Raw genomic sequence first — 143,457 nt, 5'->3', positions numbered from 1 at the left:
CCCAAATTCTTCAACATTTCCAGCAGCTGCACTGGTGAGGGCTTCTCCATCTTTGATCTGTTAAACATGAAATCATGTGAACAGTCACAGTCTCTATCACATCTACATTTTACTAATTTAGTTTCAAGTTTTATTGTCATGTACAGATCCATAATGAAATTCTTTGGCTCGTGCCCCTCAGCTCTACATGAGCAGAGAGAGAGTGTGCAGTTATATTAAGGAAAGAATAACAGAAATTACCAGTGGTAATAATAAAAGACAAAAGGAGGGGAAAAAATTATTAAATATTAGAGAATTTACGACTAGTTGGCATTTACAAGTTTCTGCAAGAATTTTACTAAAGAAATGTAGTACAGTGGAACCCCGACTTACGAAATTAATTCGTTCCCGAGGGTTCAGTGCCTTCGTAACTTGAATTTTTTGTGAAACGGGTATTCTTAAGTCGGGGTTCCACTGTATATTGCACAGCTGATTAACTGTTTGATCTGGATTATTTAGGTTTTACATTTTTTTTCCTGGATGGATTGTTCTGTGATGGGAATAACATCACAAACTGAATAATAAAGAATCAACAATAAGACCTGATACAATAAGAACTAACCCCAAAAAACCAAAGAATCATTAAAAGAGAATTGTGCAGAAATAAGTGTGACATGTAACTTTAATCCTAACACTGCTGTTAAAGAGTTATACCCGAGGATGTTTAACGTGAGGTTTCTAAATCAGGAATCTGGTACCAAGGAAATCATTATAACAACATTTACAATATAATCATCTGATGATGGGTTAACTCTGTTCCTTGGAGATATTCTCAGGTTCCCGTTGAATCTAATGAGCTAGTTCTCCTCTGTCAGAGCAGACAAACACAAGTATTAGCTGAGCTTAAACTTAGGCCACTCACAGGCTGGAGCTGACCACTCGCTCTAAAACACACAAGTTTCACACAAATCCCAATAACTCAGAACATCTTTTTTCTGGTTTCAGTTGGAAATGTCTGACGCTCAAACTATTCATCCTCGTCTATCCAGCACCACCTGAGACATCTGAGTGGAAGTTCCTCCCTACACTGTGTTTGAAGCAAAGCACAAAGGAGACACCTGCTGGAGCATCTGCAGGTGTCCTACTCAGCCTCTTCACTACAGAAACACCTCCTACAACATCACCCTTTACACTCTGACTGCTGTGTTCGTGGAAACACTCCAACACACACATATGAACATAGAAATGTGTGTGAAACACAGCTGAGCTGACATTAAACATGATAGAGGATTTATTCACAACAACATTTACACACACATTACCTCTTTGCAGGAGATAATACCTATATGAGACACAGTTTATGATTCAAATGTTAGAGATCCTGCGGCTGCCTTTGGGGTGTGCAGGGCTCTCTCTTCCGGAAGATAATTAAATAAACAATTATAAATGTTTGACCACTATGAGTCGGTTTTCTCTGTTCTATCATGGGGACAAAAGAATCTGGGTTCAATAAGGTCCAGGTTCATGTTTATGTTTAGTTCCTCGTTTCTTCCTGTGAATAATGATGGAGCAGTGATGTGAGTGCTGAGCTGTGACATGGAGAAGAGTCATGGACAGTTAGAGATGGTCATCTCACCTCTGAGCTTTGGTCTGGCTCTCATGTTCCCCACACAGAGTGCTTTTAGAGGGAGGGGCTCCCTCCTCTCTGTCCTCACACTGATCCATGCTGCTCAGCTCACACACACTTTCTACCTGCAGAGGAAACACAAATCATTCACATGCACATCAACTGTAATCCTGCTTTCCATCACTGTGCTGTCCAAATATCAGCTGCTGCTTTCCTGCTTCATCTCAGTGTCAGCTGCATGCAGTCAGACAGCAGTGTGAGGCAGAGGAAGCTGCCATCAGCTGCTCTGCTATCAGTCCACTAGATGGAGCCTGAAGCACAAACGATGCATTCACTGACACACATGGATTTACTGGAAATGAGAACCATTTAGTAATCTCTCATATATATATATATATATATATATATATATATATATATATATATATATATAGTCTCATGAACAACATTAACTAACTAATTGTTATTTACTAACTAATCTTAAATGACTGTTCAGCACAGAAATGAAGCCCAACAATCATGTTTTACAGTCCTGTGGTCTCAGCCTCAGATACTCAACTAATCAAAGTGATGTCAGAACAAAAATGAATGACTAACAAAACATTTTCTCCTTCATTTCTCTCACACAAAGCTGTATGTAACGTGTCTCGCGGTTAGTATCATGGTTTGCTAACATCGATACACGAGCTGCCTCATGTTGCTTCCAGGTTGGGAAAGAATGAAAAGATAAACCATTTTCAAGCTTATTTTCTTGCTGGTCGTGCGATCGAACATTGCAGCCGACCACACAGCAAATACGAACCATGGCTGTTGTGTGTGCCTTCGCTCCCTTTTCACTTGCGCTAGACCCCCAAAATGGCGGATCGGGCCAAAATCCTTTCCACGTGACATCACGCTCCAAAGCCCTATCCGGTTGTTCAGTCTGACGTCACTAGCCGTGTCTGGGTCTAAACTCCGCTGCAGGTCCATATATCAAACGATCACTATGGCATTACTGAGAGTTGAAAAACTGTCTAAAGTCTTTCATCTTTAATAAAATGATCAGCGTTCTGCTCTACCAGGTGTAACAATTGAGTTTAACATCCAGGCATCCATGAAAACGGAATTTATGACATTTAACGGGGTTAGAAGTTAGCAGGGAGTTAGCTCGCTAGCTTCTATCTAACTACAATATAGCATGTCCTGACTGCGGGGTTTTGGAAACAAATTAAAACGTACAGCTCTGCTATCACTTCCAGCATAAATGAAGACAGAAAACTAAACAGCAGTGACGTTTGTAGGGTTACTGAAGTTGGGCTAGCTGGTATATAATGATGTGCTACGTGACCGCTAGCGACACAGCTATGTTAGCATAATATAAACAAGCTAACTTTTTTTCCACTCGATAAAAGTTACCGTGAGTGTTTTCGGTGGTCAGGAACAAATGTAATCGCATGGCAGGATGCTGTAAACGGACCAAACTTCAGCCAGGAGAACAACTGAGATAATCCATCCACAATACGAGGTTAGTCATTCATATACTGCTGCATGGGCTGGGCTGTAGTTACATCCTAAGGTTTTAAAAACTGAGCTTAAATAAATGATTAGCGGTAATAAAAGCCGAGGGAGGTCAACAGTGATCACTGACTGTTTTAGGAGCTTTTTGAGATCAAATAGAAGAAAATACATAACATTAAAACATGAGAATATGTGAATCACGGTTTCATCTCATCTATTTTTTTTAACTTATTTACTATAGTTCACAGCAGATTACATGTTTAATCTGAATTATGGGAGACACCTGCCTAGTCACTGTTTCAGGGCTCCTCCTCAGTGGAGCTGCTGTCGTGTTTCCAGTTTCATTTATTGTGAACTGTGTTGCTGTTTTGCTCCTGTTGTTCTGCCTCACCTTGTTGGGGCTTTGGATTTGTTTTGGTTTTATTTAGCCAATTCTGAACTATTGTCTGCACTCCTGTTTCTGTGGCTGGCTAGAGTGATCTTCCGCCGCATATCATCAAATATTGCCTCCGCTTGCTTCTCCCAGTTTGCGGGGAGCTGCACCGGACTATGATCGAGGCTTGAACAATTATAGCCAGTAAAAGCTTGGTTGGACTCGTGGGGTGCAAGTTTCGTATGCATGTGCATGTGCGCGGTTTGTTTTATTATAGATTAAAGTTTTTTTTTATTTCTTTTTATTATAATCTGTAGCGAGCTTGTGGCTCAGTGTCATTTTATTCTTTTAGCCTGTTGTCCCATGCTTTTATATTTTTTTGTGAACGGAAGACACTCCGGTTGCCCTGGGACCATAGGTGGTTGGTCGTCTTCACACTTTCCTTTGTACAGCACTAGGTGCAGGCTATAGTGTTTGTTCCCTTTCCGTGTGATTTTCTTTTGGATCCACAGCTGCTGCTAAGTCCTAGTTCAGTGATTGTTTTATTGTAATTTAGGACACTGTCAACAACAACGCTGCATTCAGTTTTCTTATTGTTTTATTCATTATTTTATTCAGATTACATTAGATTAGATAAAAATTTATTAATCCCTCTGTATTATAAAACTGTGTTATTATTTGAGCTAACCTGCCTCAGGGTGCATCCTTGAACTTTTTTATTTGCTTTTATCCCCCTTTTTAAAAAAATAAATATATTTCCTGGGGGTGAAATCCCCCTTGGTGGCATTGTCTTTTTATTATTTTTTAATCTAACCTCTCTGACCACTTAGTCACACATATTTGATTTAGTGGAAGTTACGGCACCAACTGTCAGAGAATCCAGTAATCCAGTTTTGAGATCTCCAAATGTTGATTCTGTTCATCTGGACGTAGCGTTTTGTGGGAAAAACGTTTTGTCACTCATCCAAGTGACTTCTTCGGTCTCCAAAATCAATCAATCTATATTTATAAAGCACTTTTCATACAAAAATGTAGCACAAAGTGCTTTATCCAACTCACTCCCCACACTCTCATTAACATAAATGATCATGGATGCATACACACACATCCCCCCCCCCCCCCCCCCCCCCACACACACACACACTTAAAGAGTAAAATTTTTTCTTTCTCTTGTCTTTCACTGCTGTGGTCACCTACTTCCCCACTCACCTACAAACAACACCCTCTATTTCTCCATATTTTCACAACACGATCACGCAAACACATCAGCTCAACGGCAGCACATTCACAACAGCCTCACAGCACGCACAGACTTGCAGGACACATAAGCAAGCCACGCTTGTTCATATTAGTGAATATTCACACACATAGTCAGACTTATGGAGTCTCTCACCACACTTCTTTTTCTCTTTCTATTTACAAACAAGGGATGTTTCCACATTCTCTCCACCTGTCTAAACGAAACACCCAGCATACATCATTAAACATACACGCACAATTAAGGGCATGCTGAGGTTTGTCACATGGAATGTAAATGGAGCTGGCACCAGAGGAAAGAGGTTAAAAATATTTAACCAGCTTAAAAAACTACAGGCAGATGTTATTTTATTACAAGAAACTCACAAACCTGTCACAGGTTTAAATGAACTTAAAACACCTGAGTTTCCTAACGTGTTTGCAGCCGGTTATAATTCTAGACAACGGGGAGTAGCAATTTTAATACATAAAAATGTTAATTTTACAGTACTCGATACAGTTATAGATCCAGAGGGTAGATTTCTAATTATTAAACTATCAATATTGAACAAAAAACTATGTATTGTTAGTATATATGGTCCAAATGTTGATGAACCCTCATTCTTCCACGGTTTTTTTAGTGCACTCTCTGAACACCTTGATTGCACACTCATTCTTGGCGGTGACCTCAACCTTGGACTAAATGAAGAAATGGATAGGCTCAACACAACAGGAACTCAGCGTAATTGGCAGTCCACAAATATAATCAAACAGTATATGAACGACTTTGGTCTTTGCGATGCATGGCGCTCTCTTCACCCCACCAGTAAGGAATATACTTTTTTCTCGCATGTTCATCACTCTTACTCTCGTCTGGATTATTTTTTGGTCAGCAGCTCACTGCTGTGTGACATTTCAGACACTGAGATTCATCCTATAGCTGTCAGCGATCATGCTCCTGTATCTTTAACACTAATGCACAAGAATAATACTACGCCAAGTAAAAACTGGAGATTTAATATATCACTACTTAAAGATGAAGACTTTATTAAATACTTTAAAAAGGAATGGACTTCATATTTAGACTTTAATGACACTCCCGGAATATCTGCTTCTGTTCTATGGGAAGCAGGGAAAGCTGTGATGAGAGGTAAAATAATTTCTTTCTCATCACACAAAAAGAAAGAAGAAAACAAAAATATTCAGGAATTAGAAAAAAACATCAAATCACTAGAAGAAGCCTACGCGTCCCACCAAGATCAGGAAACATTGAACAAAATATGCAAAACAAAACTAGAATTAAATGAAACTATTAATAAAAAAACACAATTCCTTATACAAAGACTTCGCTTGCAGAATTTTGAACACAGTAACAAATCAGGTCGATTTCTAGCTAACCAGCTAAAAATAAATAAAGAAAAAACAACTATATGTGCTGCTAAAGATTTATCGGGGAACACAATATATGATCCTGGAAGAATAAACAACATTTTTAGGGATTTCTATGAAACTTTATACTCACCACAAATAAACCCATCTAAAAATGAAATTGATCTGTTTCTTGACAACGTAACTCTTCCAAAATTACTAGACAGTCAAGCAATGGAATTGGATTCGCCACTGACGCCAAGTGAACTCCAGGAAGCCCTGATAAGTATGCCCAATAATAAGGCTCCAGGTCCAGACGGCTTCCCTGCAGAATTCTACAAAGAATTCTGGACAATTTTGGCACCAGTATTCCACAGCATGTTGCAGGAAATCGAGGAAAAGGGCAGACTACCACCAAATATGAATTCTGCCAACATTAGTCTCCTGCTAAAACCAGGCAAAGACCCTTTATTTCCCTCAAGCTATCGTCCAATTTCTCTTTTAAATGTAGACCTTAAAATAATCTGCAAAGCTCTCTCAAAGAGATTAGAGAAAATGACCCCCCTCTTAATTCATCCTGACCAAACTGGTTTCATAAAAGGTCGGCACTCCTCAACAAACACTCGTAGATTACTTAATTTAATAGACTACTCATACGATAAAAACATCGAAGCCATAATATTATCTCTAGATGCAGAAAAAGCATTTGACAGAGTTAATTGGAAATTTTTATTCGCAACTTTACACAAATTTGGTTTTGGAAACTCTTTCATAAACTGGATAAGAATATTATACAATTCCCCAACGGCTCGTATCAGAACAAATGACCAGACATCCTCCAGCTTCTGTCTCCTGAGGGGCACCAGACAGGGATGCCCACTCTCCCCTTCACTTTTTGCAATTTTTATTGAGCCACTAGCAGCAGCATTTAGACAGGCTACAACAATTAAGGGCATAAAATGTAAGAACATAGAACATAAAATCAGTCTCTATGCGGATGATGTGTTGCTTTTTCTGCAAAACACACAAACCAACCTCTCTGAGGTAATTACTTTAATAAACTGGTTTTCAAGAGTTTCAGATTATTCAATTAACTGGCCAAAATCTACAGTTCTCCCCATTAACTGCTCCTTCCATAATTCTTCCTCTGCCCCACTGCAATCCGGAAATATTAAATATTTAGGTATTAATATCTCTCCTAAGCTTTCAGATTTAACTAAACTAAACCACATCCCACTTCTAAAGAAAGTAGAAGGCGATCTGACTAGATGGAAATCTTTACCCATATCACTCATGGGAAGGGTCGCCACTATAAAAATGATGATCTTGCCAAAAATAAATTACTTATTTTTGATGATCCCTAACAAACCATCACAAGATTGGTTCAGATCTCTGGATTCATATATTTCCAAATTCCTTTGGAAAGATAAACCCCCGCGTATTAGCTTAAAAACGCTACAAAGAACCAAGGATAGAGGAGGATTAGATCTGCCTAATTTTCACCAATACTTCTTAGCCAACAGGCTTCAGTTCATCTCAGAATGGTTAAAACATACCTTCTTAGTTGAGCCCTGGCTAGATGTTGAACAGGCACTATGCAAGGATCTAGAGATTTCAGACCTACCATTTATTAGCTCAAACATCAAAAGACATGAATGCTTTAAAAGTATCAACATCAGCTTTTCTCTAACAGCATGGTGGGAGTTTCTAAAAATAACGGAGTCTTCATTAATCCCATGCAAACGTACACCTATCTGGAATAACCCTGACATATTACAAAACAATAATATGATTAATTTCCCAGAATGGAGTTGTAAAGGAATTAAATACTTAGAACATATATTAGAGGGAACAGAATTTATTCCATTTGACAGACTAGTTGAACAATATGGGATCAACAAGACAAGGTTTTTAGAATATCAACAAATTAAATCCATAGTAAAAAAGAAATTTAACCTCAGTCAAGTTGAATTACAAACACCACTAAGTGCGGCACATTTTCTTACTCTTAAATCCCCCAAATTATTATCTAAAATATACAGAACACTTTCTAAATTAGATGAATCAATATCCCTTCCTACTGCAAAGTGGGAAGCAGATTTATCAGTCAACCTAGACCAAAACTTCTGGTCTCAGATTTGCTTAAAAACTTTTAAATTAATTAAAAATCCCAGTCTGCAATTAATACAATACAAAATACTTCATAGAGTGCACTATACAGGTCATCGGATGTTCAAGATGGGCTTTACATCTTCCAACAACTGCTCACACTGTCAAGGCAATACACCAGACAATTACATCCACGCTCTTTGGTTCTGTCCACCAGTGCAAAAGTTTTGGCGCGAGATATGTGAAGACTTATCAAAATGTCTGAAATGTAACATTCCAACCTCCCCCTTAGTGTGTTTGTTGGGCAGCTTAGATAATGTCACTTCAGAAAAGAATATAGCCCATATGATCTTCACTGCCCTATGCATAGCCAAGAAAACAGTCCTCATGAACTGGAAAAATAAAAATAATCTTAATTCTAACCAATATAGAAATTATCTATTAGATTACATTAGTCTTGACACAGCCTCTGCCACCACATCAGATCAATTGCTCTGGGCCCCTTTTATCAGCTCCATCACCTAGTGGGGGTGGGGGGTCATAGTTTGGTCCCGCCTTCACTGTTGTGATTGGTGAGGGGGTAGGGACAGGCTTAGGGCGTCGGGGGGTTCCCCGGAGGCATCTTCCTTGGGGGGCTCAACCCGGGGTAGCGGTCACGTCCGGTTGAGGGCTCTGTTGGCTCTCAGGTGACTGTTTCCTCGCGGCTGCGTGCAGCGGGGCTAGGGGAGGGTCTGTGCTGACGGACGTGGGTTACTGACCTGGCAACCTGGCTGCCCCTGGGTGGGTCCGGGATGGGCGTGAGGTTCTGGGGGTGCTCTGTCTCTGGGCGGGGGCCCGGGCCGGGCCTCGGGGGCTCGGGTCCTGGTTGGTGTGTTGCCGGGGTTGTGGGCGGGTGGGTGCATGGGGGCCCGGCCCTGGAGCAGGGTGCCGCCGGTGCATCGAGCCGCCTGGGGGGCTCTTCAACTGGTGGGGGGGGTGGTCACATCTGGCAGGAGCTTTCTTCTCTCAGGAACTCTCTGCAGGAGGGGGAGATACAGGAGAGGTGGAGGAAGATCTCAGCCTGGGCGTTTACCGTCTTATGTAGTCTGGAAGATGTGTGGTTGGTGGGGTGGGTGCAGTTTTCTCTGTGGTGGGGTTGGGTGGACTGTCCAGGGCTCTGTGGAGCCGGGGGACGCTACTGCACTGGGCCCCGGTCTGATGGGCCTGGGCCCCCCTTCCCTGGCGGGTCGCGGAGGGTGGGAGTGCCTACTGGGGTCAGCGGGGGAGCTGGCCCCAGGGAGGGGTTACCTGCCCCTCCCTTCCTTCCCTCCCCATCTCCAGCTGCCTCCCTCTTCCCGCTCCTCCACAACCACCCACACATGCAGGGCCTTGGAGTGGGGGTATGTCACCAGGGTGCAGAGGAGGCTACCCCCCCCCCCCTGTCCCCTTCTGGCTGCCTCTGCCTCAATTTTATCCCACAACTTAGACATTCACATTATTCACACTCTCATTACACATACATATAGGATCTTGGGGGTGGGCACAATCACGGAGTCCAAATCACCATCAGGGTGTATACCTCACCCCCGACGTCGTTGCCCACCTCTCAATTTTAAATACACTTAGTCATTGAGGGTTAGCAGGAGGGACTATGCGCTTACCTGCTGCTCCTTGGCAGGTAGCTCCATGCCCTCCTGGGTTTTAATTGCACCTTAGAACACATATGCATCAACACTACAATGAGCGGGTGGAGGGAGGTTTGGAGTCTTCTCCCACCCCCATTCTCTGCGGCCTGCTGGAGCGGGAGGGCTAGTAGGAGGAGTTGGCCGTCCGACTGCGGTCTGGGGTGTGGGGCCTCCCTGCTGCTGCGGAGTCGGGGTGGTCTGCCTCTCCCCACCGCAGGGAAAAGGGTAACACCACCTGGGTCTGGGTGCAATTCCCCCCTCCAGGGGCAAGGGTACCTAGACCCGGTTTGTAGAGTACGCTTGGGGAGTGTGATTGTGTGTACAGCGTCTCTTTATGTCTGTCTCCACGTTGGTTGAGTGTGGAGTGAGTGCATATGAGAGCATGAGGGTGGGAATGGATGTTTGTGTCTGTGTGTGCCTGTATGTCTGTGTCTATATGTCAGGTTGGGTATCAGACGCCACCTCTCTGGGGACACCTCAGGCCCTCCAAGGTTTGGAGGCCTATCTCCACCCACCACCACTTCCCCTGCCGGTGGCGGACTCCCTCAGGTGTCGGTGTGTTGGTGGTTCTTTGTGTCTGGGGGTGGGCGTCCGGGTACACACACCGGCTCACTCCTTGGCGGCCGCTTGTCGGGGCCTGGGGCCTGGGGCTCGCTCGGGCCCCTTTGGAGGTGGGGTGCCCCCGGCCTCTCGGCCTAGGGCTCGGTCACTCAGGCGCAGCTGGGGGCCGGCGGAGCTCACGGGCGCGTCACTGCAACCCCCCCTGGCTTCTGCTCCGCGGCTGCTGAGTGAGCCCTCATCTGGGACTCTCCTCAGCTCTTACTGGAACAGTGGCGCGGCTGCCCCTCTGTTGGTCTTCCATGGTCTCTTGTGTTCTGGGGGCCTCTGGATGTCTGGAGTTTTGATCTCCTCCATACCCGCTTCACACCCTGGAGGACGGGGCTGTGGCCCCCCCACACTCCCTAGCAGATCATTACATGGAGAAACCTTTGGAATGCAAGCATGCTGATCCACACAGGTATGCACACATGGGTATTCACAGACGCGGACTAAAGCTTTCTTGGCTGCTGCCTCAAAGCACACTGTGCGCTGTCTATCTTGCGTGCTGCACAATATCGTTTATTACTTAGTAAATACTGATATCTATGACTAGCTAGTTTATTGTGATGGTGCTTTGTTTTCTCTATTATTATGTTGCTCTTTGTTGTTTGCTGTCTCCTCTGTTTGTTTGTTTGTTTGTTTGTTTGTTTGTTTTTTCTCCATACAGGTGACCCAGGAGTTTTTTGTTTTGTTTTTTGTTTTTTTTTTGTTTTTGTTTTTTTGTCTCTCTTCCCCCCCCTTCTCACCGTCTCTTCTCCCCTTGGGTTTTCTTTCTTTCTCTCCCCCTCTCTCTCTCATTCATTCCCCCTGTCCTATTAAAAAAAAAAAAAAAAAAAAAAAAAAAAAAATGACAAAGGATGAACTGAAGCTCTGCCATCACGTAATGTCGCATACTGCTGTTTCTGATGTCATTTAAAAAAAAAAAAAAAAAAAAAAAAAAAAAAAAAAAAAAGAGTAAAATTGGGCTGGGTACACATGAGCCAAGTGAGGAAACACTATCACAGGGAGCTGTCTGCACCGGGAGCCGGTCACAGACTGCAGCCTTCAGGCCGGGCACACAGCAGGAGGAAGCCCCCCAGCCAGGCTGAGACTGAAGAAGTCACTTGGATGAGTGATGAAACGTTTCTCCCACAAAATGCAGATGAACAGAATCAACATTTGGAGATTTACTTTCCTGAATGATTGAGAATGCATCAAGACAGTTTTGAGATCCCTTCCCAGACACCTTAATGCCCACTTAAATCCTGGGCCATCTGACCTCAGGAAATCACATGATAGAGTGGGGCTAGTTTTCACAATGAGCTCACCCAAACCCTTGGCTGATTGTGAAATACACCCATTTTCACACCTCGGGTTGTGTGATTAGGTAGAGTTTCATTAGGAGGTCCATTCTCACTTTTGGGGGGGACACCCCCACAAGGCAAAATGTAGGACTCCACCATTTTACCCTAGAACTGAAGAAGCTTCTCGGATGAGAGGTGAAACATCTTCAAGCAACTTAAAATGTCCAAGCTCCTTAGACATCCAAAAGTTGATTCTGTTCATCTGGACGTAGCGTTTTCAGCGGGACAAATGTTTCGTCACTCATCCAAGTAACTTCCTCAGTCTCAGGTCATTTCCTTGATCATTAATATGCAAGTTCTCATGACCACTGATCAATGGCCATGAGTACCATTCACATAGAGTTGGGGAATGGCTGCAATCACAGCATTGTAAGATGGGGACAGATGTACCCTTAGGCCCCCTCCTCGATTCAGAGATGGCCTTTCCTTTTTCCATTTTGACTCCACGCTCTAACCAGCGTTCCTCCCTGTCCAGGATGTGAACATCCTCATCATTGAAAGACTGTCCACTGGCGTGTAGGTGTGAATAGACTGCAGAGTCCTGGCCTAAGGTAGCGTTTCTGTGTTGTGCCAACCACTTCTCCAGAGGTTTGGTTTCTCTGATGTATAAATCCTGACAATCCTCCTGGCACTTACCAGCATACACTAAGTTACTCTGTTTTCTTTACTTCCCGATCCAGGATTCAAAGAGTATCAGCAGAGTTAATGTGTTGGAGAATTGGACATTCCAGTTTATTCAAACACAGCTGCAGTCAGAGAAAAAGATGTAGAGACAGAGGAACATCACGTGACTCAAGAAGAGTTATTTAAACTGTATAGACACAGAAGACAGCAGCATCGCTTGATGCCTTCAGTGACCATGTTCCTGTTAAACACAGTTACATTTTTAACAGGTTTTGGGGGTTTTTAAGGTTTTAGTTTTTTTTACTGAAAATCATTTCAAGAACTTCTTAGTCACCGTTATGTTTTATTGAGTATGGTCATTACTGTTTTCTGCTTGGTGACAGAGGAAGTAGACTCTTTAACTTCCTGTGGTCAAAGTCATTAACTCTTTAATGTTTCTCCCAAAATCAGGACTCACAGAGAAAAAAATCAAGAAAAAAAACAGGAAGTGTGTTTGCTAAGCTGTTGCTATGTGTGCTGATGTCATACAGGCTAGGTTGTGGGGGAAGTATAAAACAGAGAAACCTCAGGCTGTTCTCTTCTTCCTGTTCTGGTCAACGGTCATCTTCCTGCCCATTTTTTATGTGCTAAAAATAAATAGATTTTGATTTGATGTAAAGGCCAATTCTAATTTTTCTGCATAATCCATCACACAAAATGTAATCAAATGGAAAAGTCTCTTTTTTTAACTTGTTTTATTAGTTTTAATCTTCTAACTTTATGCATCAACCAAAAATGTAATTATATGCAACATTCTCTGACTAGAAGAAATTAGTTTAACATTTAAACCTGTTTTCTACACATTCCAACACATAAAATAAAATAGTTTAGTGTTTAGTATAGTGTTTACACTCAGTCTTTCAAATAGATGCAAGTAAAACACAGCAGAAAATAAATAAAATCAAAGACTAGCGGTCCTGTTGCTCTATTTTCACCTGTAAAGCAGGAGTGGGGTAGGCGGAGGTTAACTCTGTGCTTGCTTGGAAGTTTATGGGTTTTTTTCCGCTGTAAAAAGAAGTTTTCTTCCCACGCACAGCGGACACTAATGTTTTTGTCACTTTTTATGGAATCAAACTCAAAGTAAGGTCAGTACTTCCACGCTTTAAACGCTGCACGCTCATACTCTCTCCCGCACTCGATATATGATCCACTGTTGATGTGCACACAGCTGTTGTCACGAACGTCGCACTCGCTTACGTCACTGTCGTGAGACATTGTCGCAAAAAAATCACGGTTTTAGTAACGCAGTAACGCAGCGTTCCTACGGGAAAGTAACAGTAATCTAAGTACCGTTTTTGCAATGGTAATCCCTTACGTTACTCATTACTTGAAAAAAAGTAATCAGATTACAGTAACACATTACTTGTAACGTGTTACTGTAATCCGATTAATCAGATTTCACCATCTCTGGTGTCAACCCATCCTCAACAACTCCAAATGTTTCCAGCTGCACATTCATCACATCAGGAAAACAATGGTAGCAAAACTGACCAAAGGCTCATGTTTGTCTGTGAGCAGCATCAATAAAACCCCTTTGGCCTCTCCGCTTTTCTACAATTCCCCCATGGGAGAGGTTGGTATCATTTCTTTTCCAACACTGTACAACACTGGCTAAATACACATTATATGTGTATTTAGCCACCCCGATGTTACTGGTTGTCTTTTCAGTACAATTATTATGCCAGATTTTGCTAGATGCTGTAAATGTGTAGTACACATGTGCTGCATATGTGTTATAGGCACTCTCATTGCTAGCATGAATAAATAATTCCTGCTAGTTTAGAAGTTGTGATGGGTTGAGCTAACGTTCTTCCCTATTGTTTGCATTTGGTTGTAGGAGCTGGAGCAAGCAAGTTAATGACTTGGAGTCTTTCCTTTCTTTTACCTTTCTTTGGTAGGAATGTCGAATTTTGTGTTGTTTTTCTCTTATCTTGTCTCAAATATGTTCCATGTAAGTTTGTACTTGATGTTTAATGTAAAAATAAACCCCTTTTCTACAAATTCCCCTGTGGGATGAGTTAATTACTTGTAGGTCTTTCTTTCTTTTTATCTTTCATTGTCAAACACAACGCAGGGATACACCGGTTACATTATCACACTCATTTGCACAAACAATAAAAGGGGGAAGAGCGTTTAACACTGGGCCTCGTTGGTCCAGGTGCGAGTCCATTACCGTGAACTAAGTGCTGGAACTAAGCTGCACACAGCTGATACCAGGAAAACATTACAGCTTGCTTCACTTACCTTCACGTGGCGCTTCACAGAGAGTTATCAGCATCAGTTAGGAGAAACGGGAAGTTCAGGACAGAAAAAGTCAAGTTTGAGCAGGAAGAAAACACCCATAAAGTTGTGTGAGGCCCTCTCCACAATCTGAATCGTTAGAAACTGTCTGTGCTACATTCAGGTGCACCTCGGAAACTCCCAAATCTCAGGCAGGTTTTCCAAAGGAGATTTTATTTCTGCTGGTTTTCCTGTTTGAAACACAAACATGTGTCATCACTTCGTTGCTCTTCTTAGTTTGAATATTTCAGCACTAAACTGATTGTCTAATGATTATATTTGAAGAATTATTCCTGATGGCAGCAAAGTTTGAATGGAGCTCTCTGTCTGTGCTGATTTGTCGCCCTCTGGAGGTCAAAGCACAAACTGCATGATGTCACTGTAACCACCACAGTGACAGGAAGTGTTTTTATGACTGAAACACTGAAATGATGCTAACGGCTGTCGTTAGGCTCACTGACAGCAGTGGTGATGTGTTCATGTCAAACACTGGATCAGGTCAGACTCCTTCATCCTTCTCCAGCTTGAGGCCGCCCTCAGACCCACAGGAGCTCTGACCTTTGACCTCCTGTGACCTATAAAAATGTTGTTTATTGTAAGCTTTTAATGGCCACAAGCATCAGACCAGCTGATTTAGCCTTGAAGCAGTTTGTTAATAACAATAGCTATTACAAGCTCTTTGAATTTTGTTTTTATATTTTTTGAGCCACCAGCTAAAATAAAAGGATGAAGCAGTTCTACAAGAGCAGATGAGAGGTGATATTAATGTGATGAATGCACATTTATGATCATAGTGTACAGTGCCAGGGCAGTGATGTTATCAGCACCATTTGTTTCTGCGTTTGAGGTCAAAGGTCAGCTTCATACCTGACTCATGTTTTTTGTGTTGAACTGCAGAGCTGTCAGTATGTGTAAACTCGTCTTTATTCCCTGATGTAGAAATGTCTTTGACTTGTTTGAACAGTTTATTCTGAGTGGTGTCACTTTCTGTTTTAAAACTTCCTGTCACCACCAATGTTCCCTCTAAATTTTTGTGTGTCTGAGCGAACACACAAACTCCCTGAGCGGTCCCTTCGACCACTGTGAACAACAGCAGACGTGTGCACTGTGGTCACGCCAGCATTGAATCCATCCAAGTTACATGGTTTATTAAAATAATCAAATTACAGCATTTACATTTATGTTAGACTACTTTTAATTTAACTGCTTTATCCCACTTACAATGAAAATTACAAAAAAACTTGTTCGTGACCTGTGCAGTATGTTAACACTATTGGAAGTAAAAATAACTTGAACTCCAATTTTGAAAACACAACTTTCTTTTTTTTATATAAAGCTCTGACTTGTTTTATGAGTCTGTGGTCTGGGAGAGAGTCTGTAACTCTCAGCTATCTGCTGAGGTGTCTGCCCTGGAGGAGAAACCCCAGCACCATGAATATTTTTAAAGAGGCAAGTATTCTGTTAGTAGTGCATTTTTTAGATATTACTTGTTAGATCTTTATTAACAGGATTGTTTGCATCTTTCTGAATACATCTTAGTGACATGGCAGCCATCAGCTGGAAATACAAACCTAGGTCTTGCTTGTGGCACCTCCTCCATCTCTCTGGTGCTGGTCCAGCACATTCAGCACATTTCTGTGCACAACGCAGATTTTCTGTGTGCTAGCAGTGAGCAATTGCGCACACACGCAGCTTAGAGGGAACATTGTTTACAAGTGAAATCCAAGCAACTCAGCAGGAGATGATTTAAGACCATTTTCAAAAGCTCAGTATCTTGAACCATCTTATCAGCTTCATAAATACTTGTGCTTAGAATGCTGCAAAAAGAAAAACGCTACAAAAAGAAAAACGCTGCAAAAGCACACAAAGCACAACGGAAATAGGAAAAAAGACAACAGAAAGCTTCATTTCTAAGGCTACATTAAACATTATCTTTGTTAGAATTACCTTTGAATGTATATTCCAGATATCTGTAGTATTATTAGAATCATGAGATTACAACACATTTACCTCTCCTCCACTTCTTTGAAGCATGTCCCAGTCCTAGCGCACTGGTTAGCATGTTTTGGTTCGTGCAGCTGGTCCGTCGGGTTATTGTCTCCACAAGGAACATTTTCGTTGTCTTTTTTCCTATTTCCGCTGTGCTTTTGCAGCGCTTTTCTTTTTGCAGCGCTTTTCTTTTTGCAGCGTTTTTCTTGAAGTTGCAGTGCAGCGTTTTCCTCTTTGCAGCATTTTTCTTTTTGCAAGTGTTTTCTGAAGTTGCAGTCCATTTGGCCTCTCAGGGCCACCGTAATATCAGCTAGTCAAGTACACACCTACACAGCATGTTAACAAATCGTGAAAAAAAGCCACACAAAAAATGAATGATTGCTGGTAACGGTTTCTATACATTGTATGTACGAAGGGTATGTTCTGACTTAACTTCAAAATTACAGCGGTCCCTCGCTATAACGTGGTTCACCTTTCACCTCGCTGTTTCACAGATTTTTTTAGTGCAAGTTTGCATGCTTATTTTTACGTCACATTGTGTCCTGCATCCTGATCGCTGCAGACGATTTCCTCCGTGACGTCTCTCCTGTACAGTACAGAATCGCTGCATCGATTGCTAGCAGTGTGACTCTGAAGTGCAGTGCTGTATGTCGACGAAACGTTTTGCACTGTCAAAAAATAAAATTGGCTACTTGATTTCACCTATCGCTGGTTATTTTTAGAACATAACACCCGCGATAAACGAGGGACCGCTGCTTACAGATACTGAGAAATATAACATTTGAATCCCTTTTCACTTTTCTCAAGAGTACTGAGTGAATCATAAATTCTAAGGAAATATATTTTTCCAAAGCCAAACAATCAATCTGTCATGATCCTGGGTCATGTTGACCCAGCATTAGGGATGGGTATTGATAAGATTTTAACGATTCCGATTCCATTTTCGATTCTGTTTAACGATTCGATTCCTTATCGATTCTCTTATCGATTCTTTTTTTTTAAAAAGGAGAACACTAAGGTCGATTAGCTTAGAACTGTGTTTTATATCTTCTCTTTGAACAAGATAGAAATTTAGGAGTAACATGGCCTTACAAACCCAACAGTGAGATCTTAAGAGATCCAGCCTACGGCTCTTCAATGGGGTGTCACAGGGTCCCCAGGAAAAAAAATGTATATGTAAAATAATAAAATAAATATTCTCCTGTAGCAATAACAAAGTTTAACATAAATTATTCTGTAGCAATTACACAAGAATATCCAGTAATGTCCTGCCTACAATTAAACACATTCACTTACCAAAGTGAAATTGGGGGCATCTGCTGTGGCAAATGGGTGCAAGCCTTTGACCACAAACTTAGTCACTGCTCGGTGACATTCGTCTATCCAGGCCTGAAAGGAGACGCTACCGGTAGACTGCAGCGAGAACTGCCAGCATCTGAGCCAGACTCTGTTTGTCTCATCATGGTCACTAAATGCAACGCACAGTAATAGCAGGTTTTGTAATAAGGTAAATCGCGCTAACATAATATGCAATGCTAATTGATTAGTTACCTGCAGTATTAACGGGAGAGGACGTGGAAACGCTACCGCTGCTGCTGGGTTGAGCTTCGCTAGTCCGGAGCGGATCAAAAACACGACATTCGTTGAAAGCAATCGCGTGTTTTTTGAGCAAATGCTTTTGCATGTTCGTAGTGTTTCCTCCCTCTGATGAAATCTCTACTTTGCAAGTATTGCACGTTGCCCTGTTGTCATCCTTTCTCATAAAGTGTAACCAAACTTTTGAGCGTTTGTGCCGCTCAGGCGCCGTGTTTCCTACTGGGTAAAAGACGCTACTCAACGTGATGACGTCATTCGGGGCGACTGGAATCGATAAGGGAATCGTTTTTAAAAGTGGCAAACGATTCCAAGGAATTGAAACAGTGGGAACCGGTTCTCAACAAGAACCGGTTTTCGATACCCATCCCTACCCAGCATTCTTAGTTTTTGTCTGTTTTTGTATCTTTTTTCTGTGTGTATGCCATGGTTCCTAAGTTGTTATGTTAAGATGTTGCTTATAGACTATGTGCACGCTAGCATCAGAATCAGAATCAGAAAGGGGTTTATTGCCAAATGTTTACAATATCAGGAAATTGCTGCGGTGCTTCAGTGCAAACATAGTGTCATAAGTTGCGCTTAAATAGACATGAAAAAATAAAAGTAAGAATAAGAATTAAAAGTGCTACGTAGAAAGATATATACATGAGATATATACATGAGAATAAGAATTAAGAGTGCTACGTAGAAGATATATACATGAGTGCAGGTGGTGATCAGTGCCAAACATGGAATGATGCAGTGAACACAGCATAGGGTCATGTGTTAGTGGCGGGAACAGTCATACGGTTATTGTTCATGTGTCCGACAGCAGAGGGGAAGAAACTGTTCTTATGGCGAGAGGTTCTGGTGCGAATGGACCGGAGCCTCCTGCCTGAGGGGAGCAGGTCAAACAGACTGTGTCCAGGGTGAGAAGGGTCAGCTGAGATCCGAGCTGCACGCCGCAATGTCCTGGAGGTGTACAGGTCCTGCAGAGATGGGAGTCTGCAGCCAATCACCTTCTCAGCAGAGCGCACAACACGCTGCAGTCTCTGTTTGTCCCTGATAGTGGCTCCAGCGTACCACACAGTGATGGAGGAGGTGAGGATGGACTCGATGATTGCGGTGTAGAACTGCATCATCGTCCGTGTTGGCAGGTTGAATTTCTTCAGCTGCCTCAGGAAGTACATCCTCTGCTGGGCTTTCTTGATGACGGAGGTGATGGTGGGCTCCCACTTCAGGTCCTGGGTGATGGTGGTACCCAGGAAGCGGAATGAGTCCACAGAGGTGATGGGGGTGTCAGTCAGGATGATGGGGGGGAGTGGGGCTGTGTGCTTCCTGAAGTCCACAATAATCTCCACTGTCTTCTGGGCATTCAGCACCAGGTTGTTGTGGCTGCACCAGGACACCAGACGTTCAACCTCCCTCCTGTAGGCAGACTCATCCCCGTCCGAGATGAGCCCAATAACGGTGGTGTCATCTGCAAACTTGATTAGCTTGACAGACTGGTGGGTGGAGGTGCAGCAGTTGGTGTACAGGGAGAAGAGCAGAGGAGAGGCATATGCTACTTCTGGTGCGGAAACTCCTGAAATAAAACTCCTTTGTTTCCGGTGTCCTATTCGCGCCTTGTTTACGGTTTAAAACAAGTTAAGCAAATGAATTAATCAAGCGGCGATTTACATTTCTCTAGATCAGCGGTCCCCAACCCCTGGGCCTTGGACCGGTACCGGTCCGTGAGTTGTTTGGTACCGGGCCACGAGAGTTGAGGCTCAGGTGTGAAATGTATAGTTTTCAGGGATTTTATCGGTTTTCAGCGTTATTTTGTTATCGTTTTTATCGTTTACTGGTTTTCCTGGGTCTTTTCACGTGTGTTATGAATAAATTTTCTTTTTTTTCGGTACCGGTACTAGTTTTATTTTGTTGTATTTATCCGCGACATGTTAAAGGCCGGTCCGTGAAAATATTGTCGGGCTCTAGATGTCTTAGACATTTGACCAGAGAGTGCAAAAATGTATATTTTCACTCAAACTTCATTTGTTTCTCTTTTCATGTAAATCCTACTGCTAAGATGAATGATTGTAAAAGAAAACAACTATTTTATAGAGCAAAAAAAGAGCAAAAATTCTAAAGGGAACATTTAGTTATTTTTATTTTATTTTATTAGTATTTTCCTTAAATGTGTCATGCGCCTTAACATTGGTTGCCAACCAAGAAGAAGCTGTGAGCCAGGAGGGAGGGGGTGAGTGAGTGATTTGTACATGCTATGATTCAGCACAGCAAGGGAGGGGGTGAGTAACTCAGATGTGCTGTTAGCATGTTAGCTGAGCGATGCTACTGTGAACGGAGGAGCTATTGTCTTGATGTGAGCTTCTACTCAGGGTTTTTTCTTCCAGTTCAGAGCAGAAATGTTTTTGTTAGGAAACTGGTTGTTGCTTTTCCCCCCACAATTTTAATTATAAGCTAGATATATTTCTACTAATGGAATTAGTTTGCTAACAGCGACAGGGATGAGTCAGTTGCGCTTGTGAATCATGATTCACGAGTCAGTAACGTGAGTCTCGAATATTCAGTATTCAGAGTAGTCATTGTGTGGATGCCTTAATAGGCATCCACACTATTGAGATCCTGTTTCTCTTTCTTCTTTATTATTATTCCGGGTGTTTCCGTACACTTTTTGCCGTGGATCTACTTCCACAATTTTTGTGCTATTTTCACCGTTCAAACTCTAAACTGTTCTGCTCTTTCTGCTAATGCCGGCTATGACTTTTGGTGTTTATTACTATTATACTTTTTAAAATATTACACTTTTTTCCTTTAATTTGTCCCATTGAAATGAATGGGAAACTTCCACAATTCTGCTAAAACTTTCTTGTCTTTGAAACTTAACTACTGCCTCATACTTTCACCTAGAAACTCCATTCAAACTTTAAAATGTTCTCAAATGATTTGGCTATTCCTGTATGATTCAGCTTTTTCAGATCTTCTACCGTTTTAATCTTATCCCTCTTTGAGTTTTCAGTTGCAAAATTTTGATTTTTCAGAAAATACATGCGTTGCTATGGTTGCTATGCAATTAACTCAGAGGGGACAGTGAAACTGTTTGAATTTTCTCTTCATGTCCAAACAACTTCTTGCTACTCGCTCAATTTCCACTCAAGCCCCACAAATTATACATCAAAACGTAGGTATTTTTGCTGGCTTTCAGAAAATGTCCCTATCATTGTTGTGGGACTCATAGATATTTTGCAAATCTCCTCAGAGTAACACAAAGTCAGAAAACTCTCCATATAAACTCAATGGAGAGTTTGTTCAAAATCACCGCTGGATTTCTCTAATGAGAGGCATTTTCAAATTGTCATATCTCCTTAACGAAGCAAAGTTAAGACATGAGGCTTGTCCCCGTATATGTTCAGACACTCCTGACGCTCACAATTCAAGAATTTCTTTCTCACCTATTACCGTTCTGAAATGAGTTGGACTTGTTTGAGGGTAGGAAATTTGTCCCTCGCTCAGATTTCATCAGATTTCAAACACTGGAAATGAGGCACTTTTTTCTCTCGTCATATCTTTTTGATGGATTTCCACAGAGCCCTGAAAATTTCCATAACTGTTCACCAAAGCCTGCTGTTTCTTACGGTGAAAGAATGATTTTGATGCTCCATATAGATTTAGAGTTACCAAAGGTTGTTTGAGCACAAGTCAAGGCAGTTTTTGCTTCGCCTCTACTCAGTTACAGTGTATTACAAGTCATATATCTTTAATAATTTATGTTTTATCTCTGAATTATGAAGACCTGAAGATTCCCCCATCTCTTCTGAATAAAACGATGCCTGAATGACCGTTCTAGCCTCTACGGTTAGGAAATTATGGCCATTTGTTCGAGGGGAATCCTGAATGTCAGAAATACACTGAAGAAAACTCACACCTCTCTCTGTGTCTGTGTGTGTAAGGGCTGACTACAGCAGGTGCAGCTAATTTAACTGACCTACATATACCAAGCCCAGACTCTCCACAGCTCCTGTTCCCTTTACTGTCTGTGTATGTGTGTCTGTGTATCAATATTTCTCCTATGTTTAAGTATTACTCCTCAATCATAGTATTTCTGCTAAAACAAAGTACTTCTGCTACATCTCAGTACTTCTGCTAAATCATAGTATTTTTGCTAAATCATAGTATTTTTGCAGAATCATGGTATTTGTGCAAAATCATGGTTTTGAGGCCAAATCATAATATTTCTGTTATTTTATAATATATGTGCTGAATATATTATATTTGCCAAATCATAGTATTTATCCCAAATTATAGTATTTATGCCAAATTACAGTATTTCTGCTAAAAAGCAGAAATAGTCCTTTTTAGCAGGAATTTCTGCCAAAAGACAGTATTTATGTTAAAACATAGTATTTCTGCTAAATCAGAGTATTCCTGCCAAATCATAGTATTTGTACTGAAACATAGTACTTCTGCCCAATCATAGTATTTGTACTGAATGATAGTACTTGTGCCAAATCATAGTATTTGTTCCAAAGCATTGTATTTGTATGGAGTCATAGTATTCCTTCTAAATCATAGTATTTCAATTAAATCTCAGTAGTTTTGTTAAAATGCAGTATTATTGCCAAATCATAGTATTTGTACCCAATCATAGTATTTTTGCCAAATCGTGGTATTTGTGCCCAATTAATAATTCTGATATGTTATAGTATTACTACTAAGTCGTAGAATATCTGTTATGTTATAGTGTATCTGCGAAATATAGTATGTGTGCCAAATCATAGTATTTATACCAAATTACAGTATCTGTGCTAAAACATAGTATTTCTGCCATATTGTGGTATTTGTGCAAGAACATTGAACTGTTATGTTATAGTATTACTACTAAGTCATAGTATTTCTGCGTTGTTATAGTATTTGTGCTAAAACGTAGTATCTCTGCCAAGTCATAGAATTACTGCAATTTCATAGTTTTTTTTAGGAAATCTGTTATGTTATAGTATTACTATTAAGTCATAGTATTTGTGCCAAATCATAGTATTTGTGCCAAAGCATCGTATTTGTATGGAGTCATAGTATTTCAATCAAATCTCAGTAGTTGTTGTTAAAACGCAGTATTATTGCCAAATCATAGTATTTGTACCCAATCTTAGTATTTCTGCTAAATCATAGCATTTGTTCCAAATCATGGTATTTGTGCAAAAACATAGTATGTCTGCAAAACCATAGTATATCTCTTATGTTATAGTATTACTACTAAGGCATAGTATTTCTGCCAAATCATAGTATTTGTACTAAATCATAGTACTTGTGCCAAATCATAGTATTTGTTGCACATCATAGTATTGGAACCAAAACATAGTATTTGTCCCAAAGCATCGTATTTGTATGGAGTAATAGTATTTCTTCTAAATCATAGTATTTCAATCAAATCTCAGTAGTTGTGTTAAAATGCAGTATTATTGCCAAATCATAGTATTTGTACCCAATCATAGTATTTTTGCCAAATCGTGGTATTTGTGCCCAATTAATAATTCTGATATGTTATAGTATTACTACTAAGTCGTAGAATATCTGTTATGTTATAGTGTATCTGCGAAATATAGTATGTGTGCCAAATCATAGTATTTATACCAAATCACAGTATTTGTGCTAAAACATAGTATTTCTGCCATATTGTGGTATTTGTGCAAGAACATTGAACTGTTATGTTATAGTATTACTACTAAGTCATAGTATTTCTGCGTTGTTATAGTATTTGTGCTAAAACGTAGTATCTCTGCCAAGTCATAGAATTACTGCAATTTCATAGTTTTTTTTTAGGAAATCTGTTATGTTATAGTATTACTACTAAGTCATAGTATTTCTGCCAAATCATAGTATTTGTGCCAAAGCATCGTATTTGTATGGAGTCATAGTATTTCTTCTAAATCATAGTATTTCAATCAAATCTCAGTAGTTGTTGTTAAAACGCAGTATTATTGCCAAATCATAGTATTTGAACCCAATCATAGTATTTCTGCTAAATCACAGCATTTGTGCCAAATCATGGTATTTGTGCAAAAACATAGTATGTCTGCAAAACCATAGTATATCTCTTATGTTATAGTATTACTACTAAGGCATAGTATTTATGCCAAATTACAGTATTTCTGCTAAAACGCAGAAATACTACCTTTTAGCAGGAATTTCTACCAAAAGATAGTACGTCTGCTAAATCAGAGTATTTCTGCCAAATCATAGTATTTGTACTAAATCATAGTACTTGTGCCAAATCATAGTATTTGTACCCAATCATAGTATTTTTGCCATGTCATCATATTTGTGCTGAATCATGGCATTTTTGCCAAATCGTGGTATTTGTGCCCAAATAATAATTCTGTTATGTTATAGTATTACTACTAAGTTTTAGAATATCTGTTATGTTATAGTGTATCTGCGGAATATAGTATGTGTGCCAAATCATAGTATTTATACCAAATCACAGTATTTGTGCTAAAACATAGTATTTCTGCCATATTGTGGTATTTGTGCAAGAACATTGAACTGTTATGTTATAGTATTACTACTAAGTCATAGTATTTCTGCGTTGTTATAGTATTTGTGCTAAAACGTAGTATCTCTGCCAAGTCATAGAATTACTGCAATTTCATAGTTTTTTTAGGAAATCTGTTATGTTATAGTATTACTACTCAGTCATAGTATTTCTGCCAAATCATAGTATTTGTTTGAATTTGAATACTGCATTATCACTGTATTATGTAGTGGCTAAGTAGGGGCTGTTTACTAAGTGCATCAGTGTAAATAGGTCATCTCTTGTGTTGGACTGCCCTCTTGTGGCGCCTTTTGGGTAGTGCCTTAGTAAACGGGAACCCTGTAAAAAGTGGTATCAGACTGATTTGTAGTGGAGGAATTTGTTGCCAGTTTTCTTAATCTTTAATCTGTATGCATGTTGTAATGCATACCCTGTTCTTAATCATAGAAACCACACCATATCACCTCTCCACATCCTCCTACTGTATGCCATACCTCCCTGTACCATCCATCTGACCGCAATAAACTCCACCTGTGGTAATCTAATCCCTGGATGTCAGCCTCTCCTTCTGACCGAGGATAGTTACTATTGCAGCACCACCCAGCATTAAACTGACGTACACCATTCTGTACAATAGTATTTGTGCTAAAAAGTAGTATTTCTGCCAAATCATAGTATTACTGCTATTTCATACTATTTAAGCGAAATTACAGTGTTTCTGCAAAAACACTGCATTTCTGCTAAATCATAGTATTTCTGTAAACTTATAGTACTTGTACTCAATTATAGTATTTGTGACAAAGTGTAGTATTTGTTCCAAAACATAGTATTACTGGTAAATCATAGTATTTGAGCCAAATCATAGTATTTGTGCTAAAACATAGTATTTCTTCCAAATCATAGTATTTGAGCCAAATCATAGTATTTGTGCTAAAACATAGTATTTCTTCCAAATCATAGTATAACTGCACAATAAAGGTTCTTGAGCCACATCAGTGTTTGTGCCAAATCTTAGTATTTCTTCTAAATCCTAGTAATTCTGCTCAATGATAGAATTTCTGCTATGCTGTAGTACTTTTTTCCTAGATTGTAGTACTTCTGCTAAGTCAAAGTATTTCATGTAAATCATAGTATTTCTACCAAGTCCCAGTGTTTCTACTAAATCATAAATAATGTTTTAGCACAAATTGTAGGATTTGGCAGAATATTCTGTGTTCCAGCACAAATGCTATGATTTGGCAGGAAAAAAAATATTATTTAGTTTAAATACTAAGTTTTAGCAGAAATACTATGTTTAAACTTTAAAATATTCTGCTATTTCTGCTGATGTTTGTTATGACTTTTGACCATTGAAATGAATGGAACACATTATCACTGGCCTCACTGATTTTGCATGCTGGACTGAGTTGTGTTTTAGCTCAGTGAGATAAGCGTCCGTTCTCAGACTGGGAGGCCTGGGTTCAAATCCCGCTTATGGCAACATTTCTTTCAGTCAACAGTTAAACTTTGTTAACTCTTTTCAACACAAATTTAAGCTTTTTCACCCCTTTTCAACACAATTTTCGTTTTTTTCACCACTTTTCAGCACAAATACCAGCTTTTTCAGCTGTTTTCAGCAAAAACCTCTTTTCAGCACAAATTCTGCTCATTCAACTCTTTTCAGCAAGATTTTCAGTTTTTTCTGCTGTTTTCAGAAAAAAACTCTTTTCAGCAAAATTTTCAGAGTTTTTACCTCTTTTCTGCCCAAATTCTGCTTATTCACCTCTTCTGAAACATTTTCAGCCTTTCCACCTCTTATCAGCACAATTCTCAGCAGCTTCTGCTCATTTCAGCACAATTGTCAATCTCTCCACCTCTTCTTTGTGAGAATGACTTTGGCTCAGTGAGCTAAATAGCTGCCCTTAGACCAGGAGGGCCAGGTTTGAATCCTGCTCAGGGCAACCTTTTTTTTTCAACTTTTTCAGCTTTTTTCTGCAGACATCTTCAGCGTTAAGGCATCCACACAGCATTTTCGCAGGAAATGCAAATTTTTCTAGTTATTTTTGCGATTAGTCCACTAATCAAATCATGCATCCGTACAGCTTATTGCACCAGCAGCATCTGCTCTTATATAACTATCATTAGCTTACAGCTTTAAGTGTTTAAGGTATGTGCTAACTTAAAATGAAGACAAAATGATAGTTTATTAAATCTTAATGAAATCTGAAGATTGTTTCGGTGAAGTTTAATAAATCCATCTGCTCCTTGCTATCTAAAATATAACAGGACACCGGAGTATATTCTCAGCATCTCACACTTCTGATAATCAGCTGTCTGCTTGACGTTTATTCAGCTGTGTAAAAACTGAAAGAAATCTCTCCTTCCGGGTCATCCGTGGATCGAGTTTCCTTCGAGACGTGGGCAGCGATAAGCAGAGTTTTGTATAAAATTAATTATTCAAAGTAAGCTCAGGTATGCCGTTCAGCGGGTTAGTTACAGCGCCGGGAGTAGCCTGGGAGAACAAAATGATACAGAGACTGCTTCAGGTTGCTTTCCCAAAATCAACTCAAAGTTTATTCTTCTGTGCAGGGTTTTTATAGGCAGAAGGGTTCGTGTGTCAACAAGTTTCAAGTTACAAGTTACAACCATATAAGGAAGTTCCCCCTAGCTCTGAAAGGGGCCTTCTATAATCTCAACATACTTTTGACAGGTCCATTAAACACTAGACATTTAGAATCCTTTAGTGATATAAGTTTGCACATGGTAGAATACTACATGTAGTTATTTGCATTAGGAAATGTTTAACCATATATACCTAAAGGCACATAATCAATGGTGTGTGATCTTTAGCAGGCTGCACTGAGGAATGCACTCTGTCCCACTATACCACAGCAGGATCAACGCAGCTATGCCTGTTCCAGTTTAAGTGCCTTCTTTACATATAGATGAACTGTTGGATTTTCCAAATCAGCAGACCAAAGGAAATTGCCGTGGGGTCGCAGCAAGAGGAGATGAAGTTTAAACAAAGGCCATTGCAAAAACAGGGTCCTTTGTATAATATCATCAAAAACAATATCCTGTAAATGCTAACCGTAGTGCTAAAATTCACAACAGTTAAAAACTATAACTTTAATCTCAGCCAAACCGATTTACTCAGGAACAAATAAAATACTGAAAAAGGCCAAACAATAACATTTTGAAGTTATCTAAGTGACTTATATATCATGTTTAACCTGAGTAGTGAAAGATGGCGGTGGGTTTGAAAACAATTTGCCGGGAGTCCGGTATTCTCACCGGCTCTAGTGAGCCTTGAACCCCCAGTTAGCTATCGAACTGGTGGGTAACAGACGCCTCCGAAAATGTTGGAGCGCTTTTGAAAATATGTGGTGTCTTGAGAAACTGTGCAAATATTTAAGGTTTACACAGCTACATTATCGCCTGAAAACATGTTACACATTTATTTTGTGACCCAGAAAGAATAATACGAGTAATATTAAAACTAACTAGCTGCCGCCATTGTTGGAAACTGAGCAGGGCTACGCTGGGCTATGCTATGAATTCTCGGACACAGTTTCTTCTTCTTCGGGGTTTAACGGCAGCTGGCATTCTTGTACATGCAGTGCTGCCATCTTCTGTTTCAGTCCATTATTACACTCTTAAAGCTTCAAACGACGTGTCGACTATTAAATTAGTCGTCGACGATTTTGATAATCGACGCAATTGTGACTAGTGGACTAATCATGGCAGCCCTACTGCACATAGACCTTTTGGACTACACCAAGCAATTAATCTGTGAGAAGAAGAGTCTTCACTGGTACCAAACCAGGAATTCAGAGACATGTGCCAGAACATTTTAGAAAACTGTCAGTTTCCCTGCACACCTGATGGTTGTCTTGCTGCATACCTCATGTTAGTCCAAAAATTCATAACTGCAAATGCAGTTCCTACACCTTCTACATTTGCAGAGGCAAATGACATATACATATTTCTAAAGCGAGAGACAATAGAAGGTGCATCGTTAAACATTTCCAATGACCAATAAAATCATACAACATTGTTAACATTTATTTGTCCTTGTTTACAATCAACAGATAATTTGACAATTGTGTGACCAACAAAATACAATAAAAATGTTGTGGTGTGTGGAAGGAGCGGACTTGAATGCAGATCTCCTTTTGCAATGAGACAGTGAATTTATTTACAGTGTGAAATAATAACAGTCCAGTGGGAAATCCTTCGGCCGTGGCTCCCCGTGGTCAATTCACCCAGCTCCCGAAAGTGCAGTACGGCGATGGCAAAACAGGCGATACTCGTGCGTTTAATTCCCCGCTCGTGATTTGGCTCCCGTGTTCTCCTCTCCACCTCCTGGTGCAAAAGACAAAAAAGAGTGAGAAGCAATCCGAAAGGGAATATGAAAAAGTACATGATCTAAACACTACAAACGAGCTTAGTCTAATGAACCAGCGCTGACTGAAGCCTGGTCACAGCGTTAAATACATCGGGGTCTGACGGCGGATAATTCACAGCAGCTGGTGAGTGCTGATTAATCGGCGGTGTGCAGAAACTCCGAACGGAGCTACTTCCGGGTTGGTGGACCCGCCTCCGAGGAAGCATCAAAGTAAGCACAAACATAAACGATCAGGTCGCCTAGCAGGGCTTGGTCAGACCATGACAAAAAACATGGAAATACAATTGACAAGGTGCCATTTTTCACAATAATTAATGTAGAACATAATTAACACTGAGAGACTCTTGAACTGCAGACTGTAGCAACATTACCACTTGTAGCCATATCTGTTTGCAAGATCAAGGGAACTTGAGAAACTTAACAACATCAGATGTGGAAGGGTCATAGCTCACCAAACCACCAAGAAACCTGTGTGTCACTGATATGTGATAGGACATGTGGTGGGGTTTTGGTGGCCATTAATGCAGCCAGTTCTCTTTGTGTTTTGACAATCCATGGCGCAGACCCCATTAGGATCTCCAGATATGTGGCTCCAAGGGACCGCATGTCTGTGTGGAACGAGGCCTCTCAAAACATCACTATGCATTCAGGAGCCATGTAAAGATATATGCCACCAGTTGAACCAACAGCCTAGGCAGTGAACTTACTCCCTTGACGAAGCATCACAGTGTCTCTTATGTTTGCCATGCCCCAGTCTGTCAGGCCCCTGTCTACCGTAGCCATAATGCTCTAACTATCCATTAGGGCTGGGTATCGTCACTGATTTCTAGAATCGATTCAATTCCGATTCACAAGGTCCCGAATCGATTCGTTTAATTCGATTTAAATCTGGGAAATTTTGACAGTCAGAAATATAATTCAGATCAGTACATTTACATATTTTTGTATCAATAAAAAGGAAGCTGACACACACAACACTTTATCACGGGTGTGAGCATCACAGCAGATGCCTTTGTGTCAAAGTAGCTGAGGATAAAACACAGAAAAACCTGAAGGTGATTTTCCTGGCCTGGGATTTTATAAAAATATTCTGCAGTACATCAAAAACGAAAGAAAACCATTAATCAACATATGAACATTACCTCTGAAGTTACAGCGGTTTTATTAGAGACACGATTAAGCATTTTGCATTTTGAATAATTTTAAAAAGTTTAAATTTGTTCAGTATTGAACAGCAGAAATGAGGTTTTCTTTTCGGAAGAATGTAAAAGGGAAAAAAACAGCGGCCGACAGCGCTGTAAGCAACAGTAGACTTGTGGGTAACAAGCAAGCGAATAATGAAGAAAGGGAAACTGTTCTTGAAGTACAGAGAGAGAGAGAGAGAGAGCTGCGCATCGCAATGGAAGCAAAACAGTAAAAGAGTGAATTCATGACGATGTTTATGTGAAGCGTTTGGATCTCCTTTTGCTGCTGGTTCGGTCAATATTGTTTGGAGAGACATCAAACTAACAGTTTTAGAATCAGCGCATAAAGGGCGTGAACACAAAGCGCGGACCCGCCGACAGATCAGAATCAGCGAGCTGTCGGCTTTCAGCCCCGACCGTGAGAAAGGCGACATCTAACTGATTCTGATCCACGGGTCACGCTGTGTGTTTAAGTCTATGGGCAGAATCCGTGTACCTGCTCTCATTTACTGTTTGGTGGTTCTTGAAATTTTGTGAGATGTCACCAGAGATTCTGGCATTTCGGGCAAAATAAATTTATATTAAAAAATTGATTCAGGATTTTAATGAATCGATTTTACGTTATCCAAGCCAGAATCGATTCTAATCGATGAATCGATTATAAAAACCCACCCCTACTATCCATTAGTAGGGGTGGGTCATTCGCGAACAAAATGGCTCTTAGAGCCGGCTCTTTGACGTGAACGACGCGAGCCGGCTCCTTATCGCGAGCCGTCACGTGGGTTTTCTCTTTTCTTTCTCTCAGCCTCTCTCGCACTTTTTTTCTGCTTCACTCAGCAAGCGAGCCTTGTGCTTTACGCTGGGCAGAGGGGGGAGGGGCGGTAGTTACACTCAGTAGCACAAGAGCAGAGCCAGAGAGAGAGAGAGCGAAAGAGAGCCAGAGACAACAACGTCACATTAGAAAGGTATAGTAATCATCCACAACTATTTTCGGTTGCAGATGATAAAGGATTCAGAAAGTTTATTCATGCAGGTCCATATGACAGAGAATGTGCATGTTCTTTTTGTTGTCATATTATAATTTATATTTAATTGTGTTGTGGTTTGCAGTGTTTTGTGTTGTTTTCACTTTAAATTTGTAAAAGGAAAAAGATGAAAATTTAAATAGTTAAAAGTTGAAATGTGAATAGTTGATTTTTGTATTATATGATTTATTTATTACATTTTATGTGGAGTGAATAAATAAAAGTATATTTACGGTGGCCCCTACAGACAAAGCACATACAAACTTCAAATCACGTACAAACTCCAAAACATGTAAAAACTCCAAAACACGTAAAAACACGTACAAACTCCGATGCACGTAAAAACTCAGAAGCATATAAAAACTCAGAAGCATATAAAAACTCAAAACACGTACAAAAGACAACAGAAGTGCTCCAGGATACTGGGCGCAGTGTTGAGCCTTTGTTATCTTGTGGCTGCACAAGCCAGCAAGTACCAACGACCGGATTTGGTGTGTGGTAGTAACAGGTAAATTAACTTTTTTTTTAAATTATTTGAATATATATGAGTGCCTGTGTATAAATACACAAACAACACACACATGCTTTCAATTGTGTAATTTAAGTGATCTAGTAGCTCTGCTTTGGAAGTTCAGTTCATGCTAGAAATGTGTTTTGGAGTTTGTACGTGTTTTGTCTCTAGGGGCCACCGCATATATTTATATATAAACATATATAAATAAAACCAAATTTTTTTACGTTAGTAATTCCTTTTTTGCATAATTTTATATTATTGTTAATAATAAATTAATTAAAGCAACAAAACAACCTGAAGAGCCGGTTCGGAACCGAAAGAGCCGGCTCTTTTTAGTGAGCCGAACCGAAAGAGCCGGAAATCCCATCACTACTATCCATCAAGTGGTGCAGCTTCCTAGCTTACCAAAGTTGTAATAAAAGATTTTTTTGACAGATTTGAGTGCCATGTACCACATTAAATTGGTTTAAAGTCAGTAAGCACAACCAGAATACATAAGGCGCACCAGATTATAAGGTGCAGTGTCGATTTTTGAGAAAATTTGAGAATTTTAAGAGCGCCTTAAAGTCAGAAAAATATGCTAATAACGACAGCCCACTGGCATGTTCTACAAAACAAATGTGCTTTGGTGGGTATCTGAAGGGCAAAAAAACAAACCAGTACCACATCACTGAAGTTGCACCATTTTTTACAAACTAATTGTGGTTCATCGGTTTCATTCAACGATCTGCTTTTGCCCTGAACGGTATAATATAGCACAGCCCTAACTAAAAATATAGAAAACAAGCAGTTTGTATAGTCTAAACTTACTACAACATGTTTAGGAATTTTGTAGATGTGCAACAACTAACGTGTCAATACATACAGTGCATTTACATGTGCAGTCCCTTTGTGCAGATTATAGAGCAAATTTACAAGCATCGTGTCTCAAGGACCACACAAGCACCCCAAAGCACCAAACAAATTTTCCAGAACAACCATACATAAAAACCCAAATTCCAATTGCATGCCGCTGTGTCGTGTGTCGTAGAAAGAGATTAAAGTCCCGTCATCCTGCCGCCTCAACATCAAAAGTAAGGTCAAAGGTCTTAAAATATAAAACATATGTAATAAAAAAATTCTAATAACTTGAGTTCTGTGTGTGTGTCCACGCAATCCAGCTTCATGATCCATGATCAAGCTTCAAGCTAGGCAGTTTTGTGTGTGTCTGAAGGAAAGCAGGAAAGTAAGAACTGTGTCACCAACTCATCATACACATAATCTTGAATCAATAACATTAAATGTTGTAATTGTTAAATGCAGAAACATGATCTCAATGTGGTTTTACTAATGGTTAACAACGTTGTACAAATATCTAAAACTGATCAAAATATAACCCAAAATATTAAATGTAAATATGTTCCAGATAACATAACTTGTATGGAGCTCCTAATTTCAAAGAATATCTAACAAACAAAATATATGTTTTCATAAAAGGCGTTGTATAAATTAACTAAAGAAATAAATGGCAATTTACTGAGTTTTAAAAACCGTTTGAATTGAAAATCGGATTTTGAATGAATGTTCATGTTAAAATGTCCTAAACACAAATCTGACTCAAGTAGAATCACATAAACTGAATAAAACATGAAGTGAATTACATCCACATGTGATTGAATATGAATTTTCTATGTTAATATTACGCTCCTCGGTCTTTGACCCACCGTTTTCCGTTTACGTTTTGAGTTCCTAAGTTATCCCTTTAAATTTTGAGTAATAGGATTATCATTTGGTTGCCTTAAGTTTAGTTTGCTTATGTTTCACTCAGGTCTTCTATGTTAGTCGTGTTTCTTGTCGAGGCAAAGACTAAACAGGGTTTTGTGCCCTCACACAATTTAGAGACAAAATACTGTTGTTAATCTGACTATCTGCAGTTTTTACACACATGCAGTTACTGTCCCTCCATTTAGAAAGAAGTGTCAGAGTGAACTTTGGATGTGGCTTCTACATTCAAAACAGACGCTGTCACAGCCTAAATCCCGATGTCGGTTTTGAATAAATTTACTTAAAAAAATAAATAAATAAATAAAAATTACATTTATGTATGCTGTATGCATTTTGTTTATTCCTAAGCTGTGAGTCTACCCCAGCCAAAATACTGTCTTTAGCTATTAACATTTGAAATGATGAAGGCACTTAAGTAACACAATTATCTGCCTTTCAGAAAAACAGAAACTTATCAAAAGACGCTGGTGCACAGCGTCACGTCAAAAAAGGCGCACACGGTGCATACGCATAGAAAAATCTGCATTTTTAACAATACCCGTGTACGTAGCTTTTTTATCCACATTAGGTTTCATGTTTTGTTTTTTTATGTTTACCTTTAGGTTTCCCAGTTTTGGTTATGGTTCAACTTGACCTCTGCATTTTTGTTTCGTAATGTTTAATCAGCCTTATTAAAAGGCTCTCTTTGTTCACATTAAAGTTTTGCTCCACGTTCCTTGGTGTCTGCATTTTGGGTCCGCTCCTCAAATTCTTATAGTCAGCTTCACAGCCTGACTGTGACAATTTAGAATAACAATTAAAATGTATAATGAAGCGTTTTTCAAGTTTAAGAGGGAACCAAACAAGCTAGGACCACCCCGACTCTAACCATAATAATGAAAATAATCTTTCCAATGATCTCAGTTTCAATGTGTGGGTCACTCTGATGTAAAGATCTGTAGAAGCTTTGTCTTAACCCAATCCTGGATTCTGCATAATCCATCTTAAAATAAAAATAAACATTCTGTTTACAGATTTAATTATTGCAGTGATCTATACAGCAGCAATCTTCTGGGGACCCTCTTCAGTGACCAAAGCAAGTTTTTCTGCTTTGACAAGTCTGTTCAAAAACAAAGTTAAGCGCAATCCCTGAGACACTTTACCTACTTTAATGACATGATGTCAATAATAGAGGTAGAGTAGGTAGGTAGAGATGTGTATTATATATGTAGATCTAGACTTAGATCGACGCACATTAAACCGGTGCCCGACTACTTCACGGCCAGTATCTCTGTTACGTGGCCTTAGTTCAACCAAAATGGTGTTGATTCTTTTAATTCCAAGTCTGACTTGTGGTGGTGACATGTTTAAGATGTATTTCATGAAAGCACAGCATCCATCAGATAACAGAAACAGGAGGTCAATGTTTGGAATTGCTGAGTCTGCCATGAATTCAAGAAACTGGATGACATGAGTGGCTCACTGCCTTGCACTTTCATGTAGTTTTCTGCTAGGGTTCACACCTTCTGCATGGGCCTTAAATTCTTTCACCATTCTTACTCATGAGGCAAGAACAGACATCGTGTCAAAGTACATTTGTATAGCCCTCATATTTAAGCCTTGGGTCTTTTACCTCAGATGGATTTCATTGATAACACACACATTTTTCTTCAAGCTAAAATATAAGATAATATTTAGCATAGTGATGGGGTTTGCTGGGTGAAAAAAGTTTACATCTGCTATAGATTTGTTTGTCAAAAGTAACTTAAAGATTTTTTCACAATGAGGTGTACAATCACAGAAGGTAAATAATACTTACAATTTCACACTCTAGCTGTGATTGAGCAGCAGTGTAAATCCAACTATTTTCACGGTTGTTGTGGTCGTGATAATTTTGTGAGGCCACATCGAAAAGGCTCGGATGAGCTTTCCAAAGTTCTACAAGTTGTGCCTCCATCGCTTGTGTCCAGATCACACGCTGCACAGCCGTGCTGCTCCGTCTTTTTCACCGACGTTTACGTGTTTGCGCGTGAGCAGTGTGAGCGGCTGTGGTGACACCCCTCACGAGCGATTGATGATCGGGAGCTGGTCGTGAGGTGTTAATCGTGTCTCGTTACCCCACGTATACTACACGATGCACGATGAAGGCCAAAATCGGGCCGATCACCAAATTGGTCGCACGACTCAAAAAGCGTCTCAAAATGGGCCACAAATCGCACAGTGTGCGCCCAGCATTAGAGCAGCAATGTTTGTTCCCCTCAGAGAAAGAAAGAAAAGGCTGCAAAGGTACAGGGAGGACTGGGAAAAACAACTGGCTGGGAAAGTGCACGATAACACCTTTAAAGCGCACTGCACTGTGTGCTGGCGCACTTTTTCCATAGGCATGCTTCTAGTGGTGGACACATGAAGAACATGAGGGGCGTGAAAGCTCGGGGAACCCTTAACCAATTTTTTGTCCACCAGGCCACGGCAGAAGCAGATATGGTATGTAAACACTGGTTTCTTTTTTAAACCCTCTGGTTAAGGTTAATATGGGCATGTGCAGTGAATATCAGCGCTATGTGGCCAGAAGTGTGATAATATCATTTATTTTGTGTAATAAACAACTGCAAGGATAGATGATTACAACAAATAGATCACTAATACATAAAAGTAATACATAGATGAATAATGATGATGAGTTATGATGCGTAATCATGGGAACAAGCGGGTTTACAAACAGGAGCAGCTGATTATGGAACGCCAGGACTGCCATAATGAATTAATTAAATACACCATTAAATAATTAATTAAATGTGTCAATAATTAATTAAAATTGGAATTAATTAATTAAATAAATAGTTATGACACATGTAATTAATTAATTATTGACACATTTAATTAATTATTTATGTATTTCACATTTTAATTAATTATTGACACATTTAATTAATTAATTATTGACACATTTAATTAATTATTTATGTTTTTCACATTTTAATTAATTATTGACACATTTAATTAATTATTGACACATTTAATTAATTATTGACACATTTAATTAATTATTTAATGATATATTTATTTATTTCATTTTGGCAGTTCTGGCGCCTGGCTGTCATCATGAAATAATTTTATCTGTCAGCCTCACTCATCAAACTCAGGGGGCGGGGTTAACGCTCTCCCTGTGGCTTGTCTGACATCTGATTGGTTAAACTGTAAAGCAAGTCCAGACAGATCGATCCCTGATAATAGATTGACGTACTCCCAGTAAATCTCACTCCGATCCTTTAGGTGGTGATATTCATTTTTAACTTTGCTTGGATGCGCTATGCAGTTGGAAGCAAGAAGTTGCCGCCATAAAAATCAAGACACTTGACAATACTTGTGTACCTCAATTGATACATTGCACGACGTGTACGAGAAATGTCAAAAAGCTGTCCGGAGCTGCTGAGAGAAGCAGCGAATTTAATTGAAGAAGCTCTGAGGACAAATTCCCCAACTCCGTCAGCTCAGACACAGCAGATACCTGCGGCACCATTACATACACCTGTCCAAAGTAAGTAACGTCAGCCACGTGTTATACTAATTGATGACTTAGCACACAGTTAAATCTTAGCAATCAATATGAGCATCTAAATTTCAGTGGGCGGGGGTTGTGCACCTAGGTTTATGTGTGGTAGTTAGCTAATTATGCTTTGTGTGTGACTCACTTTCGTTGTGTGTGGATGGGGCATGAAACTAGATAGTCAGTAAAACGCCCTTATTTTGCAGCACCATGCCTGGTGCTGATGTGTAGCGTTAGTGACGTTTAAAATGATGCTAAGCTGAAAGTTCAGACTGTTGTAGCTGACTGGTGGTCTGTTCCGCTGGGATATTTTCTTTGTGTTGCAGCCGAGCTAGCAAGGCTCTTTGCTCCGTATAATGGTGGGAGTAGAAGAAATATGATAAGACGGTCAGCACAGAGCCTAGTACCTAGAAGAAGCTACACACATACGTTCTGTTGCTTGGCTGATCACAAGGCTAACAAAGTTCCAAGCATTCAGCTTAAAGCAGACCTCCATGCTGCAGGACTTGGAGAGCAAAAAGTGACATTTTCAGGTAAGTCTGATAGTAGAAATTTACCAGAGCCCAGTTTTGATTGTGGTTCACTGTAGGTTTTTTTGTTTGTTTGTTTTTTGTTTTTATAATTTTTAGCGTGAATGTGATAAATATTTTGTCATTTTAATTTAAATTGGACTTAAATTTCAACTGTGTGATTGTTATTTTGTGGCTATTAGATAGTACTGGCTTGTTTTCAAATATGTGGGTGTTTGATTGAATGGATATTATCTGTTTATTCTTTTAAATACAGGGAATGACAATGATCCCGAGACTGTAAGAACTAAACTGATGGAAGTGTTTCCAAAGCTCCAAGAAGGGGGAGGATTTGAGTTTCTAAAAATTACAGGATCTACTCGTAGTCGAAATCTTGCATTGCTTCAATGTCCCAGCACTGGATATACCATTGGGTATCTGAAAGACCCATCTGCAATGATTGGGCAGGCTACAATCTACATCCGTCCACTTCAACAGGACTTGCACTTTGATTGTGTACATAAATCTATATTGTCATCATTGTCATCAAATAAATAGCATTGTGGAATTTAAATTTATAAATGGATGTTTTTTATCTTTTAGGAGAGCTCAGGTCATGCCTCTGGTCCACTCATCTCCTGTATTACTTGTCAGAAGGAATTTTCCTTTTCTGAAATAAAAATGCACAGAGACAGCTGTGCTGGGTATGTACTAACAAAGACATATGTGTACTACATATTCATTTTACATTAGGAAAATGAGAGAGTATGACTATGTCAATTTTGTTAACTTCAAGGACATCCACTCAGGAATCACATAGAGAACGAGAGGGAGGCCATGTTGAAGAAAATGATAGAGAGCCAGCCACAGTCAGTGAAAGTGTGCCAGTTAGGCCTGAAACATCAGAAACCTCAGCTCAAAGTGCAGTAGTACCAGTAGTAACTGGTACTGAGGAGTTTGTTCACAAAGAACCTGACAATGGTCTGTGTAAACACATAGAGGTGCTATAAGTTTGCAAACAACTTACATTCATTCAGTAAAAAAAAATTACCTTTAATAAAATTACTTTAAAATAAGTAGTACTGCATGTAATCAACAATGTAATTCATGACTATTAATGTTAAAATACTTTCTTGGGTTCTTAATGTTGTTTGGAAACCCTGAAAGTGATGCTAGGGTAACTGAAACCAGGAATCAAACCTCATTCTGTGCAGAAATGGAATATTTAGAATATTTCTGGTAATATGTATTAGAAGATTGATTGGGTGAATGCGACTGTAGCATAAAGGCCTTTTAGTGTTTGTGGTAAAACACTATATAGGTACTAGGCCATTTGCCTTTTGGTGCTGCACTGAATGACATTTTTCAGGTGTTCTTCATCTTTGACTGTAAAGGAATGCATATCTGCATGTAACATGTTAAGAATGTTTTTTCTATGTGTAATTTTTTTCATTTATTTTTGCGGTCTAGATTGGGTGGTGATTAAAGATCCAGCTCATGCTGCCAAAGTTTTCAGAGAAAATCTACTTCGGGAACATGCATCTGGGACACCACTTCAGCTGAGGATGGATGTGAGGGACTCTGAGGAGGACAGAGACCGGGCACTTCTCTCATTCTATAAACGGCAACAAGAATGGGCATGTCCACTTCATTGTACCCTTGATGGTTAGTAATAGAAATCTATTGTGTTAAATAAATTAAATTAGTTAAATGTCTTTCAATGGAGTTGTCTTAGTGGCTTACTGATTTCATGTGGCTGAAATGCATCATACGATGAGCTCCGTTGGCCAATCATGCTAACTACAATGACAGTTATAGTGTTTTTACTCTATCACACAGAATTAGCCCTGTTACTGTGAAAAACTGAATTGAATATTAAAAAAATTTAATTTGTTACAGGTTAATAAGTTGGTTGTGAATGGGCCCAGTGGTCCTAAATAATATACCTTAATATAAATGTGTATTGTACAATACTCCTCTTTTTTTGTTTTCTGGCAGGGTCAGGATTCTAGGATTCCAACCAAAATAATATTGCTTTCTCTTTAAAAAAAAACAAAACAATGTTTTTAATTAAATAGGTTTGGCAATAATACTCAGCCATTTTTTTTTTTTTTTTTTTTTTGTACAGTGTAATCATCTGTATTTTATTTCAGGTGATGCTGCTGTTGGACAAGGGGTGATGCGGTACTTTGTGACAACAATAATATCCAAACTCCAGTTTGGATTCAGAGTAGATCTTGGTAAGTGTACCACTATTTTCATATGCTTTTGTTGTGGAATTTTTCCATTAAATAAAGCCTGCAGACGAGCGGTGAGCGGTAGCTAACATTCTTTAATCCAAACACGCAAAGAACAGACAACCAAGCTTGGTGGAGCCTGCATGTCCGCGGGACAGACGGTCAGCAGAGTCTCTCTGAGCCCAGCATGGCTCTCAGTTAAATACCTTTTTCAGGAACAAAAAGCAGTACACAGCTGTTTCACACCTTAAGGTTCACACTCCCTTGCTACCTCCCAGAGTCCTCGAAGAGACAAGACTCTTCCTGTGGAGTTGTCTGCTTCCCTAACTTCCTTACTAGACCCCCATCATTTGTCTTTCTGTATGAGTGTGAGACTTGTTAAAATCCAGTGGCACCAAGGCATTATACGATAAAATAATGTGATTAATACATAAGTAAAATAAATTCTATATACACGGTATTTCACCACTTTTAAATGTATTTTACTCTTATGTAGTGTTTGTGTCTGGATTTTTTTTTTTTTTTTTTTTTTTTTTTAGAAATTAACTAAAGGATAATATTGGTATATATTATCATAATTACCTCACTCTCCTTGCTTTAAAGCTTGTGATAATTTTGAAAATCCAGTTTTACATAAAGCACTGGCAAATTTAAAAAAGTAAAATAAAGAAAACTCTGCTTTCTTGGTACTTCTAGGAGGAATGGGTCGAACACTGCTATTTGAGGGTGAACCGGACCATCTGGTCCCAGCAACATCAGAGGTACTTATCGAGAGCAGCCTCTTCCGGGTTGCAGGAAGGATGTTGGCCCACACCTTTTTGCATGATGGTCCCCGTGTCACAGGATTAAGTCCTGCAATAATTCACGTGCTGTTCAATGGTGACCCGGAATTGGCAACAATTGTTATAGAAGACTGTCCTGATCTGCACATCAGGAGTATCATACAAATGGTATGTAAAATTAAAAAAATTATTGAATTACAATCAGTGTGTGGACTACCACAATAACTTGTTTAATCTTAATTTTAGCTTGAACTCGAAGAACTTACTCAGGAACAGCAAGACACAGTCTCTGATCTTTCCCTGTCTTGGGATCTCCCAGCAGTAAATAAAACAAATAGGAGATGGCTGCATAACAAACTTCTAGTGCATGCGGTAGGTTCTTGCTGGTTAAGTATCAAAGACATTGTTGTAGTTGTTGAAATTAATAAGCAGACGGATTTGTATAGAGTAGCTTTTTATTCTACACTGGCAAGCAATGGTCATGTTTCCTTTTTTTCCCCCCTTTTTATTAGTGCCGAAATTAGTTTTGTAAATATTGGGTTTTTAAGCACTAAAATTTACCATTCTCCCAGTCAAGTTGAAATTCTTCTTCTTTATTTTTATTTTTTTCTTAAATCATGCACATATTTTTTCATAACCAAAAGCTGACCTTGTCCTTCATACCTGGAAGTGTTGGCACTCACACCCTAATTCCACAAATGCGCGCACACAAGATGAAACTTCAAATACAGAAATCCCTTTACAAAATATCTTCAGGCTGTAGTATACTGACAGCAGGTAAAAAATTTAATGTATGTTTGTGTTTTTAAAATTCCCTTCTTAAAATAAACACATTCCAAATCACTACTTGATTTAGAAAGGGAATCCTCCCACTCACCCATCAGTTGTGCCTTCAGCAGAACAGTTATCTCAAGTCTGCATTACCACGTTTTGCACTTAAATAGGCATTAAAGACACATTGTAGTTAATGAAAAAAGTTACCTTAGCAATTTTTTTTATTTATTTATTTTTTTAATGCAGAATGTGGTTTGATGTTGGGAAAATAACAAAGCCCCCATAAAATATGTGTGTGTGAATTGAAGAGTATATTACTGTAAACTGTGCAAATTTATTATATTTGTCTTTGGTGTATACAGTCTACTACAGTGTAAATAGATATGGCAAAGCACGTCAGTGTGTCTTCATGTAAATTTCCTCTACCGTGCCAACTTGTGTAGAATTCAGGAGGATATTTGTTCTTATACTATGGCTTGTGTCTCTCTGCCTGGAAGGTTATTGGGAGAACCATGCGCCAACTCAAACAGCTGAGAAAGGGAATCAAGGATGTCATGGTATGGCCCCTGCTAACGAGTAGGCCAGATGTTGTCCCGCTTCTTTTCCCACGAATGGCAGAAATGCAGTTCACACCACAGGTAAACCAGTTCTTTCTCATCACTGATAAGAGCGGTCCCCAACCTTTTTTGCACCATGGAATGGTTTATGTCCGACAGTATTTTTAGAGACCAGCCTTAAATCTGTAGTGGATTAATACAAGAAAATAAAACCAGTACCGCTAACAAAAAAAGATGTATTCATAGCACACGGGTAAAGAACCAAGGATACCGAGTTAACGATAAAAACCCTGAAAACCATAAATTTCACACCTGAGCATCAACTCTCACAGCCCTGTACCTCATGACTCACCGACCGTTCCGTGGCCCAGGGGTTGGGGACCAGTGATTTATGAGACCTTATTTATAAATGTATTTGATGAACTTTCCATGATATAATATACTGAAGTTGGTGTTTCCTATTAATAAAAATGGTAAAATATATTCTTTTCACCAGTACTTTAGACTAAGTTGTCCTCTTCCATGTTCTATCAGATGGTAATAGACAAAATCACATGGCCAGCTCAGGATAGTGATGAAGATGAGGAATTTGATGTTGAGTCCATGTGCCGCATCACTGGATTTCTACGGATCTTCATTGAAACTGGTATAGGCACCTTTTTTTTCCCCTTTTTTTTTTAAATAAAGCTATTGCTCATATTGCAAATGCTTGATAATAAGCATTTAAAGTTATAATGTATGAAATTCATAATTTCACTGTATATTCTCTGCAGCATGATGAACAATTAACTAAATGTTTTCTTAACTCCATTTCTGACTTTCTAGCTTCATCAAGTAGACTGGCCCAACTGATGAAATTCTGGGTTGGCTGGGAGATGCTTCCTCCTGAACTCAATGTGGAGATCTCTGGTGGCACCTTTCCGACAGCGTCTACTTGTTTTGAAACGCTAAAGCTGCCAGCTCATTTCCAGACATACCAAGACTTCGAGGAAGCACTTATTTCTGCAATAAATAGTGCACACACAGGTTTTGGACTGGTTTAAGATTTTTCAGGCTGAAATTTCGCCATAGTTCAAACAGAAAGCAACCAAAGGCGAATGAAACACATGTTTAATGGTTCACATTTTTCTAAAAAGCAATTTTACATTTTGATATAAAATGGGAGAGACAGCAGTTCTGCATCCCAAGCTGTCATGTCTTTTTTTTTTTTTTTTTTTTTTTCCCCCCCACAATTACAATAAAACAAATTATAATTTTGTTAACCAAAAAATTATGTGACAAATGTCATGATGGGGGAAAAACTTGAAAGAAAGAAAGGAACTTGTAAGATTATGTGAGGGAAGCAAATTGTTTTACATTGCATGTCTGTTTGTTTTAGCATGATAAATAAAAAGCTTGGATTGTATATCAGTCTCCTATGGTTCTTGACAGAATTTGGACGGTCTCCAAGTAAGATCCGATTGCATCTGTCAATGAAACTCCTGGAACTGGCAAAGTAGCAAGCTCTTCATCTGATAGCTCACGGCCCAGCTGAATGTCAGGTACTGATGTAGCGCCTCCATGGTTAGTGTGAGGCCCGTTCCAGTCAATCCCGTAGTCTTCAGAAACCTGAACGTGGAATAATTTTTAGTGTTGTAGTTACAACTACTTTAATAATGCTTTAGGTCATTGCACAACCTATTTGGGACTTTTTTTTGGTCCGCATGTTGGTGAGTATTTAAATAATATGTTAACAATCAAATACTATAAAACAGTACAATTGTGCATAGGCTAGAAAAATGTACATGCGACAAAGAAATCTTAGCTCAAAACGTTGGAGAGCTTAGGTTTGAATCGCTGACTATCACCTTTTAGCACATGGGTTTTCTCCCCTAGTCAAAAACTAAACAGTATGTAGCAGGGTTTGGTTTTTTTTTGTTTTGTTTTTTTTTAACTTTGTTAAAAGGCGGTTGTTCTCTAACCTCTGAAGGATCCTCCACGGGGCCTTGGTCTCTGTATCTTATCCAGAGTTGCTGTGGTGACTGATTCCGTTCAGTTCTAAGACCATGACTGTTCCATGCATCTTGGAAAGAGTCTAGGTTGCTCTGTATGTGTGGACGGAAAACTCGGTGCAAGGCGTACAGATGGATTTCACTGTCTGGATTAAGTGTTCCCTGATGTTCCAGTGAAGTGAACAGCTGATAGAAAAGGTCTAGGGCATGCTCGTAGACATCTCTCCACATCCTCTCTATTCTGTGATTAAAATAAAATTGAAAATTTTTATGTGATGTAATTTTCATAAAGCATTACACTGGTAGAGTCTATAACACAGCAACAAAACATGTTATTTACCGCTGATTGTGGACACTTCGGCCTGTGATGTGAGAGTTCCTGTTGGTGCCTCTGCTCCTGATCATGAATTCAGCTACATCGGCATTCTCCCCACCTTTATCAGACCGAACCCTTGATGGCAGTCCGTACTGCTCAACAGCAGCAATAAAGCTCTCCAAGACTGTTCTAGCTCTGTTGTTGCCAGCCACTGTCAAGTAGACAATTAGTCGACTGAATCCATCCGTGCCACCATGGACAACAAATCTCCATCTGTGAGACAATATGTAAAACACACACAAAAAAACACAACAACCTTTTTGTAGAACAATTATTTAAAATATCTATAATATGGTTAATGATTCCTATGTCAATACCACTGATACCTTATTAGCTTATGGTTGCCGTCAATGTGCCATAAGGAGTTTGGACCTGGAACAGAATACTGCCGTCGTCTTAATACATGCAGCCGTAGACGTCTGATGTTCACTCCTTCTGCATCGACTCTGCGTAAAGACTCCCGCAGTCTTGAGACTGAGAGGTGGGCAAAAATAACCACAAACTAACTGGCCACTTCATTAGAAATACCTATATTAACCACCTGACCAATATTGTAAAAATATCTACCAGTAGAATTTCAAATATTCATCAGTTAGTGATACTGTCATGGTCACTTTTGAGGAAAGAGTGTCAGTATAATAAACTGCATAACAAATCATGGTGCTTAGGAAAGGATACATACACAATCATGAGCTTAACTTTAGCTTGGCTCACTAACAGATCACTTATTCATAAATTTCAATAACAGGCTTATTATACTCACCAGGGACACGCACACCTCTTGCATTCAGAAATCCATGCATTAGCTTGTAGCCGGTGTTTGGATGGCTTCTGTGGACTTCATTTACAATACGATCCAACTCCTCATCAGTAACAGATGAATAGAGGTCTGTCTTTCTACACAGATGAAAAACACTGAGTAATGTTGGAGTTTACGAAATATTATCTTAGACTGGTCGACAATCAGGTCTATAAGTGATGACCTGATGAATCCTGCTTCCACGCTCAAACTGCTCTGTGTTTTTTAAGGCTGTTGTGCTTTTAACACGTTTTAATGCTTTGCATCTTGGTCTATCTAATCTCAACAAGCCCCTAAAAACAGTTAGTGATCACTGTCGGCCTCTCTAGGGTTTCATTACCACTGTTGATTTTAAAAACCAGTTTTTAAAACCTGGGTGTAACTGCAGCCCAGCCCATGCAGCAGTATATTAATGACTGGGTGGATTATCTCGATTGTTCTCCTGACTGAAGTTTTGTCCATTTACAGCAGGGGTCTCGAAGTCCGGGCCTTGAGGGCCGATGTCGTGCAGGTTTAAATGTGTCCTTGACCAAAACACAGCTGATTTAAATGGCTAAATTACCTCCTCAACATGTCTTGAAGTTCTTCAGAGGCCTGGTAATGACCTAATTATTTGATACAGGTCACTGTGTCTATGCTGTGTAGCTAGCGATCACATAGCACATCATTATATACCAACTAGCCCAACTTCATTAACCCCACAAAACGTTTATTTTCCTGTCTTCATTTATGTGAAGTGATAGCAGAGCTGTACATCTTAATTTGATTTAGAAAATCTCTTGGTGTGAACATGCAATATTATACTTAGATGGAAACTAGCTAGCTAACTTCCTGCTAACTTCTAACTTCGTTAAATTGCATAAATTCTGTTTTCATGGATGCCTGGATGTTAAACTTAATTGTTGCACCTGGTAAAGGAGCAACGCTGATAATTTTATTACAGAATTTAGACAGTTTTTCAATTCTCAGTGAGTAAATACCTTAAGCCGTTTTGTTCCATACGCCTCCTGATTGTCCTTTCAGACACTCCGAACCTCGTCGCAATTTCACTCGCTGTCAATCCACAGAGAACATGATGCTCGAAAACGTCAATCGGTATATCAAAAGCGGGGCGTCCCGTTCCGTGAGTTTGCCGCTGTTCCGCGATGCTTTGCTGGAGTACTTCATGTAAGTTTGCAGTCACTCTACCATCAATGTCTTGGTTGGAGAGTGCGGAAATAAGTCCAAGAATTTCAATAAATTCCTCAGTTTTATTTGTCACATGCTCCGGCTGAGCAATTCCTGCTTCAACATTATCTGCTAGGTCTAAAATATCTCTTACCAACTCGAGAGCGATTTCACGAAAATCCCCCATGACAGTAGCGATGTTTTGCATGGAGCCACTCCAGACCAAAGCAATGGTTTTGACTCGATCAGCGTTAACCCCGCCCCCTGAGTTTGATGGGTGAGGCTGACAGATAAAATTATTTCATGATGAGAGCCAGGCGCCAAGACTGCCAAAATGAAATAAATAAATATATCATTAAATAATTAATTAAATGTGTCAATAATTAATTAAATGTGTCAATAATTAATTAAATGTGTCAATAATTAATTAAAATGTGAAAAACATAAATAATTAATTAAATGTGTCAATAATTAATTAATTAAATGTGTCAATAATTAATTAAAATGTGAAATACATAAATAATTAATTAAATGTGTCAATAATTAATTAATTACATGTGTCATAACTATTTATTTAATTAATTAATTCCAATTTTAATTAATTATTGACACATTTAATTAATTATTTAATGGTGTATTTAATTAATTCATTATGGCAGTCCTGGCGTTCCATAGCTGATTAGCGTTAGAAAAGCTGAAATAATACCTCAACTGAAGCCAATTGTACTAAATGCACTATATGTGCACTGTTACAAGAATATTTTTCTTTCTATTGTTTTCTATAATTTTAAGTTAAGCAGGACAGAGTTCTTTTAAAGAAAGATTTACTTATATTCTCAAAAGTTAAGCATGACAGGCTTCTGTCTAAGAAAGAGACCTGTTTTACTGTGTTAATGTTGTCATTTTGAGCTAAAAATAAATGGCTAAATGAGTCTAATAGAGTCCTGGCCCCTAGCCCTGCCAGTGTAGCAGAAATGATGAGGATGATGATGGCAGCAGCAGCCTTCTCTGCGTGAGTAGCTTAATGTTGTTTGTGTGTAATTTACGTTGAGTAGGCTAACCACGTTATTACATTAATGCATGTAAGGTGAACTAGCAAACATCATCATAGCTACATGCGGCTGTCTTCTTGTTTGATGGCAGATGCTCCCTTCACCCTGGCCAAAAAGGCTAAAATGACCAAAGAAAAAGTGGGAAACAGCTAAATATGAGAGGTTTTTAGACAAAGTTTGTGTTTTTTCCATTGTTTAAGCACTGCTTCCTGCCAAGAGTGATACCATATATGCCCCATAGCTGCAGAAAAGGCTAACATTGTTATCTTTTTACAAAAAAACAGCTGAACATGAGAGGTTTTTGGACCAATTTTGTGTTCTCCATTCTTTAAGCACCGGTTTGAGCACCGTTTAAGCACCGGCACCGTTTCAAAAGCACCGGTTTGGCACCAGTATCGGATAAAACCTAAACGATACCCATCCCTAGTCCCTTATTTATTTTTCAGGGAGTTGGCAACCCTAGTGGGCGGTGAACGAGGAGACCACGCCAGCGAGCAGGGATCGGAGAGAGCGGTCCGGCTGCTGCAGTAACTGGAGGCCAGATCACTCTTCTGCGGGGAACTAGAGGCGGCGAGACAGTGCTCCACCTCCCGCGGCGAGACGGGCCGGTGCCGATTGGCGTGTTACAAGGAAGCGGCGGGCAGAGTTAAGAGCTCTGCCCACCCACTCTAATGAACGGTAACCGCTAAAAGAGTAGTGACTGTCGCTGCCCCTTTTTTTCCAGCGCGCCGGAGCGGAGAACACAGACAGGAAGGCGAGGACGCCGCCGGGTTTCCCCCTTCTACACCGCTTGCCTGGATTTCTAACTTTTTAGTGACTTTTATTGCGTGGCGGACGCCACTGGATGTTTAATGTTGTGTTTTATTAATGTTTTTTGTGTTGTTCCCTGGCCAGGGTTGTTTTAATTCATTTTATATTTTTAACTGTTTAAGTATAATAAATTATATTTTAGTCATACAGTTTTTTAAGTCGGTGCATTCCCTTGGCTGCTCCACTGCTCCGTCTGTTTTTTGAGGAGGGTTTCCCTCCTGTAGTACACTTGTGTTAATTCACAATCTCCTTCACCTCAGTTACATTCACGACCTGTAGCTCAGTGAATAGCATCTGACTCTTTTAGCAATCAGGAGCAGGTGTTCTCAGGAGAGGACGTCCCTTTTTTTTGCTTTGCTGCATTGTAAGGTATACTGCTTGGGACTAACACATTAGGGGATATCACTGTTGAATCACAAGCAACCTTGCTGGAAGAGATAGAAAAAAGCTGCATAATTTGGATTGTGTGGTCACGGGGAGTGTCATTGGTAGAGAGAGAAGGTTGTAGGTTTGGTTTTTTTACAGAGTCACCGGGAGCCTCACTATCAGAGGGAGGAGCAGGCTGGTGTTTCAGTGTGGCATGGTCACTGGGAGCCTTGCTGTACGAGGCTATAGGAGAAGTAACCTTTGACCTTGCCTCTGGTGCCCTAAAGATGCCCTCTTCAATTACTGCATCATCCACTTCATCCTCATGTGAGACCATTCTTGGTGTGGGATTTGAAGTCCTCAGAAGTGCCAGTTCCTTAACAATGCGTCTGTCCCTTTACCATAGACATCTGCTGGGCCCAGTATCACTCCAGAGCTGTATATATGGTTGTGTGCTTTAGATCTAGGGCTGGCTCACCCACACACAAAAACCACACAGAGACAGCAACTCAAAAACATACCTGTAATTCATGGACCTTTTTCAGGTGCTTGTCAAGCCAGCAGACTGGAAAATCCAGATTTGCAGAAAAGCCGTAAAAATAGTTAAAAATGCTGTAATAGAAATTGGGTGTATAAAAAAGGTAGTAATTAAATGAATGCAGTGATTAGAAAAAAAGGTGTTGGAACAGTAAAGATGAATTTAGTCTCCTTTAGAATTTATTAGGACTTACAGCTTTCTCAAAAGAGTCAGCTCAATCTCATTTACCACCTGCTCTGTTGTTCTTAGGTGTTTGCCAATATCAATGGGACGCTTATGTCCATTTCTGACATTGTGATGCCTTTGATTCTTGAAGACGACAGCAACCTGTTGCTGTTCGTCTGTACTCTGTGGCTCTCCGATGTTCACAAACACCAACTGTACACAAAAACAGGACTCATACAAGTACTGAAGGAGAAACATTGTTGAATTATTAAATCAAAATTAGGTAAGTTTTGTTTTGTCTTACTGTACCTTTTAACATTTACAAATGTCCTTAAAAACAAATGATCTGCACTACTGTTAGTAATTATGCAAAATTAATTGTATTACCTTTGATATTAACTGCAAATGCAAGGTGACTAAGGGGATAGTAAATGCATTAACGGATAAGAGGTGTTATTGTGTTAATTATAATTAATTAACAACACAATGACATTCAGATCACAATTCTGATTGCAAAAGTTGCCAGACAGCACAGGTCAACAAAACATAAAACAATGGCAATATACGTGCACGCATTGTAACAGCAGTGTGGCGAGGAAGGACCAGCTAGTAGGTCCAGCGGGCATGTGGTGTGGAGGTTAGCTTGACAATTCAGAGGCCTGTCAGTTAAATAGAACAACAGATCTTTATTTGCCATTAACCGAACAAAACCATACAAGCCACAGCTCTAACCTATTCGTACATACATGTGCGGGGGTTGGGTAGTCCACGGCGCCAGCCTGCAAATGCAATGAGAGCAGCATGCGCGACTGTAATGACTGCTGCTGCACTCACACTAGGGGACTCTTGGATTCTGGGATATTGCATTTAGTCATTTCGAGCTGATTGGAGACCAAAACAGCCAATCAGATTTTTTTGCATCCGAGTCTGTGATTGGCTGGTTTTGTGGCACAAATATAACAGTGTAGAAAAAGAGTTGAGCACGCATGGGCAGAAATGTTGAGAGCACAAGCAACACATTGCGAACAAGCGCAAGTGCAAAAACTGTGCGAGAGGGGCTGCTGGTGTGTGTGTGTGTTTGTGTGTGTGTGAGAGATAGCAAACACTTAAATACATTTTTTGCATGCAGCTATGAATTTTGTTCACTCAAATTTAGTTTTTCTTCGCTCAAAATAAATTTCTCCTCAAAATGCAACACTTGCACCTGCAAATTTTTTTTATGTGCGCTCAGAATAGTGGCATAAAAATAAGGCCATATATCTTCTCCTAAAGTCCCTGTTTTGTGCTCTCATCTTCCGTGTCTCCACACTCCACATGCTCTCTGCTGTTCCACACTTCTCCCAGGGGAAAATAGCAGATAGCTGTAAGGAGACATACTCTCTAGCAGGCATACACTCAATGACTTTAAACTAGCCCAGACACTGACGCGGAGCCTCACACAACAATCCCTCATCAAGGAGTGCTCAGCCACACTGTTAAGTACGGTAGTTCCCCGACGAAGCTTGATTAGCTCCAGGTGTGTGATGATCTTCAGGTGTGGCCAAAAACCTGGCAGGACCACACCCACCAGGCCCAGCCACACACACACACACACACACACACACACACACACACCAATAAACACAAACATAGACACAGGAACAGCAGCACAGTGCAGAAACAAACACATAAAGACAAAAAGAGTCACAACTTCTTACTAACCAGGTACCTGACAATGTATGTCTTACCTTCCCTTCAAATTTACAGATTTTGTTTTTCATATCAGCCAATATTAATATTATCACATTTTTCTCAATAATTACATGTCAGAGTATTTTAGTTTAAAGTGGATTCTTTTAATCTTCATGTAGAAAACAGATTTGATTTCATATTTATGGACAGAAATTTGTCTCCAAAGAGTTGCAAATGCGTTCGATATAAAGGGTAAACTAAGCTTAACAAATGTGTGCAGTGATTTGTGTGTAACTTTTGAGGACTCACACAAGCGTGCTTCAGTCCACAAAAAGGATGTAATCTGAACGCACATAACACTATTTTACAAACGTGTACATCCAAACCGAAATAAATACTGATCATGTGCACACCATTTCTTATGTTCAGCTTTATGAATCTGATCATTCTGACTTAAATAGGAAAGGTTTTTTTTTTTGTGTGTGCAAATGTCAAAAAATACACGTAACATCTCTGTCTCCTTAAAAAACCTTAAATGGGCGTGCACCAATCGCCTGATATGCACAGACCAAATCACATGCCCACATGGAGGTTTTAAGGTAAATTTAACGCTGCCAGCTTCTCACAGATCCACAAACTTAAGCTTACACTGGGACATCTGGGCTTCCGTTCTTTGGTTTTTTTGTAACATAACGTGGACGTTACTTTTTGGAAATAAATAGAAAATCTCTAATACCATAACTAGAAACTTATCAATTACAGACTCCACACAGTAGCCCGCCACATCCTGAAGTAGTGGTGGGCGGATCGATCCAAATATCGATAGTATCGATACCAAGTCAGCATCGGTATTGGATCGATGCTGGCCCGGTGAGATCTATTCTTTACTTTGAGTTCTGCTCGTTCACAACGCAGACCCCGACCCGCCACAATAATAAAGCATTTTTTTATTTAATTATAAATAAATTATTTCTCCTAATTATGTCCTGGGTTTTAATAATAAAAAGGGAAACATCACAAAAAAAGACATAAGGTCATGAAAATTAATTGCGATTTAGCAATTCAATGATGCATCCATCTTATTTATTGAACAGTATCGGTGTTTATCAATTTGGCATCATTTCTCCAGTATTATACAGCAGAAATTCTTGTCGCAGGTAATTATTTTCTTTTTTTAATATCTTTTAAAAACAGCATCCTACTGTGCCGTACACAAGGGTAGATGGTGCGCAATGAGCGAGCAATCAAGACAGAATACAGAAGTTTGAGATGAGGAATACACTGAGAGAGAGAAAGAGCTGTGCAAAAAGTGTGATTTCATAATTGTGGAAGCAAAACACCAGAAGTAAGAGGGAAATAATGATGATATTTATCAAATCTGAAGTGTAGTTTTGATCTTCTTTTGCTGCTGGTTCATTTTTGGTGATTTTTGGTTAGAGTGATGAAACCTGCAGCATCAGAATCTGTGAGATGTCGGGTTTCAGCACGGCATGTCCATGTATATGCTGTCGGGTGAACAATCCAAGCTTTGTGTGGAATCCATTTATCTGCTGTCATTTACTGTTTTAGCTGTTTGGTGGTCGTGAAATAGTTTTGTGATTTTTAACCTGCAATTCTAGTGTTTTTGGTGCAAAATACATCTATATTTAAAACTCGATCTAGGATTTAATGAATCAATATCACATTATTCAAACTGGAATCGATCTGAATTTTTTAAAGAGCCAACCTAATCCACAGTAACGTACAGCTAAGTTGTTCCCTCTATCTGCAGCTGAGCTTTGTCTGACTTTCCCCAGCAGACGAATGTCCAGCACGTACCAGCAGATTAAAACTTACATATTAACCTTTAAATGCTACTGCATACTGTCTGTAACTGGTAAATCAGGGGTGCCCAACTCCAGCCCTCGAGAGCTAACTTCCTGCAGCTTTTACACTCAAAAAAATGAATGAGGTGGATTGTTCAGTGTATATTAATTATTTATTTTCATTTTACTTAAAATATATGTTTTTGTTAAGTTAACATATGTTTTTCTAATCAAGTCTATGTAATTGTGCCTATTATTCAACGTACATAATACTAATGTGTTACTTGATGGCATAACATTTAAGTCAAGTCAATTAGGATCGATATACCTTGTATATCCACAAGGTGGCAGTAATGCAAAAACAGTTGTAATGAACCGCGAAGAACAAGAAGGTTTCACGGCTTGGGCCTGCTCATGCGCAAGACTTCAAATTTAACTTAAAAACGTTGTTTTGGCGCCAAGCTGCTGTTTCTTTGAGAGGTAAGACCATTTTTTTTCTTTGACTATGTTGTGTAGTATCTATATGTCGAGCATGGTTATATTTTGCGTTTGTCTTACAAGACATGTTATATCGTTTGCGTGTGCTTGTTTTACATTAGTTTTACTGGGTCCTGGACATGCTTATTTTGTGGACTGTGTAAGAAACATTTTGTTTTATTAAGGGATTAGCTACAGGGGTTCATGGGGTTATTTTTTCAAGGGGTTATTTTTTCATTTGCTTTCTTGGGATTCCTTTACTGTAATCCAAGAGTCGTAAATATCGAATAGGATAGCAAGGATAGCATAAAGTGACATTTAAAATCCAAAAAGTCAAGGGCGAAAGCCACTGTGACACCATTGTTATGCTCTATCAGTAATCTGTATTATGTAAAAATGGTCTGTAAATACAGCATGTTTCCTAGCGGAGTTATACATATCAATATAGTTATAAATTACAGTTTGTTAAATCACACACTTAAGTTTTTAAATAAAATTATTCAAGACATATGAGTGGACAGACCTGGTGATAATTGCTTCTATAGAAAGTTAGCACATGGCAGTGTCAATCTCTTGCTTTTCTTCTGAGTAGTATTTTATTTAGTTGTAATTCAAACAATAATTTGCTTCTTGAAATTAAGTAATGAATTTCTTGTTTTACTTTATAAATCTCAGATCCTGCCTTTACCTGCTCCCTCCTATACTGATGTGGTGTATGTGGTACTGCTGAGCTTGTATGTGGTATGTGAACTTTTAAAAACAAAACTGTTTTATAAGTTAAGTTTTCTTTAGTGACCCATCCCATGCCCCTGTTATTTCATCTCCAGATCTGAACCACTGTAAAGGTTGCAGTTCAAGGGCCTGAGGTATGAAATTCTTTTCAGATCAGCTGTGATCAATATTTTTTGGAACTTGATAAATAACAATAAAAGCTGTAATGGCTCCATTAGCATTTTGTGTAAATGTTTGTGTTAAAATTATAGCTTTAATGAGGTCTTTCTACTTTCGTTTTAGTTATAAACTATGTATATGTGTTAGAGATGGACCGATCCGATATTACGTATCGGTATCGGTCCGATACTGACCTAAATTACTGGATCGGATATCGGAGAAAAATAAAAAATGTAATCCGATCCATTAAATATCACGAAAGCACCTCACAAAACTTGCAACACGCCGTAACTCACCTCAGAACGTTAGCACGTCGGAGCAGTATGCATCACGTGATAGAGCGGCTGTGGCATGCAGGACCTGTCGGTGGTCTGGATAGCATGTGGAGCTTCGCTAGCAACCTGGCATTTCATCTCCGACAAAGTTATCCCGAGAGAAGTAAAGCAAGTGTGTAAGTCCATCTCTGAATGTTTGTAAAGCATTCCCACGTTAAGCTTAACGAGCGACTGCCTCTTCTTGCTGCTACTTCAATCATGAAACTGCTCAATGATCAGCTGATCGGCTTTTCTGTCGCGAGTCCGTGTCTCTTCTTTGTTTTTGGTCCACTTTGCACCAGAAAGAGGAAACCAGCGGCTGAACAACAGCAGCACATTTAAGCTTGATCAGCTGTTGTTACAATTTATTTAATATTACTTTCTACACCAGGATCTTTTTCTACGTAGCTGACGGCTGTAACTGTGCAGGGGCGGATCTAGCAAAGTTTAGCCAGGGGGGCCGATAGGGCATGAACAGGGAAAAGGGGGCACAAAGACAGACTTTTCTTTCTTATTCTCATTTAAAATGTCGAGCTTTTAATAAATAATTATCTGACACCCAAAGTTTTAATTTGATGTAAAATGAATAGAAGTCAATTACTGTATATAGTCACTATTAAGTCTAATATATATACCCTAGTAAGCTATAGTACTTTTTACTTTGGGAAGGTACCATCTGTGCAGTCTGCAATTTTGTTGAAGAAAGATGTTGAATCTATTTAATATTTCTTGAAAAATAATTGATTTCTGTGCATTTTTTTTCACACTGCATCAAATTAAGGTTGATTACGTCGATTAAGCATCATGAGGTGGCGCGTGAGGGGTGGTTCCCTATTTTTTATTTATTTATTTTTGTTGTTGCTGGGAGTTGGAACCCTATTAGTTAGGTTGCTTAATATTTACGCTAAGTACTCTTTAAAATACCAGAATAGGGAGGATGGTGTAGGTTTAAGTTTATTAGATTGATCAGTATTGCTGAACTATGAAATATTTTTTTTGTATACAGGTATAACAGAATAGCTTTAGTGTAGTTGTTTTAAACTTGAGTATGAACTTGCAGACTTGCAAAATGCAGCAAGATATTTTAAAAAACAGTTTTGTTGATTAAAAAACACAATATCGGATTCATATCGGTATCGGCAGATATCCAAATTTATGATATCGGTATCGGACATAAAAAAGTGGTATCGTGCCATCTCTAATATGTGTACATATAGTATGTATATTTACAGTACAGTATGTTGTGTTTGTTGATATGTTTTCAGGTGGAAGCAGAATATGTGAGGGTTACTACTGCTCCACTTGTTCCAAGGCTTTTTACACAACTTGACCAATACACCAGTGACCAGCTCATAAAAGACTTCAAGAAAAAAGGAGGCGTTGAAGGGAAGAAAATTAGACAAACTTTGGCCCCAGCCACACAGGTGCGTTATTCTGTTGGTAGCAAAATATTATGGCTAATAAGATCATTTTCAAATTTAAACAGCTAGTGTATGGTAGCTGCACAATGCACTTACATTTATATTAAGCAAGACAAAGTTTGGTACTCAAAACGTTGGAAAACTTAAATTACCTAAACATATGTAAAATTTGATCCCTCAATTTAGGTTAAACCAGAAGTGAATGTTTTTATGTTATGTTTTGAATGCAAAGAAGATGTATTAGTTTGTCTATACCTCCATTATGGACATATATAATGTGGTGGAAACCCTGCCCAACAGGTTAACTATTCATGTCCATGTGATGATTAGTTGGTCTTGTGTTCATGTCTGTGCAGTGGATATGTCATTCATTTTGCATATAATGTGAGTTTGTCTCATCCTAAAGTATTTCTGTTCTCTCTTCCTGTATCTCTGCCACTCTCTACAGAAGGAAACTATTGAAAAGGGGAGGGAGTGTGTCCTCAGGGCACTACCTTTTTACCTGAATGAAGACCCAAGCATCCTCTTCAAAAAAAATAATTGGTTGGTAGTTTTAGTTTAGTTTTTTATCTGTATTAATCCAAATTTTGAATAACTTATGTTGTTGCATGTTGTAATGTTGTAATTTGCATGGAATCTGTTTAAATGTTTTGGGAAATCTTCTTGTATACCCAAACTATTTATATTTATTGTCGAATCTGTAGTCTAAAATAGTGGCTCACTGGGGTGCATGTTCCTAATATTGTGTTTACGTCATTAAAGGGTAGCTTTGGCCCTTTTTCTTTCTTTTTTTAAAACTGGATGCCATTTTTCTATGTTTTTGTGTCTAAGCTACAGCTGTTCAGAGGGAGCTGGAACAAATTACCTGTCAAGTGTCCTCTGACTATGAGGTGCCCACACTTGAAAAAGACCAGACTTTGAATTTTCACTCAACTTTATTTAGATAGGTAGGTAGCAGCAGCAGCAGGTAAAAAAAACCTTTCAACACAAAATAAAGAACATTTCATTAACCATTCAGATAAATCATATGCATTTCACAAAAGACCGATGAAATAACAAAATACACTTCAGTAAAGCCATTTACCATGTGGTCAACTGTGTTAATTTAACTGTGGTTCTTAAATATACAAAATGTGTCTTCTTTGCATTTAACACTTCTTTATAAACAATTGTATTTTAAAGTATACATTTTAGAGTCTTTAACTAAGGATCTCCATTATTTACTTTAAATCAAAACCAAACATTTATTCTCTATTTTTACGATCCACCCAAGGATTTGGGGGGGGGGTCGCTATTTTTAATATTAAGTGCCATTAATATGTGGGAACACTAACTGCACAAACAATTTATTCAAACTTAAACATCCTTTTTCCAATATAATTTTTTAAACTTAAATGCAGCAACTATTTCCCTAAGTGTAAACGTTTGCACAACTGAGCTTCCATAGTCCCAGATACATCTGCAAAATGTGAACTCAAGAGCTTACCTGTCTTGTTCAAAGTCTTCCTCACAGTGGAAAAGTGCTTTGTTTGCCATCCTCTCAGTATGTTGCTCCCGGGTCAAATGACTGCTGCATGCATTTAAAGGTTTACTCGGCACGCCCACCCTTGATTGCTCTAATGTGGCTCACCTGGCAGGGCGGCGCACACCAGGCCGTGCTTAGTTGTTGATTGCACCCAAGGTCTAATCAGCGGCCATGGGTAAGCAGCAGCACCGAACAGGTAGAGGGCAGGAAGAGGAAAAGAGGAATAAATGGCCTGCATTTTTGTATAGCGCTTTTCTAGTCCATAGGACCCCAAAGCGCTTTACACTACATTCAGTCATTCACCCATTCACACACACATTCACACACTGGCGATAGCAAGCTACATTGTAGCCACAGCTGCCCTGGGGCACACTGACAGAGGCGAGGCTGCCGGACACAGGCGCCACCGGGCCCTCTGACCACCACCAGTAGGCAAACACAGGGTTAGTATCTTGCCCAAGGATATTTGGCATGCAGCCAGGGATCGAACCACCGACCTTCTGATTAGTGGCTGACCCAGCGCAAAGCTTCTTGAAGCTTCATTTGCTCTAGTAGGACACCTACTGGACGTAAAAATAGTAGTTGGCATGAATTTGAAGAGTGTGGCATTTTGCACACAGCCTGTAAATGTCAACAACAAAAGGAGTGTGTAAAACATCTATATTGTAGTGATGGCAGTATAGTGTGTATATTTATACTGGCAGTATGGAAAATGATTATTTGGAAATGCTTGAAATGGAAATGATCATTTACTGTGAGGTGAGGTGTGGTTGGGGTGTGGACAGTAGTTGTGCTTTTGTAACGTTGAGGTATGGACAGCTACACACTGAGGCTTTGAGCCTCAGTCCTGCCTGTTCACATTTTACTCTGTAGAAACTAAATTTTCACTGCTTTTATGACCTTTTTAGTGGGGAGAACATAGCTAGGATTTAATGATTTAACAAATCTTTTGAATCCTTTGTCCTCCACAATGCTAAATGGCTGGGAGTCCTCAATCACCATGCTGACCAGGTCTTCATCTATTTGAGATTGTTCTCCTGAAGAAAGACAATAAAGACAAAGCACAAATATAAATATCACTCACGTAACTTATAACAGTTGTATAATATTGTTATATCATTTAGTAACATTACTGCATGCTATATTATCATGGCATTTGATGGCTCAGCTGGTCTTGCTCCACAATCGGTGTTCCCCTTATTCTCATGCAAAGCTCTGTAGTGCCTAAGCATGGATGAGATGTTGTTGTTATATCCCAGCTCCCTGGCACATAGCAAACACTTCACCTTGTACAAAAGTACAGACAGCTTAACATAAATTGTATTGCACCATCAGTATTGTGAAAATACATCTTCTGTAGAAATTTCCATACCTTGTTGGGAGGAATAAAATCAAAATGTTCCCACACAGGGGAGGACATCCTCCTCTTCTTAGCTGGCTCCATTCTCTCCTGACTTTCTCTCCTCACTCTCATAAACCTCCAAACTGTCTCTAACTCTCACTAACCGCAACTCTCCATCAAACACCCACATTTTTGAATGAAATCTGAGGGGTTTATATCTGTCATATCTCGCGGCAAAGTTCGAACCACTTCATGAACCAGTCACGTGGTACAGCCGGGCAGCGAGGCTTCGGACGTCATCATTTTCAGCTCCTCCCATAAATGAAGCAAGCCTCGTTACGCGCATCGCGGAAACGCCCCCTCCATTACTCGACACACGCTCCGAAGCCTCGATACAGAACGTCACATCACTAGCCAGCACTCCTCCAGCCGATGTGGGTATAACCATCTCGGGTGTCCTGCATGACCTGGAAGACCTAGCCTCTGCATGTGCACTCTTAATGAGTGGGACATACGCACTGAATCTCAGTTAACCTCGAGACTGAAAGCTTTCTTTGAAGTACTTCAGAAGCTCTTCCTTCATCTGTATGCCAGCAGAGTAAGACACAAACAAAAGTATTGTGATTTAAAGGATTCAATTGAGAGATGATACTGCACCATTGTGCTACATTGTGTGCATTGTAAAGGTAATTGCAATACATATTAAGAATAAGGGTAAGTTAGGAATACAGGATGAATGTATATTTTGCAGACTTTTAAAGGCGAACAATTGTTTCCATGTTAAAATGTTTACAACTCAAGCTTTTTGCCCAAACACTGATAAAATAAACGTTGACAGTGGCAAGTGTTAAATGGTTACTGCTGTGCTGTTGCAAAAAAACTGAACGCTGACAAGCTGTTTTATTGTTAGACCATAATGTTGGCATGTTTTATTAAAGTTTTATTTGGGATGGTGATATAATTTTCTTTGGTTGCTAATATCAGTGGACTATTTATTATTATTATTATTATTATTATTATTACATTAATTTTTTTAATTGTGGCTGTTGAGGTGGACACTTCACTTTGCATTGTTAAAGGAAAGCACTTCATTGGCGTTGTGTTACTGGACTGACCCTAAGCAATCATTGCAAATAGCTACTTTGCTATTCATTTTAGACACTAAAAGAAAAAACACTCCAGACCTTACTAGCATCACATGTGCATAACTCAAGTGTCATCTTATCATTTTTTTTTTTCTTTGCCTGTCCCGTTTGGCTCTTTTGCCATCAGAATTATTGTCTAAAGGCAAAGAAAGATGCCCAACGGATTTACTTTACCAAATTGAGTGTCATCTTATCAATGTGTTATGTGGTCTTCAATGTTTTTTTTTTTCTTCTATTTCTGGCAGATACAGACATTTAATTTAAAATCTTGATGTTGCATCTGTCTACATACTGTTAATTACTAACCCTAATGAGCTGTTGTGTTTTATTTTGGACTGGGTTTACACAAATGCTCACTGAATGTGTTGGCAATAAAAGAAATTTAAAAAAATAAGTTGGATGTACTTAATTCATTTGTGTGGAACCTGTTGACAAAATAGATTTATGTAAAACTAATTAGTAAAGCACAAGGTGGCTGAAAATATAATATTTGAATTAATATAACTTAAATTTAACATTTTACTGCCACAAATAAGAAATGTGTTGAAGTAACTAATCTAAACTATCTAACCTGTAAATATATCATCTATGTTCATACAACATAACTTGATTTAGTTAGTCTTAAATATGTCTTGTTAATCTTAAGTAGTTTTTTTTAATTAGATGAACTAAAGATTTTTGCTTTAAACTAACATAATGCAATTTCGTGGAACCTGTTGACAAAATAATTTTAATTAAAGTGTACATTTCATTTTTTTTGAGTGTAGATACATCCTTTTTCCAACACATCTGAATCAAAGGAATGGCTTGTTACCAGGCCTTTGCCAAACTTGATGGTATGCTGAACAGCTAATCAAACCATTTGATTCAGCTGTGTTGGAGTAGGGACACATCTAAAAGCTGTAGGAAGGTAGTTCTCAAGGACTTGGAGTTGGACACCCCTGTGGTAAATCATCTTTTCTCATTTATTTTACAAGAAGAAACGTCCACGTTATTTGGAGATATAAAAAAACTCAGGTATACAGCAGAAGCCTGGATTTCACAGTTTTGCATTCACTGTAAAACGGGAATACATTAAAAAAAGAATTGTGGTAATTGTTAAAGTGAATTGTTAAATGGTGTCATTTTTATGCTTACCATCTCTACATTGTTTTAACTCTGTGATGAAAGGAATTCCTTTGTCCCCCTCCCCAGCCTCTTGAGGTTCTGGGGGGGCTGTAGTGTTTTATCACAAGCACAATTTTTGTGAAGGTCTGATGTTTGGTAAGCTTCCTGCCCTTTGTATGGCTTCACTGTGTTATCCATGGTAAACCATACATTGGGTGTGGGGGAGACTACCCTCTTTATGACCAGGATGTTGTAGAAACAGTTATGATCAGGAACACGCATTCTCACATAACACACACACATAGTGCCTTGTCTTAGAACCATGTGGGTGTTGCTTTGCTGTGATGTGTATTGTGTGAACGGTTTTCCCAATAAAAGGCACCAAGCGGAGGCCGTCGTTGGGGACATTTTGTGGTAGACACCGACGAGGCCTCCCTTGCAAGTAAATCGATCGATCACTGACTGTCTTGTTTTCTTCATGATGAATAAGTCTCTAAACTAGTGGAAACACAGACCCAACAGTAATTTGCTGCTAGAGTGTGTGTGTGTATGTATGTATGTATGTATGTGTGTGTGTATATATATATATGTGTGTGTGTGTGTGTGTGTGTGTGTGTGTGTGTATATATGTATATGTATATGTATGTATGTATGTGTATATATATATATATATATATATATATATTATTTTTTGTTTATTACAGAAGTTGACTTTCCCTTAAATGGTAAAAAGGAAAATTCTGTAATTCTACAGTGTACTCTATATACTATTTATAGGCATTTCATTCACGTATAAAATGGAAAATTCAGTTTATTTTCACACAGTATAGTTTCTTGTCATTAACATATTTTCGATTAATAGATAAACTGAAAGTTCTGTTTATTTTACCATTTACATGCACTTCCTTTCACTGCAACTCATAAATGTTCTTGACACATTTAAACATACATTTCATTACATTACAACCTAATATGCCATCTGCTCAAAAATTTGTGTGTGTGTGTGTGGGGGGGGGGCTTTTTCAGCTTTATTTGATAGGGACGTTGGATTCTAACCCGGGCCGGGCCATGTGGCACCCTCAAATATTTGAAATAAATCTGTGCCTAAAACACAACATCATTGGTACAGTTAATGTTAAATATCCTTTTCACATATCATTTCATACTTGTTGGCTTCACAGACGAACTTCAGCGGTCGCAGTTAACGTGTGGATGTTTTGCTCCTCCGTCACAGCTAATGAGCTGCTGACAATTTATTCTGAGGAACAAAAGTGATCACAGCTGAAACAAGTGATATTTTTCCAGTGCAGGTTTAAAGTGCTTCAATTAGTGATAGCTGTTGATCCACACATCAAATCATCTCTAAGGATCGGAATGTTGAAGACAAACACAGAAATATCTCTGCTTATTATGAGGTTAAAAGCTTGATATAGACATAACACTTTATAATATGCCATCAGCATATAACAGCCCTGCACACCAGCACTGTGCTTATATTAGACTTTAATCAACATATAGTTATGATTTCATCACATTAGCTCAACGGGCTCACAAAAATATTCCACTAATGTAACCTTATGGCTTTATTGAAATATTGGATTTATATATGGTGTGTTTGGATAAATGATGTATCATACTGTGAGATGTCCTGCAAAACAAACTAACACACTAAGTTTGTGTTCTTCAAATACTGAGGAATTTTTGTTGGGTTACCAGGTTAGCTTGGGTTACCCCGTGCTAGCAGTGTCCAAGTGTTTTGTCCCCCCCCCCTTTCATATCGCGCCCCCCCTGCAATGGCTCTGCGCCCCCCCGCTAGGGGGCGGGCCCCACACTTTCGGAAGGTCTGTCCTAACAGCAGCATTTATAGGCCTGTTTTTCTCTTGGAGAGTCAGTCTCAAAGGTTTAGACCTTCTGGTGTCATCACGAATCCAGGCAGACCATCTTCAGAGAAGACAGCTTCCCTTTGTTTCTGTCTGTTAGTATCTGAGTGTAGCAGTCCAAATCCAAAACTATACTACGATGCACATCTCTGGGCAAAAAACACAAATATGTGACACAAACCACAAGGCAGCTGTGCAATATAAAATAATGGGGCTACATGAGCCTTAAAGTGTTTAGTAAAGCGCTGTGTTCGATTGGTGTTCATGGCCAGAGTTCAGTTACATCAAGTGTGGCAGAGATTTGTTTCATTTCAGCTGATAATGCTTAGATTGATTCACTCAGTTCAATCTATATACCAACGTTCTCCTGTCTAGTATAAAGATTGGATAGTGTGCTGTCAGCGTAGGGGATGGAAATCAGCTAAGGTAGCTGTGAAACATCTGTTTCCATCTTGTTGAGTTCAGCTGTTTAAATGAACAAAGAGCAGCAGGTCAGCTGATCACAGCCTGTACTGAACCTCACATTAGAAATCATTGTGAGCTGTGATTCTGTTCTCCAGAAACTGCTGAGCCAGTACAAAAGCTCTGAGGGTTTCCCCAAACCCTTTACCATGTAAGCAACAGGAAAGAGTTATTTTTAAGATTCTCTTTCACTGCTTGTGTCATATAGAACGGATTCAAGGGAACAAGTAAGATTTACATTAGAACAACATTTGGATTCTCATCTAATTATATTATATTATATTATTAATTACAATAGGTTACAATTGTCCTACAATGAGTTGTTTTTTACTTTTTTAATTTCAAGACATTTAGGAGCCTTTACTTTTTATTAGAGTGTTCTTCAACACTAGTATCTGTACTTCTACTTAAATAAATATTGTGTGTACTTTTACACCTGTGCTGATAGCTTTGCATTGTTAAGAGGTCTAAGGAGCTTGGAAAGAAAAGCGTCTGGATTTCTTTGAGTTGCTTCCACCTCTCATCCGAGAAGCTTCTTCAGTTCTAAGGTCAAAATGTGGAGAGTCCCAAAAGTGGGAGTATCCCCCCCGAAGAGGGACAAAGGACCCCCTGATGATCCTCTAATCACATGAGCCAAGGTGTGAAAACGGGTGTGGGTCACAATCAGCCAGGGTTTTGGGTGAGCTCATTGTGAAACCTGGCCCCACCCTATCATGTGATTTCCTGAGGTCAGATGGCCCAGGATGTGAGTGGGCGTTAAGGCGTCTGGGGAGGGATCTCAAAACTGGATTATTAATGGCAGACAGTTGGTGTCATAAACCACCGCCTCTGTTCAAAGATGGTCACTCACAGTGGACAAATATGGCTTCTTTCACTCCTCTTTCAAACCATCTGTCCTCTCTGTCCAAAATGTGAACACTGGCATCCTCGAAAAACTGTCCTTTATCCTTAAGATGCAGATGGACTGCTGAGTCTTGTCCTGTGGAGGTGGCTCTTCTGTGTTGTGCCATGCGCTTGTGAAGTGGCTGTTTGGTCTCTCCAATGTAGAGGTCTGGGCATTCCTCGCTGCACTGTACAGCATACACCACATTGTTAAGTCTGTGTTTTGGAGTTTTGTCTTTCGGGTGAACCAGTTTTTGTCTGAGCGTGTTGCTGGGTCTGAAATGCACCAGGATGTCATGATTGAAGAAACACGACATCCCAGTGCATTGCTAAGAGGTATATTTTTTGGTACAACAACAAACAACAAACTTTATTTATATAGCACATTTAAAAACCAGTGGTGTACCAAAGTGCTTAACATGCAAGTGGGTAAGATGAAGTAAAAGGGAAGGATGAGGGTTATGGGTTAAGGTACCAAAACGTGCTAGCACGTTGAATGGCATTAAAACACACGAAGGCAAAAGAATTGCATATAAAAGCATAAAAGAAGGCTAAGTGTAGAGGATAAAACAGTCAAAAAAAAAAAAAATTGGTGGTCACCTCTAGTCTTCAGCCGGGATCTCGGCAGTACCAAGAGTGACTGGGAAGATGATCTTAATGCTCTATTAGGGGTGTATGATCTAAGTAGCTCAATGAGGTAGCTTGGTAACAATTATTATTGTTAATAATTCGGAAGGTAAGCAGCAGGCTCCTCCTTGAATCGCTACCTTATCGTGGTGGAGGGGTTTGTGTGTCCCAGGGATCCCAGGGGCTATGTTGTCTGGGGGCTTTTGCCCCCTGGTAGGGTCTCCCATGGCAAACTGGTCCTGGGTGAGGGACCAGACAAAGAGCGATTCAGAAGACCCCCATGAAAAGAATATCGAGGGAACAGTTTACCCTGCCGGGGCCCCGCCCTGGAGCCAGGCCCGGGGAGGGTGCCCGAGGGCGAGCGTCTGGTGGCCGGGCCTTAGTCCATGGGGCCCGGCCGGGCACAGCCCGAAGAGGAGACATGGGCCCATCCTCCCGCAGGCCCACCACCCGCAGGAGGCGCCATAGGGGTCGGGTGCATTGTGAGCCGGGTGGCGGCCAGGAGCGGAGGCCCTGGCGGACCGACCCCCGGCTGCCAAGACTGGCAATAGGGACATGGAATGTCACCTCTCTGGTGGGGAAGGAGCCTGAGTTGGTGCGTGAGGTTGAGAGGTACCGGCTAGATATAGTTGGGCTCACCTCTACGCATTGTCTGGGCTCTGGAACCAGTCTCCTGGAGAGGGGCTGGACTCTGTCTCAGTCTGGAGTTGCCCCTGGTGAGAGGCGGCGGGCTGGGGTGGGTATTCTTATATCCCCTCGGCTTGCTGCCGGTACGTTGGGGTTTTTCCCGGTGGACGAGAGGGTTTGTTCCCTGCGCCTTAGGGTCGGGGAACGGGTCCTGACTGTCATCTGCGCTTATGCGCCGAGTGGCAGTTCGGAGTACCCAGCCTTCTTAGAGTCCCTGGGGGGGGTGCTGGAAGGTGCTCCACCTGGAGACTCTGTTGTCCTGCTGGGAGACTTCAATGCTCACGTGGGTAACGACAGCGAGACCTGGAGGGGCGTGATTGGGAGGAACGGCCTCCCTGATCTGAACCCGAGCGGTGCTTTGTTATTGGACTTCTGTGCTAATCACAGTTTGGCCATAACGAACACCCTGTTCGAACATAAGAGTGTCCATAAGTGCACGTGGCACCAGGATGCTCTAGGCCGTAGGTCGATGATCGATTTTGTAATCGTATCACCAGACCTGCGACCATATGTTCTGGACACTCGGGTGAAGAGAGGGGCTGAGCTGTCAACTGATCACCACCTGGTGGTGAGTTGGATCAGGTGGCGGGGGAGGACGCTGGACAGACCTGGTGCACCTAAACGCGTAGTGAGGGTGTGCTGGGAACGTCTAGCAGAGGCCCCAGTCCGCGAGATCTTCAACGCACACCTCCGGCAGAGCTTCAACAGCATTCCGAGGGAGACTGGGGACATTGAGTCCGAATGGACCATGTTCAGCGTCTCCATTGCCGAAGCTGCTGCATTGAGCTGCGGCCGCAAGGTGGTCGGTGCCTGCCGTGGTGGTAATCCCCGAACCAAATGGTGGACACCAGAGGTGAAGGGAGCCACCAGGCTGAAGAAGGAGGCCTATCGGGCTTGGTTAGCCTGTGGGACTCCGGAGGCAGCCGACAGGTATCGACAGGCCAAGCGGAATGCGGCTCGGGCAGTGGCTGAAGCAAAAACTCGGGTGTGGGAGGAGTTCGGAGAGGCCATGGAAAAAGACTTTCGGACTGCCTCGAAGAGATTCTGGCAAACCGTCAGGCGTCTCAGGAGGGGAAAGCGGTGCTCTACCTGCACTGTGTATAGTGCTGGCGGAGCGCTGTTGACGTCGACTGAGAAAATTGTCGGGCGGTGGAAGGAATACTTCGAGGACCTCCTTAATCCCACTGACACGTCTTCCGGGGAGGAAGCAGAGTCTGGGGATGAGGGGTGTGACCCACCAATTTCCGGGGGCGAGGTCACTGAGGCAGTTAAACAACTCCTTGGTGGCAGAGCCCCTGGTGTCGATGAGGTCCGCCCCGAGTTCCTGAAGGCTCTGGACGTTGTAGGGCTGTCTTGGTTGACACGTCTCTGCAATGTTGCGTGGAGATCAGGGGCAGTACCTGTGGACTGGCAGACCGGGGTGGTGGTCCCCATCTTCAAGAAGGGGGACCGGAGGGTGTGTTCCAACTACAGGGGGATCACACTCCTCAGCCTCCCCGGGAAAGTCTATGCCAGGGTGCTGGAGAGGAGGGTTCGTCCGCTAGTCGAACCTCGGATACAGGAGGAACAATGCGGTTTTCGTCCTGGTCGCGGAACACTGGACCAGCTCTTTGTCCTCTCGAGGATACTTGAGGGTGCATGGGAGTTTGCCCAACCAGTCTACATGTGTTTTGTGGACCTGGAGAAGGCATTCGACCGTGTCCCTCGGGGCGTCCTGTGGGAGGTGTTGCGCGAGTATGGGGTGTCTGGCCCATTGCTACGGGCCATTCAATCCCTATACAACCGTTGCAAGAGCTTGGTTCGCATTGCCGGCAATAAGTCGGACTCGTTCCCGGTGGGTGATGGGCTCCGCCAGGGCTGCCCTTTGTCTCCGGTTCTGTTCATAATTTTTATGGACAGGATTTCTAGGCGCAGCCAAGTGGCGGAGGGCTTTCGCTTTGGTGGCCTCAGAATCTCATCTCTGATTTTTGCGGATGATGTGGTTCTGTTGGCTTCATCGGGTGAGGGCCTCCAGCTCGCACTGGAGCGGTTCGCAGCCGAGTGTAACGCAGTGGGAATGAGGATCAGCACCTCCAAATCTGAGGCCATGGTTCTCAGCCGGAAAAGGGTGGAGTGCCCACTCCGGGTCGGGGATGAGTTCCTGCCCCAAGTGGAGGAGTTCAAGTATCTCGGGGTCTTGTTCGCGAGTGATGGGAGAAGGGAGCTGGAGATCGACAGACGGATTGGGGCTGCGGCTGCAGTAATGCGGACACTGCACCGGTCAGTCGTGGTGAAGAGGGAGCTGAGTGTAAAAGCGAAGCTCTCAATTTACCGGTCGATCTACGTCCCTACCCTCACCTATGGCCACGAGCTGTGGGTAGTGACCGAAAGAACGAGATCGCGGATACAAGCGGCGGAAATGAGCTTCCTCCGAAGGGTGGCTGGCCTCTCCCTTAGAGATAGGGTGAGAAGTTCGGCCATCCGGGAGGGGCTTAGAGTAGAGCAGCTGCTGCTCCACATCGAAAGGAGCCAGCTGAGGTGGTTCGGGCATCTGGCAAGGATGCCCCCTGGGCGCCTCCTGGGCGAGGTGTTCCAGGCATGTCCCACCGGGAGGAGGCCCCGGGGCAGACCCAGGACACGCTGGAGAGATTATATCTCTCGGCTGGCCTGGGAACGCCTTGGTATTCCCCCGGACAAGCTGGAGGAGGTGGCTGGGGAGAGGGAGGTCTGGACCTCTTTGCTTAGGCTGCTACCCCCGCGACCCGACCTCGGATAAGCGGATGAAGATGGATGGATGGATGGATGGATGGATGGTAAGCAGCAGGATTTTGAATTGAATGCAGTACTTAACGGGAAGCCAATGCAGATCAGCAAGGACAGGGGTGATAGAGACACGCCGCCCACTACCAGTAAGGAGACAACCAGCTGCGTTCTGAACAATTTGGAGTCTATGGAGGAGAGTAGAGTTAAGACCGAAGTACAGTGACTTGCAATAATCCAACCTAGATGTCACAAAGGCGTGGATAAGCTTTCCAAGGTCCCTATGTGGAACATAATGTCTGGCTAATAAGACGCAATTGATGGAAACAAGATTTAACAACAGAGGACACTTGTTTATCGAACTTAAAAGAGCTATCCAAAAATACACCCAGGTCACTAACAGTGTCAGTGAGGGAACTGTTAAAGGAACCGAGGGCGTCATGGAGTTGGCTACGGGGGACTCTACTGTCAAAGACGATAATTTCCGTTTTCCTGTCGTTTAGAATAAGAGAGTTACCTGCGAGCCAATTTTTGACCTCACGCATGCAGTCGCGAAAGCCGTACAAAGACATAGAGGGATCATCAGTTAGCTTGAAATACATCTGTATGTCAGCATAACAATGATGTGCGATGTTATACTTCTCAAAGATTGCGCCTAAGGGGAGCATATACAGTGAGAAGAGCAGGGGGCCAAGGACAGATCCTTGAGGCACGCTGCAGGAGACAGGTGCAGCAGAGGAGAAATAAGGGTCAAAATTGATCGAGAAGGACCAATTAGAGAGGTATGACTTAAACCAATCTAGGGCGGCACCTCCAATGCCAACTGCATGTTCAAGCCTTGCTAATAGGATGTTATGATCTACCATATCAAAGGCCGAGGATAGATCTACTAGGACCAAGACTGAAGAGCGTCCGGAGTCAGCAATCAGAAGGAGATCATTGAGGACTCTGAGCAAGGCCGTTTCAGTACTTTAACAGGGTTTGTAAGTGGACTGAAATTTATCATAAATGGCATTCGCATCCAAATGTGGCTGGAGTTGTGAAAGAACTATCCTCTCCAGTGTTTTGGACAGGAATGGAAGGTTAGAGATCGGCCTATAGTTCCCAAGATCGTTATGATCAAGGTTCCTTTTTTAAAGAACAGGCTGGACAACAGCGCGTTTGAAGGCTTAAGGAACAGAGCCTGCAAGTAGAGATATATTCATTAGAGATAGGATGCTGGGTCTAATTACGCTGAAGCAATCCTTAACTAAACGAGATGGAAGGATATCATAAGCAGGAGAGGTGTTCTTTGATTGGTCAATAAGTCGCTTGAGAGTATGGAGTGACACCGGCTCAAACTGTTGAAATGATGATGAACAACCAGGGGTGGGAATAAAACTCGACACTGAGGGGAGTGAGGACTTAAGATGTAAAACTTTACGAATAAAATGAGTTAAAAAAATTTTCATAGAGAGCAGGAGAGCACGCCAGTGGCATTTCAGGACAGAGGTTAACCAATGAACACAAAGGGCATTCAGCCCCGGTATTTACTTATTTATATACTTACGTATTTACTTATTTACTTAATTTCTCCAACATGGATATATGAAGAACGTGAAGGAGGAACGGAGAGCTAAACGTCCGAGTGTGTCTGTGGACAGCCCGACCACCCGACTGCAAATGATTGCTGTAATAGGTGTAGGCTGTTTGGGATTCCCATGATGCACTGTGTATTTCTTCTTCACTCACTATGTGTTAACAGACCTCTCTGCATTGAATCATATCTATTATTAACCTCTGTCTCTCTTCCACAGCATGTCTTTATCCTGTCTTCCTTCTCTCACCCCAACCGGTCCAGCAGATGGCCCCGCCCAGCAGCCATTAGCATTCAGTTTCATTGAACTGACATGTTACATAACAATACGCAAACAAACAAACACAGGAATTGTATGTGAATGAAAACATGAAGTGGAGGACACAACACAGTGAAACAAATGTATTAAGGTGAATCCAGTTCTTGTTTTTGCTGCCATACACACACTGGTAAAAACAAGAGCTGTCTCACAAGTACTGCATTTAACATGACCTGTAATAGCTTTAAATGGCAGCCATTAAAAGGAGCTTCTTTGATCAGTGTCACATTCCTGTTGATTTATATAATAAAATGAGGACTCCTTTAATATGATGGTTGATATTTACTAGTTTGATTATATGAGTCAGAGCGGAATCTGCTCAGGGAAACAGGAAAGAAGTGACACCAAGTTATTTAAATTCTGTCACCACAAAGACAAGCAGTCACAAACCGTCAGTGTGAAGTTACATTAGTTACAGAGTAGTCTTATTGTGAAAATCTGTCTCCACTCAGGTGAATTCCTGCTCTTTGCAGGAAGCAGCTAAACTATAAGGAAGTAAATGGAGCTTGTTATTGGTGTGTTTGAAGAAACTGTAAGTTTGCTTTGTTTCCTCCTTTAACAGTTTGTCCTTAGGGACTTTACTGTTTCTTCAGCTCATGTTTGATTTCTTCACACAAAAAACAGTGCGTGTTTTTATTTGCGCTTGTATAAATAAAACTGAATAGAGGAATTAGAATATTTTTATAAATGAGAATATTTTTTTAAAATGAGAAAAGGGTGCTTTTATAGAAATACAGATAATGAACTTTACTAAACAAATAACAAAGCAAGTATTTAACATTCATTTAAAAACATTACATCACTGGCTGTGATTTTCAAAATAAAACAGGAAATTAAAAGCTATTTTAAAACTTTATTTAAATTGTACTAAAAATGTGAGATGAAAAAGTGTCGGTCAAATAAAATAATTTACTAAAAACATGTAAATCTTATATTTTATGTTCAAAGTAAACATGAAAATTGTCTCATTTCATCGAGGAAGACTCTAAGGAAGGAGAGAAGGACAAGGGAGGAGGAGACATGGGACTGATCAAAGGAAGCCAGATTGAAGGATGAAGTGAGATAGAGGGAGAGAGGAAAGGAGAGAATAGGAAGTTTAAAAAAAATTAATGAGCACAGAGGAGACAAAGAAGGAGTAAAGGAAAGAGGAGAAAGTAAAGGTGGAAAGAGGTGGCTTTGTTTCTGTTTCTGTCACAGAGACACTTTGATGCATGGCAGCTTTTATCTTTGGCATTTCTTGTGGATCCAACCAGAGAAATGGGAGCAAATGGTGTGTTTCCATGACAGGCTGGTAGTATTAATGTAGCTCCAGATGCAGTTTAAACATCTGTCTGTAACGTGTGGACATGAAGTCAAAGTAAAGTCACATTTTATTTATAGAGCACCTTTCAAGACGACCATGACAAAAAGCTTGAACACAAATAAGCAGAGCATAAAAATGAGTGATGTCAGTGCAAGTATAAAAAGATGAGCATCACACTGGTTCATCCTCGAGTTAAGAGCCCTTTCATGCTTAAATGCTTCAGTGGTCAGAGTCTTCACAAAGAAACTGGAGCTTCTCAGTCATCCAGGTCATGCTAGTCATGGATGAATAGAAGCATGTAGTCATCCAGGAAAAAACATGAATCAGGTTGTTAATAAGATTATTTCCCACAATCAGGATACCCCAGTTGGGGTGGCGGCGAGGTCGCCCAGGCCTGCAGCAGTGCCGGCAGCTCCGCCATCCTTCCCAGGTGGCATTCGCTCTCCTTCCACAGCTCTTCCTGTTGGCGGCGCACCTCCGCCACCTGCTCCCGCTGGGTAGATGCCATTTCGGGAACCCTCTGGGCCAGTTCCTTCCTCAGGATCGGTTGTAGGCCCGCCGTGCGACTTCCTGGGTTTCGGCACCACTGTGGTGTGAATGAGACACGGCGGGTCCAGAGAGTGTTGTTTTGAGCCATTTTATCTACCACGCATGCAGCTCACAAGCTGCCAGCCGCACATGCAACACACCACAATCCTTACCAACCCCTGAGTCCCCGTTTCACTTTAAGGTCACTTTTGACACGGTTTTGTAAACGGACTCAGGCGCAGACCAGGAGACCTTTGCAGAAACTGACAATGCGTTTATTTACAGTGGTGTCACCGGGTGATTATGTATATACAAGGTGCTTGGGGAAGGTGTCCGGGGCTCCAGGGGGGAAGGGTCCAAAACCACACTCTGCTCTTTCAGCCAACAGTCCCACTCTTTTCCCACTCCAGTCGCTCCTCTCGCTCACTCGGGGGTACAGGGACGGGTCCGGGGGGAATCTACGCACACACACAGAAAATCCAATTAGCACTAGATCACAAGGAAACTCACAGACTTAGGCAGATTGCTGAGGCACTAACGCGGATGACTCAACGTTCCAGCGACGAGTAGTGTAGGTCTGCCATCTTAAAAAGCCCTTCTGATAGTGGTAACCAGCGCCAGGTGTGATGATGAGCACAGGTGTGACCTGAGAAAGAGGGAGAGAGAGAGAGAGAGCACAAGGACACATGTTGCCCAACACGGAATCAGCCGGTGAGGGACCGTGACCGTGACAACTTTAGTTTGTTTATGTTTACACAGCTGAAGGACATCAGGGTGAGGAGGGCAGTCTTAAGCTCTGACTCCTGATTATTCACAGTGTGCAAGATAGGTTGTCATTATGATGTACCCCAATGAAAGTGATCCTTCTTCATAGACCTGAAGTCGGTCTTAACCACAAATACTTCTACTTAGTTCTCACATATCATGATGATATTTAAATATGTCCACCTCCACTGAAATCAAAGCTCAGTGTGAACGCACCTTCCTTTGATTGCTGACACTCACACTGATACCAACAGTGATAGGTTTACTCCAAATAAGTGTTTTCTATTTATGTAGAGACACAGAATGACAGTAAATTTGATTTGATTTCTTTCTGGGATCATGTCTGCACAAGACGTCAGAGAAGGCTTTGTGAAGTGAAGCAGTGTCTCCTGAACCTGTTGGTTAGTGAGAAATTTCATGGCAGTTCAAAGGAGTTGAATGAAGCAAGAAAGTAAAAACAAAAATGACTGTTCCCATTTCCTCTGAGTGGACTTCAGAGGAAATCAGAAGAGGAAAGAAAAAGGGAAAAGACACACGAAAGAGGCTTCACTTTTCACATCAGTCTCTTTGTCAAGAACTCCTAGGATGTTGTTAAATCAACTCGGCTGCTGCTTCTGCTCAGCTCCTCCCACCTGTGCTGCTTCAGGTGGAGTCCCGCTTCACTCACTTGTCCGTGTTTAGTCTCCAGGTGTGGAGTGGAGCTTGTTGTTGGTGTGTGTGTTTGAAGACACTGTAAGTTTGTTTGTTTCCTCCTTTAAAAATTTGACTGTTTCTGCTGTGTGATGTTTGGACCCGATGTTCAGCTCTTATTTCAGGACAAACTTTGATCACTATTGTGTTTGAAGACACATGATTATAGATTATTGATGAACTGAATCCACTCAGGTTAACAGTTAGTATCTCTGCACTGAAACATTTGTTACTGTGATAAATGGTTTAAATGAATATGTGTGAGACTTTAGACACTGATCATTAACCTGATGAAACAATGATCGTTACTTTAACTGGAAACAATCAGATAAAATCAGTCTCTTGTTAAGAAGTCGATATTCGGGTTTTACTGGAGTGACGGTAAAATAAAAAGAAGCAGAGAAGCTCCAGCTCAGTTCAGGGTCAGTGTATGCAAAGAAAATAGAGAAGAATAGATGAAAATATCTTTCACAAACGCATGAACATTTTCAGCATGTTTAAAATCCTGTACCTGAAAATAATATCTACATAAGGAAAGTTATTGTACATTAATATTTCGAGGTTGCATTTGGACAGAAGAGGCTTGAACTTTGAGAGTCATGTCAACTTTCTTAGCACAGTGTTCACATGAGCATCGAGCTTTAGAGAAGGATTCCAACCAGATATTATGTCAAAGCGTGTAACAGACAGTGTGTACGTGTGTGTGTGTGTGTGTGTGTGTGTGTGTGTGTGTGTGTGTGTGTACGTGTGTGTGTGTGTGTGTGTGTGTGGGCCACACCTTCATGTGTTCACTCCAAAAATATGCCGTCTGACTGCTCAGACTGAGTCAGAGTAAAGTTCACATGATGCGTTAGGGTGGTTACTCAAAAACAAAGTAATGTATTACACATTACTGGATGTTTTTTCTTAAAAGTAATCCAGTACGTTACTTAATTATTCACTGGAGTAAGTCATTTGCTCCAGTACCTGTTACAGTATTTTCACACATTTCCATAAAATGACATGAAACTTTTACAGCCTGTCAGTTTCAATATGAATCTGAGGTCTATGAACCAGCTGATTTTAGACATTTTTAGATCTGGGCTCAAAAGCAGAGGTGAGTCTTTTCAGTGGTGGTTACTAATATTTGGTGTGCCCTTTCACATAAGAGTTCCCTAATCTGACAATATCTTAGAAAACTACTTCTCATAGTGAACTGATTTAGTGCTGGAGGTACTAACAACTTCCCTTAACAGGAAGAAACCTCCAGCAGAACCAGGCTCAGGGAGCCATGGCCATCTGCTGAGACCAGCTGGGGTGAGAGAAGGAAGCCCAAGGTAAAACTGTCAGGCACACCAAGAGTACCTATAATACCATCAGAAGTAATAGACTTTATTACTGTCACGGCGGGGTGCGCCGGTGTGTAATGGAAACAGGACCCAAAAGCAGATGAGGACGAGGAGTTGAAGTTTGAACAGAAAAGTGATCCTTTATTAGATGACGGCAGAAGTAAACCAGGAAACCAAAGTAAACTGACAAGACACTAAGAAACAAAATACTAAACGGTACTGAGACCAAAACCGAAACTATGACTGTGGTGGAAAATAACAAGCAAATCCATGACTAAGACTAATAATACATAACCAGTGTTGGTCAAGTTACTTGAAAAAAGTAATCAGTAACTAATTACTGATTACTTCCCCAAAAAAGTAATCCCGTTACTTTACTGATTACTTATTTTCAAAAGTAATTAATTACTTAGTTACTTAGTTACTTAGTTACTTTTTAAAAACACGATTTACAACCTGAAGAGGTGATAAAGCGATAGATCTGTCAGCCCAATTCTACTTTTTCTACATAATCCATCATACAAAATGTAATCAAATGGAAAAGTCTCTTTTTAAAACTTGTTTTATTAGTTTTAATCTTTTAACTTTATGCATCAAGCAAAAATGTAATTATATGCAACATTCACTGACTGGAAGAAATTTGTTTAATATTTAAACCTATTTTCTGCACATTCCAGCACATAAATTTTTTTTTTGTGTGTTTACACTCAGTCTTTCAAATAGATGCAAGTAAAACACAGCAGAAAATAAATAAAGTCAAAGACTCAGCGGTCCTTTTGCTCTATTTTCACCTGTAAAGCAGGAGCAGGGTAGGCGGAGGTTTACCCTGGTGCAGGTGTGCCGCAGCAGTCAGTGGAAGGATATGGCAGCTCTGTGAATTTCCCATTACGTCGTTGCGCACTCGGTGCTTGCTTGGAAGTTTAGGGGTTTTTTTCGCTGTAAAAAGAAGTTTTCTTCCCACGCACAACGGACGCTAATGTTTTTGTCACTTTTTATGGAATCAAACTCAAAGTAAGGTCAGTACTTCCACGCTTTAAACGCTGCACGCTCATACTCTCTCCCACACTCGATATATGATCCATTGTTGATCTGCACACAGCTGTTGTCACAAACGTCGCACTCGCTTACGTCACTGTCATGAGACATTCTCGCAAAAAAAATCACGGTTTTAGTAACGCAGTAACGCAGCGTTCCTACGGGAAAGTAACGGTAATCTAATTACCGTTTTTGCCATAGTAATCCCTTACTTTACTCGTTACTCGAAAAAAGTAATCGGATTACAGTAACGCGTTACAAGTAACGCGTTACTGCCCATCTCTGTACATAACAGACGAAAACCGTAACTAAGACTGAGGTCAAATAAACAGACGAACCGACAATGACAAGCAGAAAACAGAAGACTTAAATACACACATGAGGTGATCAGTGGAAGTGGAGACACATGGGGGAACAGCTGACAGACATAACCCTAATGACAGGAACAAGAAAGGAAAGCTAACTATAATGAACAAGGAACACAAGACACTGTCAAAATAAAACAGGAACACTAAAACTAAGCATGGCAACACAAACTTAACAGACCTAAATACATGATGATAAATACCAAAACCCCAAAACATAGAAAACCAAGGAACAATAAACAATAACAACCCAAACTAAAGACAGATAGGAAATAACACAAAAACTAATAACATATCAAAAAATAAGAAACATACAAAGAAAACTGTGACAATTACTAGACCATCATTCATCTGCAGACATGACAAAGTTCTTCAGATTAGAATTAAATGAATTCAGGGACACAGACATAACTAAATGTTACCAAAACTATATTGTAAACTGCAGCAGTTTCTGTAATATCCCTATAATGTTTATGCCATGAACACAGGTGAGAAGTAGTGATCCTGAGCTGGTCCTTAAAATTAGCATTAGTTCTCCTCTTTTTTCCATCATGTTCGTGAGAAGCAAAAATGTTTTTTAAGTTTGGTGTTTACTGCCAAGGAAACGTTCTTCATGGAAGTTTAAACTAGAAAAACTAGAAACTGCATGCAGCATAGTTTCAGTTTGCAGCATAGCTGATCTCTCTCAAGTATCAACAGCAAAACGTGTTATTTAACAGAGCTGCATAAAGAGTAACACACATCCATTTATTTGATTTATATGTTAATTCAGATTATGCATCAGATTTACTTTATGTTAAGTAAATGAAAAATTCTCACTTCCTGTTCTGATCTATCAGCTCCATCAGTTTCTGTGCCTCCTCCATCATCAACTGTCAGCCGAGAAATGTTTACTGAACACTTCCTCATGTCTGAGTGTGTAATAGTATGTGTGTGACTGATTACTTACCAGGTTATTAATGTTTTACTCTGTTCATCCTTTTTTAAACGCATTTGTCTATTTTGCTGAATAAATCTGATTCCTTCTTAAATGAAAACATGAAAAGCCAGGATCAGTCTGCTTCCTGCTCTGTAGGTCTTCACCTCTGCTGACCATGACCAGACTGACTTAGACCTGATCTCCTGGACACAATAATCTGATCCTGTTAAAGTGGTTCAGATCTTTACACCTGAGAATTTCCAACCAACTTACAAGAGGCTGAGTTCACTGCATGTTTGATATATAAGGACTCTGACTCTGATATCAGATTATGAGAACTTATTTATGTTCATTTGTGATTATTTTTGCTTCTCATTGTGTCTTGTGTGGCGATGTTAACCTTTACATGAGCATACCTGCTCTAAAAGGACAATGTTTTTTACAGACTAATGAACTGATGACTGAGCAGAGACTGAGGGTTTAAAGAGTCTCTGATCTTATCCATGGAATAAAATGTCTCAAAGGGACAAAACGGTGGACAACATTTCTGAATAGTTAATGTCTTTTATTTTAAGCAAATCTAAAAGGTTTAGGTTTTGCAACTTACATATTCTTTAATTATGGAGGAAAGGGTATGAATGTTTGAGGCTTATACAATAAGCTTAATGTGCTTAACACAGTCTTTTGTTACGTTTCGTCTCGATTAGTGAATTTTTAAGTAGAATAAGCTAGGAGTCTGTTGCTCAACCACAGTTGGTACAAAACACTGCTGCTTAATTTTTATCTGGTGCAAGCAAAGAACACCTTACTTCAGTGTCAGCTTACCTTCAAAAATTTTGTTTGTTTCTGAATCCATGTTAAGATCCTTTCATTTGTCTCTAAGTCTGTTCATGGTTGTACCCTATTTTATCTGTGGGAGCTCATGTACCTTTGTATCTCTCAGGTCAGCAGTCCAGATGTTTTTGCTTGTTCCAAAGACTCAATGTAAGGTCAGAGCCTTCAGAGCTGCAGCTCCAAAATTGTGGAATGATTTTCCGTTGATGTCTGGCTACTTCACTTACTGTTATTAAATCTAATTTAAAAACACATTTACTCCTCACCTTTAACCCAGTGTTTCACTATAATATAGTCAAATAAACCATGTCTGCCTGATCGGGACTACAAACACTGTAAAAAAACAAAACTTTTTTATGATTTTTTTAATGGCACCATGGAAACAAGTTTATATCTCTCTATGTTCATTTTGGGAGGTTCACAGTATATAACAGTAATGTAACAGTTTAATGTTATTTCTGCACAACTGCTTGAACACAAAAGCTGAGAATCTGCTCTTTCAAAACTGCATTACTGTGTAAAATTATATATTAACTGAACTGAATTAAATAAAGTAAAAAAAATTAAAAGTTGTTTATGGCAGTAAAAACTTCACCGTTATGCACTTGAGAAAAGTCATGTGAAACTTAGACTGGAAAGTTTGCTGTGTGCTGCATTCAGGAGCAGCATGGAAACGTCCACGTTTACAGCTGTTCTTCAGACCTTAGGAACTGTTTAGACCACTTTGAATGTCGCCCATTAAAAGTATGTTCTTTTACCAAGTTATCCTGAGATAATAAATCAGAGTCATTTTCAGGAGACTTTATTGATAATTATGAATTTGTAGAAAGACACAAAGTCATGCCATTTTGTGATGACAGATTAAACTTGTCTAATTTCACTTTCTTCATCTTAGTGGGTTCATTTTATTAACAAAGTAAAACAGAAACTCATCTAAAAATCTACCTCCTCCCACTTGTCCACCTTCAGGTGGAGTCCCGCATCCTTCCAGGTAGAAGCAACACCCAACAATACACTTACTCTGACTCAGTCTGAGCAGTCAGACGACATATTTTAGGAGTGAACAAATGAAAGTTTTAGTGCGGAAACACACAGAGATCAGTCTGATCTGATTGATTTCAATCCAGAGTCATTTTCCTGCCTCCATCAGTGTATGGAGGAGGTGGAGAGGAAATGCTGGTCCACAGTAATGCTGTCAAACTGTCTGGTGATATGCATCAACAGCTGTTCGGTATCCGGGTTGAGGGAGGCCAGGGAGCTGAACTATTTATTATAGATATATAATAAAGACAAGTTGTGTGAAGTGCTTTGAGAGGTCAAGTAGAGTAACAAAGCTCTGTATAAGAAACAGTCCATTTATAATGTTGAGAAGAAGGAAGTACTATAAATTAAAAAAAATCTTAATGAGCATATTTTCAAAATGTTTTAAAGAAGCTGTTGTATAAAATCCTGATCATTTGTACTACAATAATTTATATTTCTGGATAATAATGCTTAATAACAGTTATCAATATCTTAATTTGAGCTAAAGTGCAGATGTCGGTGTCTGTATCTCAGTGTGAAACAGGAAAGCAAACAGTTTAGAACAAAGACATATTTGTTGAAATGTATCAAAGTCAAAGTCAACTTTATTGTCAATTCTGCCACATGTACAGGACATACAGAGAATAGAAACTACGTTACTCTCAATCCCTAGATAAAATAGCAAATGAACATTTAAATATGAGAGTGATTAAAAATGCAAGTAAAATAATTAAAAAGTAAAAATTTAAATAAATAAATACAATACAATTTTACATATTACAAGAAAGCTATACAATATACAATAGAATGGGTAAATGACATTGAGTGTAAACCAGGCAGAGTAGTGCCTGAGATTTGGTAATGTACGGTAAGAGATAGTGTAACAACAAAGTCTTATGAGGTAATGGCAGTCCAATGCTCCACAAAGGACTGGTAACTGGTGCAGGCCAGTGAGTGAGTCAGAGAGTGTGTGTGTTTGTGTGTGTGTGACAGAGTTCAGTGAGACCGTGGAGGAGAGAGGGGAGAGGGGGCAGAATCGGGAGGGAGTTAAGCTTCCTGACAGCCTGATGGATGAAGCTGTCCTTCAGCCTGCTGGTCCTGGCCTGGAGACTCCGCAGTCTCCTCCCTGACGGCAGCAGCTTGAAGAAGCTTTGCATTGGGTGCGTGGGATCAGCCACTATGCAAAGGGCTTTTTTAGTGAGACGGGTGCTGTAAATGTCCTGGAGGGAGGGGAGAGAGACACCAATGATCCTCTCTGCAGCCCTCACTATGCGTTGGAGGGTTCTATGGCAGGACGCATTGCAGGCTCCAAACCACACAGTGATGCAGCTCGACAGGATGCTCTCGATGGTGCCTCTGTAGAAAGTGTACATGATGGGGGCTGGTGCTCCTGCTCTTCTTAGTTTGCGGAGAAAGAAGAGACGCTGCTGTGATTTCTTGGCCAGTGCTGTGGTGTTGTACGTCCAGGAGAGATCCTCTGTGATGTGCACACCCAAGAACTTGGTGCTGCTCACTCTCTCCACAGACGCTCCGTCAATGGTCAGAGGAGCATGTTGGGTGTGCATTCTCCTGAAGTCCACAACAATCTCCTTCGTCTTCTCCACATTCAGAGAGAGATTGTTGTCAGCACACCACGTGGCCAGGCGTCTCACCTCACTTCTGTAGTCGGTCTCATCCCTGTTGCTAATGAGACCCACCACCGTTGTGTCATCCGCAAACTTGATGAAGAGGTTGGAGCTGTATGATGGAGTGCAGTCATGGGTCAGCAGAGTGAAGAGGAGGGGGCTCAGCACACATCCCTGCGGGGCCCCCGTGTTTAAAATGATGGTGCTGGATGTATTACTGCCGACCCGTACTGCTTGAGGTCTTCCGGTGAGGAAATCCAACAGCCAGTTGCACAGTGAGGTGTTGAGCCCCAGCTGGACCAGTTTTTGAGTGAGCTGTTGGGGGATTATAGTGTTGAATGCTGAACTGAAATCTATGAACAGCATTCGAACATATGAGTCTTTTTTGTCCAGGTGTGTGAGTGCCGAGTGGAGTGCAGCCTGGATGAGTGATATGTTGAAGATGTCTGTGAAGACATCAGTGAGTTCCACTGCACAGTCTCTCAGTACACGACCAGGAATGTTGACAGGACCCGGAGCTTTACGTGCATTGATCCTGCTGAGGGATCTCCTCACGCTGTCCGGGGACAGAGTCATCACCTGGTCACCAGGAGGGGGTGGGGTCTTCTGTGCAGTGGTGCTGTTTTGGACTTCAAAGCGAGCAAAGAAAGTGTTCAGCTCGTTCAGCAGGGGGATAGTGCTATCACAGGTCTGTGGTGGGGGCTTGTAATCTGTGATGGTCTGAATGCCCCGCCACAGGCTCCGTGAGTCTCTGCTGTCTTTGAAGTGATGGGATATTTTCCTGGAGTACTGTCTCTTAGCCTCTCTGATGCCACGGGAAAGGTTGGCCCTAGCTGTCCTCAGGCTTGCCTCGTCTCCATCTCTGAAGGCAACATTCCGAGCTTTCAGCAGCCTGTAGACCTCTCCTGTCATCCATGGTTTTTGATTGGCCCGGACAGTTATGGTTTTTGTGACTGTTACATCCTCAATACACTTGTTGATGTAGGCAGTAACAGTCTCTGCGTACTCCTGGAGGTCAGTGGTGTTGTTATAGGTGGCAGCCTGCTTAAACATGTTCCAGTCTGTGGTGTTGAAGCAGTCCTGTAAAGCCTCTGAAGACCCTTCTGGCCACACTTTTATCTGCTTACGAACCAGTTTGGTAACTTTAACGAGCGGTCTGTAGGCAGGCATTAGCATGACAGTGATATGGTCTGAGGCGCCAAGGTAGGGGAGGGGAAAAGCTTTGTAAGCTCCTCTCTGGGTGGTGTAAACAAAGTCCAGTGTGTTGTTTCCCCTTGTTGGAAAGTCAATGTGTTGTTGTATTTTTGGAAACACGCACTTTAAGTCTGCATGATTGAAATCCCCAGCCAGGATGAGAAAAGAATCAGGATGGGTATGGAGTTAAATCAGGGCCATAATGTTTGTGTAGTTAAAAGAAAAATTTGAAATCGAAAATATGTAAACTGAAAGCAAAAGTCACATTTTTAGAGTGAACTTTGAAAAAGAAAGAGTTGGATTTAAAATAAAATCAAACGTTTTGAATATTTGTATTATTTCTATGAGTAAACTTTATTTAAAAATTTTCAGTAATCTTCTTTTCATTATTATTATTTTTAAAAAATCTATTCAGTCTCAGATTACATTTTTTCAGATTCAGATCTTTTAAATTAATGTACAAAAAAAAATTCTTCAGGTTCGGATTTTTCTCTCAGCTTCAATTTTTTTTTTTCACTTTCAGATCTCTATTTTTCAGTTACAGACTTTTGGCCCTGTTTTGGCCTGGTGGGCGTGGCTACACAGAGAGGGGCGGGGAATCATGAGTGACAGCAGACCGCTGCAGGGTCAAGATGGTCCATTCTTCATGTTGCCTTCAGGAAACCTGGGAATGAACATAATTTATCAAACACCTCCTGCACTGTATTATTTGATAATGTTTAGAAAACATGTCATGCGTAACTGCTAAAACTCAGTTACTGAAGCTCTTTCAAGCAGTAATGTGTACAAATTACGCCGTAACTGATCAATTATGAGACGTTTTCCCAGCCACTACGTGAGAAGTGGTCATTTCCCATGCTCTCAAAGAAGCGCGCATTGTATCGAGTGGGGGCTGCTGTTAACTTGTCCCTCAGTGAACGATGGCGTCGTCTTCCAACAACACTGTTGGCGCGAACAATCAGGTGAGTGTTTAAGTTTGGAACAATTACACTGCAGTCTGTGAATACTACGAATTTAAGAAGTGGCTATTGTTACGGTTAATTTTTCGGCTATTCTGTTTTTTTATTTTATAACGTTTTTTGCTGAAATGCTAGCTCAACTGAAACGCCTCGCTATCATTTTCTGCTGAAACTTACTTCGAAAGGTAAAGTAATATTAACAATTTGATCCTTCCCCAAAAATATGGAAAAATTTTTAAAAGACTCCATAACTAATCGGGCTTGGGATGCAGTCTTCATCACCTGGGCAACGGCAATGTTGCAAGACTCTCATCCATCCATTATCTGGTTCCGGTTTCTCTGATGTACTGTTTGTTTCTATGGTTTATTTACATTTCTTACACAATTAACATGGCTCCCACATACCAGAATTCAAAGCGTAATGCCAAGCCCTATATACTTACATTTATTGTTAATACAATTAATTTTTTTGATGATATGTCAACATGTTATTTGCAATTATTACTTTAGAGCATGTGAAAACAGCACTGGTGATTCACTGGTCATCACATAGAAAATGAAAGGCCATTAAAAACAAGAATTAATTAAGTGGAAGCAAACATTCTTGAGTGTCTCCCAGATTTTTGTTTGTGCTAGCATTATACACTATCATGCTGATGCATACTTATTTATGTTTAACTAGGGATGCACCGATACCACTTTTTTGGAAAACGAGTACGGGTACGAGTACTTGCATTTCAGTACACGCTGATGCCGATACCGAGTACTTAATAAAAACATGATTTAAATGTACAAGTTACAGTCACATAGTCATATGATTTTACATTAAAACAAGGGACTATTATGGAATTTAGAACTTTTATTTAAAATGAAAACTAAAGCATGTTGTATGTAACATATTATAGAATAACTAATTATTTAGAGAAAAACGTGATTAACCTCTCACACGACGCTCAAACATAGACATTTCTCAAACCATGGTATCGGGGGAGTTTTAACGAGTACTTTAGAAAATCTGGTTTCGAGGCCGATACCGGTATCGGTGCATCCCTATGTTTAACATATTTGATCATTTCTGTTATGTTTTACCTATTAATTTTTTTTATATATGTGTTTTTTAGAATGTGAACTACAATTCTAAAGTGGAAGCTGCTGCACAGAATCTTATTACTGTGCTCACTCAGAATCTTTCTCAGGGACAACACCAGGCAGCACAGGGAGTAAGGCAGGAACAGGGACCTCCCTCTGTAGATCAAGAGATGGCAAGGTTTTAAATTAAATATGAAAATAAATTACCGGTATTTAAAAAGTTTTTAACCTTTTTGGTGTGTTATAACTGTGCTGTCATTTTCATGTATTTTTCTAATTCCGTTCAGATCTTTCCCTGGTTTCTTTGGAAAAAAAAGTTTTCTTGGAAAACGAAAGATGCATAATCCAAGGATCCCTGTGACACCACCTTTTAAATCATGGAAGCCTTTCAGTTTCTATGTATACTTGCTGAACTGTAATGCAGAAACAACACCTACCTCCTCTGAGGAATTTCAGCTTGCACAGGCAGGACTGGGTAAAAGACATCTCACAATGTCCAGGGACATGAACCATGAAGAGGTTAAAGCACTAAATATATAGATTTTCAGACTTATATGTCTCTGTAAAGATCATCAAGTCTGCAGGCATCACAATATTGATCTTCTTCTGCAGTTATTTGGACTTCTTCAAAGTGAATATCCTAAAATGCAGGGTCTGACTGGAGGATGGTTGCTCTACAAGGCTACAGGTAGGGGTAACAAATGTTTATTACATGACAGTCCCATAATTTGCACCTATGTGAACTACATCTGGGCTCTACTTTTTTCAGGTGGTCAGGGTAAAAGGAAACTGACACTGGTCCCTCCTGATTCTGAAGGTTACACAGGGACCCTAATACGCAGTATGACAGGAAATGGGAAAAACTTGCTGTATATAGTACCTTTACAGCAAGAATTTGACCTTACTCCGTTACCTCCTGATGCAGTTGAATTTAAAAATATGCCCAAAGCACAATGCCAAAGATGCAAAGTAAGTCTGCCATTGCATATTTTGGCTCTTCATGTGCAGGAGTGCACAGAGTCTGGGTCTTCAGCTGAGGACACAGAGGTACATACATCTTAGAACAATATATGCATTTATTTTAATGAAATTGCATTGCATTGAAATGGCAATAAAAAAATTGTCCCACTTTTTTTTTATCTTAATCATCAATGTTATATGTCTATTAATTATGATAGGCATGTCAAACCGAAGTCCAAATAGTGTCCGTGCAGCCTTCTGAAGAGCACACCGACACAGAGGAATTGGATGAAGAAGTAATATCTTAATAGAAATGAGTATAGACCATTAACATAACTACAATGGAATTCTATTCAATATTTTAACTCTCATTTCTGTTTTAGAAACTTCAGTGTCCTATCTGTAACTTGAAATTTGAACCTTATTTCCTTGAAATCCATGCAAGCACATGTGGAGAAAGGTAGTTGAAAAAGCAGGGCTTTTAAAATTACAAATAGGATATAACATCTTGAGAATTTCCCATTGACACACCAACTTTTTCTTTATTTTTATTAGAAGCAAAAATGTAATAGACATGGATGAAATTGAGGAGAACATAGTACAAGAGGACCATATGAAAAGGTAAAAAACATCACACAGACAGATGACTATTAATACTCTGAACTGAATAAAGAGTGTTTATTCTTTCATTTATGGATTTTTTTAGTGTCGACGATGTGTTGGATGCGATTTGTCAAAGAGTTGATGTGGAGAAGCAGTTCAGCATCCTTATTTCAAGAACAAACATTCTGGAGAGAGGCCTTCTGCAGTGGCAACGTCAAAAAAAAAATTCACCCACTGCCATGTTGAAGGTGTCCTTCTTTGGGGAAGCAGGAATCGACACTGGTGCCCTTCGAAAAGAATTTCTCACAGGTGAACTTAAAGAGATCAATTACTTTTCCGTTCGTATTATTTATGTTGAAGAAATGACCAATCCCTAAATTTTATACTTCTGTAATATATATATTATCTTCTAAGTGAACTCTGCTCCAGTTGTGTTGTAAATATGACTATATTTCTCCTTTACTAAACTATACATCAATCATGTTTATAATTTGGGATGGACTGATATGAAAGTTCTTGGCCGAAACCAAAAATGAGAAAACCAAGGTCGAAAACCAAAACATCGGTAACACAGGGAAAATAGTCTTTTTTTATAACCATAGCATGGCTGTGATGTGACTATGTTGTGTTATGAGCTTACTGGTTTGGTGTTGATAAAAGGTGTCAATATTATTGTCTCAAGTACACCTTTCTGTATACTATGATTTATTTTTTGAATCATCCATCCATCCATTTTCTTGGCCGCTTATCCCTTGTGGGGTCACGGGGAGTGCTGGTGCCTATCTCAAGCGGTCACAGGGCGAGAGGTGGGGTACAACCTGGATGGGTCACCAGTCCATCGCAGGGCATCTTTTTTGAATCAATATTTTCATTTTGAATGGAATTTTTACATATCTGGAACAGATGTATGATGTTCCTTCAGTACATCTGTCATGTTAAGCCTTCAAAATCAGTGAGACACATTATGATATATATATATATATGTATATATCAGTATTGCCTCAAATGAAAAAAATACTGTGATATGAAAAAAATCTTATTTCACCCAGCTCTAAATGAATGTTTTACATCCGATAATTCATAACTTCCTTCTCTCAATAGAAATGGTCGCCGGAATCGAGACTCGTTTCTTTGAAGGACCACCACACCAAAAAAGTCCACGCTATTCCCTTACTGACTTTGACAGTGGACTCTTCAGGCATGTTTGTTTTAAAGAAAGTGAAAACTGTCATGTTTTACACTATAAGCAATACACTCATGCTGTTTGTATAAGTAGGACTGTTGGTGAGATTCTGGCCGTCAGTTTGGCACAAGGAGGTCCTGCACCTACATTTTTCAGCCAGTGGGCTTACAGTTACCTCTGCAATGGGCAGATCAACCCAACACAGCTGGATAAAAATACAGTGGCAGATTCACAGTTGCGGTTACTGATTGACCAGGTGCTGTATAACTAGTAAAAATATTGCCTTATTACACATTGCAGCTATATAATTTCATCTGTTAAATTACTTTTAGGTGGAATCTTCAACTGAGCAGTCACTTCAGGGCCTTACTGATGAGATTTTAAACTGTGGATTCACTGGAGCCATCTCGGTTCAAAACAAGGAACCGATTGTCCGGTATGCTGTGACATGTTTTCATTTTTCCATATGAATGTAAGAAAAATAGCATCTGAAGATGTTGTTTAATCTCTTTTTTGTACCCACAGAGCCATTACACTCCATGCTGTGCTTAGATTGCAGCCAATGTTGGAACAACTCAAGGAGGGTTTGCAGCTGTATGGCCTCCACCTGCTGATTAAGCAATACCCAGAAATCTGCCAGCCTCTCTTCGTCCTTGGGGGAGATGTGAAAGTGAGTACAAACTTATTTTCAGTTTTACATGTATGTATGACATACATTTACACATTTTGTTACCTTACAGACACAAATATGAATCTATTTTATTTGAACTCTAAATGAAACACCTACACAAAGCGGTGTACATTAGAGAAGTGGAACAAAAATCATACATGATGCTAAATATTTATTACAAATAAATAACTGAAAAGTGTGGTGTGTGTAATTATTCAGCCCCCTTTGGTCTCAGTGTAGTGAGTTGCACATAGACATTTCCTCATGATTGCTAAACATACAGTAAAGCCAGGGCAACAATAGAAAAACAAAACATTTCCATGTGTTAGAACGGCCCAGTCAATGTCCAGATCTAAATCCAATCCAGAATCTGTGGCAAGATCTGAAAACTGCTGTTCACAAACGCTGTCTATCTAATCTGACTGAGCTGGAGCAGTTTGGCAAAGAAGAATGGGCAAGAATGTCAGTCTGTAGATGTGCAAAGCAGGTAGAAAAATACCCTAAAAGACTGGGAGCTGTAATTGCAGCAAAAGGTGTTCCTAAAAAGTATTGACTGAGGGGGCTGAATAATTACACACACCACACTTTTCAGTTATTTATTGTTAAAAAAAAAAAGGTTTGGAATCATGGATGAATTTTGTTACAATTCTCTATTGTTTACCACTTTTTATTGGTCTTTTATGTTGAATTCCAATAAAATATATTCATGTTTGTGGCTATAATGTGACAAACTGTGGAAAAGTTCTAGGGCCCGAATACTGCAGCCCTGAAGTAATCAAGCCGCTGGGTTGCTTTGCTTTCTAATATCATCATAGGTTACTGCCGAGTTTGTCATGGCGTCCATTCACCCTCAGCTGAGTGAGAAGGGAACCTCCAAGCATCAGGTTGAGCTGGACCTGGTTAACTTCATTCAGGACTTGCTTTATGAGTCAGAAGGTAAATGGTTATTTTTGTCTAGTTTATAGTTGTCACATTCCAAAATTATATTCTAAGGTTTTTGTGACAAAAGTTAGACTTGTATCGAATTCAAATATTTAGATATTTTTTTTGTCCAAAAGGCCAGGGTTCTTCAAAACGTCTTAAAATTCACTCTTATCCTAACAGAAGGTCAAGAACATGTAGCTGACGAAGATGGCCCAAGATCTATCACACCTGCCAGGTTTCTGCAATGGATCACCGGTCAAGGCCATGTTCCTCTCCTGCCCTCAGAAAAGAAGGACTTTGCTGTGGTGGTAAAATTTAATCACAATTGTGAAGCTGACTTTGGAAATCACAGCATCTGCTATCCTGTTGTGTCATCCTGTGCTAAGACCATTGTCCTGCCTGTGAAACATATGAAGTCCTTTAGTCAATTCAGACTGGTTCTGCTGGAGGCTTTTCATCTTGGCCAGGAATTTAACAATGTGTAAAGCATAGCATTGTCTATCAATAGTTTTGAGGTGTAACTCAAAATGCTGCTCCTTCCATTTAATGTTCAGGAAGCACATTTCAAATTTGGAGATTGACAGCCAGAGTTCTTTAATGAGTGGCATGAAGCACACAAAAACATACAGGTTTACTGTTGAAAATATGTGACAGAGACAAAAAAAAAGTAGTTTGTAATTTGATGTTTGAGTGTTCACATAAAAATTTCCTGGCAGGTTCATTTTACATGTATATCACATCAAATAAAAGTCTGAGCTATTCATGAACCTTCTCTGGGTTGAAAATTCAAAATAAAGATGTTGCCGCCTAGGAACGGTGAGTTAGTACAAAGTTAAGTACATCCAAATAAATGTCTCGGCCATGTGACTGAGAGGGCCTTGTTACATTGACAGTGTCTCTTAGTCTTGCCATGTCCTCCTCAGATAGAGGACATTCAACAGATGGAAGAATTACTCCAGGATTGCTCCCATCCAGCTCACCAATAGAGTTGACATCCAAGTACGCATCCTCGATTTCCTGTGACGATTTAAAAAAAAAAAAAAAAAAATTTCAAATGACTATTCAAAAACAGTGTTGGGAAAATTAAGACAAACAGTCAGCTCCAAAAATATTGCAACATGGGAATTCTACTTTTGGCTCTATATGCCACGCAATGGATTTGAAATGAAACTAACACGATTGGCTATAACTGCAGAGGTATTTGAACTGCTTTCATATGTGCCTTCCACTTAAGGGACCAAAAGTAATGGAACAATTGGCTTCTCTGATGTTCCATGGCCAGGGATGTGATATTCTTGTATTTAGTGAAGCAACTCCTGACAAAAACAGCAGGATAAATTTTGAAGTGTTTTGGGCAATATATCTGCTCATATTCAGCCAAATGCTTCGAAACTCATGAGGCAGCACTTGATGGTCCAGATGGACAATCACTTAAAGCATTCTGCAGAAAAAAAAAATAGTTAAAAGAAGTGGAATGTTATGCAGTGGCCACGTCAATCACTTGACCTGAATCTGACGGAGCAGTGTTTCATTGCTGAAGACAAAATTGAAGGGCAAATGCCTCAATAATAGCTGGAAGTGAAGACAGTTGCAGTAGAGGCCTGACAGAGCATCACCAGGTATGAAGCCCAACATCTGCTGAAGTCTCTGCGATCCAGTTTCAGTTATGATTAATGTTCTGTGTCATTACTTTTGGTAACATGCAGACTGCTGTAACTCCTACAACTTAACTGATTTGGATGCAAATACCCTCAAGTTAAAGCTGATAGTCTGCAGTGACAGCACACCGTGTTTTTTTCAACATCTCCAAGTGCACTTTTTGAAACTTGATTAAAGAGGGATTGTATAATTTAGATTGGTTTTAGTACCTCCACTGTGTCTGGAGTATCAACTGGATTCTGGTGGAGTCCCAGTGTCCACAGTTGTTGTGGGGACAGATTCCTCTCTGTCCTTAGAGGGTGGTTATCCCAACCCTGTCTAAAGACATCCAGATCCCTCTGCAGACGTGGAAGAAATGTATGTTGGGCACAAAACATGTGGACACCATCAGTTGGATCCAGAAGGCCTTCATCCTCGAGGTTGTGAAGGGTTTCATAGTGCACGCTTGAAACAGCCATCCACACATCTCGCCACAAGCGCTCTATTCTGTTCAACATCAAAATATGGCAACGTTTTCAGAATTTTACCCAGAAATTCACTGAATTGAAAAATATATAAGAACATTTTTCTGATTTCCATGGGACATTTATACAAATACTACACATACCTTTGGTTGTGAACGCTCTTGCCTGACAGAAAGCTTCCTCTTCCACAGCCCCGGATGGTGAACATGCATCTTGCTATTCCAACATTTTCCACCCCTTGATCCCCTCGAACTCTGAAACAAAATTAAACATCGACAGTACAATTTGTTTTAAATCTAAAAAAAACATGTCACTCTTAAAATTTATTGCAGCCTTTGTGTTTTTAATACAATTTTACTTTAGACTGGTTATTAGAAGTTTATCGTTTTGGTCATTCAACAGTGTGCAGCTCTGTATAAGCACACCTTTCAAGAATTCTAAATGTTTGAACCATTTAAACAAGTGTATGGGGATTTATAAACAACTGATCATATAGGCTACAGTTTACATATTGCATGTCAAAATAATTACACTGCTAATCAAGGGGGGGGGGGGGGAATCATATTTACACATTTGCACAATCATTGTGAAAATTAATTTTGTGTAGATTTTACCTCAATGGAAAGCCATACTTTTGTACAGCCTCCAAGAAGAAAGCAAGTGCAGTTGATGCTCTGTTGTTGGCAGCAGCACCCAGGTACATGATCTAGAGATGTAAATATCATTAAGTGGAAACTTGGTCAAGTCAAGTTACTATAATTAAAGATAGAAACATGTTTATCAGGTATTGTAGCTTGGTACATTTATTTTATAAGTACAAGAAAAAAAGCAGGCTACATAATTCCCTAGCTGCCATGAGATGTAGCAGTACTTGTAATCAACTATTCACCCAAATGCAAAGGGTAAAAAAAAGAAATCCTTTTAGCAACTTGAAGTATTACTTTACCAAGCATTTATAGTCACCAAATACTGACAAACATAAACAGATTAGGAACATTTTGTTCTACAGAAGGATCTCTATATTACAGTATATGGTAAGTTTTATGGTAGACCAAAACACAAGTATTTCACTTTTCAATTAACAACTCCTTCAGCTCAATTTTGAAAGTGAAAAATCACCTTTCTTGAGTACCCATCTATCCCTCCGAATATCACCAGGCCAAATCTGTAAAAAGAACAACAAAAAACAACAACTAGGGCATTAACAGGTATAAAACATAATTCAGTATTTAGCAGTATTGTCAGACTTCATCCTACCTTATTAGTTTATGGTTTGTGTCTATATGCATCAAGTAAAGAGGACCTTGCACTGAATATGTCCTTCGGACCACAAATCCCAGCCTTGTCATTCTTGAGAAAATACCAGCAGAGTCCACACGGTGCATCGACGAGTACACTCTCTTCCACTGTACATGGTGGCCCATGGCTTGAAGCATCCCTTTCATCATCCTGTATCCAACATGAGGTGTTCTTGTCTTTATAGATCTTACTAAATTGTCCAGCTCTTCATCACTTGTTGTACTGTAGCACTGCTTTATGGAAATGCCATATTCATGCAAACGACGTTTCACTGTCCTCACAGATATTCCAAGAAGTTTTGCAATTTGGGTGATTGATAAGAACATTTCTGTCAGTGTCTGGAGCTGTACAGGCGATACATTGTACTTTGGACGTCCCAGCTGTCCTTCTGACACTGACATCTGCGAGGGTGTTTGTTCATTGACGTCCTCCATATTGAGCACAGTTGACAGCTCTATCAGAGCATTTATAATAGTTTGAGGGATCTCAACCTGATCGGACAAAGATCTTAAAAGGACCATCTCATGGTCGATAACAAACTGCAAATAGTCCACATCGAGGGGTTGTCTGTGCATGACCCGGGAAACTTTATGCAGTAGTCGCTGAAGCATCTCTCTCTTTAGCTGCTCCTAAATTAAATACAAAGAATTTTACGTTACTTAAGTAACTTTGTTGTTCTCCAAGCATACAGATCAACTAGGACGTAAGTTTCAGCAGAAAATGATAGCGAGGCGTTTCAGTTGAGCTAGCATTTCAGCAAAAAACGTTATAAAATAAAAAAACAGAATAGCCGAAAAATTAACCGTAACAATAGCCACTTCTTAAATTCGTAGTATTCACAGACTGCAGTGTAATTGTTCCAAACTTAAACACTCACCTGATTGTTCGCGCCAACAGTGTTGTTGGAAGACGACGCCATCGTTCACTGAGGGACAAGTTAACAGCAGCCCCCACTCGATACAATGCGCGCTTCTTTGAGAGCATGGGAAATGACCACTTCTCACGTAGTGGCTGGGAAAACGTCTCATAATTGATCAGTTACGGCGTAATTTGTACACATTACTGCTTGAAAGAGCTTCAGTAACTGAGTTTTAGCAGTTACGCATGACATGTTTTCTAAACATTATCAAATAATACAGTGCAGGAGGTGTTTGATAAATTATGTTCATTCCCAGGTTTCCTGAAGGCAACATGAAGAATGGACCATCTTGACCCTGCAGCGGTCTGCTGTCACTCATGATTCCCCGCCCCTCTCTGTGTAGCCACGCCCACCAGGCCAAAACAGGGCCAAAAGTCTGTAACTGAAAAATAGAGATCTGAAAGTGAAAAAAAAAAATTGAAGCTGAGAGAAAAATCCGAACCTGAAGAATTTTTTTTTGTACATTAATTTAAAAGATCTGAATCTGAAAAAATGTAATCTGAGACTGAATAGATTTTTTAAAAATAATAATAATGAAAAGAAGATTACTGAAAATTTTTAAATAAAGTTTACTCATAGAAATAATACAAATATTCAAAACGTTTGATTTTATTTTAAATCCAACTCTTTCTTTTTCAAAGTTCACTCTAAAAATGTGACTTTTGCTTTCAGTTTACATATTTTCGATTTCAAATTTTTCTTTTAACTACACAAACATTATGGCCCTGATTTAACTCCATAGATGGGCTGTCTGCTGTTCACTGGATGTGCTGGTACAGTTCATTCAGTGCCTCACTCCTGTTGTTGACATTGGAGGAGGGAGGGATGTACACAGCGCACAGTAGTATGGCTGTATATTCCCTCGGTAGATAGAATGGCCGGCACTTAATAACCATGAACTCCAGCACTGGTGAGCAGTGTTTGCAGACCGCAACAGCATCGCGGCACCAGGCATCATTGATGTAAACACAAAGTCCTCCCCCGCGGGTCTTACCTGCCGCGACGATAAGAGCCGGCTCTTTGACGTGAACGACGAGAGCCGGCTCGTGGGTTTTTTTTTTTCTTTCTCTCACCCTCTGTCTCGCACTTTTTTCCGCTTCACTCTGCACGCGAGCCTTGTGCTTTACGCTGGGCAGAGGGGGGAGGGGCGGTAGTTACACTCAGTAGCACAGGAACAGAGCCAGAGGGAGAGAGCGAGAAAGAGAGCCAGGGACAATAACTTCACATTAGAAAGGTATAGTAATCATCCACAACTATTTTCGGTTGCAGATGATAAAGGATTCAGAAAGTGCGGATTCATGCGGGCCCATATGACAGAGAATGTGCATCTTCTTTTTGTTTTCATATTATAATTTATATTTAATTGTGGTTTGCAGTGTTTTGTGTTGTTTTCACTTTAAATTTGTAAAAGGAAACAGCTGAAAATTTAACTAGTAAAAGTTGAAATGTGAATAGTTGATTTTTGTATTATATGATTTATTTATTACATTTTATGTGGCGTGAATAAATAAAAGTATATTTATAGTGGTCCCTAGAGACAAAGCACATACAAACTTCAAATCACATACGAACTCTGAAGCATGTACAAACTCCAAAACACGTAAAAACACGTACAAACTCCAAAACACGTACAAACTCCAAAACACGTACAAACTCCAAAACACGTAAAAACTCCAAAACACGTAAAAACACGTACAAACTCCGAAGCACGTAAAAACTCCAAAACACGTAAAAACACGTACAAACTCCGAAGCACGTAAAAACTCAGAAGCACATAAAAACTCAAAACACACACAAAAGACAACAGAAGTGCTTCAGGATGTTGGGCGCAGTGTTGAGCTTTTGTTATCTTGTGGCTACACAATCCAGCAAGTACCAACGACCGGATTTGGTGTGTGATAGTAACAGGCAGATGAACTTTTTTTTAAATTATTTGAATATATTTGAGTGTCTGTGTATAAATACACAAACAATACACACATGCTTTCAATTGTGTAATTTAACCCTTTACAGCCGATCGGAGCGGGAACGCTCTGTTTTGCGTAACTATTTTTAAATCCCAGTAGCACTGCAACCACGTAAGCTAGCGCAAAAATTTTTTTTGCATATGAAACCGGAGGAGTTGTACTTACATCATATGCCATCAGCTTGTCCTAGGTCACAGTTTCCTTCCACATAAAGCTTTGCAAAAACTGCATAAAAAGCGCTTGCAGGAACAAAAACATAATATTCCAGAAACACGCTTTGCCGGTCCGATCAGCTGTTCATAACACTTCCTACGTTGGAATAGACATCAGCGCGAACTTTTGCATTTCCGCCATTACCTGCCCGAAACCGGAAGTGACGTCATTTTCGCGGAAATGTAGTCTTTTTTATGATCAGGGCCTCAGGGCCTATACTGCTCTTTTTAAAAGTTATGTTTGACTTTATGACTTTCTGTGTCGTTTCTGGGATGCTTAGGACTCATATTGCACTGCTGGAAATAGTTTATTTTGATGCATATGCTGCTTTTTTGCAAATTTGCAGTATAATATTTATTTTCGTTTTTCCTGCAGTATATAAAATTGGTGTATTTCAAAAATAAAACTATGAAGACACTCAAAATAAATTTCCTGTGGTGGGAAACTATTTTGTGCAACTTTTTTGTATTTACAGTTTTGAGGGATAAGCCTCTTAAATTTCTCTAACTACAAATATATGTTAAAAAAATCAAAAACGCTGTCTATCTTGCGTAGTAACTATTGATATTTATGACTAGGTAGTTTATTGTGATAGTGCTTTTTTTTTTTCTTCTATTTATTATGTTGCTCTTTGTTGTTTGCTGTCTCCTCTGTTTGTTTGTTTTTTCTTTCTCCATACAGGTGACCCAGGAGTTTGGTTTTTTTTTTGTTGTTGTTTGTTGTTTTTTTTCTCTCTTCCCCCCCTTCTCACCGTCTCTTCTCCCCTTTAGTTTTCTTTCTTTCTCTCCCCCTCTTTCTTTCATTCTTTCCCCCTGTCCTATTTAAAAAAAAAAAAAAAAAAAAAATGACAAAGGATGAACTGAAGCTCCGCCATCACGTGATGTCACATGCTGCTGTTTCTGATGTCACTTAAAAAAAAAAAAAAAAAAAAAAAAAAAATCAAAGACGATTTTCAATTTTTTTGTAGTTTATTGCACTTTTTTGCAATTTATGTAATTACTATGCACTTAATGAATACATATTATTAAAATCTGGGCTATAATGGTTGTATTGATGTATAGCAACTTGAAATGCTCCCAAAAATGGCTCCACAGCAGGTAAAAATATAATATAAGCTCTGGCGGACTTGGTTCTATGGTAGGTCTTAAAGGGTTAAGTGATCTAGTAGCTCTGCTTTGGAAGTTCAGTTCATGCTAGAAATGTGTTTTGGAGTTTGTATGTGTTATGTCTCTAGGGGCCACCGCATATATTTATATATAAACATATATAAATAAAACCACTTTTTTTACGTTAGTAATTCCTTTTGTGCATAATTTTATATTATATTGTGAATAATAAATTAATTAAAGCAACAAAACAACCTGAAGAGCCGGTTCGGAGCCGAAAGAGCCGGCTCTTTTTAGTGAGCCGAGCCGAAAGAGCCGGATCTCTAAAAAGAGCCGGAAATCCCATCACTAGAGTGAAACTTCCAGTCACAGTGAATCTGTGTCACAACAAATGCATCGTGTGTGCTTCATGGCTCCATCTAGTGGACTGATATTAGAAGTAGCGCAGCTGATGGCAGCTTACTCTGCCTCACACTGCTGTCTGACTGCATTCAGCTGACACTGAGATGAAGCAGCTGATACTTGGACAGCACACGATGGAACGGAGGATTATAGTTGATGTGCACATGAATGATTTTTGTTTCTTCTGCAGGTGAAGGTAGAAAGTGTGTGTGAGCTGAATTGAGCAGCATGGATCAGTGTGAGGACAGAGAGGAGGGAGCCCCTCCCTCTAAAAGCACTCTGTGTGGGGAACATGAGAGCCAGACCAAAGCTCAGAGGTGAGATGACCATCTCTAACTGTCCATGACTCTTCTCCATGTCACAGCTCAGCACTCACATCACTGCTCCATCATTATTCACAGGAACCAGCCTGGACCTCCACCCAGCTCTGTGTCCTTAGAGAGTCACGCATCTAAACAGGCAGAGCCTCTGTTTGCTACAGAGAGGTGAGCTGTTAGTAATATGAATTCTTTGATTTAACTTATTGATGTTGTTGGTTATAAATTGCAAACATGTCATTCCGTCAATCCCATTCAAACTGTCTCTTTAAAACAAACGTTTGGTTTCTAAACAACCGAAAATCCACTCCAGCAAACAGGAAGTGAAACCCGTAAAAACATTTTGCTCTGACATGATATATAGCAGAAAGTAACACACTCAAAAACGTGCGATTGCCTCTATCTACCTAAAGAGAGGGAGAGGATATATATAATAGCTATAGATATAAATAAATAAATAAATAAAATGAGAAAGCTGCAGAGACTTGTTAATATTGGAAATGGTAACAACATAGAGGAGTTGGCTGATATCCAGAAATCCTACCATTGGCTGGACAAAGCTGGACTGAAAGACAGCACAGAGGCACTAATCATGGCAGCACAAGAACAAGCTCTGAGTACAAGATCCATAGAGGCTGGGGTCTATCACACCAGGCAAGACCCCAGGTGCCGGCTGTGTAAAGGTGCCGCTGAGACAATCCAGCACATAACAGCAGGGTGCAAGATGCATCAAGTGGCCGGCATAGTATACAGAATATATATATATATATATATATATATATATATATATATGTATATAAACACCCAGCACGCCCCTGTGGGCGGTTTATCCTTCAAGCTCGGGTCCTCTACCAGAGGCCTGGGAGCTTGAGGGTCCTGCGCAGTGTCTTAGCTGTTCCCAGGACTGCGCTCTTCTGGACAGAGATCTCCGATGTTATTCCTGGGATCTGCTGGAGCCAATCGCCTAGCTTGGGAGTCACTACACCTAGTGCTCCGATTACCACCGTTACCGTCACCCTCCACATCTTCTCGAGATCTTCTCTGAGCCCCTTGGTATTTCTCCAGCTTCTCGTGTTCCTTCTTTCTGATGTTGCTGTCATTCGGGACCGCTACATCGATCACTACGGCCGTCTTCTCATGTTTATCTACCACCATTATGTCCGGTTGGTTAGCCACCACCATTTTGTCCGTCTGTATCTGGAAGTCCCACAGGATCTTAGCTCAGTCATTCTCCACCACCCTTGGGGGCGTCTCCCATTTTGACCTCGGGACTTCCAGGTTATACTCGGCACAGATGTTCCTGTACACTATGCCGGCCACTTGGTTATGGCGTTCCATGTATGCCTTGCCTGCTAGCATCTTGCACCCTGCTGTTATGTGCTGGATTGTCTCTGGGGCATCTTTACACAGCCTGCACCTAGGGTCTTGCCTGGTGTGATAGACCCCAGCCTCAATGGATCTTGTACTCAGAGCTTGTTCTTGTGCTGCCATGATTAGTGCCTCTGTGCTCTCTTTCAGTCCAGCTTTGTCCAGCCAGACCCTGTTCAGGGAGGTCGCTGTGGTCTGCCCTCAGATCCACTTTCTGCAACTCCGTTAGTTGGCTAACCTCCCTCCGTGCTACTTTGATCTTGCCCTCTAGCCTCCTTCTCCATGGAGGGTACTGCCCTTGTGGCTGTTCAACTTGTAGCCAAGCATCTCACTGATCACTGCTACCGTATTGTAGATCAGCTTGTTAGTGTCGGTAATCGTGGTTGTAGGTATTGTCCGTAGTGCTGCATTAACATCATCTAGCAGACCTTCTGAGGGTACTTCACGTAATCTTGGTAACCGGCTACGGGGATCCAGGTTTCAAGCTTGGCCATTATCCTATTTTTCAGGTCAGTTCCTCTCGCACTCAACGATCCTTCTCCTATCGCACTTGGGGCTATGTACCCAATCTCGGGTGGGGGTGATGATATCTCCCCCCTGACCTGGCGTCCTGACTCCTCCTTGCCGTAGCATTTGTGTTGTACCTCGTCAATCTCTAGCTGTGAGAGCAGTCCCTTCTTTCGAATGTTGGAACACTGAGCTACTAGTTGTTTCGCCGTCATTGTGGATGTTGGGTATCGAAGAATCCATAGGTCCCTCATCCTATTCATGAGGGTGAGGGACTCACCCCTTCCGCCGGGGTTACTTGCGTAGTAGCATTCCAACAATGCCCTGTTTTCGTCTCTTGCCCACCGATGCCTTCTTGTTCCAGTAGCCCACTTTTCGTCAGGGTGCCCTGGTTCCTCAACACCTGACGCGGACCTTGTTGATCTGGGCGACGTCCGAGCTGGCATGCCTTCATATTTATCTGTCTCGCTCATGTCTGCAGTTGGCTTGCTTAGCATAGGGGGTCTAGCCTTATGACCCTTACTGGATACAGATGCCCCAGGCAGGAATCGAACTTGCGAGCCTCTGTTCCAAAGGCGTGTAGTCTAACCAGCAGGCTGCATTTCATGCTGTAAGGTTTTGCTGTATTTAATTCTTCATGACTCCTCCACAGAGAGGGCCAACCGAGCTCATCAGAGATTCCCAGTAGTCAGCTTCAAGCACAACTGGACATATTTCAGGTATGTACATGTACAACATCTACTTTTACATAAATTTTGCTCACAGCTATCTCCATGCTGGGTTCTGGCTCAGAAGGTAGAGCTTTCTGTTGAACAGAATTTTGTGGTCAGATTTGTGTCTCCACTAAACTGCAAATATCGGCAAATCTCAAGCATGTCTCAGTATTTCAGAAAGAAAAGCAAACCATACGCTTTGGCAGCTGGGCAGGCCCAAAAAGAAAAATAAATGGAATAAAATTCCGTTTTATTTAGAAGCGCATTTCAAGATCAAGTACACATTACAAGCAATTAGGTAACAAAATTACAGTATGGCCAATAACACTTGAAATGTCACAGTCCTGGGTCTGTGTCCCAGCGTTTTCTATTTTTTATTGTTAATCTTTGATTTCTTGATGTCTTTGTTTGTTCCTAGGTTTTGGTTCTGTGGTTATATAAAGTCCCTTGAGGCGACTTTTGGTTTAATTTCGCACTATATAAATAAAATTGAATTGAATTGTCAGTATCGGGCCTGTGTTTTCCATGTGTCCCTTTTAGTTCTGTGTCTAATCTGTGTCTTGTGAATTGTTTCTTGTTTCCTGTTTTACTTTGACAGTTCATGTCTGATGTCAGTGTAATCAGTTTTGCTTCCCCTGTGTCATCTTGTCAATTACTCCCAGCTGTGTTCCCCACCTGTTTGTAATCTCCCTGTGTTCTTCTGTTTGTATTTAAGTCATGTCTACTCGTGTATTAGTTGCTGCTCGTTTTTCTGAGGATCATGAGTATGGGAAGTGTGGTGGGGGAGTAAAACCTACATGCTTTCTGGGGATGTGAAGTATTGAGGCAGCAGACGGTTATTCTTTTTTTTTTTTTCTTTTTGCGCCTGTCACGTTTGGTGCTTTTGCCATCAGAATTATTGTCTAAAGGCGAGGAAAGATGCCCAACGGATTTCCTTGACTAAATTGACCATCCCAGTCTTGCCGTAATGGTCTATTTGATTCACCTTTTATTGTTTATTTTATTTATTTTTTTATTTTCACTTGCTAGATATGGGACAGACTTGAATGAGGAAAAAGAAAAGGGAGAAAGGAAGAGGGGAAACAAACAGCGGAGAAGAGGGACAGGGATAAAGGGCAAAAAAACAAAAACCAACTAAATAAGCAGACAAAAAAATACATATATCAATCACCTGGATCACCTGTTGAGAAAGAAAAAGAAAACAAGCAGAAGAAAACGAGAACAATACAATAAACAACATCACGATGATATATTGGAATATAACAGTAAATACTAAATATTAAACATTATTGTGCAGCACATAAGATCGACAGCACACAGTGTGCTTTGAGGTAGGAGCCAAAAAGGGTGCAGTTTGTGTGTGTGAGCACCTGTGTGTACACCTGTGAGCATGGACGCGCTCGTATTTAAAAGGTTCCTTCATGTAATGATCTGCTAGAGGGTGTGGGGGGGCCACAGCCCCGTCCTCCAGGGCATGAAGCAGGTATGGAGGAGATCAAGACTCCAGACATCCAGAGGCCCCCAGAACACAAGAGACCAAGGAAGACCAACAGAGGGGCAGCCGCGCCACTATCCCAGAAAGAGCTGAGGAGATTCCCGGATGAGGGCTCACTCAGCAGCCGCGGAGCAGAAGCCAGGGGCCAACTCCTCCTCCTAGCCCCCCCGCTCCAGCAGGTCGCAGAGAACGGGGGTGAGAGAAGACTCCAAACCTCCCTCCACCCGCTCATTGTAGTGTTGATGCATGTGTGTTCTAAGGTGCAATTAAAACCCAGGAGGGCATGGAGCTACCTGCCAGAGAGCAGCAGGTAAGCGCATAGTCCCTCCTGTTAGCCCTCAATGTCTACGTGTATTTAAAATTGAGAGGTGGGCAACGATGCCAGGGGTGAGGTGTACACCCTGATGGTCTTTTGGAGTCCGTGTAGCTTCCCCACCCTCAAGATCCTATATGTATGTGTTATGAGAGTGTGAGTAATGTGAATGTCTAAGTTGTGAGATAAAATTGAGGCAAAGGAAGCCAGAAGGGGACAGAGGGGGGATGCCTCCCCTGCACCCTGGTGACACACCTTTACCCCAAGGCCCTGCATGTGTGGGTGATTGTGGTGGAGCGGGAAGAGGGAGGCAGGCATCCCCATACACCGCAACCCGCCAGGGAAAGGGGGCCCAGGCCCATCCGGACGGGGGCCCAGAACAGCAGCGCCGCCCAGCCCCACAGAGCCCGGGACAGCCCACCTGACCCCACCACAGAGAAAACTGCTCCCACCCCGTCATCCACTCATCTTCCAGACTGCATAAGACAATAGACACCCAGGCTGAGATCTTCCTCCACCTCTCCAGTATCTCCCCCTCCTGCAGAGAGAGTTCCTGAAGAGAGGAAAGCTCCTGCAAGGTGTAACAACCTCCCCCACCAGTTGAAGAGCCCCCCAGGTGGCTTGATGCACTGGTGGCATGCCAGGGTCAGGCCCCCATACACCCACCCGTCCACAACCCCAGCAACATACCAACCAGGACCCAAGCCCCCGAGGCCCGGCCAGGGCCCCAGCCCAGAGACGGAGCGCCCCCAGAACCTCACTCCCGTCCCAGACCCACCCAGGGGCAGCCAGGCTACCAGGTCAGTAACCCACGTCCATCAGCACAGACCCTCCCCTAGCCCCGCTGCACGCAGCCACGAGGAAACCGTCACCTAAGATCCAGCAGAGCCCCTAACCGGACATGACCGCTACCCCGGGTTGAGCCCCCCAAGGAAGATGCTCCCGGGGAACCCCCCGACGCCCTAAGCCTGTCCCTACCCCCACACCAATCACAACAGCGAAGGTGGGACCAAACTATCACCCCCCACCCCCACTAGGTGATGGAGCTATTCAAAGGAGCCCAGAGCAATTGACCCGATGTGGTGGCAGAGGCTGTATCAAGACTAATGTAATCTAATAGATAATTTCTATATTGGTTAGAATTAAGATTATTTTTATTTTTCCAGTTCATGAGGACTGTTTTCTTGGCTATGCATAGGGCAGTGAAAACCATATGGGCTATATTCTTTTCTGTAGTGACATTATCTAAGCTGCCCAACAAACACACTAAGGGGGAAGTTGGAATGTTACATTTCAGACACTTCGATAAGTCTTCACATATCTCGCGCCAAAACTTCTGAACTGGTGGACAGAACCAAAGAGCGTGGATATAATTGTCCGGTGTATTGGTTTGACATTGTGAGCAGTTGTTGGTAGACGTATAACCCATCTTGAACATCCGATGACCTGTATAGTGCACTCTATGTAGTATTTTGTATTGAATTAATTGAAGACTGGGATTTCTGATTAGATGAAAGGTTTTTAAGCAAATCTGAGAACAGAAGTTTTGGTCTAAGTTAACTGATAAATCCGCTTCGCATTTTGCAATAGGAAGTGATATTGATTCATCTGTTTTAGAAAGCATTCTGTATATTTTGGATAGTAATTTGGGGGTTTTAAGAGTAAGAAATTGAACCTGTCACGGGTAATGGGAAAATACGGACTGAGTCACGGAGCTCTGGATGCGAAGCACACATTTATTATTATTATTTACAGTGCCCAAAAACAGTCTCAAAACACAAAGTGAAGTGCAAAGTCCAACAGTGATCTTCTCCAAACTCCCAGTGGTGTGCAGTTGAGTTTCCAAAGTGATAATCCAAGTGTGTGTTCTCCTCCGATAGCTTAATCCCGCGGGCTCCTTCTCTCCAACCTCCTGTTCCGTATCTCTTCCTCCTTTTTTTTTTTTTTGTCCCGTTTGGATCTATAGCCATCAGTATGATCTTAGAGAGCCAGTGCTGGAATTTAATTGAGGAATCATGTATATTTTACATAATTACATAATTATTCCCAGAAACATAACTCCTCCTATGTTCTTCTTTTCTCTCCTGTGTGAGAAAAGCTTTTGGGTCATTCATAAAATATTCTGCTCCAGATACTGGAGGACAAAATCATCACTTTTGTGAAGAACGAGCTGAAGGAGATCCAGACAAACCTGAGTCCAGATGACCTACAGTCTTTTAAGGATCAATGTGAGGATGAAGATGTATTAAAAGGTGTGGATGAAGAGAAGAGTAAGAGAAGCAGAGAAGCATTTTTGATGATTACAGTGGACCTCCTGAAGAGAATGAAGCAAAATAAGTTCGCTGAGCATTTGCTGAGAAGTGAGAATTATTCTCTAAATATAAAAAATTCAACAATGTCTCAAGAAATAGACATAAATACATTCAAAATATGTGCGTGTGATGAATCTTGGACGTTTTGTGTGTTTGTGTGTGTGTCACTCAGGAATCTGCACTGGGAACTTGAAGTGGTGTCAGCATGACTTTAAATCTGCTCTGAAGAGGAAGTTCCAGTGTGTGTTTGAGGGGATCGCTAAAGCAGGAAACCCAACCCTCCTGAATCAGATCTACACAGAGCTCTACATCACAGAGGGAGGGACTGCAGAGGTCAATGATGAACATGAGGTCAGACAGATTGAAACAGCATCCAGGAAACCAGACAGACCTGAAACAACAATCAGACAAGAAGACATCTTTAAAGCCTCACCTGGAAGAGATGAACCAATCAGAACAGTGCTGACAAAGGGAGTGGCTGGCATTGGGAAAACAGTCTTAACACAGAAATACACCCTGGACTGGGCTGAAGGCAACGCCAACCAGGACATCCAGTTCATATTTCCATTCACTTTCAGAGAGCTGAATGTGCTGAAAGAGGAAAAGTTCAGCTTGGTGGAACTTGTTCATCACTTCTTTACTGAAACCAAAGAAGCAGGAATCTGCAGCTTTGAAGACTTCCAGGTTGTGTTCATCTTTGATGGTCTGGATGAGTGTCGACTTCCTCTGGACTTCCACAAAACTACAATCCTAACTGACCCTAGAAAGTCCACCTCATTGGATGAGCTGCTGATAAACCTCATCAGGGGGAAACTGCTTCCCTCTGCTCACCTCTGGATAACCACACGACCTGCAGCAGCCAATCAGATCCCTCCAGACTGTGTTGGCATGGTTACAGAGGTCAGAGGGTTCACTGACCCACAGAAGGAGGAGTACTTCAGGAAGAGATTCAGAAATGAGGAGCAGGCCAGCAGGATCATCTCCCACATCAAGACATCACGAAACCTTCACATCATGTGCCACATCCCAGTCTTCTGCTGGATCACTGCTACAGTTCTGGAGGATGAGCTGGAAACCAGAGAGGGAGGACAGCTGCCCAAGACCCTGACTGAGATGTACATCCACTTCCTGGTGGTTGAGGCCAAAGTGAAGAAGGTCAAGTATGATGGAGGAGCTGAGACAGATCCACACTGGAGTCCAGAGAGTAGGAAGATGATGGAGTCTCTGGGAAAACTGGCTTTTGATCAGCTGCAGAAAGGAAACCTGATCTTCTATGAATCAGACCTGACAGAGTGTGGCATCGATATCAGAGCAGCCTCAGTGTACTCAGGAGTGTTCACACAGATCTTTAAAGAGGAGAGAGGACTGTACCAGGACAAGGTGTTCTGCTTCATCCATCTGAGTGTTCAGGAGTTTCTGGCTGCTGTTCATGTCCATCTGACCTTCAGCAACTCTGGACTCAATCTGCTGGAAGAACAGCAATTGACTTCCAAGACTTTTAAGCGGAGTAATTCTTTAGAGTGGCTGACTTTATTTCAGAGTGCTGTGAACAAGGCCTTACAGAGTCCAAATGGACACTTGGACTTGTTCCTCCGCTTCCTCCTAGGTCTTTCTCTGCAGACCAATCAGACTCTCCTACGAGGTCTGCTGACACAGACAGGAAGTAGCTCACAGACCAACCAGGAAACAGTCCAGTACATCAAGATGAAACTCAGTGAGAATCTGTCTGCAGAGAAAATCATCAGTCTGTTCCACTGTCTCAATGAACTGAATGATCGTTCTCTAGTGGAGGAGATCCAACAGTCCCTGAGATCAGGAAGTCTTTCCACAGATAAACTGTCTCCTGCTCAGTGGTCAGCTCTGGTCTTCATCTTACTGTTATCAGATAAAGATCTGGATGTGTTTGACCTGAAGAAATACTCTGCTTCAGAGGAGGCTCTTCTGAGGCTGCTGCCAGTGGTCAAAGCCTCTAACAAAGCTCTGTAAGTAAACATGTACACAAAAATGTATATTTATATTAAATTTACAGTATATCTTGTTGATCCAAACCTTTTCAGACAATCGTTTAATATTTCAAGAGTGCAATATTTTTGCAAGCAAAAAATCACATCCTATGCACTAAAACAGCACAAGAGAATTAATTGCTGACATGGTATCTCTCCCTCAGTGTCAGATGCAATGACTGATTGAACCTCGTGTGTGGAAGTCTTTTTATGCTTCACTCTACTATAGTGTTGTCTTTTTACTGCTACTTCAATTTTCACTAACTTATCAAACAGACTATTCCATGCTATCCTTTTTTTGTTCATTAGAAAATGAAACAAGATATTTTTGTGAGAGTATCCTTGGCACAGCAGGTAGCATTTAACATTTTTAAGTTTGGAGAACCGAGAGCTCCTATAGAAAGTCTGTGCAAGGATAAGGCATCCATCTTCAGGCAGAAGAGCTCCAAGTTTTAACCTTTGAGCCAAGGCTATCAACAGTGCTACTCATCTCCCTCTGAACTCAACAAAATTTCAGCTGAAGATGTAATTCGATTATGGCTACAACATGTATACAGTCACTGTATGGCCTCCTGAGAACCAGCCTACTCATTTATGTCCACTTTAATCGACATTTGATTTTAGTCTGTAACTTTTTTCTTATTTCAGCTATCACATCGAGTCCTGTTTTGCTGAATAGAGGACGTCCTGGCCTTTCCAGTAATATTGCATGTGTTTTAGTGGCCTCTTTTAGTTCCTAAGAAGCAGGACATTAAAAAATGGACTGAAAGATACTTGTTTCCTTGGTTCTCAGATCTATGAATCTAATTTATGAATTTAATCATAGCAACTTTATTTTCCTCATCCAAAGCAAATATATACTGAAACATGTAAAATCTAGTTCATAAACATATAGACGTCTCCATAATAGCTCAGAAATGTCTTCTATTTTTCACTGGAGGTGATTGGATGATTGCTTTGAAGCTGTCAGCTGGGATATTCTAGGTTCCTGTTGACTAGGTGACCAGCTGCTGTATTTCCTAGCAGGTCATATGTCAACTGATGATATTCTTTTATTTCGCTGGTTGTCTCTTCAGTAGCTTACTGTCATAATTCGGCTGTGTGACAGGCAGGAATGGACCCAAACACAAACTCACGGGGACAGAACTTATAAACTCAAAAGCACAGCTTTATTCATACAACAATACAAAAACAACAATACAAAACTAATCTGGGAAAAATGAATTATAATGCGCACCAGGAGACACGGATAATCACACACAGCTATGAGGGAGAAGGTGACACAGAACTGAGGGAGATGTGGACATAAATACACAGAGGGAACACAGGGAGAACACAGACATAACAGGCTGGGGAAAACATGGAATACAACACGAGGAGGAGGAACGAGGCATGGTGACTCACAGATACGTGGAGGGGGGACAAAAGGGGGTGCTGACATGAGGGAAAATCTATTAAACCAAGGTGAACAACATAGGAAGCATGGAATGAATAAACAACAAAATAGAAAAACATGAGAAAAATAAGAATACTGGGTCAAAATGACCCAGGACTATGACACTTACCTGAAGATTTATCACTTGCTGAACATCACCAGAAGTTTTTTTGAATGTATTTAATTGAAGTCATCACATATCATACAGTTTCTTTGGCATGTGAATCACTTTCAGCCTGTACGCAGCTTTAGGGAGAGGGGGAGGAGATGTTTTCTTCACTGTCAGAGGGAGTAAACTGTTTTTAACCTGCTGGTTTTGAAATTGATTGATCTGAATTTGTTGCTGGAATCTCGGGTGCTGTGAAGGTTTCTGCTGTCCACTGTCATATCCCAGATTGGAATAGGTCTCCAAAATTAGATATGTTTCCATTTCTAATCAGGAGCCAGAAATCATGTTATTCAGTGCTGTGCATTCTTAAAGTGACCCATCAGGAAAAAAATAGTGTTTTATGTAGGATGACCTTAAAGGAGTTCAAACAGATTTCAGAAGGATAATAAACTGAGCAGCTGCTCGAAGGTTTTCACTATTTTTCACTATTGTTTTGTTTCTCTTAGACTGACCTACTGTAACCTCTCAAAGAGAAGCTGTGAAGCTCTGTCCGCAGTTCTCACCTCACCGTCCTGTAATCTGAGAGAGCTGGACCTGTGTAACAATGACCTGCAGGATTCAGGAGTCAAGCTTCTTTCTGCTCTAGTCAAGAGCCCACACTGTAAACTCGAAACTCTCAGGTCAGGATTTTAAATGATGATTTAAATTGTGATTTATAATATTGCACAAATATCTAACCTTAACAAAGTTGTTAAGTGACCTCTTTTATACTTTTTGTTTCTTTTTTTAAATGAAAGTAACTGCATGCATAATATTTAGAACCATTTTGAATTTCTAACACTAATTTGTTTTATACTCGTAAGATGAAAATATAAAAAAAACAGTACATTTTTAGGCAATATTGAAATGTACAGCTTATTTGGTTCATCTATATATTTAGACCTAAAATCTGAGGAAACGTTGAAGAAACAGCCTAATCCAAGTAATCAATTAAGAAGCTTATTGGTAATTAGTGACTGGTTCAGTATTTGTTCTAATTTGCATTACTTAATTTTAAAGGTAAATTCCACAAAATGAGATTTTTATCTTTTCTTCAACAACATTCACATCCACCAGATCTTCTTACTTGGTTTCTATTTCTTTTCTGAAGGTGTTTAATTAGCTGTTAGTTCATATATTAGTTTGCTTAATAGAATATTCTACTACAAAAATAAAAAGATGCCCTTCTTCTTGAGAGAATGAAATGGATGGCTGGGTAAGCTCCACTGGCACTGAGCTGGAAATTCATTAAATTATCACAGTAGTAGCTGCCATGGTTTCAAAAAGCAAGCCATCTTACCCTGTAGATAATACAGGGTTCTGGAGCCACATATAGGTTAGGAGACTCACCACTGGTGATCACCAGATTTAAGACATTAAGCTTTTCAAATATACAGTGGCTTGCAAAGGTATTCAGCCCCCTTGAACTTTTCCACATTTTGTCACATTACAGCCAGAAACATGAATCTATTTTATTGGAATTCCATGTGAAAGACCAACACAAAGTGGTGCACATGTGAGAAGTGGAATGGAAATCATACATGATTCCAAACATCTTTCACAAACAAATAACTGAAAAGTGGGGTGTGCGTAATTATTCAGCCCCCTTTTGAGTGCAGTCAGTTGCCCATAGACATTGCCTGATGCGTGCTAGTGTCACGTATAAATAAAGTTAAATTAAATTGAATTGATGGAAATGACAGTCTTGGTAGTAGGAGATTGGTCCACCAGCAGTGGTAATGAGAATCAGCACAACCCAAATCTGATGTCATGGTCCTTGGCCAAAAAAGGGTGGAGTACCCACTCCGGATTCAGGGACGAGCTCCTGCCCTAAGGGGAGGAGTTTAAGTATTTTGAGGTCTTGTTCACGAGTGACGGGAGCGGGAGATTGACAGACAAATTGGTGCTGTGGCTGCATTGTTGCGGTTGCTGCACAAGCTGTGCCTAGTGAACAGATGAACGAGATTGCGGATACAAGCAGCAGAAATGGACTTCCTCCGAAGGGTGGCTGGCCCTGGCCCTTAGAGATAGGGTGAGATGTTCAGCAATCTGGGAGGGGCTCAGAGTAGAGCCACGGCTCCTCCACATTGAAAGGAGCCAGTTGAGGATCGAGCATCTGACAAGGATGCCTCCTGGGCCACTCCTGGGTGAGGCATGATTATATGACCCGGGGCAGGCAGGCATGACCCAGGACACATGGGGAGATCATAACTCTTGGCTTTAGTGGGAACGCCTTGGTTTTCCCCAGATAAGATGGAGGAGGTGGCTGGGGAGAGGGAGGTCTGGGCTTCTCTGCTTAGGCTGCTGCCCCCGCAACCCAGCCCTGGATTGAAGAAGATGCATGGATGGATAGATGTTATTGTGTGTGACAAACAGATAATCATTGTTCATAGATGAGTTGTTGTTTTGTGTGTCTGCAGTCTGTCAGGCTGTCTGATCACAGAGGAAGGCTGTACTTCTCTGGCCTCAGCTCTGAGCTCCAACCCCTCCCATCTGAGAGAGCTGGACCTGAGCTACAATCATCCAGGAATCTCTGGGATTGAGCTGCTGTCGGCTGGGCTGAAGGATCCACGCTGGAGACTGGACACTCTCAGGTATGGAGAGATTGTGTGATAGAGGAGGAAGAGCTGAAAACATATCCTTTGTCGTTCACTCACTTCCTGTTTGTTACATGCAGATGTGACATGACAACAAGGCATACAATATAGCTTTCCATCACCAGTGTATGAAGGTGTGTGTGAATGGGTGGATGACTAAATGTGTAAAGCGCTTTGGGACAAAGTAAAGCACTATACAAATACAGGCCATTTACTATTTACAATGCTAATGCCGCAGGGAGAACTTCTCCAGGAAAAATTGTAGGTATTTCAGTATAGTTAACAGTTCAAATTAGATAAATCTCTGTATACAGAGGCTGAGGACATATTTATCCTAGATTAAAACAAACACTGGAACCGGGGGAAACTGTAAGCCTAGCTTTATAAAAAGAAAACAAAATCTTTATTTTATAATCAGAGCTGTGGTAGAAGTTGACACTTATAGGGAGATGTTTTCTGTACAATTTAAAGGCAAGCAGCCCTGCAGAAATGTATTTACTGTATGTATTTAATTAATTAATTAAACTTCAGACTTGTGTAGGAACAGTGGTAGGGATTCTGACCGACAGCTTGCATATGTCTGGGCCAGTTCCCTTGCCTGTTTCTGGAAGGTCCTGACAAAGAAAGCAGCTAGGGCTTGCGACCTGCTGGTACAAGGTGTGAGAAATAGCGAGGTGCAGAAAGTGTTTGTTTCTTCTGGAAAGTGTGTCAAAAAACCTGATGAAGAAAGTGTAGAAAACATCATAGATTCAGCAGAAGAAACTGACAGAGGCAATTTTCACAGGAAATCTGTGTACAGGAAACATGGCTTAAGCTGAGGTTAGATTTAGTTTTCCATAGATACACTGCAGTTATGATATAATAAATGATAGGCTTGATGCTGCTGGTGGAGGGTGTGCACCATTCATTAAACCAAACATCAAATACAGGGAACTGGCTAAAGGAGATAATCTCTAGCACTGTAGAAATGCACTGGTCCCTTAATAGTTTCAACATGAAATTTTATGGTATATTGTTCACTATTTTTGTGACAGAGGCATAGATTTCTCTGTGTGTATGTGGAGAAATACGCTGCTGTTTCAGGTAAATGGTGGCTTTAAAACTAGGGATGGGTATCGTTTAGGTTTTATCCGATACCGGTGCCAAATCGGTACTTTTGAAACGGTGCCGGTGCTCAAACGGTGCTCAAACCGGTGCTTAAAGAATGGAGAACACAAAATTGGTCCAAAAACCTCTCATGTTCAGCTGGTTTTATGTAAAAAGATAACAATGTTAGCCTTTTCTGCAGCTATGGGGCATATATGGTATCACTCTTAGCTGGAAGCAGTGCTTAAACAATGGAAAAAACACAAACTTTGTCCAAAAACCTCTCATGTTTAGCTGTTTCCCTCTTTTTCTTTGGTCATTTTAGCCTTTTTGGCCAGGGTGAAGGGAGTATCTGCCATCAAACAAGAAGACAGCCGCATGTAGCTATGATGATGTTTGCTAGTTCACCTTACATGCATTAATGTAATAACGTGGTTAGCCTACTCAGCGTAAATTACACACGAACAACAGAGAAGAACGGCTGCCATCAAATACGGTGCCTTTCTCGGCTTTTAAAAAAACCCCGCTGTGCGTCGCCAGGTGTTTCATCGGATTTGAGGTGTTACCTCCTTTGACAGTATCACAGTATCAGCTTAAAGCACTTGTTGCTGCTGAATTTGCATATTTTGCTGTGAAGTACAGCCAGACTTTTGACCGCTTCGCCTTGGGCATTTCTAATCGGTAGCTCTGCTCTAACAGAATGTACGTACCTGGCCCCGCCTACTATCCTCGGAAACGTAAAATGATTGGCTAGAAGTGTATCACAGCTCAGGAAAAAAAAAGGACCGAAATTAAGCACCGAAATGTGCGCTGCTTTTCGGTCTGGTTACTACCGTTTATTTCAGAACCGGTGCCATCATGGCACCGGACACCGGTACCCATCCTTATTTAAAACACATGAAAACAACGCTGCGCGCACTCAAAGGTCAGAGGTCATGTACAGTAAGCACACTGACACTAAGGGGAGAAAAAAGGCAGGTCCTTTCCAGCTAGGAATATAAAGAAGAAGAGGAATATAAAGATAATGAAAAATACGGTTTGAATCAGTCATATTTTATTCAATACAGTGGTGTAGTGACAGATCCAGGATCAGTTCAAATCATTAGCAGTTTGATCCACGTATGGACTGAAGTGTATTTGTGAAAATGTTGGGCTGCTCTTTTATCAGTGTCTAAAAGTATCTGTATGAGAGCCATGTAATGTCCATGTGGGCAAGCTGAAAGAAACTGTACTAGTCATGTTTGCAAGATGGTGCCTATGTGTTCGGCACGCTGTCTATCACTGTCCTTTATTTGTTTTGTTTTATATTATTTTTAGCTAACTTTGCGCTACATGTCTGTCCTACTTTGTATTATCATCACCAAACATTATTGGAAATAGGTTTATCCATCCAGATCTCTGACCGGCCTGGATATGAAAACCAAGGCTTTTTGCCTTCCTTTCTGGAAGCGATACCACTGTACTAGCAATGCAGGGAGACGGGGTAACTGTTGAGGTCGTCTTGTCAAGCTGAAATCCTGGATTTCTCATTTTCCCTATGAGTTCCGCTCCATCCGCTGTTTTTGTCTGCAACTTTTGGTGCCATTGCATGCCTTGGACTCAGTGGACTCTCCTGGTTGGTTCCTGTTGTTGGGTCTCTTGAAAAGAGTCCTGCAAAACTCTCTCCTCTACGACATTTGCGCTGGCGTGGATTTGCAAAAAAAAACTTTGACTGGTGGATCTGGTTGCTAATGCTTCGGAAATTTTGGACCCAGTTCCTCTCAGGCTGGGTCTAATAAATACCAGGTTGGTGGAAAACAAGACCTTCAGGTTGAAATAATTTTTTCTTTCTCATGTTCTGGATTTGCTCTTCCTGACTGAAACCTGGATTTCTCCCGGTGAGTTAAGTGCCTTCCTTGAACTAGTACCGGCTGGCTGTACATTTTATTTATGTTCCGAGAGCTTCCGAGAGAAACAGCAGCAAATGAGGAGGGCTTGCTGCTGTTTCAAGGCTCATTTGGACTTGAAGCAGCTATTCCCTTCGTCTTGCTACACCAGTTTTGAAGTCTGTTAGTGTGAACTGGGCCATTCGCCTTCATTGCTATGTGCGATTGTTTATCGGCCCCCGAAATATTTTTTTCCCGTTTGGATCTATAGCCATCAGAATTGTTGTCTTAAGGCCAAGAAAGATGCCAAGCGGATTTATTTTACCAAGTGGATCATCATGGCCTTGCGATATTGGTCCATTTGATTGACCTTTATTATAATTATGAATTTATTTTATTTTCAGTTGCTACAAACGGGACAGACATAACTGTGGGATAGGACAGGGGGAAAGAATGAAAGAAAGAGGGGGAGAGAAAGAAAGAAAACCAAAGGGGAGAAGAGACGGTGAGAAGGGGGGGGAAGAGAGAAAAAAAACAAACAAACAAACAAAACACCTGGATCACCTGTATGGAGAAAAAAAAACAGAGGAGACAGCAAACAACAAAGAGCAACATAAGAAAAAAAAAAGCACCATCACAATAAACTACCTAGTCATAGATATCAATAGTTACTAAATAATAAACGATATTGTGCAGCACGCAAGATAGACAGCGCACAGTGTGCTTTGAGGCAGCAGCCAAGAAAGCTGTAGTCGGCGTCTGTGAATACCCATGTGTACACCTGTGTGCATACCTGTGTGGATCAGCATGCTTGCATTCCAAAGGTTTCTCCATGTAATGATCTGCTAGGGAGTGTGGGGAGTCGCAGCCCCGTCCTTTATGGTATCAAGCGGGTATGGAGGAGATCAAAACTCCAGACATCCAGAGGCCCCCAGAACACAAGAGACCAAGGAAGACCCACAGAGGGGCAGCTGCGCCACTGTCCCAGTAAGAGCTGAGGAGAGTCCCAGATGAGGGCTCATTCAGCAGCCGCGGAGCAGAAGCCAGGGGGAGTTGCAGTGACGCGCCCGTGAGCTCCGCCGGCAGCCAGCTGTGCCTGAGTGACCGAGCCCCAGGCCGAGAGGCCGGGGGCACCCCACCTCCGAAATGGCCCGAGCGAGCCCCAATAAGCGGCCGCCAAGGAGTGAGCCGGTGTGTACCCGGACGCCCACCCCCAGACACAAAGAACCACCAACGCACCGACACCTGAGGGAGTCCGCCACCGGCAGGGGAAGTGGTGGTGGGTGGAGATAGGCCTCCAAACCTTGGAGGGCCTGAGATGTCCCCAGAGAGGTGGCGTCTGATACCCAACCTGACATATAGACACAAACATACAGGCACACACAGACACAAACATCCATTCCCACCCTCATGCTCTCATGTGCACTTCACACTCAACCGACGTGGAGACAGACATAAAGAGAAGCTGTACACACGATCACACTCCCCAAGCGTACTCTACGAACCGGGTCTAGGTACCTTTGCCCCTGGAGGGGGGAACTGCACCCAGACCCAGGTGGTGTTACCCTTTTCCCTGCGGTGGGGAGAGGCAGACCGCCCCGACTCCGCAGCAGCAGGGAGGCCCCACACTCCAGACCGCAGCCGGACGGCCGACTCCTCCTAGCCCCCCCACTCCAGCAGCAAAGTAAAAACTTTTTATTGGCTTAAGAAATAAAAGAATGCTATTTGATATATTAGAAACTTTCTAAATAATCAATTAGTTCTTTTAGGGGAAAAAGCAATGAGCTATGAACTAGCATATTTTGTAGGAATATCATACTTTTTATGAATATCATATTTTTGTCACTTCCTTTATTACTTTATTACTTCCTAGGGCCCTAAATTTTTATTGGGGCCACAAATCACTCTGTTTGACATTAGGGGTATAATATCCCTCCTTACTGATCGTGGTAAATATGTTGTGCTTGTGTTATTGGACATAACAGCCGCATTTTACACAGTAGTTGTGGGAGAGGTCTGCAGTGTAGATGGTGAAGAGTAACAGAGACAGAACCGTTCCCTGTGGAGTCCCCATACTGCAGATGACCCTGTCCAACACGCAGCCCTGAGTTCTCCATACTGTGGTCAGTGGGTGAGGTAGTCAAAAAGGGCAGCATCATCGGCTCCAATGCCAGGCTGGTAGGGAGTCATTGGGCTCATCTCGGACGGGGACGAGTCTGCCTACAGGAGGGAGGTTGAACGTCTGGTGACCTGGTGCAGCCACAACAACCTGGTGCTGAATGCCCAGAAGACAGTGGAGATTATTGTGGACTTCAGGAAGCACACAGCCCCACTCCCCCCCATCATCCTGACTGACACCCCCATCACCTCTGTGGACTCATTCCGCTTCCTGGGTACCACCATCACCCAGGACCTGAAGTGGGAGCCCACCATCACCTCCGTCATTAAGAAAGCCCAGCAGAGGATGTACTTCCTGAGGCAGCTGAAGAAATTCAACCTGCCAACACGGACGATGATGCAGTTCTACACTGCAATCATCGAGTCCATCCTCACCTCCTCCATCACCGTGTGGGACGCTGGAGCCACTATCAGGGACAAACAGAGACTGCAGCGTGTTGTGCGCTCTGCTGAGAAGGTGATTGGCTGCAGACTCCCATCTCTGCAGGACCTGTACACCTCCAGGACACTGGGGCGTGCAGCCCGGATCTCAGCTGACCCTTCTCACCCTGGACACAGTCTGTTTGACCTGCTCCCCTCAGGCAGGAGGCTCCGGTCCATTCGCACCAGAACCTCTCGCCATAAGAACAGTTTCTTCCCCTCTGCTGTTGGACACATGAACAATAACCATATGACTGTCCCCGCCACTAACACATGACCCTACGCTGTGTCACTGCATCATTCATGTTTGGCACTGATCATCACCTGCACTCATGTATATATGTTTCTACGTAGCACTCATAATTCTTATTCTCATGTATATATCTCATGTATATCTCATGCACATATCTTTCTTTCTACATAGCACTTTAATTCTTATTGTTTGCACTGAAGCACCGCAGCAATTTCCTAATGTTGTAAACCTCAACATCTGGCAATAAACCCCATTCTGATTCTGATTCTGATTCTGATTCTGAAACTGAAGTGGGTCCAATGATGAGCTCACCAGGCGCCGAAGCTGAGCCAGGACCAGCCGCTCCAGGGTCTTCATCAGGCAGGATGTCAAAGCCACCAGCCTATAGCTGTTGAGGTCCTTGGAGCGTGAAGTCTTTGGCACTGGGACCACACAGGAGGTTTTCCAGACTCTACCCAGTTTTTCTTTTACTGTGTTTTTTTTTTTATCTTTAAATGGTCTGGCTCCTGTGTACTTATCTGATTTGCTGAAGCCACATGTTCTTCCTTGCTCTCTCTGTTCAGCTGCTGCTGTCGTTTCCTAAGGCACGGCTGAAATGCAGAAGAGACCGAGTGTTCTCTGCTCCGGTGCTTTGGAATAACCTACTCCTCCATATTAGACAAGCGTCATCAGTGCAGGTCTTTAAGTCCAGATTGAAAACCTGTTTTTAGTCCCTGGTTTTTCACTCTGTAGGAAACTGACACCTAATTAAGTTTATTGTATTATTAATAATTTTATTGTATATTTCATTTTGCTAGTTTTTTTTTTATATCTGTGTTGTTCAGCATTTTGTCCTGCCTGGTGTTTTCTTAAAGTGCTATACAAATAAACAATAAATATAATCATGGTCTGACCCCCCTCCACCTTTCAGGGTGGAGCCTGCTGGAGAACGATGGTTGACACCAGGTCTGAGGAAGTGTAAGTGTGTTTTTAATGGGATTCATGAAAACAAAGCAGCACACATTCAACCATCTTCATCATGTCAGGAGTCATCATCAAAGTGTCAATCAATGAACAGATGATGGATCAATAACTGCAGCTGGATTGTGTTTGTTCTCTCCATCAGATTCCTGTCAACTCACAATCGACACAAACACAGTGAACACAAACCTCCAACTGTCTGACAACAACAGGAAGGTGACACATGTGAAGGAGGTTCAGTCATATCCTGATCATCCAGACAGATTTGATGTTCATCAGCTGCTGTGTGCAAATGGTCTGACTGGTCGCTGTTACTGGGAGGTTGAGTGGAGAGGAAGGGTTTATATATCAGTGAGTTACAACAGTATCAAAAGGAAAGGAGAGAGCAATGACTGTGAATTTGGACTCGATCATCAGTCCTGGAGGTTGCACTGTGCTAATGATGGTCCTGTTTATGTCTGTCACAATAAGAAATTTGCATCCTCCTCCTCCTCCTCCTCCTCCTCCTCTGTCTCTAACAGAGTAGCAGTGTATGTGGACTGTCCTGCTGGCACTCTGTCCTTCTACAGAGTCTCCTCTGACACTCTGATCCACCTCCACACCTTCAACACCACATTCACTGAAACTCTTTATCCTGGGTTTTGGTTAAATTATAATTCCTCAGTGCGTCTGTGCTGAGTTGAGTGTAAAGTCCTGTTAGAGAAACACTCTGACTGTTGAACAGATAGTTCAGTCTGTACATGTCTGTCTCTTTCACTCGGAAACACGTTTTCAGATTCATGGATTCAATCAGTTGATGTTTGAAACTCTTCTAAATGATTCCTTGTAAACTTCTTGCTTTTCAGTCCTTAACCCTTTAGAGCCGATCGGAGCGGGCACGCTCTGTTTTGCGTAACTATTTTTAAATCCCGGTAGCTCTGCAACCACGTAAGCTAGCGCAATCATTTTTTTTGCATATGAAACTGGAGGAGTTTTACTTACATCTTATGCCATCAGCTTGTCCTCGGTCACAGTTTCCTTCCACATATAGCTTTGCAAAAACTGCATAAAAAGCACTTGCAGCAATAAAAACATAATATTCCAGAAACACGCTTTGCCGATCTGATCAGCTGTTCATAACACTTCCTACGTTGGAATAGACGTCAGCGCGAACTTTTGCATGTCCGCCATTACCTGCCCGAAACCGGAAGTGACGTCATTTTCACGGAAATGTAGTTTTTTTTACCATCAGGGCCTCAGGGCCTATACTGGTATTTTTAAAAGTTGTCTTTGACTTTATGACTTTCTGTGTCATTTCTGGGATGCTTAGGACTCATATTGCACTGCTGGAAATAGTTTATTTTGATGCATATGCTGCTTTTTGCAAATTTGCAGTATAATATTTATTTTCATTTTTCCTGCGGTATATAAAAATTGGTGTATTTCAAAAATAAAACTATGAAGACACTCAAAATAAATTTCCTGTGGTAGGAAACAATTTTTGCAACTTTTTTATATTTACAGTTTTGAGGGATAAGCCTAAATTTCTCTAACTTGAAATATATGTTAAAGATGGAAGTTACCATTATTCCAGGATCCACGTGTTGCTTTTCTTTTTCCACTCAAAGCTTCACAGTGAATATCAGTATGTTGTGTTTCTCTGAAGCTCAGTTCACAACCAGCTCCTCTGCATTTTCAACAAGTCTGAGCTCATTAAAATGAATCCAAATGTTTGATTTCTCTTTCTTAATGGGATTTTTCCAAACTCTCCACAGGCTCTCACTGTTTCACTCATTGTTGGAAGGTCATCATTTGAAAATGTTTCAGCCATATAAGCTGAAAATGCAATAGTTTTTAATAGCTCAATAGTTTTTAATGTTGACATGATTGTATTGAGGGATCATAATGGATATGGCTTATTTAATAAACAGCAAACCCTGCATTAAAACACTGTAACATTGACATCTTTTCCACAGAGATAATTGTTGCGACTTTCATCCGTAAATAAAGCTGCGGCCGGCTGAGTTGGTTGTGTCCCTCCAATAATCCATAATGAATCGTACTTGTACTTTGCGCATTTATTTTAAGAACAAAACAAAAACAAACATTTGCGCTTTCAATCAATTTACAACTAGCGCATGGATTAACTGGTGTGCCAAAAAATGACGGTCAACAGAAAAGTTTGCCCACAAACCACTCACCCAACACACCTGCTGCGGACACAGACACCAGGTAAATAGACTGTGACCACACCCACATACCATCACCTGAGACGCAGGTAAAGCTATACACCTGTGCCACCAAAACAAAAAGGAAAAACATAAACATTGACTTTGGCTCTTACAATAATTTTAACCAGAATACTTTGTAGTATGTCGGTGAGAGCTTGGATATGAGATTTTTAAAAATGTGTAAATATGCCCATATACCATTGTATATGTTGTGTATGACTGTAGTTTGTATACGACATTAAAACTATCACAAAGGGTCCTGGTGAAGAATCTGCTGGAGTTAATGGCTATTTGATTTGTTGTTCTTTCCTGAATATGTTTTACATTCTAATGAGAGAAATAAGTAGCTACGGAAATTGTATTTCCATTGTTATATGTCAGAAATTTGTGGAGCTTTTATTTTGATGTTTGGATTGACTGTAAGTAGGAAGTGCAGAGAATAGTGGGAAAGCATGGCTACACCTTTGAGATAATGGAATTCGTCGAAAAGCAATGGCTGTAATTTCTGACAGTTCCTTGTATATTCGGCAATGAATAATAGTGTGTTCTGTGACATTGTTTTCTCTACTACTACACCTTCAATGAAGTGCAGTAGTAGTAGGTCGTAGCCTCTGCGCTAATGATACAAGTGTATTCTCACTCACTACCTTGTCCAAAATAGCTTATGCCACATAAACTTTCCACGCTGCTATTTTAAATTTGTTTTATGTCTTATGTTTTTCTGATTGTGTAAACTTTTATGTTGCTTTTACATGAAATTTCCCAATCGTGGGACTTGTGAAGTAGCATAACATAAGCAGCAAGGAAGGTGATAAGTAAATAGCATTAGCAGACAATTGAAGTTCTTTTTAAGCATACTTTATTGCTAGCATCTCCATTTTACCATAAAACAATCAATCAGGCATGCAAAAATCCCACTGGCTTTATACAGGACTTTGCCCACACCTGACCTCGTTAGTCCCTACCATTGAACAAAATAGGTCAAACCAAATAATACAATTCTAAACAAAGAACAGGAATAAAGTCATGCATGAAACTGACAAACTCATTTACTCAACTAAATAGTTTGTAAAGTAAAACACTGCATACAATATAACTCAAAAGGCTACTTTAAAGAAAACAAACAATACTATACAAAATGAAAAACCCTCCATTTGGTTACACCCAGTGATGCAATCATTGACCTCATGACCCTATATAAACAGGAAGTAGTGGGCGGCCCTTCCCATACACCTGTCTCACATATAGGACCTGAATGCACAACATGGACACCATGGTAAGTATAACCAAAGCAACATAAAGAAACATAATTTGTGAATGATTTGTGTTTCCTCTGCAGGTAGAAAGTGTGTGTGAGCTGAATTGAGCAGCATGGATCAGTGTGAGGACAGAGAGGAGGGAGCCCCTCCCTCTAAAAGCACTCTGTGTGGGGAACATGAGAGCCAGACCAAAGCTCAGAGGTGAGACGACCATCTCTAACTGTCCATGACTCTTCTCCATGTCACAGCTCAGCACTCACATCACTGCTGCATCATTATTCACAGGAACCAGCCTGGACTATATCATGGAATTTTCTATTGGTATTTGTTACTGCATGCAGGAGAACAGACACACACATCAAAAAAAATCCCAGGCTCATAGTAATGAGCTTTCTAACCCATCACAGCGCCCCTTTTATACCCCCCCCCCCCAGAGCACAGACTCCCACTGTCTTTACTCAGGAAGCTTCAGGCACTGGTCAACATTTAGCACATGCCATAGTGAAACATTGTTAAGCAAAACTAAGCAGTTTTTTTCCACCAGATTATCCTGACATATACACATACTTTATCAAAGCATACAAAGGTTATACAAAAATCATACAGTGAAGTTTTATCCATCTAAATCTAAATGTGAGGGTTAACTAGAATTCCCCCATTACAACTAATTTAATTTAATTTAACTGCTGGATGTTGTTGGATGTCTATGCTCATGTTTTCTTCCATCAGTCATGTTGTGCTGCATGTCGCAGGATGAGTAGAAACTTTTGAAGCTGAATTTTCACACATTTGATGACACTGTAACCCAAAGGACCTCACATAGATGTTCATGTTTGGCTTTTTTAAATTCACAATGTTTTGTCGCTTTTCACTGTGGTCTCTGCACTTCAGCACTTTGCAGTGCTCACGGCTCCTGCTCTGCAGCTGGCTCTCTGCTGCAGCAGCTCACCCCTCCCCTCTGGCAGCTACTTAAACCAAGTCTATTTCTGGCTGTTTGTGCATAGAGCTGAGTTTATCCCAGCAGTTAAAGTTTGTTGTAGTCAACCTAACCTCATGCAAACTCCACTGAAAGGCACCCGGCCAGCCAGTGGACTCAAACCCAGGACCTTTTCACAGTGAGGTGATGGTGCTAAACACGTCACCCATTCAGCACTGTGATATGAGCATAATTATAGAAAAATCTGAATACATTTAAAATCCATGAATGCAGGCAGGGAATAAATGAGCTTCCATTATGGTTGCTCCCCCTGCTGATAACAGAGGACATCCTTTTAGCCCTTTAAAATGCAGGGTTCGCTCAGTTTTTTAAATCCCTGTACAACTGCTACAGAAATCTCGCAAATGTTCGGAGGCCACCAGCTCCAAGCCGACCAGGAGGTTGAGGCACAATGTGCCGGGAGTGTGGTGTTCCCCCTGGCTGTAGTGGGCCTCGACCTCCCGTTAGCTTCGAGCTGGTGGGTAACAGACATCTTTGAAAATGTCTGAGCACTTTGACAAATATGTGATGTCTTGATAAACTGAGCAGATATTTGAAGTTTACACAGCTACATTCACGCCTGAAAATATCATAAAAGTTTATTTTGTGACCCAGAAAGAATAATATTAAAACTAAGTGGCTGCCACCATTGTTGGCAAAACAATGGCTGCGCCGTGCTATGAATTCTGGATAGGTTGGGTCACAAAGGATACAGCAACTCGGCCTTCAAATGCGACCTGTGATGAATGCAGTCTTTTTTGCAAGATCTCGCAAAAGTTCAACTTAATTTTTTTTCTCCCATGTCCCTTGCGGGGCCCCGCAAACTGGAAGCAAGTAAGCTAGAGCTTATATTTATAGCTTATATTAAGCCTTGATTGGTGTTTTTAAAAATCATGTCTGACTTTATGCTTTTCTGTATCATTTCTGGGATGCTTAGAACTCAAATTGCACTGCTGGAAATAGTTAATTTTGACGCACATGCTGTTTTGTTTTTTTTGGCAAATTAGCACTATAATATTTATTTTCATTTTTCCTGTAGTATATAAAAATTGGTGTATCTCAAAAACTAAACTATGAAGACACTCAAAATAAATTTCCTGTTGTTGGAAACTATTTTGTCCATGTTTTTTGTATTTACAGTTTTGAGGGATAAACCTCAAACTAACTAGAAACCTCTCTTACTTACTTAATGCATACATAACATTAAAATTTGGGCTATAACGGTTGTATTCATTTATAGCAACTTGAAATGCTCCCAAAAATGGCACTACAGCATGTAAAATTATAAAGATAAGCTTGGCAGACTTGGTTCTGTGGTAGGTCTTAAAGGGTTAAAAAACAAAGAAAGTGCTGTTATCAGTCCAAGCCAACCGACGAGCTACTAGAGATGCTTATTATTGATGTTCATCAGCTAACAAAGAGACTTTAGACACACTTTCTCTCTCCACAGAGGTCCCACATCTTACCAGGATGAATAAGTGACAAACCTTCATAGCACAGAAAACCCAGATTAATTTGAAGTTAGCTGGATAAGAACAAATCTAGACCTCAGGGTTCAGGCCTTGAGATAAGTGTTAACTCAAGAGATAAGTGATGTTTTAACTCAGGAGATAAGTGATAACTCTTACAATCTTTGTTAGAAGAAACCAGATGTGATGATGTGTGACTGCGAAACCTTTTGCTGATGATTAGCTGGGGTATTTTGTGTGTCCTCATTGGCTAATGATTGGTCAATAAATCATTAGCCAATGAGGACACACAAAATACTCCAGCTAATCATCTTTTTACACAACTCATAATTTTCTAAAGAGAGTTTTTATTCACTTTGACAAAATGAGTGACTCAGACCATCAGCTCAGCAACAAAGTGTTTCCTGTAAACTTGTAAAGGACCAGAAGTCTTTGTACAACCACAGCTGTCACCACCTGATGGATAGAATGACAGTTTTAGACAGGTGCTTCCATGTGTGTAAAATAAAAGCTAAAGCTGCTCAGACCTTGCTGTCACATTTCCCAAAGTAGTAAAATTAGCAATTTGTGTTCCACTTCATATGCAGCATATTTCTCCCTGTAAAAGTGGACACACCTGAACAATTTAATGCTTCAAATATGTCCTGCCGTGAACTGCGTCCACACTCACAGCTAAAGCACAAACTGCTGCACACTGGAGCATTTCTAAGATAAAGGACAGCATGGAAAGAATGATCAGGTCTGAGTGTTTCTACGCTGAGACGTTTGACTGTGGATCCACTTCATGTGAACATCAGTGCAGGTGAACTTTTCTGTAAACTTACAGAAACAATGTTCTCCAATTCAGCAAAGAAGAGTTTGAGCTGCAGACTGTGAATGACTTTCAGAGTCAAATACTGTGAGCTCTGACAGGTGATTTGTGCTGATTACAGCTGTCAGCTGATGCTTTAGTTTCACTCATATTTAAATGACTTCAGTTCAAACTGAGGGGACAAAACAGTCCAAATGTGGATTAAACATGTGATTCATGCATCTCCAGGAATAAAGATAAGATAAGATAAGATAAAACTTATCTTTTTATATATATATATATATATATATATATATAAATACAGAGATAAATAGAATAAATAGGAATAGAATAAATAGGAATAAAAAATAAAAATAGGAGAAAGCCACAGCCTGCAGGAGCTCATCATCATTATTAAGACTTAGTTCAGTGTATCAGAGAAAACTGAAACATGGAGGTGTGTTCATGACAGCGTCTAATTCGTGATGTCAAAGAAACTTTAGATTATTCAGCAAAGCTGATGTGGAGCTGAGATCTGATTCAACATGAATGTTACATGCACGAAGTTCACATGTTAAACTATGACAGTCACATATATAATGTGTGAACATCATGTTATCCTAAAGTGTCTGAGTGGCCATAAAAGAGCTTTAATATGGTTTCATACGGAGGTCGGAGATGGCAGTGTACTGCGTGCATAACACTCAGAGCTGTGCCTAATATTCTGTCCATTTCTTGTTTTTGTGTTTTGTTGTTGGAAAGTCTTACATTTCAGCAGGTTAGCTCAGGTATCTCTGCTATGAATCATGTGACCTGGTTTCTAGATTACATGACAGGTCAGAGGTCAGCGACTAACTCAGTTACTTCTGTTAATGTGAACTGTTTGTGGTTTACCTCTCAGACTGACTGAAGTCCTCAAGCAGATGATGATGGAGGAAGAGGAGGACAGAGTAGAGTCTGCAAGATCCAGCTGTCCATGTGTGACCAGTGACCAGTCCAAAGGTCAACCTCCAGACTTCAGTGATGAGCCTGGACCAACAAGGTCAGAGAATTGTAATGAGCTCCCTTAGATGTTTATGATTTCTTGGACAAAAATGGCCTGAATTTTTTTACAAAGAAAACAATGAAAAAACAAAGATAAAATATTAGACTTGGTCATTTTCCTTTTCAGGACAGTGATGCTGTCCTGAAAAGGAAATTTGTCTTTATCCTGTCTTCCTTCTCTCACCCCAACCAATCACAGCAGATGGCTCCGCCCCTCCCTGAGCCTGGTTCTGCTGGAGGTTTCTTCCTGTTAAAAGGGAGTTTTTCCTTCCCACTGTCGCCAAAATGCTGCTCATAGGGGGTCATATGATTGTTGGGTTTTTCTCTGTATCTATTATTGTACGATCTACTATACAATATAAAGCGCCTTGAGGCGACTGTTGTTGTGACACATGTGCTATATAAATGAAATTGAATTGAATTGAAATTGATGCTCATATCTGTGGGGAAAGTCTGTACTGTTGCAGTTACAAAAATGTTTATAGTTTCTGCACAAAGAGGTCACAGCAGTTACTGTCAGCAAAGTTTCACACGCTTAACATTTTTTTTTATTTTAGAATGGGGAATACTGCAATTAATGATCAAGTCAAATATTTTAGACTTAATTTTCTGTTTTGTTTTGATATACTTCCTGAATATGAATAAGTATATTATTGACCATCTATCAGTGTTAGCTGTTTACTTTTGTTTTTTTTTACTGTGATGATTTTGAGTCCACCAGATCCCATTCAGTCTGATTCTGTAGGAAATAAGCCTGAATAATAAGTGATTTTTTTGAAAGCAGTGAGATGTGATAGTGGGGAGCTGATACAGTCAGTCCCGCATCCACTTTTTTTCTTGCACTTTTTATTAAGGCTCGTTAATAAACAACAAATAACAGGTTAGGTGAAACAAGAAAGCAACTATGTTGTTATAACCACTTAATACATGATAGTTTTTGTATAATAACCAGGAAACAGAGCTGCAAAATTTAAAACTGGGTTCTTCTATTCAACAACAAATGAATAACCATGTTAATAACATTTTAAAACAAACTTAATTAGTGATGCATTTAAAAGAATATTACATATGAATACATTAGAATCACATATGAGTGTTGAGGACCATTTTTCACAGCATAGTTTATATCTAGATAATATTACATGGTAAAAATCGGGTAGGAAAGAAAGTGGTTATGGAAGACATATTTAAAATATCGAGACAAATCTGAAAGAGAATAACAATTAGAGCACAAGATTCCACAATAAAACACAGTTCTGGGGGACAACCAGGAGGTTGGCAGCATGGGCAAAATAGGCCAACCCTGGGACCGACGGTGGCAATGGAGCACGTCTGACCCTCCAGTTGACACAGGGAAGTGCTAGCTAGGCTCTCCACTCCTCATCCTCCGACTATAAGCCTGCCAGAAAGGTGATGGGTGACGAACAAGTAGGCTGAAGTGCCAACACCACTCTGTATTTCTGGCCACAGCAACAGCTGAGCTGCACCAATGACTGTAGTCCGTCCACTAGAAAGAAGTATCTGCAGCTGGTGGGTGATTGCCTCCCAATACACCACTCACAGCATAGTATGTCCACAGTGTAGATCATGTCCTCCCTGAGCTTGACAGAGGTGGTTGAGAGCTCATCATCTTCAGTACTGTCTGAGGCTGGATGGCTGGTGCGTGGAGTGGAACCAAGCATAGACAAAAATCAGGTATGAGAAAAAATTGTAATTTAAACCAAAAGAGAGCAGGTCTGAAAAGAACAGAGAAATGAAAAGACAAGAGGGAACTAAACTATAACAATACTGGGAAAAACTAAACTAAACAATGAATACTAAACACAGAGAATACAGAACATCAAACCTAGTCATGGGAACCAAAACAAACAAAGGCTCTGGTGGACTCAGTATCAAGTTTCATCTCTCAGACTACTTAGCTCAGAGCTGATTTAACAGGTTATCCCCGAACTTTACATTTAATATCATTGTTTTCTTGCTAACATGTGAATACTGAAGTTTGGAGGGTGTTTTTAGAAGTCCCCCACCGAAACCCCCCCCCCCCTGATGGATGGCAGACATTACCATGAACTGGCTGTGAATCAGGCAGGATAGGACCCAGATGCAGACTTGCAGACAGGGCTTAAACTCAAAACACAGCTTTATTACTGAGATGGCAGAAATACAAAACTCACCTAAACTAAACACAGCCATGAGGGAGATCAGGGTGCTGGACACAGGAAACAGAGTGCTTAAATACACAAGGAATGACAAGGAACAGAAAACAAATGGGGAAACAAAGCTAAGGCAAATTATACATAGCGAGACAGAAGAAGAAAAACTAAACACCCTGAACATGTGACACAAGACTCACAATAAAACAGGAAAAGATGTAATGCAAGACTGGCACATTTTGAAACCGAAGAGGGAAACGAGACACAAGGATGCACACAAATACACAGAGAGGGACACAGAGGACAGAGACACAAAGGGAACCCAAAGGTCAAGAAATTAAACTGATTACAAGTTTACTCAGAGACATAATAAAAATGAACTTACAACTAACCAGTTAAACTTAATATATAACAGACGACAAAACACAGACTGTCAAAATGCTGGGTCAACTGACCCAGAACCATGGCTTCTTCCCTGTCTGTTCCCGAAGAAGAGAAATTATGTGATATATAGTGAATAATCTAAAAAATGGATATCATTTGATAAACTGATGCTGAGTCAGTCCTCCAGCTACAAATATCTTTCAATGTGTTTATAGATTAAACATGGCGATGTGCACAGATGACATAGATTGTAACAAGGTGAGTCACCATATAATTCTCATCTCATATCTGTTAACTGAGCTCTTGTCCTTAGCTTTTTGCAGTTAATATTAAATTATAGCTAATTACTGTCTATTTGTAACTGACAGCATTACAAAAAAAAATAAAATAAAGTTTGTTACAGTGATCTCAAGACTTTCCTTTAAATTATATATTCTTTCAGATTTACCCGGTGACTGAATATTCCATATCAAATCGCATCGCACTGCTGATCAATATTAGACATTTTTATGATCTGAAATCAAACCGACACGGTGCTGAGTATGACGCACAAGCCATGCTCAACCTGCTCTATAATCTGGGCTATGCAGTGGTATATTACCAAGATCTGACTGCACAGGTAAATTCTACAGACAGAAAGCATTATTTCACTTCCACTTAGCTGCTGTTCAAACTGAGTAAAATATCAAATTCATGTTCAACTTTTCTGTTTACAGGAGATAGATGAGGCTCTAATTCGTTTCTCCAAGCATCGAAAGCTCTTTAACACAGACAGTGTGTTTGTGGTTCTCATGTCTCATGGTGACTTGGGAACTATCCGTGGCTCTGACCTGAAGAACTTTGAAATTGATAAAATTTATGAGCGCTTAAACACAAAGAACTGTCCTGCACTAATGAACAAACCAAAGGTCATAATCATTCAGGCCTGTAGAGGAGGTGATTATCAACTAGCCTGACATGCACCAAAAAGATGCTGAACATTACTCTTACACATGTTTTTATTATTATTATTACCAGTTATATTTGTAGTAGTGATGTTATGAAATATTTTGTTTAGTTTGTCTCATTTAGGTCAGTGTCTCTTTTTAAAGAAACAAGAAAACCATGAACAAAATTAATTACAGGCAAAGAAAATCCAAAACTTTTGAAATCTTTAAAATAATTTGGAGAATGTAATAAAACTAATGGTTTACTAGATGTAATGATGTTAAATACACATGATGCAGTTTTTCTCGCTTTTAGTATGACAACAGAGCACCTGAAGATGATCAGGAATAGTTGTTTGCACACATCTTTCTTGTTTCAGAGAATGAAGGAGTAGTTACAGTAGATGCAAGCAGACAATCCATGGGGACAGAAAACACTGGCCCTCCATCAAAAAACATTGCCAAAGTTGGAAAAGTACACATAGAAAAGGATTTCATTGGTTTTCATTCGAGCACACCTCGTAAGTTATCCTGCTTCTTGTAACTATTATAATAATAGTGTATAATAACAAACACAATTAAATGCAGCAAATTATGTTTCTGTTTCTTTGTAGACACCTATTCATATAGAAACCCAGAATATGGTTCTAATTTCTTCCATTACATTTGTGATGTGATCCTCACGGGGTGCTGTCAAGATGATATTGAAGAACTATTCAAAAAAGTAAGTTTGCCAGTATTTTATCTGGTCATTAACCTGAATTTATTCCTAATTCTTTCTCTGCATGTTTAAGTTTTTCTCAATATTTTTGCATTTTCTTTCTGGCTACTATTACTAGTCCATTTCATACCAGGTTGATCTCCCATGCTCGTAGCTGGCAATGGGGCTAGAATTCTGTAATGCCCTTCATTTGTTGTGACCTGAAACAAGGCAAAATAAGAGATGATCCTCCTGTCTCTAAACATGATGGAAATAATGTCTCCATGTCTCTCTCTCTATGACTGCAATATATATTTTCTGTAATATGAGCTGCTGTGTCAGACATCACTGTAACTTTATTTTAATCTCAAAGGTCATGCAACAATTTGAAGATTTCCCCTCTGAACAGAAGCAGATGCCAACCAAAGAGAGAGACACTCTGACAAAACACTTCTACCTATTTCCAGGTAAGTACCACTGTTGGGTCTGTGCTTCGACAGGCCCGCAAATTCAGACTTATTCTGTGAAGAAAGCAAGTCAAAAACCGGTTTTTACATGCTAGCAAGGGGAGGATCTCAGAGTAGCATCTCTGCCCTCGGTCTCAGACCACTCCAAAAAACCAGCTTCCCCTGCAACCATTTAGTCTGTGACACAGTTTACACAAACACTAACTGAAACCCCCCCCCCCCCCAACATGGTCCATGGGGGGGGGGGGGGGGGCACTGAGTGTGTGTGTGTGTGTGTATGTGTGTCTCTGTAAGTCTGTATATATGTGCAGGTGAGTGAGTGTGTGTGGATATGGGTGCATTTGTGTGACTTCCTGCTCACAAAAAGGTAATCTCCCCTGGCTTAACCCCCCAAATGCTCTACACACACAAAAACATAGTTGAGACCATGAATTTTTTCAATTCATTGGTTAACCCCTGTCCTGAAATGCCACTGGCGTGCTCTCCTGCTCTCTGTGAAATTCTTTTAACTCATTTTATTCGTAAAGTTTTACATCTTAAGTCCTCGGATCGTTCTTTCACAACTCCAGCCATATTTGGATGCGAATGCCATTTATGATAAATTTCAGTCCACTTACAAACCCTGTTATAGTACTGAAACGGCCTTGCTCAGAGTCCTCAATGATCTTCTTCTGATTGCTGACTCCGGACGCTCTTCAATCGTGGTCCTACTAGATCTATCCTCGGCCTTTGATATGGTAGATCATAACATCCTATTAGCGAGACTTGAACACACAGTTGGCATTGGAGGTGCCGCCCTAGATTGGTTTAAGTCATACCTCTCTAATTGGTCCTTCTCGATCAATTTTGGCCCTTATTTCTCCTCTGCTGCACCTGTCTCCTGCAGCGTGCCTCAAGGATCTGTCCTTGAGGCACGCTGCTCTTCTCACTGTATATGCTCCCCTTAGGTGCAATCTTTGAGAAGTATAACATCGCACATCATTGTTATGCCGACGACATACAGATGTAGGTAACTCTCTTATTCTAAACGACAGGAAAACGGAAATTATCGTCTTTGACAGTAGAGTCCCCCGTAGCCAACTCCGTGAATTCCCTCGGTTCCTTTAACAGTTTCCTCACTGACACTGTTAGTGACCTGGGTGTATTTTTGGATAGCTCTTTTAAGTTCGATAAACAAGTGTCCTCTGTTATTAAATCTTGTTTCCATCAATTGCATCTTATTAGCAAGGCCAGACATTATGTTCCACATAGGGACCTTGGAAAGCTTATCCACGCCTTTGTGACATCTAGGTTGGATTATTGCAACTCACTGTACTTCGGTCTTAACTCTACTCTCCTCCATAGACTCCAAATTGTTCAGAACGCAGCTGCTCGTCTCCTTACTGGTAGTGGGCGGCGTGTCTCTATCACCCCTGTCCTTGCTGATCTGCATTGGCTTCCCGTTAAGTACCGCATTCAATTCAAAATCCTGCTGCTTACCTTCCGAATTATTAACAATATAGCGCCAAGCTACCTCATTGAGCTACTTAGATCATACACCCCTACTAGAGCATTAAGATCATCTTCCCAGTCACTCTTGGTACTGCCGAGATCTTCGCTGAAGACTAGAGGTGACCACACGTTTGCCTTGGCTGCACCCGATTTATGGAATAACCTCCCCATCGCTATACGCGAGTCTGATTCCATCCATTCCTTCAGATTGCGGTTAAAAACCCACTTATTTAGCCTCGCCTTTTCTACCAGTTAACGATTGCTTGATAGTTTGCTTAATGCTTATTCTTATCTTTGGCTTTTAATTCATTTAAAAAAAAAAATGACTGTTTTATCCTCTACACTTAGCCTTCTTTTATGCTTTTATATGCAATTCTTTTGCCTTTGTGTGTTTTAATGCCATTCAACCTGCTAGCACATTTTGGTACCTTGCCATAGCCCTCATCCTTCCTTGTTACTTCATCTTACCCTCTTGCATGTTAAGCACTTTGGTACACCACTGGTTTTTAAATGTGCTATATAAATAAAGTTTGTTGTTGTTGTTGATTGACTGGGTTAATTTTTTAGAATGAAACAGGATGACTAACTCGTGTTAGTAATATGTAGTCATGATGATGGCCATCACAATGATAGTCATTTGACAAAACAAAAATTACAGATAGAATTAGGTCAAGACTGCAACAGGCCCAAAAAACACAATGCTTGTGGGGGACCAGAGCCCTCATACTGCTAAAATAACATGAATTGATTTGATTTGCTAGTTAAAACATTGTCAAATGTTTAATGGACCAATTATGATTTAAGATGCATTTGCAGGAATTAAGCACCGGTTCCCTGAAGAGAAGCAACTACACAAGAGACTGGAAGCTCTCAGGTATGCAAAAACCCTCCTGAAAAAGGAGAAATTGTTAAAAAACATTTCCTCTCTCCTTAACTTAGCCTTTTTGTTGATTCATGCAGAAAATGAGTTCCATATCAAGAATCAGACATCCTGTGATATCTGGAGAAACACACAAACAGTATATGACAAGCAAACAGTTTAAATGTGGCTTAAAGATTTGTGCAACATGTGATGCCAGAAAAAGTTATGACAGGACCAGCAAGTTTATACTGAAAATTGTTCAGATGATGTTCCTGGAAAGAACTGTTGAGGATAATAGATTTCTTACTGCACATTGGAGTACAGAAGACTGGAGTTTGGGATTGCTTGCAACATTATAATATGGCAGTTGCCATATGTGCAGTGTGCTGGTATAGTTTTACACTGGCCTCTATTGTTGCTTATTGGCTTATTGCCAGCTATGCAAACCAAGCTCTGGCAACAGTTGTATAGGGATCGAATGGCCCGTAGCAATGGGCCAGACACCCCAGCTGCACCTCCCACAGAAAACACCAAGGGACACGGTTGAATGCCTTGTCGAAGTCCACAAAACACAAACAGGCTGGTTGGGCAGACTTCCATGCGCCCTCAAGTACCTGCAGTATCAAGAAAACTGCATTGTTCCTCCTGTGTCTGAGGTTTGACTAACAGACAGACTCTCCTTTCTCACACATTGGCATAGACTTTCCCAGGGAGGCTGAGGAGTGTGATCACCTGTAGTTGGAACACATCCTCTGGTCTCCCTTCTTAAAAATGGGGACCACCGCCCTGGTCTGCCAGTCAAGGGGTTCTGCCCCTGATCTCCACGCAACATTGCAGAGGCATGTCAGGCAGGACAGCCCTACAACATCCAGAGCCTCACCTCAGCCACAACTGCCACCAAGGAGTTGTTTAACTGCCTTCTGTGACCTCACCCCCAGAGGTTGGGGGGGGGGTCATCCCAAGACTCTTCTTCCTCCACAGAAGACGTGCCAGTGGAATTAAGGACGTCCTCGAAGTATTCCTTCCACCGCCCGACAATTTTCTCAGTCTAAGTCAGCAGCGGTCCACCTATACACAGTGCAGGTAGAGCACCGCTTTCCACTCCCGAGTCACTTGATGGGTTGCCAGAATTTTTGTGAGGCAGTCCGAAAGTCTTTTTCCTTGGCCTCTCCGAGCTCCTCCAACATCTGTGTTTTTGCTTGAGCCACTGCTCATGCCGCGTTCAGCTTGGACTGCCGTTACCTGTCAGCTGCCTCCGAAGTCCCACAGGCCAACCAAGCCTGATAGGACTCCTTCACGTCTGGTGTCCAACATTTGGTTGGGGGGTTACCACCACGACAGAAACCAAACACCTTCCGGCCGCAACTCAGTGCAGCAGCTTCGGCAATGGAGATGCTGAACATGGTCCATTTGGAGTATGATAACTTGGGGATATAGTTCTTATCTTCCTACTTTCCTCCACACAAGTGGAAAAGCCTGAAGCTGTATCATGTCTGAAAACACAAAATTCAGATATTAGAACGGTCCATTTTACTACTCAAACATTTCTCATGATGATCAAACTTGTCATTTTATTTATATTTCATTAAGAATGAAAATGCTTTTTTATTAGGGTTAGGGAAAACCAATTTTTTGGGACTTTGATCATTTTTAATGTTAAGACATATATTAAGACACTTTACCCCTTCACTTCAATCTCTCTTTATCCCAGTCACACAAATGTAGACAGATAGCTGATAATAGTTTCTAATGTGCTGATTGGAATATCATGAAAGAGGCAGAAATTTCTCTGTGTGCATGTGGACAAATCACAAGATGAACAGGTTTCAGGTAGTATTAAAACACATTAAAACGCTGCACTCACTCAAAGGTCAGAGGTCATCTACAGTAACCACACTGACACTAAGAGAAGAAAACAGCTGGCAGCAAAGGCAAGGAGGTGTTCTTTTTAGCTAAACAGAAGAGGAATATAAAGATAATGACGACAATGAAAATGTAGGAGTGTTCCTTTATTAGTGTCTAACAGTATGTGTATGAGAGCGATGCAGTGTCCATGTGTGCATGCTGAAAGAGACTGTGCTGGTCTGATCTGGTCTCCTTTCTTTCCTTTGTCCTTTCAGGGTGGAGCCTGCTGGGGGCCAATGGTTGAGACCAGGTCTGAGAAAGTGTAAGTGTGTTTTTAATGTGATTCATGAAAACAAAGCAACACACATTCAACCATCTTCAAACTGTCACATCACTCATCCTGACTGTCATCATCAAAGTGTCAATCAATGAACAGATGATGGATCAATAACTGCAGCTGGATTGTTTGTTCTCTCCATCAGATTCCTGTCAACTCACAATTGACACAAACACAGTGAACACAAACCTCCAACTGTCTAACAACAACAGGAAGGTGACATATGACAAGGAGGTTCAGTCATATCCTGATCATCCAGACAGATTTGATTTTTATCCTCAGCTGCTTTGTAGAAATGGTCTGACTGGCCTCTGCTACTGGGAGGTCGAGTGGAGAGGACACATTTTTATATCAGTGAGTTACAAAAGAATCAGAAGGAAAGGAGGCAGTAAAGACTGTAGGTTTGGATGCAATGATCAGTCCTGGAGCCTGAGCTGCTCTGATGATGGTCCTCGTTCTGTCTGGTATAATGGAAAAAGAACATCCATCTCCTCCTCCTCCTCCTCCTCTGTCTCTAACAGAGTAGCAGTGTATGTGGACTGTCCTGCTGGCACTCTGTCCTTCTACAGAGTCTCCTCTGACACTCTGATCCACCTCCACACCTTCAACACCACATTCACTGAAACTCTTTATCCTGGGTTTACACTCTGGCCTGATAGTTCTGATTCCTCAGTGACTCTGTGCTGAGTGGAGTGTAAAGAGTGTCTCTTGTTAGAGAAACACTCTGACTGTTGAACAGATAGTTCAGTCTGTACATGTCTGTCTCTTTCACCCAGAAACACATTTTCAGATTCATACATTCAGTCAGTTGATGTTTTAAGCTGTTCTAAATGATTCCTTGTAAACTTCTTGCTCTTCAGTCCTTTAAAGATGGAAGCTCCCATTATTTTTTCTGTCTTTTTCCACTCAAAGCTTCAAAGTGAATATCAGTATGTTGTGTTTCTGTGAAGCTCAGTTCACAACCAGCTCCTCTGCATTTTCAACAAGTCTGAGCTCATTGAAACAAAGTTGATTTCTCTTTCTTAATGGGATGTTTCCACACTCTCTACATGCTCTTACTGTTTCACTCATTGTTGGGAGCTCATGATTTGAAAATGTTTCGGCTATATAAGCCGAAATGATTGGCTCAATAGATTTTAAGTGCAGTTATAGCCAGAATATGATTGTATTGAGAGATCATAATACATGTGGCTGATCTAATAAACAGCAAAGGCTTCAGTCCTCATTTGAAACTATATAAGGCCCACTTAAAATTCTTTAATTTTCTCAGAAATCCACAGCGCGTCTTATAATCTGGTGTGCCTTGAGCATGAATTCTGGTTGTGCTTACTGACCCCAACCGATTTTATGTGGTACACGGCGCTAAAAAATCTTTCAAAAAAAGTGCGACTTTGGTAAGCTACGAAGATGCACACCTTGATGAATCATTATGGCTATCGTAGTGAGGAGCCTCGAGGATCCATCCGGGTCCAAACTCTGCTTCCAGTTCTAAAGTTGAAAAAACACTGTTGCATCACTAAGAGTTCAAAACTGTCTAAATTCTTTCATGTTTAATAAAATGATCAGCATCTCTGCTTTACCAAGTGCAAAAACTAAGTTGAACTATCAGGCTGCCCCTGGGCCTGATACTGCTTGAGGTTTTTTTCCTGTTAAAAGAGAGTTTTTCCTTTTCACTGTCACCAAAGTGCTTGCTTATATGGGGGTAAAATGATTGTTGGGTTTTTCTTTACATGTATTATTGTAAGTCCTACTTTACAATTTGAAGTGACTGTTGTTGTGATTTGGCGCTGTATAGATAAAATAAAATGAAATTAAATAAAATTGAATTAAAGATTGTTGTATTTATCATGCTTTTCAGTTTTATGTAATAAACTTGAGACTGTTGTATGTATGTATTTCCAACTCTTTATTACAATTATTTTCATATAAACACTCGACATTTGAAAAGTCATTAAACTATAACTGTGAATGACTGTCCATTTTTTTCTAATCTATAATTGCCGTTTTTTCTGAACATTCTCAACAATACACACACACACAAAATCTTTCTCTCACCACTCACACTATTTTCTATCTGAAATTGTTGTGTCACATTTTTGTATCAATATAGAGACTTTCTCAACTTTCCAGGAGTACCTCCAGTTCGATGGACATGCCAGTAGTAGCCACACAGTACTGATATGGACCTGGGCCCTGTCCTTCTCTTCTGTCGATACAGGACAAGTAATTATTTAGCCTGATAAGCGTTACTTTTTTCATCCACAAACAAGAAAAATATGTTAATCACGTTTTCCCACAATCACCTGCCAGAAATATGAAGACATTACATTATGTTATGTTATGTGTGTGTAACATTGTTACGTGTCTGCAGGCTGCATGTTTTCTTTCCCTCTCCTTTTGTTTGCCGTTCCCTTAGGTCACAGACTGCAGGCTGATGTCAATCTGGGGACGTCCAACTAATTAAGATAAGATAAGATAAGATAACCTTTATTAGTCCCACACGTGGGAAATTTGTTTTGTCACAGCAGGAAGTGGACAGTGCAAAAGTTATGAGGCAAAAATTAGAATACAATAAGAATAAATACAGTACACAACTGTACAGAATAGAATAAAATAAAATACTATATACAGTAGAATAAAATAGAATAAAAATATACAATAAGATAAAAATAGAATACGAATACTATATACAACTGAGTAAAAATACAACGATGCCAGAAAGGATTATTGCACTTAGTGTTATTGCATATGTATGGATGTGTGTGCTTGATCAGTTAAAGTCTTTATTATGGAGTCTGACAGCAGTGGGGAGGAAAGACCTGCGAAATCTCTCCGTCCCACACCGTGGGTGCCGCAGTCTCCCACTGAAGGAGCTGCTCAGTGCTGTCACAGTCTGCTGCATGGGGTGGGAGATGTAGTCCATCAGGGATGACAGCTTAGCCGCCGTTCTCCTGTCACTCACCACCTCCACTGGGTCCAGAGGGCATCCTAGAACAGAGCTGGCCCTTCGGATCACCCTGTTCAGTCTCTTCCTGTCCCCAGCAGAGATGCTGCCGCCCCAGCAGACCACACCATAAAAGATAGCAGAAGCCACAACAGAGTCATAGAATTTCTTCAGGAGTGGGCCCTCCACTCCAAACGACCTGAGTCTCCGCAGCAGGTACAGCCTGCTCTGCCCTTTCCTGTAGAGGGCGTCTGAGTTATGAGTCCAGTCCAGTCTGTTGTTCAGATGAACACCAAGGTACCTGTAGCTGTCCACAGCCTCAATGTCCATACCTTGGATGTTCAGTGGTTGCAGTGGAGAATGCTTGTGCCTGCGGAAGTCTACCACCAGTTCCTTGGTTTTACTGGCGTTGATCTGGAGGTAGTTCAGCTGGCACCAGTCCACAAAGTCTTGAGTCAGTCCTCTGTACTCCTTGTCGTCCCCATCAGTGATGAGGCCGACTATTGCAGAGTCATCAGAGAACTTCTGCAGGAAGCACTGGGTGGAATTGTGGGAGAAGTCTGCAGTGTAGATGGTGAAGAGGAACGGAGCCAGAACCGTTCCCTGTGGGGCCCCCGTACTGCAGACGACCCTGTCCGACACACAGCCCTGAGTCCTCACATACTGTGGTCGGTCGGTGAGGTAGTCCAGGATCCAGGTAGTGAGGTGATGGTCCACTCCAGAGTTCTCCAGCTTGTCCTTTAGAACCGAGGGAAGAATGGTGTTGAAGGCACTGGAGAAATCAAAGAACATGATTCTCACAGTGCTTCCAGCGGTCTCCAGGTGAGAGAGGGAACGATGTAGGAGGTGAATGACGGCATCATCCGCTCCAATGCCAGGCTGGTAGGCAAACTGAAGTGGGTCCAGTGATGAGCTTGTTAGGCGCCGAAGCTGAGCCAGGACCAACCGCTCCAGGGTCTTCATCAGGTGGGATGTCAGAGCCACTGGCCTGTAGCTGTTGAGGTCCTTGGGGCGTGAAGTCTTTGGCACTGGTACAACACAGGAGGTTTTCCAGGAGTTTGTTTGATGATTGTGGTGGGAGTAAAGTGGTCTAGGTAAGTTTGGGGACCCCATACACTTACTCACGTAGAGTCTTTTTGTTAGAAACACTAGGTAAGTAGGTTGGTGCCACCCATGTAATTTTGAGCTTGTTTTAAGTTGAGGTTTAGGGTCTTTCTCTCCTGTTTGTTGCTTTTCTAGGATAATAGCTCAGCTAAGTTTTGGTTTTGTCTTTTTGGTGTTTTTTTGGCACAACCTAACTGTCCTTTTCTCCCCCACATTTGTTGTTTGAATCTAGGTTATTTATTTTGTGAGAGCGCTGCCATTAAACCTTTTTCATAACACCTGTACCGAGTTTCCGGAGTTGTTGTGTTATCCCCTCCTGCCCTCGAGGAGACGTAACAAACATATAATATATACAATATCATGACATATTGTCACCTACAGTAACACAGCATCTATTTACATTTCAAATCACACAATTCTAAATATTTAGTTAATCTCACATTTCTATTGCAGGTTGGCACCAACCAATGTTCCCTCTAATTTTTCATGTGTCTGAGCAAACACACAAACTCTCTGAGCGATCCCTTGGACCACGGTGAGCAACAGCAGAGGTGTGCACTGTCGTCGGGCCAGCATCGAATCCATCCAAGTTACATGGTTCATTAAAATAATCAAATTACAGCATTTACATTTATGTTTCCAATTCCAATTTTGAAAACGCATCTTTTTTTTCTTTCTTTCCTTTTTCTTTTTTCTTTTATAAAGCTCTGACTTGTATTATGAGTCTGTGGTCTGGGAAAGAGTCCTGTAACTCTGTCTGCAAAATACAGTCTATAATGACCAGTGCTGGGCAATTAATTATATAGTTACTTCTTCAGGGCAGCTGTGGCTACAACTGTAGCTTGCCTCCACCAGTGTGTGAATGTGAGAGTGAATGGGTAGATGACTGGGTGTGTAAAGCGCTTTGGGGTCCCTAGGGGGGACTAGTAAAGAGAGAGCGAGAGATCAATAATGTATTCTGATTCTGACATAATAAATCACCATTACAAAATGCATCACACCATCACATTGGCAAAATGTGCCAAATGGCTATGTAGTCATTAACAGTGCTGTAATTTTTCATGGTTTCACTTCAGCAGCATCATTACTTGCACAGATAATGTTCACATGTTGATTCCTGGTTAAATGGGAAGTGAATCATATTTTCAAAGTGGCTATAAATTGGTGACCAAAAGTCTTCTTTTTTTAACTTGTTGACTTGAAAAGCCTATAAGACGTTTTTTTTTTAAATTTCACGATTCATTAACCGTACAGAGAAAGCATCATTTTTATATTAAAAACTTCTTTAAGCAAACAGTATAATTAAAGTTCATTATGACTGGGCCAAGTGTATTCTTCCTTTGGAAATTAAATATGGTCACCCTACTTGTTAAATAAAATAAAATAAAAAATAACTTAGTTGAAGAAAATCTACAAACGTTTTTTATGTTCCAGCCTCAGGAACTCTGACACAGTCACATCTGCTGTAGTATTTACACCTCTGATCAAATCTCACAAGTGTTAGCTTTATTTTGATGCCAAGATTGTTTAATTCAATTCAATTCAATTTTATTTATATAGCGCCAAATCACAACAAAAGTCGCCTCAAGGCGCTTCATAGATACAGAGAAAAACCCAACAATCATATGACCCCCTATGAGCAAGCACTTTGGCGACAGTGGGAAGGAAAAACTCCCTTTTAACAGGAAGAAACCTCCGGCAGAACCAGGCTCAGGGAGGGGCGGGGCCATCTGCTGCGACCGGTTGGGGTGAGAGAAGGAAGACAGGATAAAGACATGCTGTGGAAGAGAGACAGAGGTTAATAACAGATATGATTCAATGCAGAGAGGTCTATTAATACATAGTGAGTGAGAAAGGTGACTGGAAAGGAAAAACTCAATGCATCATGGGAATCCCCCGGCAGCCTGTGTCTATTGCAGCATAACTAAGGGAGGATTCAGGGTCACCTGGTCCAGCCCTAACTATATGCTTTAGCAAAAAGGAAAGTTTGAAGCCTAATCTTGAAAGTAGAGATAGTGTCTGTCTCCCGAATCCAAACTGGAAGCTGGTTCCACAGAAGAGGGGCCTGAAAACTGAAGGCTCTGCCTCCCATTCTACTTTTAAATTTAGTTTAGTCAGATTGTAAGAAAAAAAAATACTAAATTCATTTTCTACATGTCATTTTCAAGCAGGAAGCTCAGAAAACCCAGTTTTACAGGTTTTAACCAGGTAAACAGGTTCAGTCTGAGCAGTCAGATGACATATTTGTAAACCTGCACATGAAGGTGTGACCCTCTCACACTCTTTAGGCATTAAGTCCCGCCTCCTTCCAGTAAGCAGCTCACCTGTGTGTCCGTGTTTAGTGTCCAGGTGTGGAGTGGAGCTTGTTGTTGGTGTGTGTACTTGAAGAAACTGTAAGTTTGCTTTGTTTCCTAGTTCAACAGGTTGACTGTTTCTTTTTTGTGCTCTGTGATGTTTGGATCAGTTGTTCACTTCCAATTCCAGGACAAACTTTGATCACTGTTTGTCTTCAAACTTGATTATTGGTTGTTGATTGACTGGAATCAAACGGTTTTATGTTTCTGTTTCTGCTGCTGCTCACAAATCTGATAACAGGAGAAGTTGGAGAAGTTGGTCCCATGCTGACGGGCACAGACAAGGAAGACACTTGGCATGGCCTGTTCTCCTTGTAAATCATATGACCACTATTATTTACAGTCAAACTCACATGAGCAGTTTAGCTGCAGGGCAGGTGTGACACAACCTCATTGTTCAGGTGTGAGTCACACAGTGTGAGAGAGACAATGATGTTTTTCTGTATTTGGGTTGAGCTTTGAGAAGCTATGTTTAAAATAAAGATTGGTTTGTACACAGACAGTAAAAAAGCTGCTTTTCGATAAAGGAAAAGTTGTTAGTGGAGCTCTGCTTTGTTTCATCAAAGAAACATTTTTTTCTGCCTTAGCGAGAGACACTTTTTTTCTTAAAGTGTTTGGAGTATTTGTTGTTGCTGAAAAGTGAGTTGGAGTAAATATGGTCAGGAATGCTTATATTCTATACTAGAAATGGCACGATACCACTTTATTATGTCCGATACCAATACCGATATCATAAATTTGGATATCTGCTGAGACCGATATGAATCCGATATAGTGTGTTTATTTAATCAATAAAAATTTTTTTAATATCTTGCTGCATTTTGTATAAGTTCATATTCAAGTTTAAATAAACAACAACACTAAAGCTATTCTCCATTTCAACTCTGGTCGAAAGTGCAGACTTCAAACTATATACTAGTTTTTGAATTGTGTCGATGGGCCACGTAAAACCAGAGTTATGATAAAACATACACGCAATGTTTTTTTTTTTTAATAAAACAGCGGTATTTAGAGCGGGAAGGACGGTAAAAATGGTGTTTTCTACAGACAGCGCTAGCAAACACTCTCCGATTGTGAGTGAAAAAAGAAAAAACACCCCTTCCCTATTGGTGTTAGAGTTTACCATGTCAGCCAATCAAAAAACTGATAAGGCAGTTTAGGCCTTATCAGTTGTTTAGGGAGAAGGGGAAGTTTTTAGGAGTGACACCTGAGAAGGAAAGCGGACGAGCGAAAGAAAGAGAGAGAGCGAGTTTTCATATGTCACACATTAGTGACGTGTGGCGTGTTTGGAGGCCATAGTTAGTTTGTTGTGTAGTTATTGTGTTGTATTGTGTGTCAGTTATACTGCTGAATGTCACATTTGCTCTAAAAACGCCGTCAAAGGCAGATTCCAGTGTAAACGCTGTTCCCACATGGAAAACTGGACTGATGCACCTCCTGCTGTCAGACCTGCAGGGTTTAGGCCTGTGCTGTTCTCCTGTCTTATACTGAACACAAACTACATTTTTTGGACTGGCACAAATAATTTGTGTGCCTTCTTTGATGCAGCCCAGCTGATTGTTCTGTAAATAGATTTAAATGGTTATATAAAAAAACGCCCGAGGCCTTGGCTGCATTTTTAGGTAAATAGTACCATATAACTTTGTTGTTTGCAAAACTTGTGCATATTCTTTTAGAAATGTACAATTTCTATTTGCATTTCAATTTATGAAAATGATTCATTAAACATTTTTGTGGGTTTTACAGTAAAAAATATAACTTTTCTCTACTCGGATTTTGAATTTTTTGTCTGAATTTAGATCAACTGTGCTAATATAGTATACTAAAATGAAAAAGAAAATTTAGATATTTGAGGTTGTGCTGAAAATAATGATACCAAACAAGGCAAGATAAACATATTTTAAAGGTGAGATATAGAGGTAAAATCAAACGTAGTCAAAAACGACCAATTATACCCTGGACCCCAGAGGGTTAAAAGCCAGACATTTTAAATGAGAATAAGAAAGAAAAGTATGTCTTTGTGCCCCTTTGCCCTGTTCGTGCCCTATCGGCCCCCCTGGCTAAACTTTGCTAGACCCGCCCCTGCACAGTTACCAGCCGTCAGCTGCGCAGAAAAAGATCCTGGTGTAGAAAGTAATATTAAATAAATTCTAACAACAGCTTATCAAGGTTAAACGTGCTGCTGTTGTTCAGCCGCTGGTTTCCTCTTTCTGGTGCAAAGTGAGACAAAAACAAAGAAGAGAGACGACAGAAAAGCCGATCAGCTGATCATTAATCAGTTTCACAATTGAAGTATCAGCAGGAGACGGAGAGAGGGGCAGTCGCTCCATATATCGGTTGTTAAGCTTAACATGGGAACGCTTTACAAACACTCAGAGATGAACTTACACACTTGCTTTACTTCTCTCTGGGATCACTTCCTTGGAGATGAAATACTGGTTTGGTAGCGAGGCTCCAAATACACGCAGCTGCTCTATCACGTGACCACACTGCTGCGACGTGTGACGGTTATGAGCCGAGTTACGCTGTGTTGCAAGTTTTGTGATTTTTTTTTTTTTTTTTTTTTTAATATATATATTTAATGGATTGGATTACGTCTTTTATTTCTCACCGATATCCGATCCAGTAATTTAGGTCAGTATCGGACCGATACCGATACGTAATATTGGATTGGTCCATCTCTATACTATACTCTCTTTGTCAAAATCCCCCTCCTCTGCATCACCCATTATTTCATCACCCCTTTTTCCATCAGAAGCAGAGCACTGACTCGTTCCAGATAGCAGCTTGTTTCTTTCTAAATACAACATACAGCAAGTCTGGACTCAAATACTTGTCATGAACCGAGCACAGCAGTATCACCTTCATGCATTCTCAATCATCCAGGAAAGTAAATCTCCCAAAATTACCCATATGAAAAAGATATATAAATCTTATAAAGTTTGTATCTGTCTTGTGTGAAACTTGTATGAAAAGCATATAAGAGTGAAAACAGATATAAGATCCCTTGAAAAATTATATAATGAAACTTGTATGTTTTGGATACTTACTAAAACAATATATGAAAGTAATGAGAAAGTGGCCACTTTCATGAGTAAATCATATATAAGTTTTTACTATATCTTTTCCATATGGGTAATTCTGTTCATCTGGATGTAGTGTTGTTGTTAGATCTGTATTGTTGATTGTCATTTATGCGTAGAAATATCTACTCATATATGCTTAGAGTTTTATAATCAACGTCATGCTGGTAGAGGTTTGATCCTTATAGGCTGCAAAGACTTTGTGTGCATTCCAGAGTGCTCTGGCATTCACACCCACATCCAGGGAGCATGGGAGAGGCCGTACCTGTTTTTTTGTTTTATGGCAGGATAAACATATCTATGTCAGTTTTAGTCTAAGTGCCTTTTGTTTAGATGGACGGCTAGACTCCTGGCACATGGGTGTGCCATGGGCTCCCCAGTTTCACCCATCAAATGGTACTCATGGCCATTGATCAGTGGTCTTTGATCAGTGGGTTTTGGTCAGTGGTTGTTGATCAATGGTCATGAGAATTTGCATAATTATGATTAAAGAACTGACCTCCCAGTCCAGATGAACCGAATCAACTTTTGGAGACAGCAGCATAGCATCATGTTTAAGATCTACCTCATGGTACTTTATGTGGCAGTGATACCTGCAGTAAGCAGGGCTTAGTCTACGGGGGGCATGGGGTGTTCTCGATATATTTATTTCAAGTGTTTGGTTATATTATTTGGCAGGTTACATTCATGTGTAATATAAATAAAATATGATATTAATTAAACTGTATTCATGTATAAAGGATTTGGTGTAGCCAAGTGCTTTGGGGTCCTTAGGGAGTAGTAAAGTGCTATACAAATACAGACCATTTACAATTTTTACCATTTGTACTCATTTTGTTCC

General features: G+C 40.7%; 7 protein-coding genes and 1 long non-coding RNA gene across 11 annotated transcripts in view; 5 read left to right on the top strand and 3 right to left on the bottom strand.

The window, feature by feature from the left end:
* Positions 1-1,730, bottom strand: part of LOC146712590 (protein NLRC3-like) — a 23,780-nt gene extending 22,050 nt beyond the window's left edge. The window contains exons 1-2 of the mRNA XM_085452085.1: positions 1,616-1,730; positions 1-57 (exon numbers count right to left, since the gene is read on the bottom strand). The exon at positions 1-57 is cut by the window's left edge and continues 182 nt beyond it. Coding sequence (XP_085308211.1) covers positions 1-57; positions 1,616-1,704 — 146 coding nt within the window. The 5' untranslated portion in view covers positions 1,705-1,730. The remainder of the gene's footprint in view (positions 58-1,615) is intronic.
* Positions 1,731-36,789: 35,059 nt separating this feature from the next.
* LOC146712589 (uncharacterized) lies at positions 36,790-38,437 on the top strand. Its single transcript, XR_014919069.1, has 4 exons — positions 36,790-37,220; positions 37,556-37,762; positions 38,016-38,254; positions 38,342-38,437. It is a non-coding gene; the product is annotated as an uncharacterized LOC146712589 (long non-coding RNA).
* A 403-nt stretch (positions 38,438-38,840) lies between these two features.
* LOC146712588 (G2/M phase-specific E3 ubiquitin-protein ligase-like) lies at positions 38,841-43,140 on the top strand. 2 transcript variants are annotated; one of them, XM_085452167.1, is made up of 7 exons: positions 38,841-39,403; positions 39,892-39,978; positions 40,672-40,925; positions 41,004-41,129; positions 42,029-42,169; positions 42,623-42,734; positions 42,914-43,140. In XM_085452167.1, the coding sequence occupies exons 1-7, from the start codon at positions 39,094-39,096 to the stop codon at positions 43,129-43,131; spliced, it is 1,248 nt and encodes a 415-aa protein (XP_085308293.1). In that variant the 5' UTR covers positions 38,841-39,093; the 3' UTR covers positions 43,132-43,140. The 2 variants fall into 2 exon arrangements, with proteins under 2 accessions (XP_085308293.1, XP_085308294.1); XM_085452168.1 differs by lacking the exons at positions 38,841-39,403; positions 39,892-39,978 and having other exon boundaries at positions 40,668-40,925.
* A 44-nt stretch (positions 43,141-43,184) lies between these two features.
* On the bottom strand, positions 43,185-46,735 carry LOC146712587 (uncharacterized). Its single transcript, XM_085452155.1, has 6 exons — positions 46,235-46,735; positions 45,219-45,352; positions 44,782-44,929; positions 44,420-44,668; positions 44,050-44,320; positions 43,185-43,696 (listed from the first exon to the last, which is right to left on the bottom strand). The coding sequence occupies exons 1-6, from the start codon at positions 46,627-46,629 to the stop codon at positions 43,496-43,498; spliced, it is 1,398 nt and encodes a 465-aa protein (XP_085308281.1). The 5' UTR covers positions 46,630-46,735; the 3' UTR covers positions 43,185-43,495.
* A 26,758-nt stretch (positions 46,736-73,493) lies between these two features.
* Positions 73,494-119,204, top strand: LOC146712584 (protein NLRC3-like). The gene is made up of 10 exons (XM_085452090.1): positions 73,494-73,550; positions 96,439-96,565; positions 96,650-96,733; positions 99,093-99,159; positions 103,093-103,321; positions 103,446-105,255; positions 107,327-107,500; positions 109,280-109,453; positions 116,169-116,215; positions 116,364-119,204. The coding sequence occupies exons 2-10, from the start codon at positions 96,477-96,479 to the stop codon at positions 116,894-116,896; spliced, it is 3,207 nt and encodes a 1,068-aa protein (XP_085308216.1). The 5' UTR covers positions 73,494-73,550; positions 96,439-96,476; the 3' UTR covers positions 116,897-119,204.
* Positions 82,714-88,783, top strand: LOC146712586 (uncharacterized). 2 transcript variants are annotated; one of them, XM_085452102.1, is made up of 14 exons: positions 82,714-82,793; positions 83,912-84,057; positions 84,167-84,398; positions 84,492-84,567; positions 84,649-84,926; positions 85,058-85,135; positions 85,223-85,299; positions 85,395-85,460; positions 85,546-85,751; positions 86,544-86,881; positions 86,958-87,061; positions 87,151-87,295; positions 88,111-88,231; positions 88,400-88,783. In XM_085452102.1, the coding sequence occupies exons 1-14, from the start codon at positions 82,752-82,754 to the stop codon at positions 88,702-88,704; spliced, it is 2,214 nt and encodes a 737-aa protein (XP_085308228.1). In that variant the 5' UTR covers positions 82,714-82,751; the 3' UTR covers positions 88,705-88,783. The 2 variants fall into 2 exon arrangements, with proteins under 2 accessions (XP_085308228.1, XP_085308227.1); XM_085452101.1 differs by having other exon boundaries at positions 84,492-84,926.
* LOC146712585 (uncharacterized) lies at positions 88,748-93,295 on the bottom strand. Its single transcript, XM_085452154.1, has 7 exons — positions 92,519-93,295; positions 91,600-92,270; positions 91,462-91,507; positions 90,957-91,048; positions 90,486-90,596; positions 90,088-90,364; positions 88,748-89,236 (listed from the first exon to the last, which is right to left on the bottom strand). The coding sequence occupies exons 1-7, from the start codon at positions 92,558-92,560 to the stop codon at positions 89,027-89,029; spliced, it is 1,449 nt and encodes a 482-aa protein (XP_085308280.1). The 5' UTR covers positions 92,561-93,295; the 3' UTR covers positions 88,748-89,026.
* A 569-nt stretch (positions 119,205-119,773) lies between the features above and the next one.
* On the top strand, positions 119,774-135,100 carry LOC146712583 (uncharacterized). 2 transcript variants are annotated; one of them, XM_085452139.1, is made up of 11 exons: positions 119,774-119,888; positions 123,824-123,964; positions 126,719-126,761; positions 126,946-127,122; positions 127,220-127,439; positions 127,810-127,950; positions 128,044-128,153; positions 128,503-128,596; positions 130,904-130,961; positions 133,070-133,116; positions 133,277-135,100. In XM_085452139.1, exons 1-11 carry the CDS (start codon positions 119,800-119,802, stop codon positions 133,816-133,818), a joined length of 1,662 nt encoding a protein of 553 aa, XP_085308265.1. In that variant the 5' UTR covers positions 119,774-119,799; the 3' UTR covers positions 133,819-135,100. The 2 variants fall into 2 exon arrangements, with proteins under 2 accessions (XP_085308265.1, XP_085308264.1); XM_085452138.1 differs by having other exon boundaries at positions 130,892-130,961.
* The last annotated feature ends 8,357 nt before the right edge of the window (positions 135,101-143,457 follow it).

Source organism: Copadichromis virginalis, linkage group LG3 (genome assembly GCF_057382275.1).
Source record: "Copadichromis virginalis isolate Kocher_CV1m ecotype Utaka linkage group LG3, C_Virginalis_male_GT1.1, whole genome shotgun sequence".
NCBI lineage: Eukaryota > Metazoa > Chordata > Actinopteri > Cichliformes > Cichlidae > Copadichromis > Copadichromis virginalis.
Note: the sequence above shows the minus strand (reverse complement) of the source record. Positions and strands in the feature narration are given on the sequence as shown.

What these genes read in the sequence shown, in the direction of transcription:
- LOC146712588 (XM_085452167.1), top strand. Translation starts at nt 39,094, where the DNA reads ATGACATTTTTCAGGTGTTCTTCATCTTTGACTGTAAAGGAATGCATA. An exon ending in ACAAACTTCTAGTGCATGCG is followed by an intron (nt 41,130 to 42,028) that starts GTAGGTTCTTGC and finishes TCTGCCTGGAAG; the next exon opens with GTTATTGGGAGAACCATGCG. An exon ending in AAATGCAGTTCACACCACAG is followed by an intron (nt 42,170 to 42,622) that starts GTAAACCAGTTC and finishes ATGTTCTATCAG; the next exon opens with ATGGTAATAGACAAAATCAC.
- LOC146712587 (XM_085452155.1), bottom strand. Translation starts at nt 46,629, where the DNA reads ATGCAAAACATCGCTACTGTCATGGGGGATTTTCGTGAAATCGCTCTC. An exon ending in ATGGAACAAAACGGCTTAAG is followed by an intron (nt 45,353 to 46,234) that starts GTATTTACTCAC and finishes TCATCTGTGTAG; the next exon opens with AAAGACAGACCTCTATTCAT. An exon ending in GGCAACCATAAGCTAATAAG is followed by an intron (nt 44,669 to 44,781) that starts GTATCAGTGGTA and finishes ATTGTCTCACAG; the next exon opens with ATGGAGATTTGTTGTCCATG.
- LOC146712586 (XM_085452101.1), top strand. Translation starts at nt 82,752, where the DNA reads ATGGCGTCGTCTTCCAACAACACTGTTGGCGCGAACAATCAG. An exon ending in GTAGATCAAGAGATGGCAAG is followed by an intron (nt 84,058 to 84,166) that starts GTTTTAAATTAA and finishes AATTCCGTTCAG; the next exon opens with ATCTTTCCCTGGTTTCTTTG. An exon ending in AACAAGGAACCGATTGTCCG is followed by an intron (nt 87,062 to 87,150) that starts GTATGCTGTGAC and finishes TTGTACCCACAG; the next exon opens with AGCCATTACACTCCATGCTG.
- LOC146712585 (XM_085452154.1), bottom strand. Translation starts at nt 92,560, where the DNA reads ATGGCGTCGTCTTCCAACAACACTGTTGGCGCGAACAATCAG. An exon ending in ACAAACCATAAACTAATAAG is followed by an intron (nt 91,508 to 91,599) that starts GTAGGATGAAGT and finishes TTCTTTTTACAG; the next exon opens with ATTTGGCCTGGTGATATTCG. An exon ending in AAGTATGGCTTTCCATTGAG is followed by an intron (nt 90,597 to 90,956) that starts GTAAAATCTACA and finishes ATTTTGTTTCAG; the next exon opens with AGTTCGAGGGGATCAAGGGG.
- LOC146712584 (XM_085452090.1), top strand. Translation starts at nt 96,477, where the DNA reads ATGGATCAGTGTGAGGACAGAGAGGAGGGAGCCCCTCCCTCTAAAAGC. An exon ending in AGCCAGACCAAAGCTCAGAG is followed by an intron (nt 96,566 to 96,649) that starts GTGAGATGACCA and finishes CATTATTCACAG; the next exon opens with GAACCAGCCTGGACCTCCAC. An exon ending in GACACCAGGTCTGAGGAAGT is followed by an intron (nt 116,216 to 116,363) that starts GTAAGTGTGTTT and finishes TCTCTCCATCAG; the next exon opens with ATTCCTGTCAACTCACAATC.
- LOC146712583 (XM_085452138.1), top strand. Translation starts at nt 119,800, where the DNA reads ATGGATCAGTGTGAGGACAGAGAGGAGGGAGCCCCTCCCTCTAAAAGC. An exon ending in AGCCAGACCAAAGCTCAGAG is followed by an intron (nt 119,889 to 123,823) that starts GTGAGACGACCA and finishes TTTACCTCTCAG; the next exon opens with ACTGACTGAAGTCCTCAAGC. An exon ending in GAGACCAGGTCTGAGAAAGT is followed by an intron (nt 133,117 to 133,276) that starts GTAAGTGTGTTT and finishes TCTCTCCATCAG; the next exon opens with ATTCCTGTCAACTCACAATT.